Genomic DNA, 127,023 nt, shown 5'->3' on the forward strand with positions numbered 1-127,023 from the left:
CGTGTCCTGCCATTTCCCAGGGCTGTGCTTGGCAGGGTGGGCTGTGTCCCCAGGTGCTGGCTGCAGCACAGCACCGGTGCACGGGGGGCCAGTGGGGTTGGGGGGTGGCAGTGGCCGTGGTCACCGCCACATCCCCCCTGTCCCGCAGTTCATCCTGCCCCACTCGCGGGGCAGCTCGCACGGGCAGAGCCGCATCACCCGCACCGCCTACCCCCGGGTGCCCTACGCCCGCATGATGCCCGACAGCTTCCGCCTCTGGCAGCGGCTGGAGGCCGAGGCCGGCACCAGCCTCTACAGGTGACGGGGACGGGGACGCAGCCCCCAACGGGCACCATCCCCTCCCCATAGGGCTGGGCTGGGGGCTGCGGCCACTGCCCCGTCAGGGCGCAGCACTGGGCAGGATGAGGCCGCCCCAGCCCCGTGCAGCGGGGAGGCAGTGGCTGGCTCTGGGTAATTTATGGAGCTCCGTAAAGAAAGCGCCATTAAGGAAATGAGCATCTAAACGATCCCCCGCTGCCGGGGTCAGGGCTGATGGCGCTTGCTGTATTTCAGGGGGGCGAGCGAGATGCCGGCATCCAGACCCTCCCTGTGCATCACCCCATGCACCCTTGCCCAGCATCCGGCCGTGGGGTGCCCTAGCACCAGGGTGCAGCATGTCCCGAGCATCACGGGTGTTGTCACGCCTCAGTTTCCCCCAGGGGCAAAGCAAGGGGGGGATCTGTGTGGGGAGGGGGCGAGGGGAGAGCTGACGTGGCTGCCGGGGCACAGGCGGACTGGGCTGGTGGTGCTGGGGCCGGCGGGCGACCCAGAGCTGGAGGGCTGCCGACGCAGCCTGGGTGCTGGTGAGGTCCTCGACGCCGCAGCACTGGCCCAGCGCTTCCCCGGCCTCCAGCTCCACGCCGGCGAGGTGGCCATGTGGGACAGCACTGGTGGGGTGCTTTTCGCCGACCGGGCTCTGCGAGCGGTGCAGGTGGGTGCTGCCGAGGGGACAGGATGAGGGTCCCCCAGCTCAGTCCCTGCAGCCACCTCCCGTCACCGTCCCCACCCAGGATGTCTTTCGTCGGCACGGGGGCACCCTGCGGGACGGGGAGAAGGTGCAGCACATTGAACCCGGGGCCGTGCTCACCGTCACCACCACCGCTGGGGTGTACCGAGCCCCCCGGCTCATCATCGCGGCCGGAGCCTGGACTGGTGCCCTCGTAGCACCCTTGGGTCTCCACCTGCCACTGCAGGTAAGGGTTGGTGGCACCGTGGGGCAGCCAGCCACGGCCAGGGCTAACGTGGTGACCCCAGCCCCTGCGCATCGACGTCTACTACTGGAGGGAGAAGGAGCCGGGGAGCCCCGGCGCAAGCAGAGCGGGTCCCTGCTTCATGGCCCTGGGGCTGAGCCAAGCCCCCCACGGCGTCTACGGGCTGCCTGCCCTCGAGTACCCGGGGCTGGTCAAGGTGAGCGGGGCACGGCGGTGGCGGGGGGATCCCCTGGCCAGCCCCCCCTGACCAGCTGCCCCCCAGGTGTGCTACCACCACGGCAGCCCTGCTGATCCCGAGGAGCGGGACTGGGCCCCCCCGGGCACCCCCCGCCCCGACGTTGCCGTCCTGAGCAGCTTCATCAGCAGCTACCTGCCCAGGCTGGAGCCCCGGCCAGCCGTGGTGGAGACCTGCCTCTACACGGTGAGACCCCCCCCGGGAGCAGGACCCATGTGTCCGGGGTCCCAACCCCTACCCCACCCCAAGGTGGACCTTGCCATTCTCCCCCCCCAACCTTGGGTCCGGGAGAGGACCCTGGACCCCACACCCTCACACCATGGCTCCCCCAGAACACCCCGGATGAAGACTTCATCCTGGACCGGCACCCAAAGTTCAGCAACATCATCATTGGGGCTGGCTTCTCAGGTAGGCGAGGGCACCCAGCCCCCCCCCGGCTCCCCAGAGCTGGCCAGGGCCATGGGGGTGGCTGTGCCCCCCACAACCCCCCCCTTTCTGCAGGCCACGGGTTCAAGCTGGCACCAGTGGTGGGGAAGCTGCTGTGCGAGCTGAGCCTGGGCGAGGAGCCATCCCACAGCACGGCCCCCTTCGCCATCACCCGCTTCCCCGGCGTGCTCCGGGCTGCACTGTAGGTGTGGGGCCCCGGCCGTGCCTGGATGGCATCGCACTGGCCTGCAGATCTGTCCATGCATCCCGGTGTCCTTACACCCCAGTGTGCCACCATCCTCGCATCCCTGTATCCCCATGTATCTCCATCTCCCTGTATCCCCCATGTATCTCCATCTCCCTGCATCCTGGTGTCCCAACATGCTGCACCCCAGCACCCCTCTACCCCCAGACCCCAGCTACCCTGCGTCCCCACGTCCCCATACTCCGCCATCCCAGCACCCAGCATCCTCACACCCCTCCATCCCAGCAGCCCTCCATCTACGCACCCCAGCACCCCTGCCTCCCCACATCCCAGCACCCTGGCATCCCCATACCCCCACATCCCTGCTACCTGCATCCCAGCACCCCTGCATCCCTGTACCCCTGCACCCTGCATCCTGACAACCCAGCATTCCCACATCCCAGCATCCCTGTATCCCTGCCTCCCCACATCCCAGCATCCCTGCATCCCGACATCCCCCATGCCGCGCGGTGCCAAGCTGTCTCTTCGGAGCACCCGCTCCCCAGAAACAAATTAAGGAGCTTTGTCAGCCTCATGAAGATGGAGCTGGAACAGCGCGGAGAGACACACTCGCTTAGGAGTCAAGTTAAATGTTTTAATGTTAAATGTGCCATTTTATTATCATTAGATCGCTCCCACTTAATGAAAGCGCATTAGCGCAGCGTGGCTTTATGGCAGCGAGCGCTGAGCTTGGCCCATTTGTTTCCAAGAGATGGTGGGAGAAGGGATGAAATGACCTGGTTTGCCCGGGTCCCAGGGGTGCGGGGGGTCCCGGGGGTCCCTGGGCCGGGGGGCGGGGGGCAGAGGCCAGCACCCGGCACGGGCCGGCGGATGCTGGAGCTGAGGCTGAGCCGCGTGCCGCACAGGCGGCTGGCAATGCACATCATCATCTCCTCCGCGTTAAATAATTAACGCCGGCAGGCAGAGGGCTCCCATCCCTGCTGCTCATCTGCATATTTATGAAGATTGATAAATGATTCAGTGCTGGCACCCAGGAGGGCCGTCTCCCCCCTCCCCTCCCCATCACCCATGGGTGCAGCAGGCTCGGGGAAGGTGCCAGGCTCGGCCTCTCCATGCAGCCCTGGATCCTGGCCGGGCCTGGATCTGTCCCACCAGCCCCCACCACCATGCAAACACCCCCCCAAAACGGGGTGACGCCCCCCCGGCACATGGAGCAGGCGGCAGCCGGCATCACCAGCCAGAAATGACATTTATTTTCATACTGAAAGTAAAGAGGGTGGGGGGGATGCACAGCTGGGCTAGTGCAAAATAACCAGGCAGGGGTGGGGGGACAGGGGGGGTGTGACGACAACCCGGGGGGTGCGTGAGACCCTGTCCCCACGTCGCTTCCCGGCTGCAGGGCAGCTGCTCCCCAGGGCCCGGCCAGCGAGAGACGTCTTTGGCTCAACTAAAAGGGGCTTAAGAGGACCGGGGGGGTGCCGGGGAGGTAGGGGGGGGAAGTTTAAGTTATAAAATAAGGAGCCAGCAGGCACTGAGGAATAAACCCGGGGTGCCGGAGCTGCTGGCTCTGCCGCCGAGGACCGACGGGGTGGGAGCAGCGTGGGGGCTGCAGCCAGCGAGCCGGCTGGGCTGCTACCCCCGCGGCCAGGACCCGGGGGGGGCGGCTGTGTGTCCCCCCCGCCGGCGCAGAAGAAATACCGGCTGCCATGGGGGCGGCCCCGTGGAGCTGAGTGTTTCTGGGGCGATGGGCAAGGGTGGTGGGGGGCTAAGCGGGGGTCTCGGCGGCCCGGCTGTCCACCTCGCTGGCGCTGGGGGAGCTGCGGGAGGAACGGCGTGTGCTTTCCCCGGCGTCCTGCTCCTCGTCCCATCTGTCGTAGGCAAAGAGGTGCCGGGAGCTCGGGGGGCTGTGCGGGAGAGAGTGGGGTTAGTGGGGGGACAGAGGGGGGGCTCTGTGCCCCAGCACGCTGCAGTGCCACAGCAGGGCTCGGCTGCCGGGCAGACCTCCCCTCTGGCCGCAGCAGGAGCCGCGGCGAGCCGGTACGCTGGCAGCCAGCTGGATGGAGCCTCGATCGCCACCTTTTTTATTATTTCTGAGATATTTGGGGCACGCTCCACCACAACCGACTCCTCGCTGGGCTGAGCCTGCCCAGCAGCTGCAGCCCCCACGGGCACCCGGCACCATGCGCTCAGAAAAAGGCATGTGGCCGTGGGTGCAAATGCTGGTGCTCACGGGTGCCACCACTCGAGGGTCCCGGTTGCACTGAAGCCCATGGCTGGGTGCTGGGCTTGTTTTTCCCCCCCTGCCACCCTGTGATGCCTTCCCTGGCCCCGGGACGGGCAGCCCGGCATGCAGCAGGCAACCCAGCTGCGACCACATTTCCAAAAGGCTTTTTTCCCTCCTCCAGCCCTTCTCCTACTCAAGCCGTCAGAAAGGATCGAACCCGCTCCGAAATTGCTGCCAGTGAGCCCCGGTGCACCCTCTCCTCTGCCATCACAGAGGGTGCAGAGCCCCAAAGCCCTGCAGGGTGAGGCTGTTCACACCCCGATTCCCCATCACAGGCACCCTACACGGTGCAGGGCAGCAGGATGCGGCCGCCCTGAGAAACACCTCCGAGCCCCAACCGCCCACCCCGGCTCCCCCGCTGCGGGTGCTGCCTCCCCCCCGGAATCACACACTGCAGCGGGTGCGTGTTAGTACCCGCCCCGCTCCTCCCCGCTGCCTTCGGGACCCACCGCCGTCCCCGGGATGGCGAATCCCCCGGGATGAGCAGGTGCCGGCCAGCAAACCCTTGAATTTCCTGAAGGAATAAATTCAGCCGCCTCCTGGCCGGTGGCCGGGGCGCTAGGAAGGGATTAGCTCTTCCCAGTGCCTGCAGCCGCTAATCCCGAACACGCTGTGTCCTGGCAGCACGGGCAGCTGCCGGTCCCACCATGGCCATGCCAGGGATGCTCCCCACAGCCAGAGATGCGTTGGGGATGCCCTGCAGCACCCCAAAAGCGGGGCTGCTGCGGGCACAGCTGGGTGCCCCATCCTAGGGTGCCCAGCAGAGGTGGGCTCTGTGCCCGGAGCCGGGCAAGAGTTAGGGTGAGCGGTTAGTGGCACACGGGGAAGTTCATGCTGCACGGCACACACCGCTCCCACCTCCTGCCTCAGTCGCTCTCGGGCCGGTACAGGTACTTCATCATCAGGCTGTCGACCTGCTTCTTCCGCTGCTTCTCCTCCTTCTTGCCCCGGCCGGGGCATCCCGGCTCCTCGCCCCCCGCCACCCGCGGGCCCTTCTTGACGCTGGAGGTGCTGCGGTAGGAGCTGGTGGAGCCGGAGGAGGAATCGGAAGAGGAATCGGAGGAGGAACCCGAGTCGGAAGATGACTGCTGCTTCTTCTTCTTCTTCTTGGATTTCTTCTTGGCCTTCTTGGCATGCTTCTTGGCACTCTTCTTCTTTCGCTCCCCCTCTTCCTCAGAGGAGCCCGAGCTGCTGCGGCGCCGGCTGGCGCGCCGGGAAAAGTCGAGGGCGGATGCGGAACGACGGAGGCTGCTGGTGGGGCGGTCGGCAGCGCCCAGGGGGGCCGCGCTCCGCACACTTCGCACGCTCCGTCTGTCATCCCCTGAGTCGGCCTCGGGGCTGGAGCAGCCCCCAGCCCGTGGTGGGCAGTAGCTCAGCACCTCCTGGATGGCAGCTTCCAGGTCGGGGTCAAGGTAGGAGCGGTGACCCACGGGGCGGGCTTCCCTGGGATCCCCCTCCTCGGAGGCGGTGCTGCGGGGCCGGGGGGGCACGGAGAAGCTGCGCCCCAGGGGGGGCTGCCCGCGGGACCCCTCGTCCGCCTGTTCCATGCGGCTGCGGGCCAGGGAGAGCCGCGACTCGGGGCGACCCTCGGGCCCCCCGCGCCGGCTCCGCAAGCTCCCGGGGCTGGAGAGGGCGAAGCTCAGCACTGAGCACCCCTCATCCCCCTCGTCCCCGTCCTCCAGCCCGCGCCAGGAAGCAGAGGAGGCCCGGCTCACCGGGGCAGAGGCGACGGAGGCTTTCTCGCCATCAGCGGCCGAGAGGGACCAGCGCTTGCCCAGCCCCTGCTGAGCCCGGCCGCTGGCGTCGGCGAAGGCACGGGCGATGACGGCCGCGCGGTCCTCAGGCTCGCCACCCCGGGCCGCCCTACGGGCAGCACGCTCGGGGGAAGGTGGTCGCTCGCCAAGAGCGCTGAAGAGCGTCTGCTCATCCCCACGGCCGCCTATGGAGTCCTTGAGGCCCGGCCGCTTCCTATAGCTGAGGCAGCTCAACACCGACACCGGCCGCTCCTCGCCCTCGGGACCGTCCGGTGGGGCTGACCTGTGCCGGCGGCACCGCGGCCCCACGCACGCATCGGGGAGGCAAGAGAGAGACGGAGATGAGCGGGCGGGGGGGGACGGCGCGGTGGCGAGGCAGCCTCAGTAATTTGCGTCAGCGGGAAATAGCATTGTGGAAAAATGTCATGTAAATGGGGGAATTGTTCTACCCCGGCACTTTGATTCCCCTTTAAAGTGTTGCATTCAATTTATTTCATTGTCGGCTACCTGGAGCCGCTGCATTTGATTCCCAACTTCAGAAAAGGTGGAATTATCTCCAATAACAAAATGTTTTACATCTGCACCGCTGAATAAATTAAACCAATTAAGAAAAACCGGCTCAGATCTTTCCCCCCTGCTTGGCAGAGGGGGGGGGAGCCCCCCGGGACTCCCGGAGCCCTGCTAGGAAATTGGGTTTGGATGAAAGCAATCTGCGCTCAGCAGGCAAGCGCCTTCCCCGGGGAGCGGGGCTGTGTGCCCCAGCCCCACACCAGCCCTGTGCCGTGGAGGCACCCGGGCATGTCCCCCCCTCCGCCGGGGCTGCCAGGGGCTGCGTGGGCAGCCGGCGTTTGCCGAGAGGTGCGGGGAGGGATGTGGTGGAGCTGCAAACGAGGGGAGGATGGAGGGGGGACCCAGCCCCAGAGTGTGGGGACGATGCGCAGGGCTGGAGCCCACCATCGCGACCCCCGGGGAGGCAGACAGGGTGGGCGCTGCAGGTGCCCATGCACCTCCGGGGGAGCGGTCCCGGTGCCGCAGCGGCTGGCTGCGGTGCTGCAGGTGGAATGCTGGGGAGGGGGACCAGGGGTCCCCCTCTGCATGGGGACCTGTGTCCCCAGTGGAGACCACCAAGCCATTCACCAGCATTAACCCTTCCCTGGCCGGCCACGCAAGCACCGTCTGGCAGTACAGCACCCAGAGCACCACGTCCCATGGGTGCCCACCCTGAACCCCGGCCGTCCCCCCGCACAGCCCACCCCGTCCTCCGCCAGCCAGCCCTGCGCCCGGCCCTGCACCCACCTGCTGCCCTTCAGGCTGCCGTCATCCGAGAGTGCTTTGGAGGAGCCTTTGTTCTTGGAGAGCCAGGACTTCACCCCGTCCACGCGCTCCTCCAGCTCCGAGTCCACATCCGAGTCACCGTCGCTGCCAGAGGAGCCGGTCGGGGTGGGAGAAAAAGCAAGAGGTGAGCATGCGGTGGTGAGATTTTGGGTGCTGGGGAGGCAAAATTGCGCTGGCGGATGCTGAATCCCCCCAGCACCCACTGCCTGTGCACCCCGGCATGGGCTAAACCCAGTCCGACAGTCCTGCTCCATCTCCCAGGGCACAACCTGCATGCATGCAGCTAAACCCGCATGTTAGGGGCTCCCCGAAGCACAGCCGTGCCACGCACCCCCCAAACCCCCAAACCACCCCCCTGCCCAGCCAAGGGGCTCCTGCACCCTCTGCCCCATGTGACCCCCTGCCACTGCACAGCTCCAGGGCTGGAAAGGTAAAGACAGCGGGGCCGGCCTCAGGGCAGCGAGGGGCAGCAGGCAGGGCACGGCTCCAGAAACACGGGGAGATTTCCAGCTCCGGGGCTGGGCAGGAAATAAGTGGGTTCGTTTTATAGGCCACCATCGAATGCAAAATTACAGTGAGGAAGAGCGATGTTGATGGCCCTGGGTAAACAGGAGTTTAGCAGGCAGAACAGAAACGACTCCGGCAAGGCGGGCGCAGGAGCGCGGTGGGCAGATTTACAGCACTGCTGTGCCGGAGAGCCCCTGATTTACGTCCCGGCGTAAAAAAAGCCCTATCTGGCTTAAACCATCTAATTTATAACGTCTGTTCGTAACCATATTGATTGCCTTTAGAAAGAAGGTGCCGTATGCATTGCAAAATCCATTCCTCCACGTTAAAAGCATCCCTGCATAAATCTCCCTTAATACCTAACTGCTTACAGCTTTCATTAGGGTTACGGCAGTACCGGCGGGATCTATAAGGAAATCGAAGTGGCACGGCCCCCTCTCTCCCCACCCCGCCGCCGGCCAGCAAGACGCAAGGGCTCCCACCGAGCCGCTGCCGGGGAAGGGTTATATCATATGATCTTAAACGGCCGCTTTATCCACCCGGCTTTGGGCTTATTCCCTGCCTGGGGACAGAGGCAGACGGCACAGGGGACAGGCTGGGATAGACCCTGAATATGCATTCTCCTCGTTAAATTCAAAGCAACGAGCTGCACTCCATCACGCGCGTCTCCCTCCCCTGCAATACATCCAGTCAACGCTCGGCTTGAAATAAAAAACAACAAAAAACACACAACAACAACAACCACCCCCCCCCCCCCGCCGACGAGCCCCGTAAACGAAGTCCGGGGGCAGCTGAGGTTTTATAACCGGCGGAATTAAACTCCACATCAAACGCAATTTACATCTGGGTGAGCATGTCGTTAGTTAAGCGGGACCCGGGTCGCGGGGGAGCGACCACGATGGGGGATATTGATACTGCATCACAGCGGGGCTCCGTCACTGCTTCACACCGATACGCTCCCCATTAGCCGTGGTGGAGCAGCACCCCCCGCCCTGGCCCGGGGCTCATCCCCTGTCCCCCCGCGTGGGATGCGGTTATGTGCCGTGCCATGCCGTGCCGTGCCGTGCCGCGGGTGCTGTTAGGGCATGCGGAGGTGGGCCAGCGGCATGCGGGGCCCCGGCCCGCGGGGGTGAGGTGGGGGTTAAGGGAGGGGGGGAAGGAAAGAGGAGCTCCTCACAGTTTACTCTTTCTTTTCTGATACTTTGCCACCATGTCCTGCAAACTGGGAGGGGTTGGGGGGGGTCAGAAGGGGGAGAAACACAACAGAAAGGAAATCAAATGAAAGGGAAAAAAAAAGACCAAGTGGGTGGGGAACGAATGGGGGGCAAATTAAATGGTGGGGAAGGGCCAGGGGAGGGAGGTGGGGCTGCCCTGCACCCCCGGCGTGGGGCTGCACCTGGCTGGATCCCAGTATCCTGGGCGGGATCCCAGCATCCCAGGTCGGGCTGGATCCCAGCATCCCAGGTCGGGCTGGATCCCAGCATCCCAGACCTCCTGCCAGCCTGCGCTGCCCTGGCTCCTGGGGCTCCCCGGGCTGTTGCCAGCCAGCCGGCACGGCCCTGGCTGCATTTCAGGCACCTCCGCAAGCGGGTGAAGCTGCACGGGGGCCACGGGTGGAGGGAGGGGTGGATGCACAGATGCACAGACTGATGCACGTGTGCACAACGCGTATATGGACAGACGCACGGGTGCATGGACAGATGCACGTGTGCACGATGCATGGATGGACGGATGCACGTGTGCACGATGCATGGATGGACGGATGGATGGATGGCATCCTGCCAGGGCCAGGCAGAGCCGAGGGGTCCCCATGGCATGTCTGAAGTGGTGAGGAGAAGCGGTGAGCCCCGGTGACGTGCCTCGCGCAGGAGCCAGGCCCAGGCGCTCTCACCTGTTGATGAGGTCCTCGTTGCTGTCGCTCTCCATCTCATCCTCGATGGCCGCCTGCAGGTCCCCGATGCGCTTGAAGGCCAGCTTCAGGTCCGACTGCAGGCTCTGGTTGGCGGCTTCCAGGCTCTCCAGGTCCATCTCCTGCAGGGAGGGAGTGGGGTGAGCTGGGTACCCCAGGGAAACCCCCCCAGCCCCCTGCCCGGCCCCACCACGGGCGCCTCACCAGCTCGTGCTTCTTGCGGCTGGCCTCCGCCTCCTTCTTGGCCAGCTCGCCCATCTCCTCCTTGACGTCGCGAAGCTGTCGCTGCAGCCGCTTGTTCTGCTCCTTCTCCCGGTTCTCGGCGGCTGCGCGCTGATCCCGCTCCTCCGTCAGCTTCTCCATGTTCTCCTTCAGCCGCGTGGCCAGGCTCTGCGGAGCAGCAGGCGCGGGGTCATCCCAGATCACCCCATGGACCCCTCACCCTGCAGCAACACCCACCAAGGGCTCACACGAGGACGGATCCCATGCTCGTGAATTTACACAAGGAGATGGAGGAGAAAAAACCCCGGGGCCAGGGAAGGGGCAGAACAACCGCGGGGGCTTTGTCGAATTGGAAAAATAGATTTAACTGTGTGTGAAGTAATTACAGCGTGTAACGTAGGGAAAAAATAGCTCCTGTTCTCTGCCAGCCGCTGAGCCAGCCGCTGCATATTTATGGCCCCGGCAGAGAGAGCGGGGAAGGGAAATAACAGCTAGGAAAATATTAAGAGGAGAGCTAAGCTGCTCCACTCCCTCAACAGAGCTGCAAAGGCAGAATATAAAGCAGGCTGCGTTTAGCAGGGCCGGGAGTCTATAATTTCCCTAAGTCAATGCAGGGAAATAGCAGCACTTTGCCAGGCTGGGTGGTGGATTACTGTTATCGGCGCTTGCAGGGAGCTTTCCCTGCGGGGCCGGGGCCAGGCTGGTGGCAGGGGAGGGATGCGGCGTGGGGGGTCCCGGGGAGACGATACTGGGGATGCACTCAGCAGACCCCCTGGGAAGCTTTTCATCATGATCCCGCTGCATCCCAGTCCCAGCTGGAGCGGAGGAAGAGCCCAGCGCCTACCTCCAAGCGCTTGACTTGCGTCCGCTCGAACTCCAGCCTGGTCTCCAGCTCGCGGATCTTGGCCTCTTGCCGGCTCACCAGTGACTTGTCCACCATGGATTGCTCCAGGAACTCCAGCTGGCTCTGCAGGCCTTGCAGCTGCGGGGGGAGAACAGCCTCAGCCTCGACCACCACCTCCCCAGCCCCCCGCCACGCCGCCCTGGAGCAGAGCTGCCAGCCACGCTGCTCCTGTCCCAGCGGAGAGCTCCCCATGGGACTGCTCTGCACCCTCCAGGGGACAGGGCCCCCCCCCCAGCGTGGGCAGCAGGTCTCTGGGTGCCCCTCTGCCCCCCCTCCCCGGCTTCACTCGGGGTGCACGCCCGTGCCCCATGTCAGCGCTCCCCACCTTCTCTTGCAGCTCCTGCTTCTCCTTGCTGACCTCCTCCAGTTGCGCCTGGAGGTCGTTCATCTGCGCCAGGTCCCGGGACGCCTGCGGAACACACCGGGGCTGTCAGCGGGGACCCCACTGTGTCAGCTCCGAGAGGGGTGTTATGGGGGGCTGGGGGTGCTGCGGCCGCCATTCCCCCCTCACCTGGGCCACAGCCGCCTTGTGCTTCTTCATCAGCTCGTTCATGTCCTCCTGGTCTTCCTCCAGCCGACTCTGCACCTCGTTCTTCTCCCGCTGCAGCCGGCTCAACTGCTCCTCCAGCTGCGGGGAGTCGCCTGGGTCTCCCACTGCACCCGGGAGCAGGGCACCCACCCCCCAAACCCACCCCAAACAGCGTGGGGTCACCCTGCCGGTGTGCGCCACGCCGGTGGGGGTGTCCCCTTGGGTGCAGGTGGGGCATAGCCCCATCACGGTGCATCGCACCCCAAAAACGCTTACCGCTGCCTTGGCCTTGGCAAGGTCGTCGATCTGCAGGTGGAGGTCTTCGATCTCCACCTCCATGGACTTGCGGGCCTTGACAGCAGCTGCACAAGTGAACTCCGACTCCTCCAGCTGCGGGGACACGGCTCAGCGCCCGGCCAGGGGACGGGGACATCCCACACCCCTCAAGAGCTGCGGTTTTGGGGGGGATCTGAATGCACACCTGGTTCTTGAGCTGGGCGATCTCCCTCTTGCTGGGTGCGTTGTTCTTCAGGTGGTCCAGCATGATCTGTGCGTCAGCCAGCAGCGCCTTTGTCCTCTTCAGGTCCCGGCGCAGGCGCTTTTCCGTCTCAAAGTCTCGCTGGTTGGCCTGTGGCAGGGGGGACCGTGCCAGGGCACTGCACCGGCAGGGTGCCCACCCCGCCACGGCCACCTCGGGGTCCCCAGAGTGAGGCATGTGCCCAGCTGCCCTGCGCCCTACCTGCTCGCTGACGGCGGATAACTTGCTCTCCAGCTCCCGTTTCTCTCTCAGCACCTTCTGCTTGTCCTCATACTCCTCCTCCAGCTGCACCTCCATCTGCTTCAGCTGGGGGACAGCCCAGGCAGCTGGTCAGGGTGGCGGGAAGGGGCCGGGACCCCCGCCGCGTGTGTCGCCACATACCGGGGACGCCGGGTGACCCCACCGGCCGGGTGTTTGCGCAATCAGAAGCGCAAAGCCCGGCGCACACCGGCCAGGGCAGCAGAGGGACCAGTCAGACCTGCCGGGCCAGCGGAGCCGGGCCGCGGCCGCGTGGGACCCGGGCGCTGCGTGATGGTGCCCGGCTGGCAGCTCCTGGCACCTTGCCGGGGTACGTGAATGCATCCTGCCCCTGCCTGGGCAGAGGGGCCACAGCCGAGACCTACCTTCTTCTGGCACGACTGCCGAATCTCCTCCACCTCCTCGTCACGGCTCTCCACCTCCTTGGCGTGGGTCTGCCGCAGCCTTTCCATCTCCATCTCCAGCCGCAGCTTGGCCTGCAAAATTGGGGGGGAACACGGTCAGAGCAAAGGGGACATGGGGACACCCCCACGCCACTCCCTGGGTGCTGCTCACCCGGAAAAACCCCCGGTCTGAGGCTGGCTGGGCCACCCGCCCCATGGTGACCTGCCGGGCCATGGCACGGAGCGGCAGGAGCAGTGTCGGCAGCGGCGGTGCCTGGCCCAACGCCGGGCTGAGGGCGACCGCCTCCGCTTCCCGGGCAAGCCCGGCCCAGGTAATAACAGCCCTGCACGAAACCACCCCACCCAGAAACCTCGCCCCTCCCCGCCGTACCTGCTCCAGCATCTGGATGGTCCCAGCCTGCTCGTCAAGTTCCTCCTCCTGGTCTTTGACCTTCGCCTCCAGGTCCCGCAGCTGCTTCTTCACCTTGGCCAGGGACGCCTCGTCCTTTGACTCCTGGGAGGAGATGTCCTGCAGCTCGGCCTCCAGCGCCTCTGCCTTCTGTGTCAGCCCCGTGATGTCCGAGTCCTTGTCCTGCCAAGAGAAGGGGTCACCGTGAGCCGGGGGTGTCCGCTGGCTGGGGGGCCGGGGAAGGGACTGTGGGCCGCTCACCTCCAGCAGCTGCTTGAGGCCGAAGACCTCAGCCACCAGCACGTCCTTCTCGCGGCTCAGCTTCTCCCGCTGCAGCCTCTCCCGCTGCGCCTCCTCATGCGCCTGTGAGAGCTCGCTGTCAAACCTGCACGGGGAGAGTGGGGTGGTCGCTCAGTGCCCCACAACGGGCACCTGGGATGGGTCCCCAGCCCTGTACCGCCAGCCCCACACTGAGCATCCCCATCCCACAGCAGCAGGAAGGACAGTGTGCCGTTGGATGCTTCTTGGAAACGTGCTGTTGACGAGCCTTTAATTGCCAGCCCAGCGGTGCGGAGCCGCTTGGAGAAACTCCTGATGCCTTCATTCAGTGGCTCACGGAGAGCGCAGCACCTGCAGCGCAGACCCCTTCAGCACCATCAGCCGCCCCACGGGGCCGGCATGTGCCGGCGGGGCCGTGGCTGCTAACGGTGGGGGCATGGCTACGCGGTGGCAGCTGGGGACACCATGCCCTCCAAGCAGGACGTGGAAAGGCCATGACGCATGGGCAGGTATCCAGCAGGGATGGAGCTGGCTCCCCCAGCCACAGCCCGGTGCTGCGGTCCCACGCGGGATGGCACCGGTCCCATCCCCGGAGGGGACATGAGCCCCTGGCAGGGGAGTGCTCAGCGCAGCCTGGAGCCAGGCAGCCATGCCCCTGGGATGGGATCAGCCTGGTTTGCTCCGAAATCACTGCCTTTGGGGCTTGGAAAACAACCCCGCACTTGAGTTTGTGACCTGCGTTAAACACCTCGGCAGCTAATCCCCATTTTTCCTTGCGCTGGGTAATAAACAGCTGCATTAGCACAGACTCCAATCCGGGGAAATTGAAATTAATTAGATTGGATTCTCTTGCTGTATTTGTGTATGTGATCATTACCATAATGAGATGAAAGCGTCCCTGCTGCTTAATAACGTTAGCAAACTTTGGGGCTGGGAAAGGGGACGGGATGAGAGCGAGCGCTGAGCTGAGCCATGGGCCACGAGCAGCCTCCACCATGGGGCACAGCCCCACACAGGGGGATCACTTGGCTCTGGGCCCCCCAAAAGGGCATCGGGGTCCCCCCCCACAATGAACACATCTGACCCGGGCAGCCCCATCCCGCCACAGACGCCTCGGCCAAGTGGGAGCTGGTGAAGTGCCCAAATCCCTGCTAAAATGGTAACGCCGCTTTGCAAGAGGCTCGCCGTGTGGCGACGATGCCGTCCCCCTGTGTCCCCCCCACTGCCAGCGCACGGTCCCCACCTCCGCTGCTTCTTCTCCAGGTCGTGGTTGCGTCCTTGCTGGCCCTCGAGGTGCAGCTTGGTGTCCTGCAGCTCCGCGGCCAGGCGCTGGCACTTCTTCTTCAGCTGCTGCAGCGCCCGCTGGCTCTCCTCGCTGTCTGCCTGCAGGTCCGTCAGCTGCGGGCAGGAGCAGGCAGGGCGGTCAGGGCTCCAGGAAGCCACCATGTCCCCGCTGCCCTGGCCACATGCTCCCTCAGCTCCGAGCAGGCAGCGGCTGCCCACCCTCTGCCCATCCCCACGCCGGGAGGACTGGGGGGTCCCTGGGGCTGAGCCCCACTCACCCTCCGCTCCAGCTGCCTCTTGCCCTGCTGCTCCACCTCCAGCTTGTCCTCCAGCTCCTGCTGCAGCCGTTTCTTGGTGAAGTCGATCTCCCGCACTGCCCGCTCGTATTTCAGCCGCCATTCGCCGCCTGCGCGGGGAAATGGGGTCACCGAGGGGCTGCATGGGGTGGTACAGGGCCCCACAGGTGGGTGATGCCACCGTGGAGAGGGGGGCATGGTGCCGTGACCATGGGGCACCCAGGGTGTGCCAGCAGCGAGCACCGGAGGCAGGATGGTACCTGAATCATCATCGTCGAGCTCTCCATTGAGCTCGGCTGCCCGGATGAGCCGAGCCTCCATCACCTCCATCTCCATTGACTCCATCTGCTTCTTCAGAGCATCATACTTGGCCTGGGAGGGGACACGGCCACGATGAGCACCGGGGGGGGCTGGGAGATGCCGCGAGGCCGGGGAGAGGCGCGTGTACCTGCAGGTCCTTCATTTCCTTCTCAGCCCGCAGCCTCTCGGCCGTCTCGGCATCCAGCAGCTGGGAGGCTGACTCGCCGGTGTTTCGCTCGTCCGTCAGCTCCGATGTCAGCTCTGTGATCTGGGAGGCGGGGGGGGGAGCGGGACTGTGGGCCGGGGCAGGTGCCAGGGCAAGCCAACACGGCACCGCACCCCGTCCCGGCGCCGGCAAGGACCTACCCTGCTCTCCAGGCGGTCGCTGTTGAGCCGGAGCTCGTTACGCTCCTTCTCCACCTTCTCGAGCTTACTCTTCAGCTGCTGGATCTCTTCCTGCAACAGAGCGGCGGTGAGGGAGGGGGCAGGCGCAAGGGGAAGAGGTTGGCAGACAGAAACCTGGCAGGTCTCCGCACCCCCCAGTCCCCCCCCAGCGCTGGGTGGGCAGGGTGGGGGCTCCCCAGGGCGGGGGCCGTTCTCCCCTGCCAAGGGTTGGGCAGGGACTTTCCCCAATCTGCTCCGCTGCTGTGCCGACTCCAACCCCATAAATGGTGTCAAAACGCCAGGCAGCCCCGGCAAAGCCGGAGAGGAGTCCCCGCACCCCCCTGGGAGAGGGGTGGGAGTAAGCCCACCCATCAGCAGCTCACTGAAGGGTTTGGGTGCACCCAGCCCGGGTGGGGGCCCACCGGGATGCCCGGGGACCACCAGCCAGCAGCGGGGAGGCGTGCCCTGCTGCCAGCTTCAAGCACGTCTTTCCCCTCCTCTGGTCCCAGCACAGGCTGGCAGCGGGGCAGGAGGGGGCCCAGGTGCCCCCACCCCGGGTGCCCATCCTTGGCGGGTCGGGGTGAAAGCTGAGCCAGGCAGCAGCTCCGTGCCGGGCGGGCTCAGCGGGGGCACGAGTGTCTGGTTGCCAGCGCGGCATGGAGCCCCCGCATATGCCTCTCGGCACACGGTTTCATTTCCATTCTCCACGCCTTGTAATTGGGCTCATGCAACAGCAGGCTCTCGGGATGCTAATGACATGCTGATTCACAAATTAGGGAGCAATTCGAGCCTGGCGCTGGGGCGCGGGGCAGCCGTGGTCCTGCACCTCACCCCATCATGGGCTCCTGCATCCCACCCCACTGTGGGCTCCTGCATGCCAACCCCCCGCGGGATCCTGCATCCCACCCCACCATGCAGTCCTGCATCGCACCCCACCGCAGGGCCCTGTCCGGGACCAACACTCCCCCGAGCCCACCCTGCCCCATCCAGCGTCCCCCGGCACAGAGGTACCCACGTCTTTGCCGCGGATCTGGTCCTCGGTGAGCTGCACCTCGATGAGGGGCCGCACGGTGGTGAAGAGCTTCCACCAGGGCCAGTCCTTCACCCCCTTGTTCTTCTTGATGTTCTTCTGCACGCACCGGATGGCCAAATCCTGGATCTGTGCGGGGCAACGGTGTCAGCACAGGGTGCCGCCGGCAGGGCAAAGCAGGGCGGGCAGTGCTCAGCACCTCTGCCGGCACCCCGGCACGCTCCCCTTCGTTAGCATTTGGGTTAATTGCGCCTGGCTTATCTGCTGTTTGATTCCCTCCAGCCCCTCCAAACTGCCAAGATGCCTATTTTACGCCCTCTTTAATAATAAAAGTAGGAGCCGATACGCCGCTTCATCCTGCCGTGACAATGCCCAGCACCCTCCCCATCGGTTCCCCCCGGCCGTCCCGGTTCCCCCTGGCCCCCCACGGCTGGGCAGGCGCGGGGGGAGGCGGGAGGAGGAGGCGCTGGCCCAGGCAGCGGCAGAAAGGCTGCGCTGCCCATTTTAGGCGAAATTGTGCGGTGGAGCGGGGAGGGGAGAGCCGCTGGGACGAACCTTCCTCTTCTTGAACTGCTGCCGTGCCAGGAAGCCCCTGCACGCCGCCTGGAAGAGGGTGATGTTCCTGCTGGTCTGTGCGTCCCGCTGCTCCTCCAGCCTGGCCAGCGACCCGGCCCGGAAAAACACCTGCGGGAGGGGAGCGGGGCGAGATGCCGACGGGTGCCGACATCCCTCCAGCCACGCCGTGCCACCCTCCCGCCGCCCCGGCCGGCAGGGATGCGGCTCTCCCCTCTGCAGTCACTGGTCCTGTCCCCCACTGCGGGGCTTTTATTCCCACGGCACGAGGCACGAGGAATGCTGTAGGTGGGAGCGAACAGTGCCGCTCTTGTGCTGCCCCGCCACGCTGTGCCAAGCTGTGCCGCCCGCACCCGCCCCGTGCCGTCGCCAGCACCCGCAGCCAGCATTCGGTGTCATACCCGGCTCAAGCCCATGTGGTAGCTGCTCTTCTCCAGGTCCAGTGACTCCAGGAGCTCCTCCACTGCCTGCGGGGAGGGAGAGGTGTCAGGGCCGGGCTGGCGGCTCCCCAGGGTGCAGGGGAACCCCAGGGTGCAGGGGACCCTGGACCGCAGCGCTGGCCCCGGCACAGGGCACGTACCCGCTTCTCATCCACCACGATGTAGTTGCGCCCGTGCTTCTTGGTCAGGTGCGGGGCCAGGACGTCAAAGCGCCGCCTGAACTCCGCAAACACCATGTGGTCGGGGTACCCTGCGGGGAGCAAGGGAGAGCAGGGCTGCAGGGGCAGCCGGGACGCCCAGGGGACGGCAGGCACAGCCCTGCGTGCCCTGACTCCCTGGGGCCCATCTTTTGGAGAGCTGATGGGGTCACCCCATGTGGCAAAAGCTCCCCCGGGGGCTGGGCACGGCTGGAGCACCCTGACCCTGCCCGGGAGGTTTTCCTTGGCTGTGTCCTCCAGCAATTTTGGCTGGGATCTGGGGAGAAAGTGGCCAGTTCCGGCCTCAGGAGGAGCACAGGGACACGTGTGTCGCTTGTGCAAGCAAACAGGCCCCACTCCGGCTCCGCTCTGAGCCGCAGCCAACTTCTGCATTAGGCTCACAGTGCTGAGCCTCCACATCTTAATTAACGACGCGGTATCGACAGAGACGCTGACCACGGCACAGCCGGCTGGCCACGGCCATCGATCCAGGAGGTGTGCGGGCAGCATCGATTTCCAATCGTGGCAGGAAGGGTCCAGCCTCCAGGAAATAAAACCTCGGCTGGGTGGCCGGCCACGCGTATTGATAAATGCTTTGCTGAGCATGACCCGGAGTCCCTCGCCCCAGCGGGACAGGGGCCGGCTGCCAGCGGGAGAGCTGCCAGGAGCTGGCGGCACCAGCGGAGACACCCAATTAAGGCCATGCCTGTCCCCGAAGTAGATAACAGCCCCGTGGAGGAGGGGAGACAGGGACAGGACCGCCCTGGCGGGATGGCTGGAAGCCATGGGGCTCGGAGCAAGGGCACGTGCCGAAGGGGTTCCCCGGGGGAGCTTTGGCTCCCCAGGGAGGAGATGCAACCAGGACCCCCACGGCATCCATCCCCGCAATGGGATGCACACTGCAGCCCTGGCATCCCCCCGCCCGGGGTGCCAGGGGTGCCGGCGGCACGGCTCACCTTGGCGGTACATGCGGAGGGTGTCAAGCAGGCGGGAGCCGCGGAGCTGGGCACGCAGGAGGGGCACGTCCAGCTGCATGAGCCCGGCCTCGCAGTGCTCCGCCGGCAGCTCCAGTTCGCTGCCGCTCACCCGCCGGCACGGCAGAGCCCGGGGGTCCCCGCCGCCCCCCGCCGCCTTGGGCAGGAAGCAGTGCACAAAGTGGAGCTTGGACTTCTTGATGCTGTCGATGAGGGCGTCCTGCAGGCATGGGAGAGCAGGGTGAGCGGTGACACGCAGCAGTGCCACAGCTGGACCCGGGGATGCCCCCTTGGCACCCCCTCACTCACCACTTGCAGCTTGATCTGGATGCAGAGGGACTTCTTCTTGACAGCGGCCACGCCGGTGGTGAAGGTCTTGCGCATGCTGGTGGCCCGGCGCAGGGCCAGCTGGGACCCCCCCTCCAGCCCCGCCACTGAGCCCGACAGCACCAGCGCCGACCCACCGCGGCCGGCAAACAGGCTGCTGATGACCTTCCTGCGGAGCAGGGAGGGGACGTCACCTCCCAAAATCACCTCTCCCCCCCACCGTGTCCCTCCCCGCCCCGGGACCCCACTCACTTCTGTGACTCCTGCAGCAGGACGGAGGCATTTTGGGAGGCCGGGTTGTGCTTGACATGGTTGAGCCAGCCCGTGGCATCATACTCCACCCAGTTGGTCCCCGAGCTGTGACCCAGGAGGAAGTGTCGGGGCTTGTCGCTGGGGAGCAGCGGGTTGTGCCCTGTGGGGAGACATGGCACCAATGGGCACGAGACCGGCGCTTTGCCAACGCGTGGCCCCGTGGTGCCGGGCCCCCCCTGACCTTTCTTGCCCCCTTCCTGGGGGCCGTAGTAGGAGAAGAGCCGCTCCAGCAAAGTGTCCTCATTGCCGCCCGGCTGCAGCGCCTCCTCCTCCAGCAGCCACAGCAGACCCCGCGCCTCATCCGTGCGGGCCAGCGACCGGACCTGCGGGCGACATTGCGCTTGCACCCGGCCCTGCATGTCAGTGTCCCCCAGGGCAGGGACGGGAGGACACAGGGGACCTGGGCCACCCGGGGAGCGTGCAACCTTGGCCACTGTCAGCAGCAAGGCAAAGCGGGCACCACGTGAGAGGGCCCCTGCTTAACGGAGACCCAGCAGGGAAAGAGTCAGTGCGCAATACTCCAGGCAGCAAGATGCTCGCTGAGGTGGAAAACGCTGTGCTCAGGCACCCGCGGGGTGAAACCCAGCACAGGGTGGGTGCTAGCAGCCCCCTTTGGTCTCTGCAGCCTCCTCCAGCAAGGACTGGAGCACCCCAGGGACTGGTGCACCTTGGGGACCTACGCACCCCGAGGACCAGAGCACCCCAGGGACTGGAGAACCTTGGGAACCCGTGCACTCTGGGGACCCTGCACCCTAGGGACCGGGCATCCCAGGGACCAGAGCACCTCAAGGACCGGAGCACCCTGGGGACTGGTGCACCCCAGGGACTGGAGCACCCTGGGGATCGCCCAAGGGCTCCTCGCCCTCCTTCCCGCAGCACAGGAGAGGTGGTGGGGGATGCCATACTGGGGGATTCACCAGGGATAAGGGCTGCACACGCGCCCATAGCCGCACTCTCATGGCCAAGCGTTCAGGACAGCCCCTCTGCTTCCCCTAACTACCGCCGAAGGGCCAGGAAAGCCGCCCAGCCGCCACCTCATGCTACAAACTGCCGTGATGCGGTCACGAGGAAGCGCGGCGGGTGCTTACCAGTGCCTGGTGCGAGGGCTGGTCTACAGCAGCTACAGAGCCAGAGGAGCCGGGCTCGGCATCAGCCAGGGCAAGCTCTATGTTCTCCTGGCGAGGGGGGACAGAGGCATGGTTAGTGCCCATGCGGCGGGGGAGCAGCGATAGGGACCGGCAGCAACTCAGGGCCTTGGTCTCCACGGGGAGGAGGCAGGAGGAAGGGCTTTCCCAGCATCCCACCGCCCGGCTGTGCCGGCATGGCAGAAGGCGATGCTGGGTGCCGAGGGGGAACCAGAACACATGGAGGGGCTGTCAGCGCCGAGATGGAGCGGCAGCAGTGATCTTCCCCACCACCACCCCCCACAGCCACCCCATCACCTCCCAGCCTGGCACGTTTGGAGGCAAAGCCGCCTGGCTGGGGCCAAAGCTGCCGGCAAAGGCACTGCCGGTGGTGGGAGCCCTGGGGAAACCCCTGCTGCACTGAGCATCGTGTCAGAGCTTCGGTTGGACGCAGTCCAGAGCGACTGCAGGGTAAGAAATTGGGGGGGACATCGTAGGAGATGCTTGTGCAGAAAGGGGAGGGGAGGAGGTGATGGCAGCCCTGGGTGTCCCCGTTACCTCCTTGTAGCGCTCCAGCTCGCGGGCAAAAGTGCGCTGGTGGAAGAGAAGCTGCAGGCGCTCCTGGGTGTAGTTGTGGCAGAGCTCCTCGAAGGTGGCCCCCCGGCTCTGCCCCGCCAGCTCGGGGTTTTGTGCCCCGGGGGTGTCCACCACCGTCACCGAGCACACCGAGTGCTGGCTCGACTTCAGTGCCCTGGGGAGGGGGGACAAAGGAACACAGCGGGGTGAGCAGGGGCTGCCGGCCCCCCCAGCTCTCCCCCCTGTCCCTCAGCACCTACCTGTTGAGGAGGGAGATGAGGAGGGTGAAGAGCTCGGAGTACAAGCCAGCCGCCATGCCCTCCAGGCAGTCCAGCGCCGTCAGCTTCGGACCTGGCCAAGGCAACCCTGAGTGTCCCCAGCCCGGTGTCCCCTGGGGCCACCCGCTGTCCCCACCGTCCCTCACCCTACCTGTGCTGCCGTCGCCCAGGGGGGGCTCCTCAGGGCCCTGCCGGAAGGAGGTGGATCGCTGCAGGGTGCCCTTGGGCTGGTGCTTGAAGATGGAGGAGGAGAGCTCCTCCAGGCTGCAGCCCAGCAGGTAGGCGGCTTTCTGAGCCCACTCGTGCCGTGCAAACTGCTTCCGCCCGGCTGGAGGGTGGAAAGGGGGCTCAGCGCCAGCCGGGGCATCCCTCCAAATGGGGGGTATTTCCAGCCAGACCTGGGACCACCTCAGGGTCCCCAGAGTAGGCTGGGGATGCTGTGCACAGTGGGAGCACACGGCTGGTGCCGGAGGGCCGGGAAGCATGTTTTGGGGTCTGATTAGAGGAGACGAGGGGTGAACGGCTTCGTGCCTCTGCAGGGCTGAACCCAAAGCCACGCCGTGGGGCTGGGAGCGGGGGTCACCCCTTGCCACCGCTGCCCGAGGAACCCTGGGGCCTGCGACGGTGCGGGGCTCTGAGCCACCCCAGCACGGGGACACGTCCCTGCTCGGCCACATGCATCGAGCAGCCTCGCTGTGCCGCAGCAGGACAGACCGTGGCTGCTGGACACAAGCACACAGATGCCAGGGGAGGGCAGGGGAGGTGGGAGCAGGTTAATGGTGACACACAGGGACACGACAGTGGGAAGGTGGTGGCACGTGGGAGGGGGAAGCCAGAGATACACGCAGAGAACAAGACTTTACCTTCGTCGGCGTCTGCATTGCAAAAGGGCAGCATGCACCATGCAAACAGAGACAGGGGTTAGAAACAATGGCACGTGACAGCGCAGACACGCGGCACGGGGACGCCGTCCTACCGAAACACGCCACACGCAGGCACCGCCACGCCACGCACATGCCAAGCCTGGCCTCTCCCCAGGCATCGCTGCAGTGAGACGCTGCGACCAGGCGTGGGGGCCCCCCTCCTGTGAGCCCCAGCTGCACCGTGGGCACTGGCGGGGAGCAGCTCAGCTCTGCCCCGAAGCATGGGAAGCCACTGTCGGATCCGCCCCGGTACAAGTGTCAAGGGGCCAAGGAAACGGGGGCTGGTGCAGCTGAGCTGGCTCTGAGCATCCCCAGCGTCCACAACATGCAGGGGAGGCTCCAGGAGCAGCACAGAGCTGAGGCTGGGATGCTCGCCCCGAGCAGAATGCGGGGATGCTCCCCCCGAGCAGGATCTGGGGTTCCCCCCCAGCAGGCCCCCACGAAGAGGCTCCCAAACCGCCGGAGCATCCCGGCGCGGTGGCTGCAGCGGGGCCCTGCTGCCCTCTAGTGCCTCGAAGCACCCCATGGGCCAGCACTGCACCCCACTGCGCCCCCGAGACCCCTCCGGCCTCTATCTCTCCATCCCACACTCATCTTTTCCACCAGGACTGCAAATTCCCTCGGTGCAGCCACCAGCTCCAGGTGCCCATTTCGGGTGTGCCGTGCCCAGGCCCTCCCACCAGCCTGTAGCACCCCGGGGGCTTCCAGTGGCCACGGGGGGAAGGCAAAAGCCCCAGGGGGAGAAAAGCAGCCCCATGAAGCCCAACTCAACGCCCCCAGGGATGGAGAGCAAAGCCGGTGCCCGTCAGAGCAAGCCCTGCAGCCGACGGTGAGCCCTGGGTGCTGGGGCAGCCCTGCCCCACGCCACCAACGGTGCCAATAGGACCGAGTCGGGGGGGTCCTGATGGGCAGCAGGCAAATTTGGGGCTGCCAGGGCCCAGCCAGGGGTCAAGGTTGGTCCTGACACACCAGCAGCATCCCAAGCCCCCATTTCAGCCCCGAAACCAGCACCGCGCGGCACCACCCGGAGCAGAGCCCCCCGCAGCTCTGATTACCGGCTCCGTCCGCCAGTGGCTCTGCGGGGAGGACAGGGGGGAGAGGTGTTACCCTGAGAATAGGGGGGACACACCCCCCCCCAACTCCCTCAGCCTCAGCCAGGCCCCCAGTCCCCCAAGTTGGCAGGGGCCAGCCCAGGGTCTGGGGGTGTTCGATTCCCACCAGCCAGTGAGACCACCCCAACCGAGAGGGCAAAGCCGGGTGCCCCAGAGCGCCCAGGGTGGCAGGGCACTGTCCCTCAGCTGGCACAGCCCCAAACACCCCCCCAGGGCTCAGCCACACTGGGAGGGGGGGTGTTTGCAAGGTGCTGAGGTGCCAGCGATTGCTCTGGGACCCCATGCAGCCATCAGCCCCGCGCCTCGGCTCGTTAATGCCTCCCAGCCCTGAACAGCTCATTACCTTTGGTGGCCCCGGCAGCCCCCAGATGATAAATGGCCCCCAGGATGAGCCAGAAGGCCTTCTGCTCATCGCCAGAGATGCCCATCACCTTCATGGCAGCCTGGAGCTTGTTGAACTGCTGGGTTGCCTTCTGCTTTTCCTCTGGCTGCGGAGAGCAACGGGAGCCATCGGTGTGGGAGCCTGGCTCTGCCTCCCCCTGCACCCGAATGGGCCAGGGGACGCGGTCCCCCGCCGCAGCCCCCCACCCAGCCCCACAGCAGCGACCTTGGAGAGGGGCACGATGCCGAAGACGTTGTTCTCTGCCAGGTGGTTGAAGTGAAGCTCAGTCCTGTGGGGATAAACACCGAGATTGGCCCCACGTGGGAGACCCCGGAGACCCTTCCCGGGCCAGGGGCCATGCCCTCACCCCGCCCCAGCTCACCGCAGGGCGCTGTCGGAGCAGGCCAGCAGGTAGTAGAAGACATTGAAGGTGGCCTCGTTGGCCGGGCGCTTGGCGACACGCAGCTTCTCCAGCAGCAGCGTCTAACAGAGGTGGGAGGGTTGGGAACCGTCCCCAAGGTCCATGTTCCCCCCCCGAGACCCCCATGGCCCACCCTGGCCTCATCCTTGCTGCCAGCCCAGGGTCCCCGCAGAGACGCGAGGGTCTCCTGCCCACCGCAGGGCATCGTATGAATGCAAACGTCGTCTAAGAGACCTGTGAGCATCCCCTCTCCTGGGGTGTCTGCTACTACAGGAGCACGAAGTGGCTCTGTTGAATTTTAAGAGCTCTGCTGTTATTGTACCAGGACGGCATCTGGGAGAAAGACACCCTGATGTCGGGGCTAATTCAAGCAAGGACGGGGAGTCGATCTGATCTGCACACGTCTGGGTGCGAACAAAGACGAGAGCGGGATGCCTGGCTGCTAAGCGCTGCGAGCACGGCCGGGCAGCCGCTGGCGGTCTGCAGCAGAGCTCACAGGCTAGCACGCATCCAGGCTGCCGGGAGGAAATGCCCCAGTGAGGATGGACTAGCTCCCGTGCCGGGGGGGCCACCCTGGCCCCCTCACCTGTACGGAGGCAGATGCCACCTGCCCAGCCTGGTCGAAGTCCAGAGAGATGATCTGGGAGAAGCGGGTGGCGTTGCCGTTCATGCCGGTGCTGCTATTGCCAAAAGCCTCCAAGATGGTGTAGAGAGCCTGCCACTTCTCCGCTGCGGGAAGAGAAGCGGGGCGGTGGGGTGCAGGGGCAGTGTGGCAGGCGGCCAGAACCGGCACCACCGGCCAGGCAAGCGCTGCTGCTCCTGTGCCGTGCTCTACGCCGCAGCAGCCCTCGAGAGCGCGGTAAAGGGAGCAGCGTGAGAAGGTGAAAGCACGCCGTGTGGCATGGTGTCCGGCCAGCCGCCAACGGGTGCGGGAGGCTGCGGAGGGCTGTGACCGCAAAGCAAGGGGCGTGCGCAGGTGGCACGGGGACCCCGCGCCCTGCCGAGGACTCACCGGAGAAGACCTTGCCGGTGCTGCCGGCGATGGTGGCGAGGTACTGGACAAGGTGCTGGCAGTTGGTGGTTTTGCCGCTGCCACTGGCACCCAGCAGCACGACCGCCTGGTCCTGGCGACTCATCAGCATGCTGCGGTAGGCGGCCTGGGCCACCGCGTAGATGTGCGGGGACGTGTCCTCCCTGCGGCACCCTTTGAACATGTGCATGACCTGGCGGGGGGCGAGAAGCAGGCAAGGGTCAGCACCCTGCCACCCCCACCAGCTCCCTCTGCACGGTGGCATGGCTCCCAGCCGCCTGTCCCCTCCGGTGCCCCCCCGGCAGCAGGGTCACCTTCTCGGAGTACATGGAGGGGGAGCTCAGTGGGTTGATGATGACCATGGTGGGGCCGGCGTAGGTGTGCAGAAGGTTGCCGCCGTAGCGCTGCCGCAGCGTGTGCAGCACGCTGGACTCGTTGAGGTAGAGGAGGCTGGCCAGGTCCTCCACGCGGTCACAGGAGGGCGGGTTTGCCTGGCAGCGAGGTGGGGGGGCGCGTCAGGTGGGGAACGGGGGTCTGCCCCACCGTCCCCCACCCCGCGGCCCTACCTTCTCCACATCGTCCTCCTCCACCTCCAGGACGGCTCCGTCGTGGTCCAGCTTCACCTTCACCTTGCCCTCGGGCAGGGGGCTGCCCTCCTCCGGCCGCAGCTGGCTGCCTGCGAGGGGCACAGGGCACTCAGCGGGGCCGTGCTGGCAGCCCCTTGGGGACACCGTGGCCAGGCCAGGAGGGGCTCGCTGTGCCATGGGGAGGACAGGGCACCCCGTGTCCCGGTGGCACTGGGCTGACCCCCGACTCACCCAAGGAGAAGCCATCCCTGTGCACCAGCCACACCTTCTCGGTCTCGTACCAGGCCTCCTCGGCCGCTATCTGCTCCTCCGTCTTGGCCTGCGGGACAGTGGGATGTGGGGTGGTCGTGGTCACCTGCCCACCATCTCGTCCCCTCCCCACATCCCTGGGGCTGGAGAGAGCAGGGCTGCCTGGCCACCCTGCAGCCCCAAGGGCACCCTGGCCACGTGCCAGGCAGCCACAGCCACCCTCTGCGAGCCCCAAGCCCTCCTGGCACGTGTCCCCGGCTTGCCCGCTGCCTCCAGGGACCCCAGTGGGCTCGGGGCCGCAGAGACCACCAGGGCCCTGCCATGGCTTGGGGTGGACATGAAGTCACAGTGGCCCAAGAACGCATTCACTACAGCCACCTTGGGCAAGCCCGGAGGGGCCGAGCTCCCAAACCACAATCCAGAGAGCAGGTACCCATGCCAGCCACGTGCTGGGATGCAGGGACACCGGGCATGCTGTGGGGACATGGGACATGCTGCAGGAACACAGGGCGGGGACACGCTGTAGGGATACAGGACACGCTGCAGGGACATAATGGAGGGACACAGGACATGGCACAGTGATGGCAGAGTACCGCGGCACGGGAAATGCCAGGCTGGCATGGCCGGCACAGCGGGGATGTCCCCGCCACCAACGAGCAGGGCAAGCCCCAAAGCCAAACCTGAGCTGCAGCAGGGACGGGGCCAAAGGGGGCTGCTGGGGCATCGTCCACTTGACCCTGGCGAGGCCGAGAGACAGGGGGTGAAGGCGAGAAGGGTTAACCTCTGCCCCGCAGACAGCACAGAAAGCATCGGGGGGAAGTGAGCGGGGGCAAAGTGCCACCGTGCCAAACCCCATGGGCACTCCTGGTGAGGGCCACTGCTGCGGCCAGCGGAGCGGCAGGTCCAGCGCAGCACTGGGGACGCACGGAGCTGGGAAGGACATCGGCCACGAGGCCCCACCACCAAAGTCCCCAGGGTTGGGGGCCACCACGCCAACCTGCTGCAAGCCTGGCCAGCACTGCTTGCCACGGCTGCTCCGGCATAAGCCATGCATCCTACCTGTACTGGGTGCTCTGCCCCTTTCTGTCCTGCTCTGCACCCCTGCCCGCCCCAGCTGTGCCACCTCCACCGAGAGCACCCTCCCAGGATGCCCGGCTCCCCGGCACGGCCCCGCTGGTGAGAGGCACCCAGCCCTGGCTGCTCTGGCACCCTCTGGCTCCGTGGGTGACACGGCAGCCCATGGAGCAGGGTGGGACGGGGAAAGCCTTACGCTCCAGCATGAGGCGCGGGCGCAGACGCCAGCCCAGCGGCAGACAGAGGATGGCGGGGGGTCGCCGGCAGAGGCAGAGGGCTCCTGAGGATGGGGGTACGGTACCTGGCTGGGTGCCGAGGCAGAGGCGGCGGGGTCCAGCTAACGGCAGCAAGGAAGGAGGAGAGAAAGGAGAAGAGAAGGGGTGAGAGGCAGAGAGCTGCAGCAGCACCGCCACGCACCACGGGGCCCAGGCACGGCCACAACCCCCCCGGCACTGCCTGGGCATCGCCCCAGCCACGGGCAGCTGTGCCCAGGCTGCCGCAGGGATGCCAACAGCGGGGGCTGCTGGGCATCGCAGCTCCCCACAGCCGGGCACGCTGGTCCGGGCAGTGACCCCAAACCCACCGGCATCCCCTGGCATCCCCAGTCATCCATCCCCTGCTGTCGGTGCCACCCAGAGAGGGACCATGGGGCTAGTGGCCAGGCACAGGGGTACAATCACCCCACGCGGAGCACATGGCACGGCCGGGGCAGCTGCAAGCTGCCCACGCATCCCTGTCCCCGGGGGGGCAGCACGCAAGCGCCAACGCCCCTGGAATTACAGAAGTGGTGAAGATCCTCTCCAGCCGGCGCTGCGCCTCCTCCGACGGGCTCAGCCGGGATGCGGGGCCGGGGGCAGCCTGGAGGCAGAGCACCATTAGCACCAGGCCGGCAGCCCCGCAGCCCCCGCCGGCACCACAGCCCCCGCCGGCCCAGTGCTCATGGCACGCAGGCGCCAGAGGGGCTATCGCAGAGGCTTTCCCAGCCCTGCAGCCCACTGGTGCTCGGGGTGGGTACCGGGGCGAAGGCTGGCGCAGACCCATGGGTGCCGAGGCCGGCATAGCCGGCGTACCGGGGGATACCCCGCAATGCCCGAGGACTTGGGTCCCTGCTCCCGCACACCTGCTGGGGGGGTGCTGGGGTGGTTTTCACCGGGGTCGACCGCTTCTCGCCAGGCTGCAGCTTCTTCTCCACACGAGCCAGGGGGGAGACAAGGGGCAGCATGACTGGGCAGCCGCAGCACACACAACTGCCCTGAAAAGTGACCCCTCCCTGGCACCGCACACGCCAAAACCACTGCAAACCATGCGGGTGAGCTCACACCATGCCGCGTTGGGTGGCACAACCCTACCACCGTGTTAGAGCATCCCCCACCGTGTACACACCGGTACCTTGTGCCTCTCCAGGGCGGTGGGTTTTGGAGCAGACGCTTTTGCCGGCTCCGCTTTCCCTCCCGAAGGCTGCACCGGTGGCTCTGGCTTGGCTTCAGCACCCGGGGACAGGGACGGCTTCGCGTCCCCCCCAGCCGGCTCAGGGGACGTCTCCTCCCGCCTGTCCCCCGGCCGGAGCCGCGGCCGGTGCTCTTTGGTTTTGCCCTTCGCCATGAGGGTTTTGAGCCCTGTTGAGATCTCATCCTTGGGCTCCGGCTTGGCGGGGGCTGCTGGCAGGGCGGGGGGAGGCGGTGCGGCGGGGGGAGCTGGGATGGTGGGACGGCCCGTCTCCTCCTTCCTGGGGGGTGGCACCGGCTCGGGAGACTTGGCGTCTCGCCCCGGCTCCTTGGCACTGCCGGTGTCCTCCCCCGGCAGGACTTTGCGGACCACCTTGCGCACCACCCGGACCACCCTGCGGCGGGACAGCCCCTGGCTGTCGTCCCCCTGTGCCTCGGCGGCCGGGCCCTCCAGCCCGTTCACGGCTGCCCCGTTCAGCACCGGCTCTGGGCTCTTCCCTCGCCCGGCGGGTGGCTCAGGGCTCTTCGGGGGCTCGGGATTTGGGGGCGCAGACATGGCATCCTTTGGGCTCTCTGACTGCAGCCGCAAGAACACCAGTGTGAGCAGAGGTCCAGCAGTGCGATGCCTGCCACCACAAGCACCTACTGCTTGGGAGATGGCGGTGCCCGGGGCCTCGTGCCCTGCCACGGGAGCACAGCTCCCGGCCAAACCCCCGCACCGAGGGACGCAGCACCCAGTCCCCTTCCCCAGCCAACCTACAGCCCCGCACCGGACCCAGGGCAAGGAGCGATGGTGACCTCGCCGGCACCACACACAGGGACCCATCGACCCTCAGGCTGCCAGTACGGAGGTAAAACTCAGGGCATCAGCAGCTTCTGCGACACGCAGGGCAAGCCGCAAGATTTCCTCCGCCGACAGCTTTGGTGGGCAGCGTGGGAGCCAGCACTGTAATCACAGGGTGGGCGCCGACCCACAGTCCCACTGGGGTGTGCAGGGCAGGGACAAGCCCCAGGGGGGCGGAGGGGAGAGGTCACTGCACACCGACAGCCAGGCACCCCTGCCAGAAACTGCCACCACCCTCCACACGCTGCCCTGGAGCGGCCACGAGCGCTCCCCAGGGACCGGGGCGGGATGCTGAGCCCATGACCCTCTGTGATGTCCCCAAGCCTTGGCATGGGGTCTGTCCCCAGCAAGGGCGAGCCCCATCTCCAACACAGCTCCACCCTGCCCGTGCCCTGCGACACTTACAGCCCCATCCTCCTTCCCGGGTCTTTTCACAGCTGAGGATTTGTCCTCGTCCTTGACCTGAGGGTCAGACAAACAAGAGGAGCGTGTTTCAGCCCATCGCAGGGCCTCACTGCCGGAAAAGCCACAGGGACCAGGAAAAGCCACTGGGACCATCACTGCATGCCAGGGGGGCAGGAGACTGCTGCATGAAACAGCCCCAATTTGCAGCCCATTGCAGTCCCAGAGACGAGGACGTGTGTCCTTCCAGGTTTCCCGGTGGCTGAAAAAGTGGGGGAAGCGCAGAGATGCGCCCTGGGTATGGCAGACCCCAAAGGTGGGAGAGGAAAGTGCTCTGCCCTCCTGGCCGGGGCCCAATCCTCGCGTGCAGCTGGTGAGCGTCCAGGCACATAGAGCCCCGTCGCTGGTTCCCACGGGGGCTCTGCTTTTCTGCACGTCACCCCACCGGGCGTCACAGCACGTTTTAAGTGTCACCAGCTAATCTCTGTGGCAGCCGCACCGCGGGATGTGCCAGCTCCCTCCCTGTCTCTGGGGGGGTGGGCAGCCAAACCCTCCCCTGCCCTGGGCCGTGTCTCTGAGCTCCAGGACTCAGCCGTAGCACCGCATGTGGTGCACCCCGTGGGCAACGCTCCCCGACTCGCCATCGCACAGCTCCTGCAAGTGCTCGGGGCTGGCCGGCGGCACTGAGGTGGCTCACACCATGTTAGGGGCTGCACCAGCCGCTCGCAAAGCGGTCGTTAGTGATGGTGTTAGTAATCACATGCGTGGCCACATCGGTGACCCCAGCCGTGCTGCGGTGGGGCGCGGGGCAGCTCCCCGTTTGCTCAGCACAGCAGCGCAGCGAGAGGCTGGGAGCATCACTCCAAATGTGGTGCTGGTACTGGGCAAACTGGGGGAGCTGGTCGGCAGCGTGTAGCAGCGTGACCCGAATGTGGGGTGCAGGCAAATGCGCGAGAGACTTCCCTTCTGCTCCCAGAATGCAAACCGGGATGAAAACGCCATGGCGATGTCTCATGGAGCCGCAGCCCTGGCTGGGGAGAGAGGGAGAGGTGAGATGGGCCGGGGCCAGCACTCAGGATGCTGAACCATGGCACAGTGTACAAGCACGTGCCCTTCCCCGCCATCCCTGGGAGCCCAGGACCCCCGGGAATGGGGGTCTGAGCCCGCCTGGCCCTGCTCGGCATACGAACAGGCAGTGCCTATAGGAAGGGCTCTGGGGACAGGCAGGTAGCCAGGCTAAGACCCGACAAAACTTATTGTGCAAAAAAAGCCCCTTTAGTCAGCCCACAGGACCGTGCCCCAGTTTTCCCCCCTGGGCGGGCCAGACCGCTGCAGTAAGCAAATGCCAGGGTGAGGGAAGGGATATTTTCTGCCCCGGGCGCCCTGCTTGCCCTGACAGCCGGGGTTTATTCTGAGCCTGACCCTGTGCCAGCAGGCAGGCAGGTCCGGTGGGGACCCACCACCCCGGCTAGCGCCGTGCTCTGAAATCCAGGGGGGTCACACCCGGGGCCGTCGGGCAGAACTCCCCTTCCCAGGGCTGGGCACGGCACAGAGGAGCACCCGGCCACCAAACCAACCCGCCTGTCCGGGGGTACGTCGCCCCGTCCTGGAGCAGTCCCCTGTACCCCCCTGTCACCACAGTGCGAAACACCAGCACCCGGAGCATGGGCTGGGCACGGGGGTGCGGACACGAACCTGCCCGTGGGCCAGAGACCCCAAACCCTCTGCCCACGGCGCTCCCACCTCCACGCAGCCTGGCACCGTCCCAAAGCTCTCTGGAGAGCACTGGCGTTGAGGGTCCCCAGGGGGCTGCAAGAAACAGCCCCCGGACGCCAAAACGCTCTGGAGGGGGTACAGCCTCGTGGCCCCCAACCCCGGTGCTGGGAGTGGCTCCCACATGCCCCCCTCATGTTCCCCTGTGCCGTGCCGGTCATGCCGGGGGTCCCCACCTTACCGCAGGGTTGGGGAGAGCCAGGAGCGGGGTTTCCGCTGGGGCAAGCGTGGCGCAGCACGGTGGGAGAGGCACTAGCGGGGCGGCAGTCGGCGGCGCGGGGACAGCTGGGCTGATAGGGCCACCCTAAAAATAGCCAAGGAATGCGAGGGCCCCGCCGGCGCGCGCAGCAGCCGGAGGGAGCGCCGGGGGGGGACACGCGGGCAGCGGGGCCTCGCCACCACCACCACCGCCGCCGCCGCCGGAGGAAGTGATGTGGGCTTGCGGCAGCCCGGCGCTGCAGGGGGGAACTGCCTGGCCTCCGTCCCACCGCCTGCCCCCGGGCCGAGCGCAGCTGCGGGGCTGGGGGGAGCCAGGGAGGGTCCTGCGGCGCGAGGGACAGGGTTGCACGCTCCTGCACCCCGGGGTCCTGTGGTGGGGTGCCTGGTGTCGGAGCAGGGTGCCCAGTGTCATAGCACGCCGTCCGGCATCGTGCCGGACAGTGCAGCTCTGACACCGCTTGCTCCTCCCTTTGATTTCCCATGAACACAACAGCCCCCCAAAACGCTCCGGGGACGGACAGCCCCCCGCTCTGAGGCAAAGGCCAGCACCACAAAAGTGTGCCAGCCGCCGGCACGGTGTGGAAGTCCACGATAAAGCCACTTCCGTGGCAAAGCTGCCTCTGGAGGTCCAAGGTCTCCCTGGAAACAGCGGGAACGGGATGGCAGACAAGGGGCCGGGGGCCTCCCCGCGCGGAGCCTGCCGGGAGGAGGCCGGCGGTAGGGAGCCAGGCGTGCCGGTGGCGTGGAGGAGAGGCAGCGACCACCCGGACACGGTGGGAACCTCAGCTGGCGCCTGAGCCGGTCCCTGCCCGACCCTGGGGATGCAGACATGCCCTGAGCCAAAAACCGCTCCCGGAGGGAGCAGGGGGTCCCGGCCTCACTGGGACGCCTGTGCCAATGGTGGGCTGGAAATCCCCATGCTGGGGATGCCAGCACTGGGGCACTTCCCTTCTGGCCCACATTAATGCCAGGTTTCGACGAACTGCCTCGGGGCTGGCACCACATGGCAGCCCGGACCCCTCTCCGCACTGGGCAGGCGCTGGGGAGAGGCCATGCAAACACCCTTGGCAGGGCTGGCACGATGCAGTGGAGGGTGCCTGCCGTGTCCCCAGGTAGTGCTGGCGGCAGCCGCTGAGTTATTAGCAAAAAGTCACAGGCACATGCCCTGACTGCAGGAACAAGAGGCTTTGGTAAGGGCACTGGCCCAGCCGCAGCACGCAGAGCCGCCACAGTCCCCTCCATGGTGAGCCAAACCCGCACAGACCCGGGCGATGTAACGTGGTGTTGCCTTCCCGGGGGGTCCCGAGCATCCCCGAGGCAGGGCACGGAGTCACCCGGCAGGGAGAAGCCCGGCTCTCGCAGGCAATCTCCACCGGGACTCCCAGCCCGGCCGTGCAGCCATGGCAGTGCTCCTGCCCAGCCAGCAGATTCCTCTCGTTCCTCCACCGGGAACTTCGGCGGAGATGCACCAACCCTGCGGACTAGCCTGCTGGACACGAGCCACCTACCCAGGGCCCCGTGGGGACCCCCACGCCGGGGATGCCCCAGCAGCACCATCCCTACAGCAAGGGTAGAGGAAGAGCCAAGCCAAGAGCTTCCCCTGGAGGAAGTGTGACAAAAGGAGAAAGCGCCTTCGGAACGATGGGAGTCCTGCAGACCCCACCTCATGTCCCCTCCGCCTCCCCACGGAGTCCCCAGTAGGACACGGGGCACGGCAAAGAGCCGGCACCCAGCCATGCCGTGGCACGGTGGCCTCGCACCCTGGGGACAGTGACCTCTGGGGATCAGGGCACCCGTGGCTGGCGGGCGAGCACGGCACGCAGGGTCTGCCGGCACGGCTGCCGACACGGCTGCCGAATGCCTGCGGTTCTGCCGAAGCTCTGGAGAGGTCGGCGGCGTTTCTGGAATATTTCTGCCCGGCCAGCGCACGCCTGGGCCCTGCCAGAGGAATTTCGCTGGTAAATAAATAAATACAAGCGTGGAGCCGAGCCAGCCTGGCTGCCCTGCGCCGGGAGCAAAGCTGGGACATGGGGGAGTGGTTTCACCCAGTCCCCGACGCCCAGCCACGCTGTGCCGCCGGCCATCCACCCATGCACCCCACAGAAATGACAGCCACCCCAGATATGGCGGGTGCTGCCCCTTCCCAGATGTGGTGTGGGTCCGCAGGGACGAGGGCGGCTCAGCACAGTCCCCGCCGAGGGGGTTAAACCCCCCGTAGAACGGAGGGAGCCCGGCACCCTCCCCGCTCCAGCCAGGGAGGGGCTTCCAGAGCAACAGCCCAAAATATGTCTATAATTTCCTGTTTCAAAAAGGATCATTTTTATTTAAATTAGGACCAGAAACATTCCAGGGAGCTTAGCGGGGCCTGGGGGAGAGCCGGGCCTCCCTGCACGCCGGCACCTTGCACGGCCCCTCCGGGTGAGGGACCCCTGACCGCACCCTGCACCACGGCCTCGGCTCCCCAGCACCAGCAAATCTGTGGCGCATCCCTCGGTGCACCCCTGCACCGCACAGGAGGGGTCAGCATCCTGCGCCGGGGGTGCCCATGCTGTGGTGGCACCCAAAGATGCCACAAACACAGTCACTGCCACCCCTCTGGCCGGATTCCTCCAGCTGATGCCATCTAACCATGCCAGGACCCGGCGCGAGGCCGCACGCTGCAGCCTCTCCCCAACAGCCCCAAGGGCACCGGCATCTTCTTTCCCCCTTCCCAGCCGCAGCACCGTGCTCTTGGCGGGCACAAGCACTTTGCCAGCCCCTGCACGCTGGCATCGAATGTGCACCTGCTCCCACGCCGGCGCGCTGCAGCAAGGGCAGCAGCCGTGTCCCCCAGCCCCATGGGGTTATCCGGCCAGGGGTTTTCCCAGCGGCACAGCCGGCATCGCCTGGTGATGCATGCCGGGCTCTGGGGAGGAGCTGCCAGAAAGCCAGAGCTCCAGCTCGGCGCAGACTCCACCCCGCAGCACTGGCGCCTGCTCGAGGAGCACATGGAGCCCCACGGCCACGGCCTCACCACAGCCACCCTCGCTCCGTCCCGACCACCACCCCATGGGGACGGGTCCCTGCCATGCTCAGCACAGCCCTCTCCGTCTCAGGTGACCTGCTCTGTGGGTACAGACACCCTCCTCTCCCTAAGGAAGGCTTAAAAATACACTAAACAAGCCCAGTTATAAGCTAAACCAACACCACACTGCTGCACCCCCCTACCACCATGGAGGGGGTCCAGCCCTGCAGGCTGTCGGCATTTGGGGGGCCTCCGCTGGGATGCCGGCCGGCTGACCGGGGCACTGGTTAGCCTGCAGCAGGGTCAGCAGAGCTGGGCGGCTCACGCGGGAGATGTGGGTCACCCAGCCATTAAGTTTCTATTTATACAGCACCAGCCGCGCACGCAGGACTGCGCACACCGTCAGCAGCTCCCGTCCCCCGGCACACCGCGCTGCCCACCCCAGTCCCGTCCCTGGGGAGGGATCCCAGCTAGGGGAGGCCAGCGTGGGCAGTGGGACACGCAGCAGGGCAGGCAGCGCCCCTCCTGCAAAGCAGCGTTAGGGATTTCCCAGCAGCGAGGAGCAAAGCTGCTGGACCATGCTCCCTCAGCAAAAGGATGGGGACAGACTTTCCCCACGCGATGTAGAACCGGGCTCTCCCGGAGCCCCTCCGGCAGGAGAAAGACCAAACCCAACAGCATACTAAGCATTTTGTGGGGCAAAACCCACCGGTGCCAGTTCGCAAGCCCTGATGCAAACCCACCCTTGCAGCTGCTCTGCTGCCACGGGCAGGCATCACCCCTGCAGCCCAGCCACAGCCTCCCGTTGCTCCCCACACATCGCTGCCCGGAGCAGCCCCGGCACCCGCCGGTTCCCATGGCCCCTGCCAACCCAAACACCCGCCGCAAGGATGCTGGCAGCCAGCAGAAACCCAGGGCACCGGCCCTGCGGCGGGGATGGCTTTACTCACATCCCAGGCAGCACGACGTGTCCCCTGGCCGCCCCGCAGCCAGCAGCGGCTCAGCTCGCTCAGCTCCAGGATGGGCTGCACCTTCAGCTGCACCGTCTCCCCCGACTGCCGGATCATCTCCACGATCTCATCCCGGGACTTGTTCTCCACGTTTCGCCCATTAATCTCCACCAGCCGGTCACCCGGCACCAACCCCAACGCCAAGTCTTTGGTGCCGGCTCCGGGTTCGGCGAAGTGCACAACACGCCGGTACACCTGCCCGTCGGGCGCCCGGTCCAGCATGGTGGTGCGGCGCAGGGAGAAGCCAAAGTCACCGGTGTTGCGCCTCTGCAGCTCCAGCTGCCGTGGGGGCGGGGGCTGCGGGGGCACCAAAGCAGGTAGCCGCAGCTCGGCGGGGAACCTCTTGCCGACGAGCTCCGGCACCCTGGTACGCAGGGAGGCGGCGGGAGGGGTGCAGGGGTGTCCCAGGGGAACCCCTTGCTTGGCGAGCTGGGTCTCCAGTGTGCGTACCTCCACCTGTGGGGAGGGGGCCGCCGAGTGCTCGGAGGGGGTGGACGTCTCCGAGGTGCTCTCATCCCGGCTCTTCTGGGAGAAGGAGAAGCGTTTGACAATCATCTGGGAGTTCTGTTTGGCCAACGAGCCGAACTTGGCCGCCCGCTGCAGCACCGAGCCCTTGAAGTTGGCATCGTCCACCTTGAGGTCGTCGCTGGAGCTGGCCGTGCTCAGGTGGCCTGAGTCCAAAATGACGCTGCCCCGATTGCTGTCGGAGTCGATGTCTGTGAGATGCAGGTCGGAGCCGCTGGCCACCTTGATGGGGATGGGGTTGGAGATCTCCAGGCGTGTCTTGGAGTCCCGCTTGGAAGCACGGTTGAGGTTGAAGAAGCCTCGGCGCATGCTCATCTCCTCCAGGCTCTTGAGCTCAGCTGCCGACATCCGCTCCTTCTTCTCCTTCTTTTCCTTCTTCTCCTTTCGGGCCCCATCCTTCTCCTTGTCCTTCTTCATCAGGTTGAACATGGTGGAGGGGGGCTCGGGGCGTGCTCACCCCTGCGGCAGGGCCCTGGGTCGGGTCACTGGTGATGGCACGGCCGCCTGCCTGCAGGACAGATGGGCAAGGGTGCTGTCAGACAGGGGTACAACCAACACCCACCCCACCGCCCCTCACTCCACCCTACAGGTCACCCCCAAGCCTTGTCCCAGCGTCCCCACCCTCCCCAGGGCTCCGAGACTGCCCCAGTCATCATGTCCTTGCCCTGGCTGGGCATCAAGCCCCAGGGATGCAGCAAGGGTGGCCCTGCACCCCCAGGGATGCCCTGAAAGAAGCCCAGCAGCCTGGCACCCCCCTGCATCCCCATGCCAGCACCGGGGCTGACTGTGGGCATGACACCCGCTATCTCCAGCAGCTCAGGAGCTGTTTCAGAGCAGCACGGGCAGGTAGGGGAGGAAGGCATCCTGGTTGCATTTGCAGCGGTTACCACCGGCGTGAACATTCCCCAGGCAAAACCGCCCATCCCTGCCGGCTGCGGCACCACAGGCATCCCGCCTGCCAGTTCAAAAGCCCCTTGTCAAAGAAACAGAGGCCTCTCTGCCGCTCGTCCCAGCCCCGGCCACCGCGAAGCCGCGAGGGACAGCCATGGGCAGTGTCCCCACTGGGGAGGGAGGGGAAAACACGGCCCTAAGTGAAGGCTGCTCTAATAAACAGGAACCTGTAAAATCACATCCCTCACAAACACTGATAAGTGTCTAATTTTAGCCGGGGCGACGCAGAAACTCGTGACGCTGCCGGTGACCTCCAGGAACAGTCGCTCTTTCATTCGGGCGTCCTGTGCAAGGGGGGGGAGCACCTAGCTGGCGGCAAAACCGCGGCCAGGGAGAAACTCCAGCTGCCCCCAGAAAACCCCACGTGCACCCAGAGCCCAGGGGCACCCACAGCCTCACCCCGCATGGGGCTGCTATGGGACCTGTCTGCCCCCGGGGCAACCAGTGCCCACCAGCCCCCCTGACCTCCATCAAATGCTCGGGCTGCGGATAAACAACTCCAAACTGGAGCAGCCGGCTGTCAGCGCCGCACGGGACGGGCTGACAGCTATATATAACGGGGCAGGAAGCCGCGCAGGAACTTAACCTCGGCACAAAGGACAACAGGAAAACTCCCCACGTTCGAAGCATCTGCTTTAGAGCTCTCTGATGGGTGCGGGGATGAGGTTTGAGCAACCCGTGGGGACGCTGCCCACGCTGGCAGTGCCGGCTCTGCGGGCACCCTGGGATGCATGGATGCCGTGCCATGCCGTGCTGTGCCATGCTTGCACCTTGGCTCCATCGGTGCTGCATCACCACCCTGGCCTGGGCCACCTCACTACGGGGGCACGTGGTCCCCACTGCCCCCAAACGCACCCAGTGGGAGACTGGGAACCCTTGCTGAGGCCTCCCCTTGGCAAAGCCACACGGGTTCAGGGGACGGCAGGGGACTGCCCGAACCCGGCCAGCCCTTGGGGCCCGGGCAGGAGCGCATGTCCCTGGAGAGGCCCGGCCACAGGGCAGGTGAGGGCAGGGCCCTGCAAGCCACGGCATGGTGCTGGCCCCGGGCGCGTGATACAGCCGAGACGGCGAGGGGAAGCAGTCGGAGGGACAAGGTCGAACACGCTCTGTTCGCCAGCACCGAGCCTCCTGCCCACAGCCAGAGGGGCTGCCATGGCCCTGCCCACGCTGCTCAGCCCCAGGGCTCTGCCTGTTCTGCCTTCCCCTGCAGCACCCGGGGCTTTGCTTACGCCCACAGCCAGGACCTGGGCTGGGCAGGACCCCAAAACACATGAAAACAAGCCAGCTCCTTTCTCCCAGAAACACCGGCTGTGGGGTGACCGCTGACCTGAGCCCGGGGACGGTGCAGCTCCTTCCCCTGACCCGCAGCAGGTGCTGCTGGCAAAGGGCGCCACGGCCGCGCCACCGCGGGGACTGCTCTCCACCGGTTCCTCTGCGGTGGTGCCCGGGGCCTCAGCACAGACAATGGCAGGGGGAAAACTACCTGCGCCCGTCCCCCTGCCGTGACACGTGCCATCCGTACCCCCAGCTGCCTGGGCATCCCCAAAGGAGTGCTGCCACGGGGATGCAGAGAGGGCTGCACCCCCGGGAGCACCTCGCACTCACCCCACGGCAGGGAGGGGGCTGCCGGGACCCCTTCCTGGGTCTGGGGGGGGGACCCTCAGGAGCAGAGCCACTCGCTGGGCGGGTTCTGGTTAGAGCCAAGGCGCTTGGAGGCAGGCGGCCGGTGCGCTCTTTGTCTTCGGTGGTTTCTCTCCCCTGCACACACGCTCCCTCCCGGCCTTTGTATGCTCAACAAAAAGGGGGAACAAGCGTTACCATCTGCATCGCTAATCAGGCAGCATCGGCAGCCAGCGGCCCGACCACGTGTGCCCCACACAAGGCCACTGCCGGCAGCAGTGGGGCAGGGGGGACAGGAGCTTCGTGGACTGGGGCGAAGACCCCAGCATCCCCCCTGCACCGGTATCCCCAGCCCATGGGAGATGCCGTTGTGGTTTGCTCCTTTTTTCCCAAGGAGGCTCCCACCAGCGGCACGCACGCACCGGGGATGCCGGATGGGTGCAGCCCAACGCCGCAAGCGGGAGGCAGCTGCTGAGCGTCTCCTTGCTCCTGAATCAGACCCAACGCGCCTTCCCTGACTCAGCCCGGGCTCACTCCAGGATTACCCATCGCCAGGCGTGTTCGGGGCAGCGGCGTGCATGAGCCATGACAGAGGAGGGAGAGGCGCCCGCGGGCGCCAGCTGTGCCCGGGGATTGCACGCAAGGACGCTGCTGTGACACCTGGGCTGGCAGGGGACAGCGGATGTCACCCTGGAAGGGCCGGGTGGCAGAAAGGGAGACCCAGATTGAAGCCTCCAAACCCAAAAGCCCTCCCTGAGCCCCCCAAGCAGGAGCTGGCAGGGGGCGGGGGGATACAGCTTCCCCCTCATCCCCCCACCATGGCCATGAGCCCCCATGTCCCTGCCAGGGCGATGGGGAGTTTCAGGCAGGGAGGAAGGCGTTCACTGAAACTCCGGGCCACTCCTTCCCTCCCTGAGACGCAATCTCGTCCGACATGCTCCCCGCGCAGGGACCGGCAGTGCAAGTTTCCTGGTTGCCTGCCCTCCCCGCTCTGCTCCCCGCCGCGGTGCCGGCAGTATGGCCGCGGTCGCCCACCACTTTGGCACAGGAGCTGGCACCCGTCACCTCCTTGGGCACACCATGTTGGGGCACCCCACGCCCCAGTTGTGCCCAGCTGGGCAGGGACGATGCCGTGCCAGGGAGCGGGTGCTGCCGGCAGCGATGCCAAGCGGCCAGCCCGGCTCCCACACAGGGCAAAGGGGGCTGACCTGTGCGATGGCTCCTCGCCTCCTTGCCGGACACAAGTTTTCTGCAGAACAAGGAAATTCAGGGGTTTTCCAAACCCCTCTGCACTGCCTGACCTTACGGACAACGCTGGGATGCGTCAGGAGGAAAACAATTCCGGATTTAGCCGAGTCACAGCCAGGATGTGCCGCCAGGCTGTCTCCAAAGTTGGACTTCGTGTCCTCCTGCCGCGGGAACCCTGTGTCCAGCAGCAAAGGATCCAGCCTGGCTTCAAAGCGTTACCCCAGCGCGGTGGCGGAGGCCAGGAGGGTGCACAGAGTGCGTGCGTGGGGTGCAAGGCAGCTGCCTCGCCCCGAAGCCGGGCAATAAAACAGCCCGAGAGTCCTTACAAAACAGAGGTGGCGGGACGGCGATCGCTGCCAGGCTCTGCTGGGTGGGAGCGAAAGCAGGAGACGATTTCGTGACCAGCCCCGTTGCCATCGAGCACGCGCCTCCCCCACCGCCTGTTTCTGGCCCCAAATTTGCAGCCTGACCCCGCGCATGGCCCAGCCCATGGCAAAGGTAAAGGGCTGAGCTGCGGCTCGTCAGCGGGCAAAGTTCAGAGCTGGTGCAGGCGCTGTGGGAACACTCAGCTCCTGACAGGGGACGGGGCGGTGGGAGCTGCCGGGTGGGGGTCCCCCAGTGCCGGGGTGCCAGGGCCAGCCCGGGGTGCGGGAACACCGGCTGCCGCATGCCCTCGCACACCCGCCACGGGCCCACACTTTTCTATAATTGCGCTAAGTTTAGCTCCAGCGCTCGTTGACCAGACGATTTGCATCTCACAGGCCGGCTGGAAACCACACTATTTCTGGATGCGCGTCCCAGCCCTCACCCGCCGCTCTATATATTCCTCCCCGGGCAAATTAACGTGCAGGCAGGCGCCACGGCGGCCGCAGGCCCCGAGAGCCCCCACCACCCCCAGCACAGCAGCTTGCTGCAAGGCCAGCCACCCCCCTTGTGTCACCCTGAAAAGGGACCCAGGTGCCAGCGCTGCCGGCCCCGTTGGCGATGTGCTTAACGGTGAGCCGGACTAGTGGCTTTGGATGCAATTCCCCAGCAATGCGGGAAAGGCCTGGGCCAGTGGTTTCTCCCTGGAAGCAGGGCCGGCCCTGAGGAGCCCTCCTGCGGGTGCTGGGGCACCCAGGGGTGGGGGACCCAAAATGGGGCACCCAACATAGGGCACCCTGCAGGGATGGTCTGGCTGAACCCCTGCGGAGGGTGCACACCCACCCTGTGGGCACAGCCGTCCCCAGAGCACCCACAACTGCCCCCAGTGGGGTGCACACACCTCCCGCACCCTACGGCGTGCGTGGTAAACACACAGGTGCTGCAATGCAACGGGGGGGGGGGACGACACACGCACAAACACACCCCGCAGCGCACCTGGGAGCATGCACAAGGTGACACAATGGGGGCCGCTACACACATGCACGCACACGCATGCACACAGGCACATGCATGCACACAGGCACTGCAAGACACCGGGGGATGCACAAGCACAGGCGCTGCAAGAGAAGAGCGGGCCATGCGCATACACACACCCCGCAGCAGCACCGGGGGGGGCACGCACGCGCGCACGCACACACAGACACCCCCCACCCCCCCTCCCCGCCCCGATCCTGCAACGCCGCGGGGGCACGGGCACACGCACGGCCACGGGCACACGCACAGCCCGGCCCGGCCCGGCCCGGCCCGGCGCGGGGGGGCGATGCAAACGCAGCCCGCCCCGCCCCGCGCCGGGCGGTGCGTGCTCCGGTCCCGGTCCCGGTCCCGGTCCCGGTCCCGGTGGGCGCGCGGCGGGTACTCACCCAGCGGCGGCGGCGGAGCGGGGCCCGGTGCTGGCGGCGGCGGTGGTGCCGGGCCCCGGCGGCGGGGCGGGGCGGGGCGGGGCGGGGCGGGGCGGCTCCGCACCGGGGCGGGCACTGCCGGCTCTGCGCGCGCCGCCCGCCGCGCCGGGCGCGGCTCCGCTCGGCACAGGATGGCACGGCACGGAACGGGATGAAACGGCGTATAAACGGCCCGGTACGGAACGGTACGGCACGGTACGGAACGGTACGGCGGCGTCCGGCCCACCCGGGAACACTCAGGCGCTGCGGTGATGCTCCGCACCGCGCGCACGGACCCGCCCGCTGCCACAGCACACACTCGGGGTGTGTCCGCAGCACACCCCGAATATACACACTGCGGGTGCGCACGCCCCCGGTGCACGGGCTGTGGCACACCCCCGGTGCACGCACGGGACCGGTGCACGGGCTGTGGCACACCCCCGGTGCACACACGGGACCGGTGCACGGGCTGTGGCACACCCCCGGTGCACACATGGGACCGGTGCACGGGCTGTGGCACACCCCCGGTGCACGCACGGGACCGGTGCACGGGCTGTGGTACACCCCCGGTGCACACATGGGACCGGTGCACGGGCTGTGGCACACCCCCGGTGCACGCACGGGACCGGTGCACGGGCTGTGGCACACCCCCGGTGCACACACGGGACCGGTGCACGGGCTGTGGCACACCCCCGGTGCACGCACGGGACCGGTGCACGGGCTGTGGCACACCCCCGGTGCACGCACGGGACCGGTGCACGGGCTGTGGCACACCCCCGGTGCACGCACGGGACCGGTGCACGGGCTGTGGCACACCCCCGGTGCACGCACGGGACCGGTGCACGGGCTGTGGCACACCCCCGGTGCACGCACGGGACCGGTGCACGGGCTGTGGCACACCCCCGGTGCACGCACGGGCGGGTGCACCCTGCAACACCCGTACCTGCTCATAAACTGGGGCGTGCACACGCATCCCCTCCCCGCAGCACACACTGGAACAGATGCACACCCACTTCTGCACAGCTGGTGTACACACACGCAGTGTGTGCTCACACCCCGGTAAGCACACAGCAACACACAGCCCCTCTGGCACACCCCTGCAACACGCAGAGTCCTCACCCTGCAACACAACACACAGGCTGGAAAATGCACTCGCATGTCGCACGCTCATGCTAGTGCACATGCAGCCCTGTGCATCGCACCAGTGCACACACACGCTCCTGGGGTTCCCCTTTTCGGAAGGATCTAAGCAGGAGCAGTGCCTGATCCGGCACAGGGAGGGCTTCAGGCTGCCGGAGCAGGGCGGCTGGTCCCCGCCGGCGGCTGCACGGGCCGAGCCTCGGGAATACAAAGCAGGGCGTGCGGGAGCCGCCTGCAGAGCCGTTTTGTGGCCGGTGCTTCTCCCCACACCGCCTGTCCCCAGGGAGGGCTGTAAGCCTGCAGGAACCAGACTGTTCAGGACGGTGCCTGGCTGCCTTGGCCAGGAGACAGCACTTGATTAATAATGAACGTCTCTCAGTGAGCCCAGCAGCGAGAGCCACCAAGCCTTTGTAACACCCCTTCCACTCGTGTCCAGCTTTGGGACGTTGCATCAGGGTCGGTCAGATACAACCAAAATCCTGCGGGCCCCCCCGGCCACGCACAGCGTGAAGGCTGCTGGCGGCTGCTCTAGGACACATGATTTCAGGACAAGCCCCACAGTTGCTGTGCTGGTGTATCCTCCTTTGCCGTCGGACATGGGAGCAGCTGGGCCACCTCCGGGCCCTTTGCGGGAGATGGGTGGCCCAGCAGCCTGGGGAAGCTGGAGCAGGGGAACAGGGACCCCAGAGACAAGCATCCACGAGCTCTTTCCAAAAGGACTTTTCATGGAGTGCTTCATCTCTGCTGGAAATCTCAGGATAGACAGAGGTCACCTACAGGGACAGGGGTCTGCCCCCAGCACCATCCTTGCCACCTCCCATGGCTCCTGCCCTGCCCCGGGTCACCCCAGAGCACTCACCCCAAAACCCTGCCACCGTCCATCGGAGGCTGAGCAGGGCTGAGCCGTGTGGCCCTGGCTGTCACGCGACTGAGCTGTGAGCGTGGCAGGACGAGGGGGACTTGGGTCTCCCCTCGAGTCGCAGCCTCACCACCCTGCCTTGCCGCATGGCATTGCCAGGCTGTGCGCTAGCTGGAGGCTGAGCCTTGCCATGCATGGGGGAAAGGCCCCCCCGTCCAGCCCTCAGCACAGCGCAGCTCTGCAGCAGCGAGCATCACCCCCACGAGCACTGGGAATCGCACCGGGTTCACCCCACCTCTCAGGACATGCTTGTCACAAGCCCCTGTTCCCTTGCAGTAGTAAGGCCAGGTGTGATTTCCAGCCCACATGTGCCCAGGACATGGCCCTGCTGCAGCAGCAGAGCAGCACGTGTGTGCGGGAGCACGCCAAGAGCAAGCTTGCAGCTGTGCGAGGGGCCTTGCGCTGCGCCCTGGGCCAAGGGACCCGGCGGTGGAGGAGATGCAGCCCTTGCAGTGGCAGAGGACGGCAGCAGCGAGCACAGCCGTCTGCTTTTGTCACACTTTCCTTTGTCCCAGGCACGTGGCACCCAGCGCGGGGAGCTGCAGCCATCCAGACAGCAGTGATGGGGATGGGTGAGCCAGAGGGGAAGTAGAGCCCCGGCTCAGCTGCCAGGAGGGTTTTCCGGCTGCGGTGGCAAAGGGACACATTGTGTGACTGTACCTCTGCCCTGCCTCCCCAGCACAGGCGGGTGAACAGGGAGTTACAGCCCGCGGCAGCTCCTCCTTCCTTATCGCGCCAGGCAGGCGGCAGCAGGGCCGGTGCCGGTTGGAACCGCCGAGCCGTGGGACAGCACGGGGTCCCCAGTGTCTCACACAGCCCTGCCACCAGCAGCCACCCAGCTGGGTCAGCCTCCTGCCACCTCCCCAGGGCTAAACACCTCCGTGCTTCCCAGCAAGACGGCCAGGTGCCCATGCCCGCAAGATCCCGTCTGACCTCGCCAGCCCCTCTCCCAGGGCTGGGCTGCCCTGAGCAGCTCTCCCCCGCCATGGAGCTGCAGAGGGGTTTCACAGCCACCAGCAAACCCCATGCCTAAGGAAAGTCTCTGTGCTGCCCAAGGCTTTCTAGGGAGAAGCGGGACAGAGTTCCGGTGCCCGCGGCTTTTCGCGGTGCCCCTGGCAGGCACAGACGGCTGGCCGGAGCGGTGAGGGCCCTGAGCCGAGCTGGGAGGGGAAGCATGTTTGCAGCGCCGCGGGGTTTCCTAAATAGGTCACTGTTTTTTTATAGTCACTGGGATCTAGAAAAACCAGTTGTTCCAGACAACCCGTGGACCCGCCAGCATCGTCACAGCGGTGGCTCCCCAGGCACTTGCCGCCGTTCCTCCAGGTGCTTGTGCGGGGGGACCAGCTCCACCAGCAGTGCTTGGTGTGAGCTGGGAGAGGGGTTGGGGAGCCTGCAGCACCCCAAGCCATACCCAGGGTCCTGCTCTCTGCCGAGGGTGACCTGTCCCCGGCCATGTCCGACACGGGTTGTGCAGAGCAGCCTTTCCCCCCACCCTGCTCCTGGCCTGGAGTAGCTGCCAGCTCCGGGCTTTGGCCTGGGCATATTTGCAGCCAGAGCCAGCGTTTTCCCTTCGCAAGGGGAGCCGGGTGTCCGTGTGGGGTGCAGAGGGGTGTGCGGCGCCGTACACCCCCTGCACACGCCATACACCCGCATGCGCTGGCTGCGGCATGGCCTGCTCGGGGTGAGCTCTCCCTCTAGTGGCACCAGGCTCCTGGCGAAGCCTCCTCACCGTCTGGATGGCCGAAGCCATGGCCAGGGCATGCCCGAGGGTCTGGAGTGAGCCGGGGGACGAGCTCCAGCCTGGCCTCCCCCTCGCAGCCAGGGGCGCACATGGCGGGGTGCACGGGGAGGGTGCCCGTGTGCTTTGCAGGAGTGTTCCCACCACCAGCCCATGTTTTGGCAGCCCCGCAGAGGGCAGGTGGCCCTGCTCCTCCCTTTCTCTGACCCCGTTTGCTGGGACATGGCAGTATGGTCAGCCAGCGTGCCCCAGGAGCCGGTGTCCGGCCTCAGGGGTGCGGCCCCCCAGCTCTGCTTCCCAGTCATCCGCCCTGCTTCGCCAACCCCATCCCCGTTCCTCTGCGGCACCCAGGCCCCGGTGCAGCGTGTGGCAGCAGCCGGCGAAGGGAAAGACCCCCCCTGAGCCGCAGCTTCCCCCTGCCACGGCAGAGCCCTGTGCACAGGAGGGGTCCCCCAGGACCCCGCTGGGCCCCCTTGGGCTGGGCTCGTGGGTGCCATCCCTGCAGCACGGCCCCGACAGCGTCCTCCAGGCCGGGCGCCAGGCCGTGCTGCGGGCAGCGCTGACGGGGCGCTTTGTTTTGTGCCGGCCGGCCGGCTGGGAGACAAAAGGGGCAGTCAGACGCGGGCGGTGCATTGTGCCGGCAGCCATGCGCTGAGGCAGCAGCCCGCGCTGCTGCGCTCGCCTCGTGACCCCGAAGGGCCCGGGCCTGCGCCCGCCATGGCACCCCGGGGCCTGCAGCGCCCACCCTGCCGGGGCCCTGAGGGAGCCCTGCGGCGGGGAAGGGGGAGCGGGACCTGGTTGCCATGGTTACCTCGAGGCCTCAGGCCTCGGGGTGCCTCGTTGCCGTGGTTACCGCAGGCCTGAGGCCTCCCAGGCCCATGGCGGCTCCCCCCCTCCCCGGGCGCAGGGCCAGGGCGGTGGCAGCGCTGTGTGGAGCCGGGGGGTGAGCACGGGGGCTCGGTGCGGCCGGGGGGCCACGGCTGCCGGGCCGGTGAACGGGAGGCCCCACACCAGCTCCCACAGAGCGGGGAGGAGCAGCCCCGCAGCCCCCCTCGCCCGCCACGAGGCCATGGTGGGAGGAGGGTGTCCACACCAACATGGAGGCAGGGACCTGCCGTGGGCAGCGGAGCAAGGTGACGGCGGTGTCCGGCAAGCGCCCAGCCAAGCCCTCCACCCACAGGGTCTCACCAAGAGGGTCCCGTGCCATCCCTGCCGTGCCAGCCGGCGCCAGGGCCGGGCCAGCCCCCGCGCTTGCCCCATGACGGCGTGGTGCATCGCCTCTGGAAAATGCCAGAGCGGTCAAACCGTTGAGTCATTTGTGCCCAAGATTATCTGTGCAAACAGCCGCCACGATTATTTTTCTTTTTTTATTATCAATTTTTTTTTTTTTTTTTCCCTTTTTCCCTAAGAATGTGGCTCAGACCATGGGGATGAGCAGCTGAAATCTCCGGGGATCAGCGGGACAATGCCAGAGCACGCATTGTGCTGACAGCTCTACAAACGCTGGCACCAGCTCCCGGCCAGCAGCACCCTATAAAAGCTGAGCCGCTGAAGTAGGCAAACATTACATGGGTGAAGCAGCAGTAACCGCCTGAGCTAGGTGAGTCCTGAGACCGATTCATACCTCCCCCACCTCGCCCCGGTTCGTGCTTGCTGCCGCCGGCCGGCCAGGCAGACACCCTTCCTCCTGCCCAGTGGCAAATGACACCCAGAGGACCATCGCCGTTCCCCGCGGCAAAAGACAGGCTCACACGTCCCCGCTGGCAGCCAGGGTGGCTGAGAGCCCCTCTACCCTGGGGCACCCCACTCCTGGCACCCACCTGGCCCCGGCCCCCGGCACGGCACACCGGTTGGCATCTTCCACCATTAGCTGGGGCTATCCATGGGAGCCCACCGTGACTCCCAAGGGAGGCACAGCCGGGGTGCTGGGGCAGGTAGAGGGGAGCAGGCCGGTCTGCTGGATGCTGCCGGGTACCGGGCAGCCCATGTCTCCCACTGCAGCTCCCCACTCCAGCTCAGGGGTGTTTTTCCTAGCGATGGCCTGGCCTCAGGGAAGTATAACGGGGAGCCGGGCACTGTGTCCCAGCGGGCACGCAGGCTCCATGCCACGGCTGGGAGGAGGGAAGGGGCACCGCGGCGGTGAGAAGGGAGCACCCTGCTTTGGACGTGTCCCGGAGCCCCTCCGCCGTGCCCTCCACCCCATCCTGTGGCTAGCAAGAGGGTTTTGCTGTGCCTGGCATGGCTTGTCCTCAGCAGCAGGGCAGCTGCCTTCCAACAGGCACCATGGGCGGCGGGCACAGAGTCGTCCCCCAGCCCCAAGAGCAGGCAGCAGGGATGCACAGGGGCATGCTGCAGTGCAAACAGCTTTTCCTTCCTTCTCCAGACACCGTTCCAGCAGCAAAGATGGCTCAGACAAACCCTCTGCCTGTCCCCATGGGCCCGTGGAAGGTATGTCCTCGCACCCCCTGTATCTCGCCTTTCCCGGTGTGCAGGTGGGGGACAGGGAGAGGGGCAAAGCCAGTCTTCCAGGGCCAGGAAAGCTGCACAGCAGGCAGTGAGGTGGGGGGAGCACAGGAAGCAAGGCACCCCTGTCCTCTGCCCATGGGAACTTGCCTCTTGGCTGCTCAAACACCTTCCGGGTGTTTTTCATAAGCCTCTCTGCAGCACCCTGGCCCCGCCATGCCCTGCTCTTACCAGTCGTCCTGTGCCAGGCAGTCACAGCAGTCCCCAAAAGCCACACGCTGTTATTTGCCCTCTGTCAGTGCAGGCAGGCTGGCAGGGCGGGCAGGCACGAGGGCTGCAAAGGGGGCGGTGGGCACGACAGAGCAAGGTGGGGAGCAGCCCTGAGGGGTCTGGCAACAGCTCCGGAGACACAGTTTGAGCAGGGAGCCGAGAGGGAGAAGAGCACGTGCGCAAGTGGGGCGCACCCCGCCAAAGCCTGGAGCTGTCGTGGGAGAGGAGAGCATCAGCTGCAGCCCCCCGGGGAATTCCCCTCGTCCTTTCCCCCGTTAATCCTCTTTGCCCTAGAGCATTCGGAGCAGAGGCCAGGAGAACCGCCAACCACAGCCCTGCCACCCGCCCGTCCCAGAACGGCTCCGCTCCTCTCTCCGGACGGCACCGCTGCCCCGGGAACTGATCTCCGCAGGGGTGAGCAGGAGAGCGGAGCGGGGGCCGGCATTTGGCTCCCCTGACACCAAGGCAGGGCGCCGCGGGGCCACCAGTGCAGGGATGCGCAGAGGCATGCGGGGCTGCGTCCCAGCCTAGAGGGGTGCCCAGTGCAGCCTCCGCTGGCTCTTCCCCGGATGGAGCGCGATCCTCGGTCTCGAAGAGGCGCTGAATCGCCTGGGGCTGCTGCCAGGCAGTTCCCAACTCGGCAGCTCACTCTCCGTTCCAGATCACCGTGTACGACCAAGAAAACTTCCAGGGCAAGAGGATGGAGTTCACGTCGGCCTGTCCAAACATCATGGAATGTGGCTTCGACAACATTCGCTCCGTGAAGGTGGAGTGTGGCGCGTGAGTACCCGGCAGCCAGTGGTGGGGACGCTTTCCTGGGCGGGCTGGCGGGGCAAGGGGTGCCTGAGCGTGGAGCGAGGCCAGCTGTCGTCGCTGTGTTTAGCTGGAGCCAAGCACCGCAGCCAGGGGAAGCCAGGCACAGCGGATCTCACCCTGCCAGGGTAGAGCAGCCAACCCTGGGCAGCACTGACACCAACGCAGGGCCAGAGGACAGCAGCAGCGCCTTTGGCATCATCTGAAACTGCCTCCCGCAGCCTGGGAGCAGCCAGGTTTGGAGCTCCCCAGTGCCCCACAGGGACGCTGCCCAAGGGTGCAGCAAAGATCGGTGCTCGCTGAGCGGCTTTTGAGCTCAGCCTGGTCCCCATCCGCCTGTGTAGCTCCATGAAGCACCTTGCCTAGAGAACCATTTTTCTTGCCCCAGGGCCCAGCCCTGCTCTGCCCAGTGCTCTCCCCACACCATGCAGCTCCCCAGGGCCAGAGCAGAGCCTTCACGCAGCCTGCGCTGGGCTGCCTCAGTTGCTGATAGGTAGGGAGCAGAGCCCAGCTTCTCCCTGTGCGCAGGAATCTTCCCTGGCACAGGCAAGACATCTCCTGAGCTGCCCTGAGACGCTGTGTGTAAGGAGCGGTCCCCACGGCTAGCATCCCGCTGGGGCCGGGGAAGCAGACAAGATAGATTTGCACTGCTATATTTAGTATTTGTAATGCTAATGGGATTACAGCGGCATGCATGCTCACGCCGTAATCAGCTCACTGCTCCAGTTGACGTGTTCCTAATCAGGCTGGTCACCTTTCATGGGAGGGGAGGCTGACTGCGGGACACGGGATCGGGACTGAGTTTGGGTCAGTGGCAAGAGGCCCTCGACCCCCCCGGCTCAGCATGCCCCTCAGCGCCCCGCGTACCCCGTAAGCAGGGGGTCTGTGGGCTGCACAGCCTCAGCCCTTCCAGCCCTCAGCCCAGCCTCTGCCTCCACGCTCAGCTGCGGCTGTCCTGTCCCCAGTCCCTGTAAGGGGACGTCCCCAGGAGAGGTCCCCACCCTGGGGACGGGCACTGGGCAACAGTGTGGGCAACACCAGGGCTTGCAAAATGTGTCCTGCAGGGTGGAGGCATCTCTCTCACCTCTCCTTGTTTGTTTTCAGCAGAGGGGGACCCAGAAAGGGGAAAGGCAACAGGCTCCTGCCCTGCCCAGAGCCAGATGGGTTCTGCCTGGTTTGAGTATTAGGAATTCAGGTCTTTCCAGCTCTGCCGGGTTGTAATTGGGAAACAAGTAAGAAATGAGGCCTTTGGGAGAGAAGGGCAGCTGGGGGTGTCCTGCGGCATCCCAACGTGATGCCGATCTGCGTAAATAACCACAGAGCAGTTAGGGGAAAGGGAGCCACCCTCGCAGGCTGGGCCCCTTGAGGGAGGGACCCCATCAGCCGCCACAGCCAGGGGATGCCGGCGCTGCCATGCGGGCTGCCTCCCAGGCACCAGACGCGGTTACACATCCAGTACCGCTTCCTTTCCTCCCGGACTTGTGGGCAGAAGCCAGACCCCAACCTCCTCCTCGCACCTACATCTGTGCCCCGGTGCCAGCCCCGAGCAGGAGGCCCAGAGCTGCTGCAGGAAGCCCTGGCAGCCCTTGCTCTGTTTTTGCAGCTGGGTCGGTTATGAGCACACCGGCTTCTGCGGGCAGCAGTTCATCCTGGAGAGGGGAGAGTACCCACGCTGGGACGCCTGGAGCGGCAGCAACGCCTACCACATTGAGCGCCTGATGTCCTTCCGCCCCGTCTGCTCCGCTGTGAGTGTCCTGGCTCCAACGGAGCTCTCGTGTCTCTGATCCCATTAAAATGTCGCAGGCAATAGCACCAGGCCAAGGGAGTGAGGTTAGGAAGGGCAAACACAGCCATGCCAGGGGCTCTGTGGGTGTCAGAGGCTCCTCAAGGTGGGCTCAGCTCTTCACCCCCACACCCAGCAGGATTTTCTCTTTCTGCCCTGTTTTCCAAAACTTTTAAGGGAACTTCTGGGCCAGCTGTACGTGCTCAGAGCTGGGGGACAGCCAGCCTGAGACGGTAGCCGTGGCATAGCTGCCACTGACACCTCCCAGGCCAACCCCTGCCCCATCCTGGCTGAGCACCTCCACACATCTGGGCTTTGGGAAAAGCAGGCTCCCCCACCCCAAAAAAAAACCAGCCCAGGGTCTGAACACCTCCCTCTCCAGGAAATGCTCCAAGCAATGCCACAGGGAGGGACAGCCATCACCCCACCATCCCCATCCACGCCAGGGAGAGAGCACTGCCTCCCTCTCACCCCCTGCTCTTCCCCCCCCAGAATCACAAGGAATCCAAGATCACCATCTTCGAGAAAGACAACTTCATCGGCCGCCAGTGGGAGATAAGCGACGACTACCCCTCGCTGCAAGCCATGGGCTGGGCCAACAACGAAGTGGGCTCCATGAAGATCCAGTGTGGCGCGTGAGTGATGGGCAAAGGGCCACGAGCAGCAGAACACACCGCTGCCATCGCTGTGCTACCACAGCTGGAGGGGGGACACCCTGTAACCCCCTTGCTTACCTCTTTTTCCCCCTTCGGCCGCCTGACGACTCCTTTTCTTCCAGCTGGGTTTGCTACCAGTACCCCGGGTACCGTGGCTACCAGTACATCCTGGAGTCCGACCACCACGGAGGAGACTACAAGCACTGGAGAGAGTGGGGTTCGCACGCCCAGACCTCCCAGATCCAATCCATCCGGCGTGTCCAGCAGTAGCTCCCCACTTTCCAGTACATCTCTGCAAGGTTTCTAAAGCTCACCGGCTCCCTTTTGGTGCTAATACTCCCCTCCTGAAATAACCACCCCTTCTTGTACTGCAACTGCTTATGGAACAACACTCCCAAACGGTACCAACTGCCACAATTGCCAATAAATGTGACTGAAAGAAAAAGATAAACCAGCTTGGTGGGTGTTTGCTGTTGTGTTTGGGCTTGAAGTCACACATCCCCATCCCAGCAGCAGGGACCAGACTCTTCCCTGCCCAGTTTAACCAGGACTGAAGCCCGGTGGGGCTCACACCAAGGCACGTTCATCCCCCGACTGTCGCACGCACAAACACAGCAGCCAAATCCTTGGTGGCCACAGCTCTGCAGCCGCGTGGCTTTCTTTCCTCCCTGCCCTCCCTTTCCCCAGTCAAGGTAGAGGATATTGCACTCCTGGCCCCTCGCCCCGCCAGCACCGGGCACCCACGTACGCACAGCCACCCGCGCCCCGCTGCTCGTGGGCTTTGCGGGCAGTGCCGCCAGACCTGAGGGACCAAAAGTCGGTCGGTGGCCACGCAGCATCCCCGGGGCCAAGGGATGCTCCCTGAGAGCGCAAAAAAGAAAGTCACACTGACACCCACAAACTTTAAAATTTTTATTCAACAATTTACATCACTTATTGTCTGTCTTAACGTATTCGATCTACACAAATTTCTTTTTTTTCCTGATAAAATAATAAAATTTGGATAAATTTTGAAGACCTGTTGGTGCAGAATAAACAAAATTTCAGGTAACTTTTTTTTTTTTTTAAACATTTAGTGTGAAGTATGACATCATTGGTAAAGATACATCATGCCATTACAGCTCATGGACATTACCTATCCTTACAGTCCGTGACATCACTCATACCAGCGCAAGGGGCTGCGCCAGACACAGCTACAGCAGGTATTACACTAACTCTTCTAGCCACCCTCTCACGACCGGGAAAATGCCTACACTTTTCCAGCTGGGCACACAGAGTGCATTAACCTAATCGGAAATACCAGGGAGGGAGAAGGAAACAAAGACTACCTTTACCGATCCGTGTGGTCGCACACTACAACATCGACAACAAAGAGGGGCTGCCCCTCTCCGCGGGTCAGAGGTAATTCAGCTCCTGAGCAGGTAGAGCACAACCCCTCGCGGCGATTTTAATACACACCAGGAAACCGAACGAAATGAGAACTTATTGACGGGGTGGGGGGGGCAGGAGAGGAGACGGCTCCGGCCCCAGCTCGGAGTTGAAGCGCGCGGTTGTGTTTCGCACCGCCCTTAACACTGAAATATTCAGGGGAGGGGGGAGAGAGGGGCAACTGTCCCCCCAGTAAACAAGTTGAGGACCTTCAGAGGCTTGCAAGCCGCTGAAGGTGTGTAAGTACACGTGTGATGGTAGATAGAAAAGCAGCCCTGTTCTGTATGAAAAAAAGCTGTCAAGTTAGTACAAATTTCTGCCATGGCAAAGGGAACACGAGGAGAAAGCTGTCAGGGTCCTTCTCCCGTCACAGAATCCCGACTCTCCTGCACAAAGGCTCTGGGCTAAGCAACAAGTTTCCAAAGGTGGTACCTACAACCCAATGCACCCGACTCACGAAAACAAAACCAAAATAAAGCTCTTGCCCCGGAGACCGGTGGGAGCCCACCCTCCGCTCCATGGGCCATGAACTACAGCCCCCGCAGCGGGGACAGCGAGGAAGCCCGTCCCTCCCGCTTCACAGCGAGAATACACAACAGTAGGGTCTCTCTTCTGCGGATGTTGTCATTAGAAGCCTCAAGTTTGCCCACGCCACCAGCCTGCAACGCGGCTGACCGATCTCCATCCCCTCCTCAAAGCTGCTTCGCGTGGGGCCGAGCCGCACGCTCCCCGTCCCCATCGCCACCCGCACGCCCGGCGGGGCGCCGGTGGGTACCACCACCGCGCTCTCGACCAGAGGAAAAAAGGGCACTCATTCATCTGACAGTACGAAGTGTATCTGAAACACAAGCCAGCAGACCTCGCTCCCTCCAATTCAATTACTAAAGTAGGCTCTTTAAAATAAAAAAATAATATATATATTTATATAGCTATACAGAGAGATACAGAGAAAGCAAAGGAGAGAGATAGGCTACTAAAAAAATCAAGAAGCGCCAGTTTTCTGCTACAGCTGTCAGCAAAGAACTGTCACCTTACATCATACCCTCTGAGATGGTGAAGATAATGCAGGCAATGACAGCACAGGAATGCAAAAGAGGGCAGATAAGTCACTTCTGGTAATGAGACACAAATTAAACTTTCAAAACATGTGCATAGCTTTATTCATCTGCTTCAAACTAACCTTTTCACGGAGCTTCAGCGAAACCCGAGTGTGCAAAATGCATTTCTAAAAAATAATGCAAGCAAGCTTTCACATTTACAGTGGCAGAAGTACAGAAAGACTCGGACAGAAATCACACATTGGGGCAAGTGAGTCGGGAGAGAGATGAAGAGACAAGAATTGCACAGCTTCGTATTCTGAGTCACTGACTGCAAACAAGCATTTCTATTTTGTTAACTTTAAGCAAGGTGTGTTTACTTCTCCTTTACAAAAAAACTGAAAAAACCCCACAGTAACAAGAACCACAACCTGGAAGGGAATAAATCCCCTGGGTAACGGGGTCCCTGGCGCCGCAGAGAGCCCTAACTCCAGAGCAAAGCCGGTTCCAGACCTTCACTTGTTTTCGCTTTGCAGGCAAAGCATGGCAACGCTCATTTTTGTCCGCAGGAGAACAGCAAAGCAGCTTCTCTTTCTCTCCCCCCAACTCCCCTCCAAAGTCACAGACAACAGCTCGTGTTAGGAAAGGAAAGGTGCCACCCCACAGGACATCGTCCCCAAACTGTAAGACAGCCACTACGCAGGCTCGAGTCCAAGTCTCATTTCGATCCGCTGGGTCACCGGGACAGTGACGAACCCTCGACTGTAGATGGGGCACGGTCATCGTGCTGCCAGGCAGGAGCCCGGCCGTCCCACGCCACGTCCCAGCAGCTCGCACGCCACTACAAACTCTCTTCAGCAAGACTAAGCACACACGCAAGGCACATTTAGTCAGATGTACACACACACGTGTGTGTCAAAAAGCAAACGCTGGCTAAAAAGAAAAGGATGCTGGATAAACTAATTAAACAGGCAGAGAGTTCTGGCCTATGGTATTTACATGCTATTTTCCAGGCAGTTGTAATCCCCGAGTGTTTTTCCTACACGACTTCAGAACTTTCTTACTCTTCCCTCGCTTTACAGAGGTACTTTATTTTCCTAAAGGATCTTCTATAAATAGTCAAGTGAATTCCCTTTTTTCCCCTCCAGTGAACTCCTCCTTCACGGTACGCACCCCCCCGCGGTGGTCCAGGTGTGACCCATGAAGACAAGAGGTTCTGGACCTGCCTGCGCCCCGCGGCAGCACCTCCATGCAACGAGACCTCCCTCCACTACTCCCTAAGCCGTGGGCTTTCACGCCTCAGCCGTCAGGTTTCGGCCGGGTAGATGGCCTGGCCTCGCTTCTTCCTCAGAATACACCCGACTCGGGGCACCGACCGTTCCCCGGCACCCGAGGGCAGCTGGAGAAGGAGCCTAGGACTCCCCAGCGCCGCAGGCACGGGTGGGAAGGAGGCCATGCAATCGTTAATACTGCTGGTTAACTTCACATTGAGATAAAGCATTAAAAAGATCTTTTCGCAGAGATGAGCAATTTCCTTCCATAGAGAGATTCAAACAGAAAACAAAATTTTAAAACCAGAGACGGGATTGAGATTTTTCTACCTTACGAGTTACTCAGCATCTTCCCCGCGCCACCAGCCGTGGAGGAAGAAGTTGAAAACCTCAGGGATTTGCACTACCCTTCCAATAGCAGCTTGAGAAAAGGAAGGAGAGGGAAAAAAAAATAAAACTGCACAGTGTTCTCTCAAGTTAAGAGTTCTCCTTTGCTTGCGTTTGCATAGAAATTCCCGTAGGTCAGCACCAAAATCAGGTACACCCCTCTCCGGCTCCCCCAGTTCCTACGCTACCCGCAGAGTTAGTGGCTGTGTTACAGGAGGGTTCGACTATCCGCAGAGGAACTATATGGTCATGTAAAAAAAAGTGCATCACACATTCTTGATTTTCAGGGTTACTTATAGCAGCAGCAGCATTAATCCAAGACAATGAACAGTTGTAGATTCATTCTTAAATGCAGCAACACTTAATGAAATGTCTTCAAGGAAGGTCATAAGAGGGTCCTTCTCAAAAGGATAAAATGAAAATTAGACTATTCAATATAGACAAAAAGGAGATAAAACAAAAATTAAAGACACAATCTTATTTACATTAAAAAAACATTCTTGTTAAAATATCTTTACAACACCTAAGCAAAAAAATATGTATTTTAAGAATAAAGCAGGAACTCCTAAAGCAGTATCCATTTTTGGAACCCTTATTTAGCACCTGAGGAAAGACCGTATGGAAAGCAGACAGGGGTTTTTTTTGTTGGGTTTTTTTTTGTTTTTTAAGAAAACTGTAAGTTGTGGTTTTGCTAAACGTTCATATGTTCGCAGTACACAAGTTTCATACCACAGAAAGAAATGAGCTATTTTTTTTTTCTTCTTTTTCAAGATACTCTAGCTCATTAATAAGGCTGTAGAAAAGGGATACCGCTATCTTACAAAATGGCTTTAGAGCTCTGGACACGTTATACGAAGCTTTCCGATTAACAGTCAAGATAAATACAGCTCAGCATCCCCTGGCGAAAGCACAGGTATGACTTTTGCTCCCGTCCCAGGACAGAGCAGCCCGACACCTCCGAGGGTCTCATGCCCCGAACACAAGGCCACCGCGGAGCTCTCTTGTACCTGCCCAGACGTCCGCTGCTTCGGCGTCTCGCTGCTGAGCGATGCCGCTTTTGAGGATCTCGAGCAGGACACAAGGAAGCCAGCCTTACCCTGTGGCGTAACACGTATTGTGCAAATGTCTAAAGCTCTGTCAGCTCTGGAGGGCAGCGTGTCCGGCAGCGCAGACCGAGATCTTCTCCTGCGCACTAGCCCGGGTTCCTGCTTCTCAACCGCTTGTCCTAGGGGTTTTTTCGCGTGGATAAACCGCTCTCGCGGTGGCCAAAGCTAGCGCTACTCTGGCTTCTTCAGCTACTCCACCCCGCCAGCGCTCCTCCAGCCCCAGCCCTCCTCCTGCCTTACGCACCGGTGTGAAAATGTGTAGCAGCTTGAAATTAGGTGTAGCCTTGTTCTCTCCCCTCCTGACCTCGACCATCTCCCTTGTAAACAGCCTCTGTAAGGAAAACAAATCACTACGGACGTACGTACAGAAAAATCTTCTAAAGACGAGACTCCTGAAAGCTTCGGACACCATAGCAATGTACTGAAAACGCTGAATCAAGAGCAAAAACTGAACGCAGAGGAAAACTACCAGCAGTCCTGCAAGACACCTGTGAATGCCATCGCTCCCAGATGTCCCTGAGGTCACCCACCGGCCGCTTCTGGAAAGGATGCTATCGTGCTACGGTAACACTCTCTCAAAGGTGAAAAGCACTAATTACACACGCAACCGAGAGGACAACTTCTAGCTCTCTCCTTCTCTTTTTTTTCCCAAGGAGGAAGGGATTTTCCTTTCGATTTAGCTAGCCAATTCACCCTGTCACCCGCTCCCAGCCGCCGAATAGCTGGCATACTCACAACCTAACGAGAATTGGGTTTTTCTTCCACGTTTCAAAGACGTTCACAGCAGCTATGAAAGGCAAACAGTGGGATTTACAGTTCGGAAAGGTTTGAAGTGGGTTAGCGACAGAAACCGTGCCCTGGAGCTATACCCACATTGTCAAAGAGACAAAGAGATTTTTAACGACGAAAACAGGTCTTGTGGACAACTGAGGTGGGTTTAAACCAAAACCAAACTCCAACCAAACCTCGAAAGCCATCGCGTTGCCAATCCACCAGACAGGCGGAGTGGGAGGGAGCAGGGGAGCTGAAGGTCCCCAACGGAGACGGGAGCACGGAGCAGCTTTTAAACCATCTCTTGGAGTGGAGGAAACACTCCCTGATCCACCAAAGAGAGAGCAGACCCCATGCTGGATCGCACTCCAGCCTCCGCTACACGAGACCCTGTACAAGACACCCGACAGGACCTGCCGGCAGAGGAGGGGCGGTGGGGAAAGACCGGAGGAGAAAGGAGACAGCCCCTGCCCATGCAGGAATCCTTACTGCAATAAATAGACAGCCTGGCAAGGGAACCGGAGGAAAGGGGCTCATCGGACCCCCAACGGGAACAGAAACGGGAGAGAAGCCTTACCCTGAATTAGTATCTTCATAGCTAATAAAAAAATAGGTCATGATTTCACCCTTAGTGCCACTTTCCGATACTACACGTATTGAAGGGTTTTTGTTTTAAAACTTACTCAGTGTAATGAAAACAATGGCACAAATAAATACACGCTCGCTCTCCTTACGCGAGTAAGATGCTCGCACACGCACCGCCAGCTCCTCGCCCCCCCGCACGTGTGTGCGCACAGACACCCTCGGGTGCAGACCCGGGAGAGAAGGCTGCTGCACCCCTTCCCGGGGTGTATTTGGTTTATGCTACAGTACTAATACTCTGAGTCAAACAAAAACAAAACAAAGAAAACCAAAACATGAGACTTATCAGTAACACCTTAGCATTATTTAAATGTGCTAAATTAGTCACAGCTCAATTTCAGGGTTTTTTTTTTCCTTTTTTTTTTTTTATAAGTTTACACAAAAATAATCAGAAAACAGATTAAATCTTAAGATATTTTTAATAAGTGCTCAGTAAAGAATTGCGTGAGGACTTCGGGAGGACTGCAGATAGCGACAGGGCAAGTTACATGACGGCACGAGGAAGTTTCTTCCACGGTCCTGCCTGGCTCTAGGCAATAGTCTATCCCAGAAATACCGCCTGTGCCGGTGAGCCGGAGCTACAGGAGCTCAGAGAGAGGATTTCCTAACTGCTTAGCACTGAGCACACGCCGTGGAGCTCATGGAGACAGACAGACAGACATTTGAAGAGAGGATGGTCAGAAATACAGCAGAGAAGCTGCAGAGGGTATTTCTGGATGGGTACCACCGTCAAGGGGCCACGCGCAGCGAGAAGCAGTAGGGACGAATGTCGGGGAAAAAACAACCCAACCCATCACTTAAACCGTGTTTCTTTCAGCACTTCTTTCGCTGTTTAGAAGACGGACTGGACTAGGCCAAGATGAGCGTCCTCAGATACTCAGCAAGACTCAGATCTTTCTAAAGAGGCAGGGTCAGATTCAGCATGGGTTATTGCTGTCCACCTTCTGCATCGCGCCAGCCCCGAAAGTGGATCTGGGGGCGAGGGTACCAGGACAGCGCAGACCCCAGGTGAGCAAAACAGGGTTTGGTTTTGTCTTTTTTTTTTTTCCTTTTTCTTTTTTTTCTTTTTTTTTTTTTTTCTTTAATGGAACCCAGCCCTTAAGGCGACAAGTGACTACACAAGGCAAATAAATACACAGCAGAGCCTTAAAGCCAGTAAAACAAACTGGAAACTTTGCTATTAGCCTTCAACTTTTTGAAAAGAATAATAATAAAAAAAGAACATTTCTTCCACCTTAATCTTCCCAGTCCCACCATCCAGTTTGTTCAACACTTTAAAGCTCAGGAACGCCCCAGCTCTTCCGCAGCGGAGCCGGAGGCGATTCCGACTTTTGGCAAGCAGTTGGGAGACTCAACAGAATTAAAAATAGGAACGTCGGAGGACTAGGTGTCGGGCACATCTGTAAACATGTTATACATCTGAAAGTTACACACACCTGTAAAGGTGGTACAGTTTATAGGTGATACAGAACTATTTGCGACTGGCCAACCACACATTTCTGAACCTGGACTGATACAACACATGATTACTATATAGTATTACACTGCAGTATTATACTATATAGTATTTTATACATAAAATGGAGTAGGCAATCCATAGTCAAACTTTTAAAACTAAGCGTGGCAGAAAGCTAGCAATCTTACAAAAGGTACAGCATTAAGTTTCATTGTTCCACCATGAACGTGTCTCATTCAGGAACAATCTTATTAAAAGAATAAAAACAATCAAAACCACACATGCTACATACTCCTAGTTAACAAAAAAAAAAAGTGGATAAATCTAAGCACAAGGGGTAGGCAAAAGTTTTGGGCTTATCTGCTTCCTGTAATGCCCCATAGGGTCCAGTCTAATTCTAGAAGACACCAACTGCTGCTGACCTTGATGCCTGGGCAAATATTAGCCAGTATCCAGCCACAAACACCCACGATGAGCACTGGGTACGGGTGGAGCTTGGGCGGGTCAGAAAACCCATTTTTGCTTCATTCACTGCTTGCTCTTGCACTGGACCCTGTGAACTTTCCACCTTTTAGAAAACCCAGAAGAAACTACCCAACCCCAAGATGATTTGGACGCGCTACACAAGCTGCAACGGGACAGAGCGGGTTACACAGCCAGAGCCTGCAGTCTGCTCAGCCTTCTCTATCACTGCTAGGAAGCTTTCCTTTCCTTGGGATTTTTTTTTTTTTAATTTTTAAATTATTATTTTCATTCCTAAGTCCTCCATTTTTGTAATAAAATATATTTTTATTAAGAGATAATTCGAAGCAGAGCCCGGAAATACACAGACTGCATTAAAATATAAAAGAGCATTTCCAACGGGCAGGTGCAGGAAGCCCAGCCATTGGCATTCTATGGACAAATTGAAAAGGATTCAAATTCCCATTTTTCTTTTTTTTTTTTCTTTTTTCCTTTTTTTTTTCCTTTTTTTTTCTTTTGAATATTTTTTTTTTAAGAGAAAAAAATAATTCAAGAAGGGTGAAAGTTAGCAGAACTCAATTCCTCTTCAGTTTTCCAATGAAAATGGGAAAAAAATCCAGCACATTTAGTGTTAGGAGACAGACAAAGCAAATATGAAGCACCTACAGTTGAAAGCAGAAGATACTTTTTTTTTTTTGCTCCCAGTAATACAATGGCATTAAACTATGGGAACAGTGGTTTTTTGTTTTTTCCATATTAAATGCCTAAACAGGTTGCTTATTTTTGCATGTTGTCTTTTAAAATTAAAGAACTCTTCCGTTGCAATAGTCCAACGTCTAACCGGAGCCAGGTCAACTGTGTGACTTCACCATGCATCCTAGAACTGCAGTATTACCATCTTTCCCCCAGAAGAATGATGCTTTAAGACAATATCCCCAGCATAGGATTGGCTGCTTTACTCCTGGCAAAACATGCGGATTATAATTCTCTGGAAAAAAAAAAGAAACTCTGCAAACTTCAAGGCGTTTCTCCAGCATTCAGTGGAAAACAAAACAGAAAAAAAAAAACCAAATAGGGGAGGTGGAAGGGAAAGGGGAGATGAAGGATGGTGAATCATCCTGATTTCCCTGTGATTAGTGTGTCACTACAGAACAAGAAACAGAAACCTTGTCAAGTGGAAATGCCTCTCCAGTGGGTTGCTGTTGCCCATGTAGACGACAGCAGGAACTTTAGAACCGGGCTTGTAAATTGAGTCTGTATTCGTTAATCACTTGCATTCACTCTTTAAACAAAAACAAAACAAAAAAACGAAAAAAAAAAAATCTATTCAGTACCGGAGATTAAATAATCACGTGTGTAGTCTCGTTGAAATAAATTTTCAGATTCCTTAAGAGTCTAATTACTTTCAGTTGCCATTTTTAAATAACTATATATATATTTGTATATATTATCCTGTGATTCTAGTTATGGTTCCTCTGCTGCACTGAAGATTTAGAAGGAGCATAAAAGCCTTTTGTCCCCCACGAACAGCACAAATGCTGCAGAAAGGTTATAACAGGCAGTCTCATCTTGCTACCTTCATTGATCCGGGCGATCCATGGCTTCATCGTAAGTGATTATCCTTTTGGGATCTGGAAAGAAAGCAAAACCCTAAGTTTTCAACAAGCTACTTTCAGGATCTGTGGCTGAAGACATTCACAAGAGATCTGCAAGGTACTCAGCCGTTAACAAACTCTCCCTTAAGATCCCCAGTGACACCACCTCCTGCAAACGCGCTCCGGAGCCCTGGCCGACCCTAACAGGGCAGTGCCTGCTCCCCACGTTACACCCCCGGGCCGCAGCGCTGCGACAAGCTCCCGAGTCTCCGCTTACTGCTCTTCCCACAAGCTGACACAGAACGTCTTCACAGGTGACGTGTGGGGATACATCAGAATTTAAAACTTGTTCTTGGGTGTGACACCCAACACCAGCAATAGAAAGCAATTATTGTATACACATAGGGAAGACTCATTACATCTAATTTGACACTGGTTTTATTTCTCTATTAGAGACTCTGCTTCTCTCCAAACACCCCACCATTATGGCAGAGCTTACTGTCCCAACTTTCAGCGATCCAGACCACAGATAAACTCAGACTACAAACAGCAAGCGCTGAAGAACCAAAATTGGGCATCTCCAGACACCGAGACAACCCGCTCTCAACACCCATCCCAACAGACAGAGCCAGACAGAGTAATTTGGTTTATTTATTCCTTCCAATATCCTTACCTTGCTTCTGCAGATTCCAAACCGATTCCATTTCTGTGGAGACAAAATGAGAAGACCATTGTTATTATGCAGATTTATGCTGCCACTAAAGACAACTCCAAACGTGCTTTAATTTTCCAAGTGTGGCATGACACCGCTGCGGTTGTGCTGAGGCTTTCACACAAAGCCAACCCCATCCAGCCCAGCAGCGCAGCCCCAACCAGCCCAGAGGACTGCACGAATTTGACGTGAATGATCCAGCAACAAAAGGCAGAGAGATGGTTGTAACACGGTCTTAAGGGTCAGATGGCCAAACCGAGCATCAGAAATGTCATCGCCATTCTTCACTTCTACAAATCACAATCGAACTTCGGGGTTTACTACTCCGACTCCAATGCTGCTTCACACATTACAGCCTCAACAAGTAGTCTGGCGAGATTATTTTTACGAGTTGACACTTAGTGTGTGTGAAATCAGAACTGCTGGACTAAGCGAGTTCCTCATGGTTCACAGCATGCATCTGCTGAAGCACTCCATGCAAAGATCACTCTGCTAACATCACTGCAAAACTGCTGCCAACGTATCATCCGAGAACAAGGTGCGATGCTCCAGACACCCGGCTGCCTGCTTGGCTTGCAGCTCTTTCCCCAATTTACCTCTACAACACACTCGTAGGCTAAAGACAAACAAACCCTCCCCAATTCTCGCTGAAAGAGCACATGCCTCTGTTTACCTAAGAAATAACGAAGTTAAATGCTCCTTTCATTCACATTAAGAAACAGAAGGCTCTTCCCTTTAAAATATCCAAAAAATTAAGGCACATCTTCAGACCTATTCCAAACAACTACATTTAGCCACTATCAAGGTGGAATTTTGTGAGCTAGAATATCTATGAAGACACTAACTAACCCTGCGCCCAAGTTTAAGGGTCAAAATTACAGAAAAGGAGCATTTGGTAGGAACACAACCTTCAAGAAGAGTCTTTCAAATCTCCCTTCTGCCAGAAAGGAGGGTGACAGGACCTTGGTAGGGGCTAGGAACGGAGAACGGCAATGGATTATTAAGCTACACGGTATGTGCAGTAAAGCACAAAACAAGGCAATAAGTAAACTAACCAGCATGGGAAAGGAAGAAGAAAAAACCCTACAAAACTCATGGCCTCAGCACGATGTGTGCCAAGTGTCACCTCGATCAATCGCTTGCATGTTCGCATCCCTTCCCCAACCCTTCATCTGTCCTTTGTCCGCTACAATCTCAAGCTCCCCGGGGCAGGAAATTGCATGCAAATAAATATTGCCAGCCCTCTCTGCACAATTAAGTCTTTTGTAAGGAAGGCCCCGACAAAATTTTACGAGGTCTGTTATTTTTGCATCACTATAATAACAGCAATACTTTGCGCTTTCATCGGGGGAACCCTAAATGCTCTGGGAATAGTAACCAGCCTCTAACACCCCCAGGGATATAAGCAACCTAGCAAGGGACTACCTCCCTCATCTGCCAGATGCAGATTCCCCAGAAGTAAAATGAACCAGCTACTAAAATTACCTCCAGCAGAGCTAGTTTTCCATTCAGTGAAGTTAGACGCATCATTTCCTAACGGCTAAAGAACATCACCTATTTTAACAGCTTGCCCCAAAGGCAGGGAACAGAAAACTACTCTCAAGTTGATGGTTCCTCCACATTAGAGCAACGTTTGAGTATCAAATACAAGGCAGAGACTGAAGCGCTGCCTGCTGCAAAAGATCATGCCTTCTTTTGCACTTCAATTTGGTCCTAACTTCATTGGACACCACAAGAATGTGAACTGCTTATATTAAAATGTGCCTGACAATAAGATAGACTGTGCTATACTATCAAAAACACACCAGAACAAAATTCTGTTTTTTTAAAACCTAAAAAACCAACACCCAAACTCCCCAACCTTTTCAGACTTCAATCTTCCTCCTTATTCAGAAAGAGAGGTAGGAGAGCGGGTGGTGTAAAGTGTCCTGTAAACCCCAAACACCTGGACACGTTGTCAGGCTGAGCATCTGCCAACCAGAGCCACAAAAACAAAGACCATCGGCAAACTGGATGAGGTATCGACTGTTACTGAATATCGTCTGTCATCAGAAGAGCAAGAGCAAGGTCCTCCCCTCCTCCTGGCCAGCAGCACGGGGATGCAGGATAGCACAGGTTAAGCACATTTACCAACTGAAACAACCTCACAGAGGAAAAGAAAAATAAATCTTGCGCTAACTGGAACACAAAACTAGGGGAGAAAAAAGGTTTTCCTTTAATCTGAAGATCAAATTTTATGATTTTTTCTGATTTACTTCGTACACATTAGAGCGAGTTTTCCTCACGGTTCTGGATCGGTTGCAGGCTGCGGTCACCTACGAGCATCCCAGGGTGCTGTGACAAGTGCCATGACCACTGTAACAGTGACTGGACAGACCTCAGTGACAGATTTGGTGGACTGGCAGCTCAGCAGAGCCACTGCTGCACAAGCTCTGGCTCCAGCTAACCAGGGCAGGAAGACCAGGGATGAAGGGTGGAAGAAAAGGCAGCCAGCCCCCACAAGATAGCCATGTAAGAGGCCCCAAACCTCCCTCCTTGGGCTCAAGGAGCTCTTTTCTTGAGCCTGTTTTCCCTGGATAAAGGTTCCAGGGTGAGTTTGAGCAAGGACTCTTACCATCGCTCACCCCTGCACGGGGAAAGGGGTATCCTCTCCAAAGGGTACCTGAGGTACCAACCCAAAACCTAGTACTGCCGCTTTCCAAAGCAGAAGGTCAAGACCTGACCAAGAGACAGGGGTCACCATTCCTGAAACAGGACACGCAGCCAGGGAAATGGCACGCTTCCTTCTCAGCGGACTCCAGCCCAGCTGGAGAAAATGCCATCAACAAACTCTTGCACAATCCAGCGTCAAAGCCAGCCCTGCTCCGAGCCAGGGGCAGAACTAGGTCACCTCCCGTGCCCCTTCCAACCTCACGTTTTCCAGGATTTTTTTTTTTTTTTTTTAACAATTAGCCGGTCTCTCCACAGCCCTCCGGCTCGCAGGTTTGCTGAGGAACTGCCGACAGCCCCAGCCACATCCACCTAACGAGGTCCAGGGAGAGGAACCACTTTTTCTGGGGACTATCACTGAAACAAAGGGTCAGGGGAGGAAGGCTTTGATGTCAGGAACGGACTAAGGCACACTGGTGAATTGCAGTGAGATTCCTCATAGCTCAATAAACTTTATAGCAGGACTGGTACTTAACCTTGGAGGGAAAAGAAGTCTTTCTGTGATAACTTGTTAAGACAGGCACTTTCACACACATGTTCTTTGCTAGAGAGGCTGCCCCTGCAAACAGAAGAGTCTGCACAATGCCACAGTACTATCTCTTTGTTCTCCTAAATTTAACATGTAAACTGACAGTTGTCCCTAAAATGAAGTGCTTAAAAACAAAACAAAAAAACCAAAACAAACAAAAAAACAACACACAAAGAGGGACCATCTTTGTCTGATTTCTCTGTTTCTATCTGCAGGACACTATGATTAAGTTAGGGGATTGCCCTGGAAACAAAGCAAAGACTGAAAATTGAATGCTGTGGAGACTCATCGCTGTACCAAATACACTGTACTCAACCTGACAACTGGAAAAAGCAGAGACTTGAAGGAGAATTAAATCAGCTTTTGCCCCACAGCTCAGGCCCCATGAGACCATAAGCAACAGACTGAGATCTAACCCCTTCCCACCAAGGGGGATGGGAAACCAAGGCTTCCCGCCCCCCCCCCCGATGTAAAGGATGAAAATTGCTGAATTCACAGCTCTGCTATTTCTTCTGACCCAGTTCACCATTCCGGCGAACGCCACTCCTGGCTGGCCCGCGCTGCCTTGCTCTATTTTCCACGCTGCTCTTCTGCTTCTTCACGTGAGCAGAGATGCTGGCACAACCGAGATGCCGAGAAGGAACAAAGCGGCGGCACAGGCAGAAACTTAGGGGCAAGACAGAAGAGGGAAGCACTGCAGTTTCCCCTCCTCCACCTATGTAGTCTTTGCTACTGTGCAGCTGAACTGGAGACCTCCAACATTTGCTTTTTAGCTAAGGACAAGCAAACTACTAAGCTTCCCACCACAAAGCTTGACATGCAGAGCCCGGTGTTAGTGATGGACAGCCTGGAAGACTGCAACTGCCCAAACACAACGAAATTCTGCAAAACGTTGACAATTATTCTGATATGAAATGTTTCATCCAGCTGTCTTTAAAATGAGGACTAAAGCAGTAAGAAGATACTGATTTCAGTAGAAGTAAAGCTGAGATACACCCAGCCTCCTCTTTTGAAGGACCAAAAAATCTGCGAGGACCAGTTCTACCTCAAAAAGATGAGGATTTTGGCAATGCCACACCGAGGCAGAGGTTCAGCTCTAACCTAGATAGGGACAATACACCTAAGCAAGAGCATCGCTCCTTCCTGGTCTTTCCAGTCTCCCATACTAAGCCACTGTCCCTGTCTCATAAACAGTAGGCACACCAGTGCTCAACTAGATCAGATCTACGTTGCTAAATCAGGTATGTCACCCGCGAGTGTTTCAATGCAGCATCACAAACACTGAGCGGCACGCGCTGTCAATGAAGGCAGCCACGTTGAAGGATCGTGTTTTACAGTCAAGCAGATCAGACGATCAAGGGAGCCTTTCTGCCCTTTAAAAAGAGGAAAAAAAAAAAGCAAGGTACAGAACAGGGTCACAGAGAAAACCAGCACGAAAAGCATCCAAGAGAAGAACAGGAGGACGCATCGTCAGCCTTGCCAGCACCTTCCCAGTGCCCTGACTTCTGGGGAAAAAGCACCCTGGGCACATGCAAACAAGCGCAGCTTCCTTCGGCAGGACCTCACCCAGCCTTACACCCCGGCACGGCCTTGCCAGCATGCGCGGTGCTTTAAACAGGATCACTGTACCAGAGCCAGCCCACCCTCTGCGTTACCTCCTCCATCCATCCCTTCCCTGGGAAGCTGTGAAGAAATTAGTCTATAATGCCCCTTGCAGTCACTGGGCAAATCGCACACAGGAAAGCCTGGTTAGCTGGAACAAAGCTACTGGGTAAGCTGGAGGCTTTCCCACAGCCTATTTACAGTCCGAGATGAGGATCCACATAACCTGATCACAGCTACAGACACTAACAGTGCAAAAAAGAGTGCGAGCTTGCAACAGACAGGTCGAAGCACTGCAATCGCTCATGCTGGAGCCCATTCCTCACTGCAACACCCAGAGCTTCATCCTTGCGCCACGGGCAGCTTGCACCGAACTACTGCACGTGGAGGAGCTCAGGGTGGGGAAGGCAGCAGGACCCCACCAGTGCTCCACGCTCACCCTTGTCCTTGCCCCGCAATCGTTTCTCTGTGTCCATAACCCCAGAGGCAGGGCAGATTTGACGATCAAACTATCGAGACTTTGCTCAAAAGCAAACAGATCAATCTGAAGAGGGAGAAGTTCACCCTCCTCTTGAAATCAAAACCAAACAATCTGAGGATCCAGCTGCCCGGGACACTCTAACAACTGACCCAGGCAAACCTGCACGCTCTCCTGAGCGGGGAGGAAGGGAAGGCAGCTTGTGAAAAATAAGCAAGCAAAACCGTTCCTTTCCTACTGCAGAGGAACTGGCTGGCTAGGAGTAGGACCTCAGGAAAACTGCCCAAGATAAACGGAGAGAATGGTGTGGGAATTAACCTCTGCACTGCTGTCCTGCAAACGCACCCTGGCAGCTCTGTCTTCTAGACATTTTGCAGCACGCTGTGCCACAGGAGCTCACCCGCGGGATCATGGCCACGAAGAGGAGACAGCATTTTCCACCTGCATGGGGTGCTGTTCCTACCAATACCCCTCAACCCAACTCACCCCAACGGACTTGAGCACACACAGAAATGCAACACCCAACATCACAGAAGACTTACTAAGACCTGGACTGATCTGCTTTGTAAACCAGCAATAGCACCTGAAGAGTAAGTAGGAGAAAGACAAGCTCAAGCTGTTTGGAGCACTCCTATCACTGCATTAATGACAACACTGATTAGAAACATCCATCATCTTTCACCCCTAAGTAACACCTTGAAGTTGGCACAGATACAGCTTGAAAAATAAATCAGCACAGAGGAGCGGTGGGGCAGGAACCCGTTTCCCCAGGGCATCACACGGGTGCTTGCTCTGGATGCTCAAAGCGAGAGCATTCACATGCAGAGGCAAGAAAAGAGCAGAAAACCGTATTTTAAAGAGCGCTTTAGGTGTCCATTGCTGCCATTGAATGTAATTAACTCCTGTGCTTAGAACTAAACGCAGCCAGACCTCGAAGTTAACACCTCCTTAAGAGGACATGGGAAGGGAGTGTTCTTTATTTTCCTGTCGTTACTATTGTTTTACTGGGGTCTGTCTTTCACACAGCTAGTGAGAAAGGGAGAGCCTGATGAGTCTTGCTGCGGCTGTACAAAGCTGCTTTTCTACATGAAAGTTCAGGCTGACCAAAACAAAGAGAGACAAACTGAAGCGTTAGAAAAATTTGCGAGCTGTTAAGAAGAGGATTGCCTAGGACTTCCTTCTACACCATGCGATGCTTGCTGGCACCCCCATTTTGTGATGAGAAACTGGGATTTAGGCTGCAGGCAGACAAGAAATGAGAACGGAAACCTTGCTTTAAGACTGGAATAGATTGAGCAGCAGGTAGAGGACCAAGACCCAGATAAAATCAATTGATGAACGCTGTTCTCAAGAATACTAGAGCTTAAAACGTTAACATTGTGAGAGTGTTATGACCTGGAAAAAATATTTGGAGTTATTATTCTTAAATGACTAGGCTTACTATTACTAAAGGAAGCCATCTAAGTTTCCGTATCCTATACAAAGAGATTGCAAACAGGTAATTGAAGAACTTTGCAGTGGATCAAAACGCAGCAAATTTGCCAACGCCATCCAAATACCAACCCCTCTGCAGAGGGGAGCGAGATGTTATCCACATAGGTATGTGGAACAGCAAACAAGAATTGGATGATCACCTTTTTCCCTTCAGGTAGGGGGATGCAGGGAGAGGGACGGGGGCGAATAAAAAAGGAACTGCCCCTGTGTTTCTCAGGGGTAAGTACGTAACACCGTGGTACAAGGGAACATGCCGCCGGGCTCCCGCTAACACTGAGCCAGGACCAAAAGCCAAGAACTGCCACAAGCCCTCAGAGCTTCTGGGGTGAGGCTAAAGCAGAAAGCAAGCCGTCCCACAGGCTTCCCTCTGCTCCCAGTTTAAAGCGTCTGTATCATGTTTGAGTCATTTCAGTCTCAAAAAAAAAAACCCAGGAAAAAAAAGGAGCTGGATTACAAAGGACTCCATGAAAGCAATAAAATCATCTGAGAGATTTGGCCTACAAAGACAACAAGAGAATTCAATCTGCAGCTTACAGAAGAGTTGATAAGCAAAGATTTGTCTTGCTGTTGCCACAGTACTCAAGAAGGGCAGGGGAAAAGCGCGTGTGCAGGATCCGCTTAAAAAAAGTGAAATAAAATAAGCACACCATGAAAAGCTGTAGGAATATTTCTTTTCTTCCTTCAAAGCCATGATTTCATGGCCTGATCTGCCCAGGGGAGAAGCTGCAACACTTTGGTGGCAGAGGTGCGAGCACGGACTATGAAGCCTTTTTGGTAACAGAATATCACCTGGTAAAGCTGGAACAGAGCCGGTGATTCTACACGTTTAACTCCTTCCAATGCTGAGAAGCTCAGGAGGACCTGCTTGTTCCATAGGAATTAAAATGTAAACTACACTAGCTAACTATTATCCCTACGAACATCACTTACGCTGGTCCTTAGGAATGGGGAAACAAATACCTCTTAACATTAATTAAACAACCGTTTAAATAACTTTCCCAAACCGTTATTGCCATTAGAGATAGGAAAGCAAAAGTCTCATTTTCAAAACAATCAGAACTGCTGTAAGGAATACATCATGTTAGAATATAGCACTTAAAAAAGTATTTAAAAAAAAAAAGATAAGAGAATGCCTTAGGCAGCAAGTTAAGCCATTACCTTTAGTGTGATACATAATAGCAGCCCTCAGGTCAAAAGAACCCCAGCTATCTTTCCTTTCTAGGCCTCTCTGGTACCTCTGTTCTTTGGCGGAGGCTAGCAAATTGTTCGTAGGAGAGGCCAGAGGATTCTCTATTTCATAGTCTTTTGAAAGAAACACTAAAGCACCTTGGCTACCGGTGTCTGCCTTTTGTAGGTCACCTGTGTGATGCGACTCCAAAGCTAAGACACCACCCTCAACAGCAGTCCCAGGCTTAAGAATAGCACTAAGAATTTGGGGGCTAGTCCGTTTATCCAGCTCATAAGCCTTAGGAAACACAGGTTGTTCAGTTCCTGAGGGAATGATTTCAGCACACTGTGAAACCAAAGCGGCAGGATATTCCCCTTGAAATGTCACTTCCATTAACTGATTATCCGCAGATTTCCCCACAACAGTTTCAGGGCCAGCGCTGGGCTCGTTTATGAAAGACAAGCCCCACTGATTCTGGAAGATATCTCCCAGGTTCTGCTGATTCGTCTGCGATGGGAAATCGACTTGCGCTGCACCCAGAAGCACAGTTTGCATATTTGAAGGGTAGATAAAAAGGCTAGATTTCTTTTGTTCGAGAGCTGTTGAAGTTGTACTGATGTCCTGGGGTACTGACTCGGAGGAGGTTGACGGTACAGTACTAGCAGCAGTTGAGAGCAGTGGCTGGGTCCCTGGAGAGTACACGCTTCCGTCAGTCCCCGCTAGAATTGGCCCATTCGAGAAGCTAGCAGAAGTAACAGATTTCATAGCAGACATGGGGACTTGGGACAGTCGACTTGATGTTTGGGCCGGCGTTTCCCCGGCAGATGACGACGATGACGAAGACGACGTGGATGGCGTTTGAGCTGCTTTGTTGAGGTTTTCTTTAACTTTACTTGCATAACTTATTTTGGGAACAATTTTAGCACTGCTATTGTCCACTGGAAAAACTGGGGGTGGTTTAAATAAGGTCCATGAGTCCTCTTTAGATGTAGCCGAGGCGTGCTTCCCTTTGGGCCGGTCATCGAACTTCTTGCTGCTAATCCCAGGTTTGGCATCAGAGTTTTTTCGCTGTACATCTCCAATCCCAGGCTTTCCCCGGCCTGCTCCACTAGCCCCAGCCTCGTATTTCCAAACAGGCTTAGTATTTTCAATTCGGTTCCCCTTTTGTTCACTATAATCAGGCTTGAAACTCTCAAGTTCCTGTTTTAAGGTTGGTGCACTAACCTCCTGTTGCATTATTTTGTCCTGTACTAGATTCAAGTTCTCACAACCCTTGGCACTGTTGCGCCTGCCTTTCCTTTTTTTAGGCGTAGTATATCCACTCTCGGAGCCACTACCATCGTTATCGGCCCCTTTGCCTACGTAGCCATTCGTGATATAGCTAGAGTTATTGGTTACCACCCCGTTTGGAATAGACACTCCCTCTGGCTTGTCTGAGGACTGGCTTTCTCTAAGTTTATTTTCGTAGGACTTCTCATTCTTTTTGTCCATGCTATTTTTCTGGATGAAGTTCTTGGTTTTGATTCCAGCCTTCCCCAAAGCACTGGCCTTCACAGTCTGCTTTGGGGTCACGTTAGTGTCTACGAGCTGCTGGCTGCCATTGGGTACCCTGGATCCTGGGGTGGTGGGTTCATCAGAGCACAGGCCCTTTAATGACACTTCTCTTTCTCCTGCGTTACCATTTAGCTCTCCGTAGCCTAGAAGAAAGCCAAAAACAACAAAAGGCAAGAATTAGAATGTGAAATGTTAAACTTCTGATTGCAGAAAGCTGTAATCAGCCGCAGACATTTTAAAATAGGAAAACATCTAGTCTCTGATGTACAAAAGCCTATGCTTATTGCTGGAAACCACAGCTAGAAGGGTTAAGCAGAAAGTACCAGCAGCTACTGACTCTCACGTACAACCGGGTGATGTATAGATAACAAAACAAAGCAGAAGTACATACAGATACTGTGTAAGGAAAATATACTGTACTAAAGATCACTGGCAAGCTGGAGAGCTATTTCATCAGCTACTATTTCCAGGTCACACAGAGGAAAAAAAAAAAAATAATTCCCAGGGAGTTTCAAGACAGAAAGAACCGCTGCCTTTGCTACAAGATTTGTTGAGGTTCAGAATCCATACTGTGAACAATGGCCAACTCCTATCATCTCCATCAGCTCCCAGGCCTGCAACACCAGCAGCCCTCCTTCCCACCCTGTTCCCAAACGCCATCGCTAGTAAAAGGGGGAAAAAAAAAGAAAAAAGCCATTTTCCAAAAGGACACGTCCAAGTCAAGTTGGAAGTTGCATCTACTCGCTTCATTTCAAAATAGCAACCAACACCTCCCTACACGTGCTCTTTAGCTTTGGAAAGGTGATAAAACTGGGAAGAAACGCATCCCTGCAAGCGCCCTTCCACCATCCGTGGCAACTGGCCTCCTGCCCACTGAGAAACTTGGGTATTTCAGAGTCCCTGGGAGACCCAACACTCGCCAAGGGCTCCAGCTCATCCAACCCCGAGATCATGCTGTACACTCAGCCTTCCTTTTTGCTTCTCAAGTTCACTTCTAGGCCTTACGGTTCTGACGTGAATCTTGGGAGTGCAATTCAAGCGCAACTGAAGTGGAGCTGGAAGCCCAGGACAGTCTTGACCCAACCACCTCACCTGCCTCAACCTTTTTTATATTTTTTTTTTAATCTCTGGCCAGAGACCTATTGCTTTTGCAGACCCTGGCTATAACGCCCCAAGAGAAGCCTTGAAGCCCCACTGAGGGATGGGAAGAGCACGCTGTACCCAGCTCAGCAAATACACCGCAGCTGCGGACGGAGGAGAGGGACTCCCTCCTACTGCACCCGCTCCTCCAGGAAGAGTGCTAGCCTCGCTCCTCCTCCGGCTCATCCGTCCTCCTTCCCGAGGGTGGAAAGCCTTAAATCTCCCGCAACAACTGACCCACCTAAGGCTTCATCCGCAGCCGCGGTGCTGCCAAGTCAGCACTGCGCACGGAGTCCCCCAAGAACGAGAGCGGGCAAAACTCCAGCTTGAAAAAGAATGTTTTTGTTGTTGCCGATGTTGTTGAAATTAACTGCTATACTAAAAATCATTGTTATCCTCACATCCTGGAGCCTCAGATGTCTGGCAGATGTAACCGCTCAAGTTCTGTGCAAGTCGGGAACACAAGAATCCTTGTAGGAATCTTTACAGGAATTCCACAACTGAGTTTGCCGAGGGGGATCAAAAAGGATTTTACTAGATGCAAGTATCTGTAACCACCACAACTTCCACTGCAACTTTCAAATACGCTGTTAAGAATATTAACCGTGAATACTTCATCCCAGAGAAACCTGAGAGGATGGGATTCTCAGCTGAGCAAAGGACTAAAAATTAAGTACTTCAGAATACCGTGCAGAGGAAGCCTTCTCAAGAGCAACGTGTTATAGCTGACCTTGTATGACTCAAGACTTCTGACACCACTTGTTAATGAAACAAAACAATAAGAGTGGTCATAAGACCATTGCAGATGAGGAGCAAAAGAATAAAACGAACAAAATCCATTTCAGTAAGTCAGTGTGTCAGCAGTTTCTAGTTCCAATTTTCAAGTATTCACAACTCAGCCGCCCGAGTTTTCTCCAAATCAACATTTGGCGCAGCTGGCTCTGGCCTGGACACAGAGGTGCAGCAACCAACGTTTAGGGGAGGGGAAGGAAAAAAAAAAAAAAGGATGTCAAAATGAACAGGTGAAGAGTATTTAGCAACCTCACAAGGTGTTTCATAGCTGCAAAGGGAGGGGTGTCAGCGTAAGTGCATATTAAAACCCCGGGCACACTGCGGACAGTGGAATGACTACTCAACTTCTTTTTGCTCAGGAACTTATCTTAGCGTACGCCTGGCCGGGTCCCTGCCGACCCCCGCTCCGGGGGCTGCCCGCGGGGGCACCGTGCGCGGCTCCGGGGCACTACCCACCCCGCTCCCGCTGCCGGCCGGGCCCCCCCGTCTGCCGCCTGATGTGCGTCAAAATTCCAAGGAAAAAAAAAAAAATAAAATAGAGGTACGCGGCATTTTGTCTGTCCTTGTAATCACGCACTTGCTTTGAACCCACGCAGGCCCCCAGAGGGGGATTTTTAAGAGGCAGCAGCCGGCCGGGCAGCCCCCCGTGAGCGAGATGGGGGCTCCGACCCTGCTCGGGAGCAGCCCCCCCCGGCCCCGCCGTAGCCAGGGCTGCCCCGCCACCGCCTCTGCGGCGCTGCCGCCCGGCCAGCGCGCCGGTACGCCGCCGGCTCGGCACAGCCGCCCTCCCGGCCGGCCCGGAGAGCGCGGCCCCGGCCCCAGCCCCTGCGCCCCCCCGGCTAAGGGCGGCGGCCGGGGAGGAGGAGGCGGCGGCCGAAGGCCCCCGGGCCGGGCCGGGCCGGGCCCCGCCGCCTCCCCGCTCCCACCGGCGGGGCCGCCCCCCCCCCTTATCTGACTCATTGATTTTTACGCTCATCAATTTTTAACCAGCGCCGCCCCCCCCGCAGCCCCCCGGCTCGGCGCGGCCCGGGCGGGGGGCAGCACCCCCCAGGGCGGCGCGGCCCGGCCCCACGTGCCCGGCGGGCGGCGGCGGTGCCGGCGGGCCCCGCGGCTCCCGCAGCCGCGCCGGCCCCAACATGGCGGACAGGAAGCGGCCCCAGCGCGGCGGAGAAGCTTCCAGCCGGGCCGGGGGAGGAGGAGGCGGAGGAGGAGGAGGAGGATGGCCCCGCCGCCGCCCCGCGAAGGTCACAGGCCCCGGCCCGCCGCCCGCCCCGACCTGGTCTCCGCTTCGGCGCCTCCTGGTGCTGCGGGCCGCCGTGCTTGTGCTCGTGTCGGAGCGGCGGCTTGGGCTGGGCTCGGCCGTCGGGCGGCGGCAGGTAGGCGCTCTGCGGGTGGTGGTGGTGGTGGTGGCCGTAGTAGTAGTAATGGTGGTGATGGTGGTGGTGGGGCTGCTCCTCCATGGGGGGCGGCTGGCGGGGCCGGGCCGGGCTGGGCACTCGCTGCTGGGCCGTGCGGCTCCGGCGCTGGGACGCGGCTGGCGCGGGGGAGGCGGCGGACTGGCAGCGCCCGCCCTGCAATCAGCGAGCCGCGCCGCCGCGACCGCCCCCCGCCCCGCCCCGCGCCGGCCGCCCGGCGGAAAAGGAAGCGCCGGCCGCCCGGCGGAGGGGAGAGGAGAGGCGGTGCGGTGCGGTGCGGGGGGCACCCGGCGCGGGCGGGCCCCGCCCGGCCGCCCCCCCCCTCCCCGGGGGCAGCGGCAGGTGAGGCCGCGCTGCCGGAGACGGGGGGGGCTTCGCCCCCCTCCCCGCGCTAAAGGCGGCCGAGCCGGAAAAAGCGGCCGCGCCGGAGCCATCTCCTTCCCCTGCCCTCGCCGCTGAGTCAGGCCCCGGCGCCTGGCGAGCAGCCCCGCGCCTTCGCTTCCAGAGAAGCGGGGTGTTTCACAACCCCGCGCCGCAGCCTCGCCTCCCGGAGGCCGGGTTTCGCTGCAGGGTCACCGGGGAGGAGGGCGGGCGGCCCGGCAGGCAGCGAAGCCTCCTTTCACCGTGAAGGAGCGGATAAACCGCGCCCCGCGGTGCCAGGCGGGTGGGGGCTGTTGGGTCAGCGTCAAAGGGGGCCACGCTGGAGGGGATTCGGTCAGGGAGGTGAAGCAGGAACAGGGTCAACTGCCGCGTTTCCAGCCGCAGTGGCGGAGAAGGCGGGAGCGGCAGCAGCGCTCCCGGAAAGAGGCCGGGTTGAGCTGCAGAGGCTCCCGCCGGAGCCCCGGGCTGCTCCCGGGCTCCACCCGCAGACCGCCCGACAGCAGCGCAGCCCGGGACGGCCCCCGCTGCTCCCCCGTCCCCGGGCCCGCTGGAGCACGGTCAGCGGGGTGCCCGGCGGCTAGGGGACTCCGCTAAGGGAGCCCTGAGCGCGCTCCGCGGCGGGGGGAAGGCCCGCGGGACGGCCCCGCAGGCTGCCGCTCCGGCCGACGGCTCCCGGCTCCCGCCTCGGCACCCAGGCGGAGCGCAAACGGAGCCGAGGACTCCCCACGGACACCCAGAAGCGTTTTGATCTGAACGCAGAGCGGTGAGGAACCGGGGCAGGAGTTAATCAGGAGGGTAGGGAGAGGGCAGAGAGAGGGATGGGGAGACCCGAGATGAACACGTACAGGCTGGAGTCGGAGGCAGAGTCCTGCCCCGGGTAACTCGCTGCTCCGGCGCGATTGATTACCTCCAAATACTCGCAACGTGCATGGCATCAAACACGGAGGAAGAGTGACAAAAGAAAATGTGATCATGTAATTAAAGACTTATAATTAAAATGCACAAAAAGTAGAAACAAGCTGCATAAGTGATATTAAAAATAGTATGTCCTTGCTTCTCAGGGCTTGCAGTTGAAGCTTTAATGCCCTGCTATATTTCTTTAATATTTTAATACAGGAAATTAATGAGGTTCCCGTGTCCAGAAAGCCCTATCAGACTTTGGCTCTGTTCTGCTGGGCACTGTACAAAAGACAGAGCCCTTGCCCAGAGATTTTACAGTTCCCAAGTTTTATTTGAACTGAACATGGTTGAAAGTTTATGCCTCAAGCACAGCTTCCCACTCCACCCTCCTCTTTAATACATCCGAGGGAAAACTTTTCCTACCAGAACTACCAACTTCTACATTAATATAGAAGATTTATTTTCAAGATTTGAGGTGCCTGAAATATCACGAGTTCTTTGCCAAAGGGGCCCCACAGTTTACATTTCTTTCAGCACAATGCAAAGCGATTTCAAATGCAGGGAAACCATTTAAGCAAGCAACTGTGAACTTTGGGCTTTACCCATGCTCTCAGGAATAACGGTCCTTTCAAACGCTGACTCATAGAGTGACCTCACATTGCTTAGGAGACAAGTCTTGAAATGAGGAGTCAGGCTTTAATCACAGTTGACATTTTATTGGTGGCTTGGAAGAATTTATTTTTAATATAAGGAACTGGCTAGAAGACATAAACTTCAAAAGACTCTGAAGAAAGCAAACAATTATGGGCAAATCAGCTCTGCACACACATATACCAGAAATCTAAATACAGAGGGCAGTGGGTTGTCTCTTCATGAAAGACAAAGCAACTATTTTGCCGCTTAGAAGTACCATGTTGTCGATATTATATTACCTAAAGCTTGCAAAAACAGATTAAAAAAAATCCAGAATAATAGAGCCTGGGCCCATCACCTTCAGTAACACACCTAACAAACGAAGCACAGGCATCCCACTGCTGGCATCCCGCGCCACGAGGCAGCTAACTGCACACGCGTCTACAAGGTGGGTTGCGGCCCCGCTTAGTGCAGAGATGCGTTTTAAAGGTACTGCAAGTTCCAGCATGCGGTGCTGCACCACGGCCCAGTGACTGCTACCTGCCGTGCTGGGACACGTAGTCTTCAGCAGCTCTACTTCATCTTAATCCCATCGTTAGCACAACCTTGCAGCAGTTACATTGCGTATTAATATTCAACAGTTGTTTGGGATGTTGAAGAGGGAAACCGGAGACTTCCGTGCCTCCTCATCATTCCTTCTTACTGCTCTTTGAGTTTGGCAAGCCAGCAGGGTCTTGTGCAAAGGAAAGAGGTAATTTTCCTTGGAATTCCACACCCAGTGCCAAGTATTCCCACATCCAGGCACAAAGCTGGGCACAGCCAGCGTCATTTCTAACTCAGTAATTTATTCAAAGCTTCATTTTATAAACAGCTTTGAAGTAGATGGCTTTTCAGAGAACCTGCCATTTAAAGATGCAAAAGGAATGAATCAACTGCTACAGAAGCCATGAGAAAGTTTTCCTGGAGAGTCTGACCCGAGACAAGTTTTGAATTAATACGAAAATGCAGTTAAACTGAGAAGCTATTCTAGGGATTTTCTAAGAACAAATAATTTCCTTTCAAAGGCAATCCTCTTTAAGACACTACATTTAATTTCCATTAAATGTTTTCAGGTAAGTTAAAACTGAAACTATAAAATTAAATCTGTGAAAAGAAAAATGCTGGCTTTGTAATATCTCTTTGTGTCTGCCTCCTGTTTAAAACCCAAAATTGGGAAACATCAAAATTACCATATTTATAGATCTTGGGGAGAGCTCTTATACAAAGTATGTGTGGCATTTATTTACATTTTTTTGCCCAGTGTTTTCATTTATAGCAAGCATTCAGACTTGCAATATTCTCTATATTCTAACACATCCAACCTAACAGCACTCAAGCAGATGTTTAGTTCCAAGTATGTTTACAACCATACTATTCAAAACCTTGCCACATTTGGCCCCTGAAATCGAATGTCTTTCAATACAACGCTGTCATGATTTACCCGTTAATACTCAAATGTTGGAGGAAGACTCAGATCTCAGAAGTAGTTTAGTCAAGATGGATGACAGGGGTGACAGTGCTCCTTGCAGCCTTCTGCTTGACCAGGGGTACAGCTATCCTCACACAGCTCACAATGCCGGCCTTCGAAATTACGTTTGGGTAAGGTGGAACCTTGCCTTGACTCCATTTTTGTCCTCTGCTGTGTACATTATTTATAGGTACAAAGCCGGTCTCTTTAAAGACTTCTACCTCTAGAGACAGCTTGATAATGGACTTTGGGTTAGAGGTCTTAAAAAGCAGCCAAAAAAAAAAAAAGGATTTAATCCCTAACTGAATTGTAGGAATGGATACCGTGGACATTTATCCTTCCTGTCCCTAACAATTTAAACATTTCCACCTAATAGCATATGCTGAATTAAGATTATTTTTTTCTAAAAACTTAACTTCCAAATGCAATAAGCACACTATGTTAATCCTTCACTCACTCTCCAGAAAATTAAGGCAGCCCAGCACCAAAAATAACCATAGGGCATAGTTTTGTGAGGCAGCAAAACTGACGTAACGGCTAGCTGCTCCCAAAAGGGAAGGTCATCCCTCTCCCTCTGCCTGCCTGCCTCTGCCCTGCCCTCACAGCAGCGCTGGTGCTTCTCTGAGCCTGTTTGAGAAATTAAACTAAAAGGCAATTCTTCGGATGAAAAAGTGCACATTTTTATTCTGGTTAAGCTTCCTGAACTGTTTCACAGGGGAGCCAGACAAGTAATAATGCCCTTAAGAATGGGCTGTCACTCCAGCAACTCAGGAGTTGCCTTCTACAGCCAACCCTGCTGCAGGGATGACCCCTTCTGGGAATCGGACAGTGGGGACACAGCTGGGGTTGCAGCCACTTAAGCCATCTAATTTTATTTTGCTCATATTTGTGAGTCAATCTCCTCAAATGCCTGAAGAGGGATGGCGTGACCACCCTTTAAAGTGTTTTGGGCAAGCTATAACAGAATGGCTGTAACCAGTGGGACTTCCTTCTGGTGGCTACATCCATTGTTTGATAAGACTAGATCTGAGGAACGTCCCCTGTTGTAAACACACTGAAGTGTTCACAGAAGCATAAGTAACATCTGCTGCCCATATCTGCATGAAAAATTGTTTACTAGAGTGCAATCATATAAACTGGAGGCAGCTTCTTGGACGCATAAAAGCAGCACAGGAGGCAGGCTAGCAGATTGGCCTCAGCCAAGTCTCTCATCATTTCTTGTCTGGGATTTCAAAGAATCCTGGCTCTGGGCTTTCAGAGAGTTCTACATCTCCTCCTGCTTCCTAGGATCATCACAGGCACCACAGAGAAATCGGCACAAACGCCTTCCAAGGTGCTCTTGCAAAAACTGCCCTGCTGTTAGGAGCTGAGCGCACAGGCCGTCTAGCCTGACTTATGTGGGGGATTGTATCAGTCACTGCTTGCAGCAGACTTTGACCTCTGGAAGACAAATGAGAAAAAGCTCAATCCACAAATCCCAAGCACTTTTTATCTTGTTATACAACAGAACAGTCACAAGGTCGCTAGTCACTTACCTTTCATTCTCATTCCATTTGGATACCAAGCAGGTATTATTTTGAAACAGGGATTTTTTTAAAATATGCGTTGGGTATGTCTGCATCTGGCGCGTGGAGACTTAAATACTTGTGTTTGAACTCAGGGTCTCCAACCTAACAACGCCTGGCATCGGCAGAACATTGACCCTAGAAGGGTTATTGTTTGAGCTAGTACTACGATTGCTGTTTCATTAGGTGACACAGGGCAATGGTGGTTGGCTACAAGATTAGGGGTTGAGAAGAGCCCTTGTCCAAAGGAAAATGAGAAAGACTGGGACCATTCACCTCTGAGGGAGTGAATCAAAAAGTCCACAGTGAAGGTGCTACAGAATGCATAGCCTAGAGATAGCAGTTTGAGAACTTTTGTTCACCTTATCTCAAAACATAGGAACACATGAAGGAAAAAAAAAGGTAAATTAGAAAGATAAGCAACCACTTTTTAAGGCTTTGCATAAAATATATATGGAATTCACTGACATGCAACATTGTGAAGAGCAAGGTATTGTTAGTATTCTCAAAGGATGGGCATAATTCAGCCAGAAGTAAATATTTAACATCTAAAATAGATGTTTTAGAAGAATTATTATCTATCATTCTTCAGGGCAGAAGTGAGCTTTTACCTCTGAGGATTTAAGAGGAGATTTCTTCTAGGTATCCAGCACCTGGAGAGCTCAAATAGAAGTGGGGGGCAGAATTTACTCATCATAAAACCATCTATTCCGAAGAACTCATGAACTGAATATAAACAAGACAGCTGATGGCTCTAGCTAGACAGGGAGGAAAACGCAAGGCACCAGAGACCTTTAATGACTAGCAAGGTAAGCAATGGTCACTGTGCAGCAGATGCCTGTTAATATCTAGATTCCACAGAGGGGTTCTTTCATGCTCAACTTAGTGGATCTAGGCTCCAATTTATAAAATTCAGGTATTTTAGTTACTAAGTGACAACACCGCAGAAGACAGTCAAAGGCTAATTCTCGCCTCATCTTTAGCCCTAATTCCTTATCTTGGAATCTGGTCCACAGTGCCGCTCTTGTTCTCCCACACAGTTTCTTTACATCACTGCTTACCTACTCATGAGGACTGCATTACAGGACAAAGGCTATTGTTTGCAGCAAAGGGTTTGTGGAACAGCTATTCTGGCACAGCTCCCCAGGTGGAGATACAGTTCATATAGGCAAAAGAACTCACGAAACCGTCTCCTTAAAAGGCAAACTACACCATCAGAATTAATCAGCTCTACATCTTCGCTTTTTGCATGCCATCGTTTCTCCAGGGTTAAGGCTGGGATTTTTACATTCCAACCTGCATAACTATTCTGGGCAAGACTAGTAGTTCCTTGACCAGGAAGACTAGATGCACCAGGAAATAAAATAAAAAAAGAAAAGAAAGAAAAAAGAAGACCTTGCTTTGTTTTCTTAATGGCTTCTTTTTGTACATATTGAACAAGGATAATGAACAAATGAGCCATGACCACTGACTCTGTTCCCAATGGGAACTGTGTTCAGAAGTCACCTCTGGGGTGGAGAATAGCAGCTGAATAGCAGTACACAGCAACCCTACCAAAAAAGTTTATTTACTACATGCATGGAACAAGAATATTATGTCCTAATGAAGCGATAGTGAAACACAAGTAAAATCTAAAGACAAGAACATAAATAACTCATCTAGAATGGAACCCAAATTCTAGATAGAAGACCCCCACTCTACTGGAAAGTAGCCTAGGAATTCATACACCCAGTCCAATTAATAATATTAATTCTTCATTAGAATCTTTACACTGCAATAGACCTCATGTCGGCCCCAGGAAAGGATATGAGTCAATCCTTGACTAACTGGCTCTGATTCACTAAGGAACCAACATATATAAAATCACTCAAGATAAAAAAATGCTAAGGTTTGCTTCACTGATAATTTATCTAATGGCTGCTAAGATTGGAGTAATAGGAGAGAGATGAGAGAGAACAGCACTACATCGCTATGGAAACTAGAATTTTGAAAACAAATACCTTTGCAGAACTGAGGTTGCAGATCTAAAATAATCCATACTGTTTTCGATGTTACCTCCCTTTGCCACGAGATCCATCCAGGCTGACCAGCCAGGCATAGGCAAAAAGCTTGCATGCGGTGATATCCCATGGTCCAGTGCAGGTATGGGTTCTGAATAGAAACCTCAGCGTCTGGTCTCTTACCCGTACAGTTTTGGGGGCCGTCCTGCCACACAGCCAGCCTGGCCAGGCCAACACAAAACGAATCCATAACCACTTGAGGGGGGTAGCATTACCTTTATTCCACTGTATTGATAAACCCAAGTATTTGCAGAGTCCTTTTTTTTTTTTTTTCCTTTATTTTAAGTGAACTAAGACAGCACAACACACACAGCTTTGTGATGTTCTGATTCCCTTACTCACACTAGGAAACTCTTTACCCTGCAAATGTCTCCACTGCAGTTACCATTCAGGCTATCCAGTTCTTTGCTCCCTGTTAGTCCTGTTTCGGAAAGGCGGTTGATAACTTCCCCACTTGTGCCTGGGCAAAGGGTTTCTCATTTTACACACACACACGTACCTCCACACCCCTCCTACCTACCTAGTACCATCTCACTGATTGCTGCTGTAAACAAGCCTAGGCTCTAGAAATGCTGACTCACAGTGCTAGGACTATGGAAAATATTTGGAGTTGCTAAAGAAGTGAAGCCCGGCAGGTTTCCTGCCCTTCCTCCTTATCTGTGAGCCCCTTGCCATGACAGGCTGTAATGAAGGACCTTGCTTCCTGAGAGGAGGCAAAGAGTAGGTACTCGCTTCCTAAAGATAGCCCAGATTCCTTTGAATACCCAGTTGCTAGCTCGTAATCGCAGGCAGGGGAAGAAAACCTCCAGTGCTTACAACCACAGGGCTACTGATTTTGAGATTAATGGCTCCTGGGTAGGCTCTCTTGCCTCATGCAGCATTGCTCACTTCAGTGCGCTCCCTGGGACATAGTCAAATTCCTTTAAAATGCCTCAGTATGTGTTATGGCAGGCTATTCTTTACCTATAGACTTTACTGAACCAGATTTAGCTCCAATTCCTGCCTTCACCATAGCTGAGTCAGTGCAGACAGGCAAATCACTATTTGCTTTGGGAGGGTTTGCCACCAATCGAGACTCGCGCAAGCAGCACTGGGTGCAAATTATGGTTCACTGTGGCATGCTGGCACAGGCAAGGAGAGGGACCTGTGCTCACGCTGAACTGCAGGGACGGCGGAGAGCGGTGTCGGGACATCTGCGCTATCTAGATGGGAGCCAGTCTGGGTGCATTCTGCCTGTGTTAGCACGCTGCTGCGCCCAAACTAATCGGCTCTGGATTTTATCCAAATGACAAGCTGACTGCCCACCATATCAACAGCCTGTTTTCCCCACTGGGAAATGACCTCCTGTTGCAAGAGACAGAGCATTTAGGGAAAAACCAAAGTTTTATACCCACACGATTCACGTGGCAAGTAAGTCCAGAAAGCCTAAGAAGCACGGAGCCTTTACGACTGGCTGGGATGGGCAGGTTGCTGAGCTGCCTCCTCCTCCTCCCATTACCTAAGCAGCTCATTTGCAAAGAAGCAGAGGCTGATGAGCTACATTTGCAAGCTGGGCAGGGCAGACCAGAGAGCAACTCTCACTGAATGGAAGGAGCAGGTTGTGGCGAGAGCTGTATTGCAGTGCTCAGAAATGACTGTGCTAAATGCTCATGGGAGCGGTATTGAGTTGATTTTACCTCTAGCCTATTCTAACTATTCTGCAATCAACGCGGCCTGTAGCTTCAAAATGCACTAGAAGCACACAACTAGGGATGCAGAGCTTCCTTTTTTATTGGCAGCTGACTTACAGCTCAGCTTAGCTGTGCATCGAATGAAATCCTTAGCGAGCTGATCTTCCCCATAATTCTCTCCATACTTGTCAATTTAGAGATGCATTTGGCTGAAGTCTCCCTCTTTCAAGGCAACGGGAGCCATTTTGCATAGGTGGAGACTGGGGCTGGTCCTACAAGGCTCTCACACTAGTTTAAGAGAACAGCAACTATAGTGCTTTTGCCCTATTTATAGTGCTTAAAGCAAACCTGAGGTCCTATCAGTCCTTCATCGCAGGTAACTGCTGTGACAATGAAGATTGCTCCGTGTGAAGATGCCCTATATGAGGAATAGATCTGATCATAAATGCAGAACAGCTGCTTAAGCAGAATGCAAGGAAAAGCAGCAATGATGTTGCTGGGCAGAGAAAAGCATTGCAAGAGCTTACAGATAGCCTCCTTTCTCCAAAGGCACATGCGCACTGCTATCATTCAGTCACATTTCTCTCAAGCTTCCTGGTAGCAGCATCAGCAAGTGTGTTCCGTCGCATCTGACTGGCTACCGGACTCTGTCCTCATCTGACAGTAATGGCCTGGCCTCAATTTTTCACAGTTTTGTCACCTCCTTCCTCTCTTTCAGCACCATAAAATCACTAGGCATGAAACCTGCAGCACAAAGGAAATTCTCGCTAGCACAGCCTGCTGCAGTACGCTTCCCTCAGCAACACAGACGACTGCAGGCATGGCAAACCTCTCATAACCTACATTAGATTCCTGTAACATTTCAAATCAGGCACTTAACTTCCACACTTGGCTGAAACTTATCTCTATGGCCAGACTTAGTATACACAACGGAGACTAAAACTCCGAGGATCATAGCGAGCAGCTTTGCTCCTTTGGTAAAATGTAATGCTTTACAATAGACAGTTCAACCCCATAAAAACGCCTTTTTTTTCCCCCAAGAACAAATATTGAAATCCCCCCTAGAACTAAGGGCCATCCCGATTTCTCCACATGGAAATCACACTGGTTGAACGGCTACAGCAAAACACATTTGACATTGCCATGGCCATAGCCTCCGATCTGCCCCTGGCCAGAGGTGATGTCATGAGTTATGTTCATTGCCTGGAAATAAGGAGCAAGAAACACGCTGCTGTTGGCTGGCAGGCCAGTCCAGTGACACATCCTGACACAGGCCACGAGGAGACAGAAATGGGCAGACTGATGCCTCTTAAACATGATGGGAATAAAACCCCAGGGAGAAGTCATCTGTGCAAAGTATCTTGGTCACTGGCAGAGGGTCTGCCCAAGCCTTTGATGCTTTTGTCCATCTCTCTTGCTGCATCTCCTTAGTCCTTTTCCACCCCTTATCACATCTCTTTCCTCAAGGCTGCTTAGCTAACTAAACTGCTGCTGTTACCCCTTTGTTTACCCAGTTCTACCTGCACCGAGCAGCAGCAAGAGTGCTCTCCCACTGATGTCACCACTACCTTTAAGAAAAAAGCTGACCTGCAAGCTATTTTTAGCCACATTGTAAAGTTGTGGAGCTATTTTGGTCACATCTCTGTACTGTAAGCTGCAGGACGCTGACAGGCTCTGTGTTTGCCTAGGGCAACAGGGGCTTTAGCTGTGAACGAGAATGGCTTGTGACTTTGCACTATGGCTTCTGTGCCCTTCCTATGCCATAGGACTCTACACCAAGATTTGATTTCTCATCTTTTTAGAAAAGATCAAGACACCTTCCTGAATTCTGCTGGGATACCAGACGCTGTGAAGGGCCTCTGCATTGTCATCCTCCAGCCTTCATTGTTTCTAGGTCTGCAGAAGGTGCTATTTGTTCTATGGGCTCCCTCACTCCCATTTGCCTCACTTGCTAGGAGGATACAGGTGCAATTATGAATCCACAAAGACACTGGACTAGATTTTAATCAATCTTCCTTTGCATCAGACCTTTGCAAAAAGATCAATAAACATTAGGCTAGCGCCTGCTGAGAAGTCGGGTGCACATAACTCCACGGAGGTAGAAGGAAGAGCAGAGGGGAACCATTTGCATAGCAACAGGTTGTTCTGAATCCAGACTAACACCTGGGAGCTCTGGGGTACATCCAGGGCATTGGGCAGAAGGTGCCTGGTCTAGACAGTTGTTTTCTCTAGAGTGCCCAAGGGTTGGTTGCCAAGTTTGCTGGGGCTATGTAGCAGGTGCAAAGCACAGGCGGAGTAGAAACCAAAGCAACTGGATTTAATAGAATTAAACCCATAGGTACAAAAGGAAGCTTGAAGGAGAGGAAATATGAGGTAAATACTGAAAATGGTGTGTTTAGGACAGGGACAGATGAGTCAGATCTATAAAGCAAGAACAAGGGAGTAACTGTACATGAAAGTTTTTGAACAGCTGTCAGCCATCCCTCCCCAGAAAACTCTTCTTAAGACTGGAAACTCCTCTTAGGACTATTGCTGTCTTCAGCTACACTGCCTGTTTTCCCAAGACACTTCAGGTAGGTGCATAACTGTTAATACCCTTATCCCATTTGGGGCAAGCCTTTCACACCGCAAGAGGAAACCAGAATTTCATCAAGTCAGATTTCAAAGTCCATCTCACGTATTTTTCCCCACAACTTTCTTGTAGAGGTTCTTCCTTAAGAGTTCTCAAACTAAAACCTACATCCTGCTCCTAAGGTGAGCCACTCCTTACTCTACTGACGCAACTTGCGCCTGTTTTCATGAGTCAGCACAACCCACATCTCTCCTCCACAGCAGGATCAGTGCCTGTGAACAGGATGGACTGTCCCAGGCAAACACTGGCAACCTGTTGCAAACAAAGATTTGATTTACACAGCATCACTGTATTTCACTGGGTATTTCAGCAGAAGAAGCTGCTTTAACTCATTTGGTCCCATCTGTCCATGTCATATACATTACAATCTTCATGCCAGTGAAATCAGCTGACCATTAACTAATATTTTATGTAAATTAGATGTTAATATGTAATATTAAATATGTGAATTTCAATTGGTTTACTAACAATTTCACTTTTTAGTCAATAGGTGGAAATGGCATGGACAGAATAATACCGTTTAATATGATGTTATTTTCCAGGACAGAACGGAACTGCCACAGTTCAGATCAGACAGAGAGACGTGTCCAGCAGCAAGGTGTCAAGACCTGTTGGGTCAAAATGCTTAATGAAGTGTTTTGTGGTTTGGCTTCCCCCAGAGCTATGCACAAGACTAGCAGTAAGCGTTACATAGTGAAAACGTTTTGGTGAGTTGAAGTAACATAGCAACATGTTGCATTCTTTCCCTGCTGAGTTTCAGCAGCCTTGCTTTGGGACACTGCATATGCAGGATAACAAACACAGCATGACAAGAGTGTCTGACAGAATGCACAGAACAGATAACCTGTCAGCTCCTGCATGGTGGACGCATGCTCCTGCTAGCAGAGCTTTGCCAGTGTAGGGAGTTACTAGTTTACCTTTCCTCACCTGTCTAGATCCTTATATTTCATCCATTTTCACACAATTTATCTTACTGTGAGAGCATCACTGGAATCATCACTTGTCTCCACCAATTATTTAATGAAGACATCCTATCTCCGTCTCCACAATGCAGGTATTTTACTAGTAAATATAAAGAAAACGCATTTTTAAATATTCCTATTTTCTGGTATGGCAACACCAGGCATACAGTAACAAATCACAGGCAGCTCACCCCATAGACGTAGTCGGAGGTTGTCCACCAATTGTGTGGATCCAGACAAGTGCAAATAATCGCTTTAGCTGATGACTGCAATTGTTCCAAGTCTCCTCTAGGGAGTGCAGTCGTAAAGGAAGAAATGAAAACTGCAGCACACATGCCAGCTGGTAATCGGTGACTCAGGATATTCAGGCAGCCACAAATGGTGCCTGTCCATTTCCAGCTGAACACAGGGAGCAGCAATGAGGTTTGAGACTGATGTAAGAGCAGGATTCTACTAGAACCTGAGGTGTGCTTTAGTATGTGAAGGAAAAGTCTGCCAAGATACTAAAAATCAAGATCTAAATCAAGCAATAGGACTTCAAATACCAGATCAAACATTTAACCCAACACACCCACAGCTGAATGCAGCGTGGACAGCACTGCTATGGGGCTTCCATCTCTTGCCCGCTAGTATATCATGCTGCATATCCATCAGATCATCCAGGGAAGGCATGCTCAGTCTCAAAACATCATTTAGGCCTTGGCCTCTGTGCAAAGAACAGCAAAGAGACATTGATTTCTAGAACTAGCTGTATTTTGTGTGTATGTGCACATCTCTGTACTAGAAACTGGGTGGAGCCATCAACTTATTTCACCCTGGATTCATGGAACAGCTAAGCAGATAGTACCTGGCTGATGTTCGTGGTAAGGAATCATAGACGAGAAGGCGTATGGTTACCTATTTCCTCCTTACAAATCATGTGCATGCCTCGACTCTATGACCTTCTATGTCTTCATTAAAGAAGCACCAGAACATAAAATGAATCTGCTCAGAATAGGATCTTTGCCCCCCCAAAATAAAAACCGTGTTCCCAGTCTCAAGAAAAAAAATAATTAAGGAATGCAGAAATCATACTACCATCCACCAGAGGCAAAGGGCAAGAGAACAAACTTGCCAGGTAAGAGTCTGAATAGGAAGAGCAGGTCTGCAGCAGGGACGTAACCACATTCAGACAGGCGCCAGGGTCCATCCCATACCACAGCAGAGGATACAGTGATTTCTGCAAAGTTACTGACTGCTTTGTGACAAAGCAGGTCTATTGCATTTCCTAAGGATGGTCCCTTAGTGTCGCCAGGACAACACACCTTTAGAAGCAGGGTGTCTTTCTGTCCTGCCGTACCAGATGCTCCTTGCTTTTCTAAGTAAGTGCTACATAAGAAGCTGCTGTCACAATAATTAGGGATTGCATAGTGATGCACTGAAGCAGAGATCTTTTGCAAGATTCTTGCTCTCTCACAGGGTGCCAGGCTCTGGGTTCCTCATTGGACCCAGTGAGCAGCAGCAGCTTTGAGGACAGCGGGTTTTGGAAGCCAAGAGGCAGCAACCGTTGCTGCTTATGGATAAAGCTGCCAGGCTGGCACAGACAACTTTGCCACATACAGAAATCATCTATTGCTAAAGAGGAACAGACATTCACATATCCTAAGGAGAGCAACTGGACCAGTGGCCAGGAATTCCACCTTCAGCCAGGCGTTCAAGTGGCAGCCGATACCTATGGGACAAGGTCAGCCTTGTGCTTTTAGAGACTAAAAGTTGCCTCTGTAGCAGGTGACAGGATGATAGCTTCTGCTGTGTCTGTTACTACATGTGGGTTCTGCAATTAAAATGCCAGCAGCTGGCTCAGTTTAGACTTCGCAGCATTGCTAGTATCTGTTAGTGTGTAACAGCCCATGGGAAGGAGGTAGAGGCACTGAGCACAAGCTTCATGTTTATTCAGCAAGCACCAGCTGAAGAGAACCATCTGATTTCTAAACTCCTCTTGCCTCCCACTTTTTGTCTTATCATCACACACACACACACGTAAGGCACCACAAGCTAATTCACTCATCCGCTCCCTTTATTATAGCCCCTCTTGCTGTTCTCTCACCTGTCTCCTTCAAACAGCATACCAGAAGCCCTATGTACTGATACAGGGAAAAAAATAAAAAAAAAGAGAAAAAGCCTCCAGAAGCTGTGATAAATAAAAAGGAACCACCAGCTCTTTCTTGCCCTTGCAAATAACAGAGCATCTCCTCCCTGACCTGTGCCATCCACTCTTAAGTTTTCCCACCAGCACTGATTTCTATTGCTGTCTTGAACAGTTACAGGTGCTTTTTAACAGAAACATGGGAAAGGCAGGCTTAGCATTAAGAGATCCTCAGAAATCTGTAAGAATACTTCTGGTGAGGGCACATCTGATTTCTAGGGGCAATGTTATGATTATCCCAGTCTCAGAACTTCATTCTCCACCTATTTAGGATTCCCACACTGGATTACAACCTGCTTTCACATATGAGATGTTGAAGCTTTCAATGAGGTCACACCAGACTCTGACAAGCACTGATGGGTGAGTCATGCTGCAGTAGCCAGAGATACTAGCAACAGATTTGTTAATCTGTATGCAGTCTAACTCTTTTTCTGGTCTAGAATCTTATTCAAGAGTGGAACATAATGTCTCAGAGATAGGTGACTGCAGAATTGCTGAAGAGCAAGGCCACATTTTTACATCTGTTTCACAGATTATAATAAGAATCAGTTCCTAGGAGTATGTTTACAACAATGCAAAATGTGTTGTTTTACCTATAAAAATGGAAGATCAAGATCCAGATGGCGTCAACAGCGGAGCTGTTCATTGCAGATCACTGGAAAAGCCACCATGCTGATAAGCAATCTAAGGGTTCTCAGAAGAGTTCCACCAATTCTTGCTCCAGCAGTTTAAATCATCGTTCCAGCAAGCTGCTCTTACAGAGGCTACATCCCTGTACCAGGGTCAGCAGGTGTAAATACACGTCTGTACACCAGCCAATCTAGCACAAAGGCCAGTGCAGTAATGGGATTGTTCGGCTTGGGTTTGAGCTAAGACATCTAACCATAACCCACCAGGGTCAGGCACAGAATAAACTCTCTTCCGCTGGCTCTGCTACAGGACGGGAAACCTCTGGAAAAGGACTAGACCAGGCAACAGCAACATCCTGAACCGCCACAGCAAAATTCAGTGGAGCTTGCCCATCAAAGCTTTGGAAGTGTGGCAAGAGGGACACAGAAAACCATGGAACAAGTGAGATACGGGGACCAAGTGCATGACAGCGAAAAAAGTTTCTTCATTTTGGCTAAACTACTGGACAGCCAGAAGAAGACTCAATCAGAAAGGGAAGAGACAAAGTAAATCTAAAAGAAATTCTGTAGAGGCAGAACAAAGAAACAAGGTGCTGTTGTAGTCTCATTGCTACGAAGCAAAATTAAGCTTCCCAAGTCAAGCAGAGAAAATAATTGTTTTAAAGACTTCTATTCAGAAGACAGCGTGAGCCAGTGGTATAACCAACAAAAGGTGTCTTCTCACAGAGAAAGAAAACCACCTGGAGATTGCATAACTATAATGAGTTTCCTCCCAGTTTCACATTATTAGTCACCTTTCACCCTTCTCTGCCAAAGGCCTCTTCTTATACATCCATCCAAGGACCAGAGCCAAGACACAAGCCTTTCCTGTGCTGCTTCTTTTCATCAGTCACTCTTCAAGGTCAAGGCCTTCACAATACTGATCCTTGCTGCCCATTCCAGACATTTTGAACCAACTCCAGAGTAAAACCCTCTGCAGCCCTGCTGTTGGGAAAAGATCTGAGATACCTGAACAGACCCTCCTTATATTCAGTTGTCACAGCCTGGAAAAACAGTTTTTGGACCAACGCATTTTGGTTTTGCTATTGAAAGGGAGTCAAGAACATTGTTAGCTACAACTGTGTTTAAGAGACACCCCAACACCCCACTTGTCTTTAAGCATCTAATCTGATATATCAAAGTGCAGTGCATCTTGTTGTGCTGTATCAGTCACAATACGTTGTACTGATATTTTCCGGAAGTACTTCCTAGCATCAGTTCATTTGGCATGTATGTTACAAGCTACGTATAAAAAAAAAAGCACCTGAAAAACAACAGCTTAAGCAGCTTACTGTTATTCCCTTGCAGAGAAGGGTAAAAAGAGTTCCTGGGTGTCCCTGGGCAACTTATATTACAAAAAACCCTGGAAGTAATCAGAGGAAATGTACATCTGCTAAAGAGACTTTTTTCAAGTTCTGAAAATATTTCAGAGCAAAACCATTGCAAAGATCCATCGAGGAGCCCTCTCCAGCAGAAGACATGCCTAGAGTCCCTTGGAAACCTGTTTGACTCAGGTGGAAATGACCTACTGGCATTTATTTGTAATTGCCCAGCATGGCAGTTGCTGAGGAAGGAAAAGCGGTTGAGTCACACTGCAAGCCACTTTTCCACTTTTGTCTGGTTGCCTAGAGGGTAGAGTGGGACAGTCAGAAGGCTGAGATTCTGTTTATGCCTCTGACACCGATTTCCCATACGACCTTGGTAAGCACTACTTCTTGTGCTACTGTTTCCCCATTTCTTAATAAATAAAACCACTCCCTTGACTCATGGGACAATCATAAGTGCACAGCAAGGAACACATTTTTTTATCTAATAAAAGGTAAGAGAGAAGACTGAAGTATTATTGTTGTTTTCATATAATACAAAAGTGCTTATGTAATAACATCAGTATTGCTTCATTTTTGTCATTACGACATAAACTGTCAGAGGGATACCGTCTGACATGGTATCTTCATCCCAGCGAATGTACTGAAGTGTTTACCTCATTGATACAAAACCAGATTACAACGATCTGGAAGGCTCTACCTCGATTATTTTGACCAGCCTTTCTCTAGAACATGTTTTTCCTGTATAACCTTGTAACCCATAATAATGGCCCAAACTACACTGCAGGAATGACAGCAGGTTTCACGAGCTAGTAAAAGCAAAACAATTCCTCACTTGTGCATTTCACAACTAGTCACACACCAAAACACACGAGTGCTTATCTTTTTTGCGAACAGAGAACAAGCTGAAAGTTAGGTTCTACATCAGGACATGATACATACAAAGAACACATTCTAAAAATCTCAATGCCATGAAAGAATTAAAAAAAATTTGTAATTTGGCTATATTACATTCTGCTTGTATGACGACAAATTTCCTAAAAGAAAAGCATTGACAACTGCAGTTCATAACTGCTATCATAATTAAGAACCAAATTTCATCGGTTCAAGATCTACGATTTATTCTAAGATTTACAATTGTTCGCATAAAAAAAGGTCAGATTAAAGCAGCATGCAGACTGAAGGCTAAGGAAGGTATGACCGTGATTACAGCAGCTGAAAGCCTGCCCTAATCACACTCTTATCTTTCTTATCTACTGAAAGTATTTATAAAGCAATGATTACTGTACTAGGCCCCATCACTCCTCCGAGTTAGTTCTGAACCAGCACCTTCGTGTTGCTGTAAGAAGTTTATACTGCTAGAGCTGTTGTCATTCTGCTGAGACAGAAAAGCCAAGCTTCTCATCACTTAAAGTCATGAAAAAAACCCCAACAACTATGACACTTCTAAAGAAGTAGGGGTGTTAACCCCAATGTCCTGGCCAAATTCCCAACTTGAGTAATTACAGTGTGCCTTGAATAAATTCTTGCCAGTTTCCGTTGGACATAGTATTGTTCTCTACTTCCTCTCCTACAATATTACGGAGTGCTGATGACCTCTTAAAAGGTCCTGTCTACACTGGAATGTCATACGGGTCTACCCCAGGACCAGCTCTGCTGCAGAACGTTGGGAACAACATGTTGAAACCAGTTCTGCCTGTCAGCTGAACCGCTAGGCAATTTGTAATTTTTATTTATTGATGTTCTGGCACCTCCTTCAGATGGAATTAACTTTGGGTATAGCTTTCTGATAGATAGACTGTTGCAAATCCCAGTGCAGACATTCATAAACCTGTTTAGTTCTCCTTTAAATGAACTAAATTTGCATCACGAAATTAGCAAACTAATTTAACTTTCTAGATGCCTACTACGATCATCTGACAAGGCAGCAAGAGTATGCCTAATAGCACAGGCCTAGAAAAGCATGCTAGATGTGTCTAGTTTAGCTGGTGACAATACACATAATCGTTTTTATACCACCTGTTCCTTTATAACTGACTCTTTCTAAACTGATCGTCCAAGGGTGATACTGTTTATTTTTGAAGCAGTCACTGAATACGTATCAAATGCAGGTCTAGTATTTTAAGCAATATAGTTGATAGTTAATGGTAAAGCATTATTCACATTTTTCTGCAGTCACCATTAGAGACTAGGATTTTTACCTAGAGCTATCATTATCTTTTTGTATGTGTAACACAAAGAGCCGAGGCCCAGACTCTCTGCTGGTGTTTGCTGCGTTAGCTCCATGGACCTCACTAACTGAAGCTTTTACTCTCATAATTCATGAACTTTAAAGGCAATTTAACCGCAGGAAGAAGTACAAGATCAAGATTCAGAAGAACCCGATTCTCAATTCCACCCCATGGGCAGATCACTCCCTCTTACTGCTCCATTTAGTGCTCCCATCTGCAAAAGCAAATGATAGCCACTAATTTGACAAAACAAGTACAAGAACACATTTGTATTGATAGGCCATGCTGAGCAGATTTGTGTTAAATGCCGTTGTTCTAACATTTGAAAATACAAATATTTACCTTTCAAGTATGTCCTTAATTTCCCCAGAAGCATGCCTCCAAACCCATATTATTTTAGAAGACAGAAACTGTAGTTTTCAGAAAGTGGATGGTTTTATTTTTGTGCCATTACAAAAATGCCTTTTAACTTGTCAAACGATACGCTACAAATATCTTTGGCAGATGAATGAAACCAAGTTTCCTGTCATAGCTGCCAACTTCAAGGTTGAGATAATCAGATAAACCTTTAGTTTGCCTCTCCCAATACTTACAACAACATATGTTTGAAGATATCCACATTTGTCTTACTTTTCCTATCGGGATTTGAAAAGGCAAAGTATCAGACCACTACGTGACAAGCCTGCAAAACGCTAGATGTGGCCCACAATTATTAATGCCAACCTCTGTTCTCAGCTTTCCTCAGGTTTCCCTCATCCCAGGTTAAATAGTCCCCAGTAGCTCTGCTTGTATAAAGGTAAACGCAAAGTTACATAAATAGCATCCAGCATCATCCTCAATGCCTGCTGGATGCAAAGCCTTCTTATGGTAGAAAATACCTGTTAGTTTATGGGAAAATAGGAAGGAAGCTTGATTCACTTGTTTTATTTCAGCAGTATCAGTAACACTGGGTTTACAGAACTGTATTATTTCAGGTTGGGGACACCACAAAACCCTTAATATTTGCAGGGTATTTTATAACTGAGAACACTGTCCTTTCAGATATAATCCTGAATTTAAAAGTGGAAGCAATCCCTACAAACGCACCTTCTACAAACTTTCTGTCTTACGTAATTGTTTCTATTAATTTATTATCAGGATGTCAGTACAAATTGTTATTTTGATGATTCCTTGCCCCCATACTTCTGAAAGGGAAAGCAACTATAAACACAAGGGAGACTGACCTCAGTGATTTCCTCTGTTCAGACAGGAGCACAATGCGCTTAAACACCATGAACAAGGAGAGGTGGACTGTTTAGAATTCCTCCAGCTGTAATCTATAGTAAAAACAAATAAACAAATACATGACTACAAGACGTGATAATTAATCCCTGCATGAAGCCAACTGTTATCTCTAGTTCATAGATGGAGAAACCAAAGCACACAAAGGCTCAACAACCTACCAAGTTCAAAACCCACCGAGAGCCAAGACTACAGCTCGGGAGGCCATGTGCTCGGTCCGTGAGATGGTTTTGTGGTGGTGTTTTGTGGTTTGTTTTTTTTTTTTTCCCTCTTCTGGCCATAAACCGGATACAGTTCGGCCAAGGGCAGACTGAAGCGCACCCATTTGGTCAGGCCAGTTGCACAAGAGTTAGCACAAGCAGACACCTACCACCTCCTGGGGTTATGGCCTGTAGCTGAGCTGCTCCGGGCGAGTAAGGCAGCTCCACCCAGCCATCTCCTCACCCCAGCCGGCCTGCCCCAAACCCACCGTCCTCCGCCCCGCCTGCCCCAAACCCACCGTCCTCCGCCCCGCCTGCCCCAAACCCACCCTCCTCCGCCCCGCCTGCCCCAAACCCACCCTCCTCCGCCCCGCCTGCCCCAAACCCACCCTCCTCCGCCACGCCTGCCCCCACCAAGCTCCCACCTGCCTCCAGGCCTCTCCCCTGCCCTCATCCTTCACCTCCCCACCCGTGCCCGAGCCCCGCCTGCCGCGTCCCCAAGCCCTCCTTCCCCCCGCTAAGCCTCTCCACGCCCTTCCTCAGTTTCCCCATTCCCCGTCGAGCCCTCCACCCCCCGCAGCCCCGCCGGGCTCTTACGGCCTCAGCAGCACCCCCCCACCATCTTCTCCCTCAGGCCCCTCTCACCCACCCGCCTCACAGTCCGCGGGGCTCCCGCAACCCCTCTGCCCCCCACGCCCCTCTCTACACCCCCCCGGCTCCCTCCTCTCCCTCAGCGCCCCCCGCATTGCCCTGGCTCTCCCCCCCAAACCGCCCCACTCGCCCCCTCCTCACACAGCCCCTCACGGCCCAGCCGCCCCCTCACCCCGCCGCGCCACCACCGCCCCTCCGCCGCCGCCCCCTCACGGCCCCGCCGCCCCCGGCCCCGCCCTCCTCTCCCCCCCCCCCCCGCCGCCCCCCGCCCCTCCCGCCGGCCGCGGTGGTGGGGGGGGAGAGGGCGGCGAAGTCTCGCGAGAGGGGCGGGCGGGGGCCGCTGGCTGCGGGCAGCGCGGAGCGGCGGCGACGGAGCAGCCGGAGCCCGGGCGGCGCTGAGGGGAGGCGGCAGGCAGGCAGCCATCCCGGCGCGGCGCGGCCCGGCCCGGCCGAGGGACCCGCTCCGCCGCGGCAGGCACGGCCGGCGCCGCCCGCCCTCCCGCACGCCGTGCCTCCGCGGCGCGGCGCGGCCTGGCCGCGGCTCGGCGAGCGGGGCCCAGGCGGCGGCGGCGGCCGTGGTGGTGGTGGTGGCGGCGGCGGCTGGGCGCTCCGCCGCGCCTGCCCTGCCATCTTAGGTGCCGTGCCCCGCCGCCTTTGTGCCCGCCGCGCCCGGGCACCCGCGGGGGCCGGGCCCGACGCCCCTCCAGGGGCGCCTCCCCCCGCGGGGCCGCCGCCCCTTGCCCCGCTCCTCCTCCTCCTCCTCCTCCTCCTCCTCCTCCTCCTCCTCCTCCTCCTCCTCCTCCGCGGGGGGCCGACCGGCGCTCCCAGCCCGGCTGCGGCGGAGGGTAAGGCGGGCATCGCGGCGGGGGGCTCGGCCGGGGCGGGGGCGCCCCCGGGAGGGGGGAGGGAGGGGAGGGAGCGGGGGGGGGGGGGGGGGCGGCCCGGTGGGGCCGGCGCCTCCCCCGCCGCGCTCTGCGGCAGTGCCGCAGGACTCGGGGCTGCCGCCTCGGCCCCGGCGGCGGGCGCTCAGCACCGGCGGGGGCGCGGGAGGCGAAATGGCGCTTCCCGCCGAGGGGCGGCCGCCGCCGGCGGGGTGTTCCCCGCGGCCGCCGCTGTCAGGGGCCGCCAGAGGCCTAGGGCTGGGGCAGGGCTGCCGGCTCCCACCGGCCAGGCGTGCCCGGCGCTTCGGGCCCTTTTTGTCTGCGCCGCTCCGGTGGGCTTCGTCGGCCGAGCCCGGAGCCCCGAGGGGCTGGGGTCCCTCGGCCACCGGCGCGGATTCCTGCCCCTTTTTTTCCCCCCTTCCCCCCCCCCCCCTTTTTTTTTTTTTCCTTCCCTGCCCCTCGCTCCTCCCCAAGTGGTGAGTTTTCAGTGTAAATACCATTTTGTTCGGTGCTGGTATGGGATTTGGATGAAAGTGACCTATTTTAAAGACCTTTTATTGCCTCCCCTCAGCAATGCATGTGGCGGCCGATTCCGTTAGCCAAATAGCGTTTCCCAACCATTTTAATTTGTCAGATTAAAACATCCTCACGGAGGCTAGATTTCTGTAACCCGCGTGTGGGTATGTCTTTAGAAATATCCTTCAGCCTGCTTTGCTGCAAGCATCTTCGGAGCATTAGAGTTCACCTTTTGTCACTGTGAAAGCAGAAATAAATATAAAGGCGATACCTGGGCGCCTGTAACATGCAGTTGTACCATTGTGTTGGGCGCGGTACAAGAAATGGGGGGGGGCACGGACCAGGGATTAAAATGGTTGTTGTCAAATGTAGATCTTTACGTGTCTTAGGAAAAAATGACAGAACGGTATTAGCCTTGAGGACTTCCATTTATTTTCTTAGAAAAACGCTTCGTGTTTATCGTGCTTGTCTCTGCTGCTTATCATGGTATGGAGTATTTCATTAGGTGGCATTTTAGTGGCTGAGTTGGTTAAATAGCAGTTGCATTAACTAGTTGAACAAATTGTGTCCTTCACCTTTGACTATTGCATTTTGAGAGCCCTTACAGCAGCGTGTCTATGCATGCCAAGGACGGATTAATAAGATGTTACCTAAAGGTTTGGATGTTATTGATTCCTTACTATTAATGCTATTTATAGTGCATTTGACATGGCTCGTTTTATGTATTTGGATAAAGGTTATCAGCTTGGAGTGCTTCAAATGAAATGTTCCCAAAACACCGCCCCTAACGTTTTTTTATATAAATATATATATATGTATATTGTTGAACGGCATAGTTCAGATCTTCAGTGTCTGAAAAATAGCTTTAGTAGATAGCACATCATAATAGTGAAAACATGGTGGAAAACTGCGATATATTTTGACACTAGTGAAGGTTTGTTTTCATATTTCAGGATTACAGAATAACAACTTCTGTTGCAATAAATATGATTTGAGATACATTTGTCTCAAAACTACTTTGAGCCTGCATTTTCCTTGCCGTTGTGCCTGTTTGTAGTGAGCGTTCCATAGTTTTTGCTACTTATGTCCAAGGGCAAACCCAATCAATGATTGGTTTGAGCCTTCATATTAGATTCTCCACAACATTGGCCTACTTCTGACTGGTATGTTTGCCATTTTTAGGACTCCTCTTCTTTTTATCTCTAGACTCAAATACATTGATAGACTTGAACCTTAATTTGTCCTTTGAACTTGAGAGAATGTTTTTCTTCTCTGTTAAGAACGTCTCACTGAAGAGAAAGTGATTCTGGTAGAACAGCTTAAATTAAATTTAATCCTGTTGAAACACAACTGCCCGAAATAAAAACTCCTTGGACAGTTTGATATTTTTTTCTTTTTAACTAGACTGAAATTAAGTGCTGCATGTAGAGGACCAGATGTTGGCGTTAAAATTATGTACAGATAAGGTGACTTAGGCCTCAAGTTAGACTATTGGAAAAAGTTATCTATTGTATGTCCTTCCGTTAAATTCTGGTGTAAGCTAAGATGGAGAATTTTAAATGTTTACTTCCATCTAAATAACATTTCCATTTGTGCAGCTTTCATCTTTGCTTATCCATTATAATTCATCAGTTTTTGTCACCAGAATAACGTATTTTTAATGAGTTGTAAGACAGCCTAAGTTTTTATGCTTGGTGAGATGCATTAGAAGAGAAGCAAATATCACACTAATAATTACATCTTCAGATGTATCCTAGTAGTGGATTTCCTGTAATGAGGATGTTTTGTAGAGAACAATAGATATGGCAACGAATTCAGAGATTTGTTTTAAAGATGTTGTAGGTGGCTGACTCTGCAGTAGTGGGTTCCACTTTGACACAACCGTTGCATACTCAACAGGAACATTAGGTGGTTTCCAGGTACTTCGTTTTCAGGTGCTAATTTTTCTAGCAAAGACAGACTGGATGGACTACCGCTGTTGTCTCTCTCGTCTATCTCTTCTGCAAGGATATACTTCTGATATAACTGAATAGAGGCTACAGTCATTTGCAAAATATGCCTCGTATAAATTTATTTGACGGTATAGATGTTTTGTCAAATAAGAAAATGTTCAGGGTTGAACTGGCTCTTGTGATCCAGAAGTGGTAGGGAAGCTATGATAAATATCACTTGTCTTATTCCATTCTCAATGTGTTTTGGAGAACACTTGCATGATCACTAAGATCCTATCTTAGAAGCATTTTCTGTTGTGTTTCTGTTCATATTAAAATTAGGGAAACAACATATTGTTATGTTGAAGTGCACACTAGAAACTATAAAAAATCTTTGGTATTACCAGTGGTGACCCAGGCTCATGTCTTCTGAATTACAATGGTTATGGGTGGCCATTACATTTTTCCTGTTCAAATATGCTATGTAGTATGAAGGTTTTTTGTTTTATTTCCTTACATGAACCTGGACAAAGGGAAGAGCTTAACTTCAACTCTGGACTAGACTCATGTCTGCATTAGAAAGTTATCCTGGGTCTGACAGCAGGGTTTCAGACACGGGTAACACAGACGTCCTCCCTCGGTTAATGGTGTTTGAGACAAGTTTGCCTATAGCAGTCCAGAGAAGGATGATTTAATACTTTCTGAGACTGATGGCTGTCCTTTCTTTTATAACTCCTGAATGTTTCTTACTCTTCTCCACAAACTGCTCATTCTTGACTGACACAACGCCGGATGAAAGCCCGGTCTGCGTGGTCTTGTGCTCACTGGTGAGTTCCTGTTACCCTAGAAGCTGATTTGGGCGCGTGGTCCTGTCCTCCACCTGCTTTTCCACGTATGTCATTCCATTGGCTTTGGTCTTTGATCCTACACTGAGCCACACCAGCAGAAAGCTAACCTAAGGAAAAATGCAAAGAGTTTTGTGCCAGCCTGGTGATCTGAAATGGCTCAGTGCAGTTAGGTGATGCTCTAGCATCAAGACAACCCAAGGGACTGGGCTGCACCACGACAGCCAGCAATTAGATTAGTTTATGCTGCCGTGGAACCACAGCTTGTTCAAAGAGAAATGTTTGGAGACGGTGGTGCTTGGTGGCGCTTTTTCCTAAACTTGTAGTCGTTAGGTTTCAGGATTCTTTGTTTTCATTGTTCTTTAATGTGCTGAGGAGTTGCTCATCATACATTGATTTCTGTGTGGAGAAGAGACTGGAAAAAATCCAATGGATAAAGGGTCAGAAAACCACTAATCCTCTCATGTGAAGTTCCAGAGGGAGCTCAGCTGTGCAGAGCTGCAAAGCAGAGTCCTTCCTGTGAAAGGAGAACTTACAAATATAAAAACATGGAATCAGAGGTGAAGTGCAAAGTGTCTGAGGGGAAAAAGTGTGCACAAAATGGGAGGAAAGGATGGAGAGCTGTTTAAAAGCACAGTTGGCTTTTAGACACTGTATTCCCTCCTCTTTGTTTAAGTGCTCATTTACAGTACAAAACATGGAGGAAGGAATACTTTCTGAAGGCCCTTAGAAACACAATGGACGTCAGACAGCACAATGGGTTCTCCAAACGTTCTTTCTTAAAGCAGTTTTTAAACAAATATTTGGTGATCACTGGAATGACAGTATTTTTTTAGTTACCAAAGGGAAACCATTGAGAATTTTTAATACTTTGTCAGAAATTAGCGCATTGTTACTCTTGACTTTTTTTTTTTTTTTTTACATCCTGCTAGATCTTGGTGTCTTTGCTAGAAGAACAGGCAAGGTAGCCACTGTAAACATAGAATGAAATTGCCAAAGCAGCAATAACTTTTGTCTAAATGGAAAAGTTTCTCCAGTTTAATCGGAGCTTGCTGAGCCCAGCTATGCAGAGTTAGTTACGCCCCTACATTGTAGCTTAAAGATGAGGTTTTCCTTCTCTTAGGGGTATGGTGAGGACAGCCCAACAGCCGTTCTGAGTTACGGTGATGATGGCTTCTTAATACAAGTGGACAGTAGCTGATAGTTTTGCCTGTTGTATTGCTTGGCTAGAAACAGTTCTGATTTTTCTGTGGTGGTCAGGATGGGGTGACAGCGTGAGATTTACGTATCGAGTATTGTCCTTAGAATGGAAAAGTCTAGAAATGTTTTGTTTTGGGGAAAACTTAGATCTTGAGGAAGGATGTAAAAAATCACACAACTCTAAAGCTGGGAGGCTCTGCAGTTTTCTGTGCCTGTGATCTTCCACTGACCCTTATTACGCTCCTGGCTATAGCCATGCAAATATTTTCTTTAGAGTGAGATGTAATTTTATGAAAACAGTTTTCTCCTATGCTCATCAAGTGTAGCGTGTTTACAGGGTTAGCCTTCTATCGGAATGTGGGTGAGTGGTGCCTGTGAATTTAGTTGGAAGCTTTTACTGCATGTCAGTGATGTCAAGCCATATCTGAAAAGTAAATTTTGATGTTTAATGTTAATGTCAGAGATTCTTGCTTATAGCTTTCAGACCAAAAGCCAGTGTGTATTATACCTGAATTCTTAAAATGTCAATAAAGTTGCTTTCAGCCTTTCACTTAGTTCAGCTAAATTTCAACACCCCTTTAGTCTGCTGCCGTTCACTGAGCATCAGTAGACGCAGTTTTTGAGGGGTTAGGTCCTTTAGGACCAATCCCTCTCTTTGCGTTGCTGGTTCAGCTTCAGCTCATTCTGGTCTGGCTAATTTCTAACCTGTGGAAAGCCTTGGGATCCAGGAGCATGGGAAAGTGGCATATGCAAATGAAAGTATGTTGAAAGGGTAGGGAACATTTCTTGTAACAGCTTTTGGCTTGTTCCCCGTCCATGTGTTCAGTCTGTTTTCCAAGCATCCAGCAGTCCTTCCTCTTCCCTGACATACCGCTACTCAAAGGCAGTAACAGACCCATGAGCCTGTTCCCAGAGAATTGTTGTATTGGGTTTTCTTGGAAAGAATCGCATGTGGTATTGCACATGGTTGTTATTTTTGTCTTCCTCCCCCTTCTTAATATGCAATTCTTATTTCCCACCTCAGTCCCCTTTTAATTGGTGACTGTCACTCCCTCCCCCAGCCGAGAAGATGAGAAGAGAGGTTATTTTTGCTGACACTGTTTCTCAAATAGGCCACGGGTATGCCGTAGGTAGTGCAGTAGCTTTCTCCATGGGAAACCATCAGTTATTAGGATTTCTCAAGCTGCGTCCTGGTGGCAGTGCAACATGTTTCTTCTTTAGTTCTGGCTTGCAGTTGTCACTAGCATTAACTCCTCCCAGTTCCCACTTCCTTGTAACCCAGTCTGAATAAAGATCATGGGATTTGAATGTGCCTTGCTTTGCTGCTGCTGCTCTGAATGTTTGGGTTGTTTCTATGTTCTTTGTAAACTGTATGCTGTGATCTTCGCTTTTTGGCTTTGCCTGTTCCAAAGAGCAGTTGACGGTTGTTAAAATCAGTTCTGGGCCAGCCATGATTTGATGCGATTAAACTGTGTTAAATATGTTCCAGAACTGTTTCTTGGCCTAGATAGCAAACTAGTTAAACTCTGGTTTTGAAATATATTTATGGACGATTTGGCCCTGTGCCCCTAGGTAAGCTGTCTACCTCTTCAAGGGTCAAACAGAGCACAGGATCTATGCAGAGCACATAATCTTCTGCCTTTAAATCCGCTGCCCTCCCACATCTCCTTGGGCTTTTTTATTACTCTTTGCATATCTTAGTCTTGTCTGTTATGTACTGGGCTAACTGTTGTAATGTGGTTTCACCACCTGTAAAGACTAACTGTGTTGCAGTGATATGATTTTCCCTGGCATCAGCTGAACTGGTACAAACTCCACTTTATACTTGTTCAGTATATCCTAGTATGCAGGCAGGCTCCTAGATTGGCGTTTTAATGAAGGTTTCCAACTTTAATTAAAAAAGGGGGTAACCTAGGCCTTGACAAAATTTTATGCTGGCTTCTAGAAGTGTGTATCAAAGTTGGGAAGGAAATAATGATACGTTTCAGAGGTAGTGCCTTACTAAGAATGCCAAACTCCATTTTTATTTTAGGTTAATTGCCATATAGGCAAACCCTGAACTCTTACCTGGGTTTTTGGCTTAATTTTCCTTCTTCCCTTTCCACACAAAACCCCCTCTAACCCATGCTTTGAAGTATTTAAAACTAGGTTAGTCTCTGGCTGGAGGTGTGTGGTAGAACCTCCTGTTAGTTCTTGCTGGGACCTGCCCGTTTTGCAGCAAGAATGCAGGCGAACCCATCTGAATGCTGATCATCTGTCCTTTGTGGAGCACGGAAGATTATTTTTCCTTCATTTGACACAACACAGGGGCAAAGGAATCCTAGAGCATCTCCGTTCCAACAGCCAAGTGCCCAGAGTCGTACAAGCAGGAGTGCGTGCCCATGGAGGTGCTGGAGGAGGGCTTTGTGAGGATGCTAGGTCCGAGTTTAGTTGACTGCATGACAACCACTGGAGATATTTCCTTCTCCCACTCTCAGAAGATGTTGCTGTGAGCTGCTAGCTCAGAAGTTGACCACATTCTCACTAGATCAACGTACGCAGCAGTCCTGAACTGACCAGGGTCTTCAAAATTTCACTCTCTTGCTGCCTGGGAAGACAGAGTGCAGGGTCCCAAACACTAAGATAACCTGTGCTTAAGGAGAAGCCAATATGCCTGCTTTTTATCCAAAATAAAATGTTATGGAAGAAGCAAGTTCTCATCCTCACCATTACCTTTTATTTCATTGCAATACTGATGTTTTAAATTTGTTTGCAAAAACAAGACTGGACAAAAGATTTGTTCCTGATTTGACAATAACAAGCAGAGCGCTTTGGATACTAGACTAACATGAAAATAGTTTACTTAGAAAGAACGTGATTTACCTTCATTAGCTCGTAATTAGTCACAAAAACATAAAGAACATTTAAAGAATTATTTGCTGGTTTATTGGAAAAGATTTGACATGCAGTTTTTGATGCACACTGTTTTTTAAAATATTTTGGAAAAGTCCTTACATTTTCCAAAATATTTTAATGGCAGATGCTTTTTCTTAAATAGCCCCTATCTCTTGAAAAGCAGTGGCTGGTCCAGCACCAGAGTATATGATCCTCATTTGTATAGTCTTCCCATTGCACTCTCTGGTATTGAAAATTAATTACTGTAGTGACTATAAATTGGTAAAATCACTATGCTTTTTGTAGGTATTACAAATATTTTCATTTAAATAGAAATAGCTATCGTTAATATGATGAGAAATGGAATATTAATACACAAATAGAAATTTAAGTAGGCTATAAGACAGAACAATTATCTTACATATGTGATGTTTTTACACTTTTCTCTGAGTTGGCAGGTTACTAATATTAATTTCCAGTTGTTAATTTCATCCATAAATCTCAAGGTATTTTAAATGGGTGATGAATGCATATTTATTTTTCACATTTACAAGGTGGGGATACTGAAGTACAGGTGGAGGAGTGAGGGATTTTCCCAGCATAGCTGGTGACAGAGGTAGAAGAATTTGTCTCCTTGGTCCCCAATTAACATTTGACCAGCAGGACTCCAGCACCTCCTAGGTGGTACAGCAGAAGCAGCAGTGTAGGAGATGCTGCATTGTCTGGGGGGTGTGGTGGAACAGCACAGGCCTCAAAGCTCAGCAGCACCACCGTCCCAGATCTCCTCCTGAAAGTCTGGCTGGCCTACTAAGAATGCAGGGGGTTGGGGTTTTTTTGTTTCATCATGTAAGCTCTATGTAGATTTTTCTTATTATAATGGCAATTTAATGCTGTTCCCAAATGAGCTGGCTAAATCTTGACATTTGTAATATGATATGTGCCTATGGTGTGACTTGTTGCCTGATTTTTTTATTTTTATTTTTTTAAAATAAATCTGGAAGGGGCCTTTAGTGCATTACAGATCTGTCCTTGAACCTGATGAACAACAAACTAAGTATTTTCATTTTGGGAGTCCCTCACATACCGGGATAACTGGGAACTGCCTACCTCAGTAAAAATATTTCTGTGCATATATAATTGCAAGACCTGGGGATTGTCTGGACATCTTTATGGGTATCTGTGGAGGCAGAGTGTATCCTTTTATCCTGTTTGTGCAGTCCCTACTACAGCTGAATCTCACATCTCCTTATGGGTCTAGTCATTGTGTAAAGCAAATGCATACTGCTGTTTTCTGTAAAAAGCTGAAAGCCTTCTCACCTGATGCCCTAGGAAGGAAGGAAGAAGAGGTTGCTTAGGGACATGGTTTAGTGATGGACTTGGCAGTGTTAGGTTTATGGTTGGACTCGATGATCTTAAAGGTCCTTTCCAACCTAAATGATTCTATGAAGAGCTTTGAGGCCCTGTACCTGTGAGGAAGCTGTACGCGTTGCTGAGCGAGCCGTTGCTCAGCTCATCACAAGTAACTTTCATCTGTTCTAGATTCTATTTTAACTGTCTCTGCAGAGAGGTTTACAGTGCTGATATTCATTTAAAGCATATCTATGCAGTAGAATTGCTGGGGCTTATTTGGAAATAATAAAACTAAGGATTTTGTTGCTTCAGTCATGTTATTTTTAAACTAGAATAACCCAAAAAGCATGAAAACCTTGAGATTTGAGTCCCTGTGTGGAAGTGCTCAATATTTTGGGACTTGATTTTCTGAGAGATTTTGGTCAATGTTGCCACAGCCACGGAGTATGAAATTTAGCAAGTTTTCTCCAAGATTTGCTTTCAGCTTTGGAACTAATGTTACCTGTGCAGGTTTGAAATAGTTGGTATGTCTTTATCATGTGCATTGCAAAATCTACCTACCTATTTACATAGGTGTTGGGGAAACAAGGATGATACGGACTAGCATGAGTGGTATGGAGCAGCATGAGTGGAAGGAGAGTATGGTGTGAGTTGTGATTCTACTTGTCTGCTTATTTTCTGGTTTGGAGGCATCGAGCACCTGCTGATTTAGGGGTTTTCTGTATATGATTTCATGCCTGTGATTAGCACTTCTAAGGACATGACACATACGGTCTCACCACTGAAATACGTTCTGTAAATATGTAAACAGAAAATTAGAGAGATGGTCATTGTCCGTCTGTCCTGACTAGTCTCCAGAGTTAACCCGACAGGACTCAGCACGCTTCATTGGGCCCATCCGATGTAACAGATCTCGGACTTCAAACTTACGAGTAAAATTCCTTCTCTGAATGGAGTTACCACCTCCTTCTGATGCTTCCCTAATGGCAGTTGCTTGTTTGATTTTCTTTCTCGTTAATCACCGGGGCAGGAGATTGAGATATTTAGATAGCATATTCCAGTGTCTTACCGTTTTACTGTTTAAAGTCTTGAAGTCAAACTCTATGGAAAACTTAAGCTGCTTTGCAGAAATCTGTAATTGCATTTTATCTGAAATCAACCTTTTGTTATGCCAGTATTTCTCAAGGTAGATGATGAACAGTAATAACAGGACTTGTAAGTTCTGGGGAGGTGTGAGCGATCCTGTGTGATGGCATCTTTTAAAAATGTTTTTCTGGACAAAATCTGAGAACGATACCTGGTTAGTTGATGTTATTGTTGGAGCATTGTCCCTAAGGTAATAGTGAGGCTATGTTTGTTTTGCTGCTTTGAGAAATTATTAGTATTCTGTCTGATTGAGCGGGCTGCTAATACTGATTAGCTTGTGCATAAGGTGGAGATGGCAATCTCCATAATTTCATATTTAATTACAAAAAAAATCACATCGAAGAGTTATCGAATGATTTGTCACCGTTGTGCTGTTCAGTAGCTATCAGTTGAACCATGGGACCACTGGGTATTTAATATCTTCCCCTTCTATAATTCTCTATTTTTTCTTTCTTTGCTGTTTTTTGCTGTGGCTGTTTAAAATTAAGTCATAAATTGTTAGGAGCAAGGAAAATGGTCATGTACCATCTAGTTTGGTGTCTTGAATCTCCAAGAAGCATCTTGGAGATTTGCTTCCAAGATTTTGCAGATATTTCTCACTTAAAACCTGTTATTTCTGAGCTTGCCAGTCATGTCAATCTGTTGAGTTCAGGTAATACGTGAAGTATAAGTCTTCTTGTGACGTGGAGCAGTGAGCACACATGTTCTAGCATGGGCCTCTCCTGAGTTTTAATAAATACAGACAAGGTATGAATGCCTCTGCACTGCAAGAGGCGTGTTGTTTCCCTCTGCAGGTGCTACCTTCTGCATGCATACACATCTAGCCGTTCCTCTGTCTCTGGTGTAGCATGTGTACTTGCTCTGCAGGAAAGATGCTTCTCAGAATGCTTACCTCATATGGAAGAAATAATTCTATAAAGCCTTTAAGAGCAGTTTCTAGTTTACAGCAACTTAAACACGCTATGCTTTGCTGTGTTTCATCATGGTGAAAGCCACTTGCCTGTCTAACTGGAAAACAATAATAAAACAGGCATAAACAAGCATAAAACAATGTAGTGTTCAAGGTATCTTTATAGGCGAAGAGTAACTAAACACCTTTTAACTTGATTCTGCCTGGCCTGGAAAGCATCAGGGCTGTTGCCTTCCCCCATTTTGATGGGCTGCTCTCCTGGGCCAGGGGTCTGAAGGGAAATGTATTTTTAGCCCTGGACACATCGAGTTTTGACTTGTCCAAAAGGTAACAGCCAGAAGCAGAGCTGTCATTCTGAGCTCTTGTTTGAGGGAGAGCTGCTTCCCTCCTGTTCTGGTTTTGCCTTTTTTTGTAGGTGTGATGTCATCATTCTGCGAGGTCTGCGCCGCCGCGTCCTCCAGGAAAACAAAACAGGGGGACGGGACCTGAATGTCAAATGAAAAAACGAGCAGATCTGATTCTTCTTCTCCTCCCTCCCCCTTTTTCTTTGAAAGGAGCTTTCAAGCTGACTTTATACAACAGGAATTAGCTTAACAGAAAAAAGAGAGCGAGAGAAGCACAGTTATTTCTTTTCAGTTCTTGCTATCAAGTTCTCAAAAATAACTTGTTCCTGCCTTGTATGCTGGAGGATGTGATGTGTCTTATGTGTCAGATGCAAATATATGGGCATTTTATAAATACCTAAGTCCTCCTTGCTTCAGGGATCTTTTCTCTTTCAATGTAACCTCCCTCTGCTTTTTACTGTTTTGGAGGTATTTAAATAAGCACTGCACAGTGACGACTTGTCACGCTTGTGTTGGTCTCTATCAGAGAACTGTCCAATATGCTTCAAATGTTTGTATAAATATCATGGTAGTACTAACAGCAGCCTTCCACCAAGATTACTGTTGGGCCCTGGCCAGGGTCAGGGGAGCAGCCAAAACCAACGGCAGGACTGATACAACCAGGCTGATTTTTGTTCAAGCCTGGGAAATTTCACGGAAGACCGTATCCGAGTTCTTCCCTCTTTATGGGAGCCCTTCCATGGCCTAGCGACAGCTGTCTTTCATGCAGCTTATTAGCTGTACTGAGTAATATGGTTCGTATAATTATGGACAGGTTTATTCTTTTTCAGGCTAGAGCTTTAGATATTCCCTCACTCAAGATGACTTTGCAAAATAATCTGCAGAAAGGCTTTTTTTAGGTATTTGGAGGCCATAAACTCTGAGCATTGGTCATGAGAGGATAGGCTGGTGGTCTCTGAGAAGCTGTCCAGATGTAGTAGGAACTTCTGGGCAGTGAGCAACACTGGAGCTGATATTCTTTGCCCTGTTGTGTTTGGGAACCTTAATTACTTCTTGGTTGCTCTTTATAGCTTGCGTCCAAAAAGTAAATACTGTTTTCTGGCATGGTGTGTTGAGTTCTCAGTAGCTCCCTGTCCAGCTGGGCTGCATGGGTGATCTGCATGCATGATGAGGGAGCAGTTCTCGCTTTTTGCTGGTTGGTTGTTAGGGCAGTATCTGCCTAAGGTATCAGGAGGTTGTCCTACTTTCCCAGCTCAAAAATCCAAGATCCTTAGAATTTGTAAAATGGACACCTGACTTTCCCTTTGTTTATTAGCCAACAGGAGCAGTCAGCAAATAGATCTTCTTTCAATAATGGAAATGTTGCTTGAAACTTTACTTTTTTTTTTTCTTTTCTTATTTGTCTGTTCCCACTGACAAACAAAAGGCACAATCCATTATTCCAAACTGCTGAAAAAGAGGCTTCAAATTGCCAGGTATGAAATTATGCTGCTTGTTCAGTTACCAGTAGGAAACGACGTGCAAGATGTTTCAGAACCTACAAAGGAGAAAGTTCTTTGTATGTGTGAGTTTAGTATTCACAAAAGGTGTCAGATTGACAGCCTTGGAGATTGTGGAGATTGGAATTTTATTTATCCCTAGAGTAGGTGCAGTGCAGACTGCAATAGTGCAAAAATTTCCTGTATTATTCTGCTGTTACACCCTACTAGTGCCCTTCCCAGGCAGCCTCTAGGGTGAGGAGCTCCTCCTTTCTCTTTGCCCCTTCAAATAGTTGGCTGCTGAAAGGATGTGAGGGTGGGTTTTTTGTGTGTGATGTGGGTGCTTGTCTCCTGAAATCTAAACAGATGTGAGAGGAATTTGATAACATCTGCCTCTAAACAGCCACTGGAACAGAGGCAGCCTTCAGCCCCCATGTTCTCTGGCTGTGTGCAGACTGGTATTCTTGGGTCAAAAGATGCTAGTGGTCGTAAGTCTGTTATTCACTGACTTCTCTGTTCTTCTGCAAAAGTTTAACACTCTGTCTTGTGATAATTGTAATTGAGATAGAAGGTTATAAAATCAGGTAAATAATACTGCTCCTTATTTTAATAGGCTGAGCACTGGATGAAACTTGAAAAAGAAACACAGACCCTATGTATTTAACGGTTGGCACAAGAAACATGACATCAGACCTTTCTGTTCTTGCTGTGAACTTGTGTGGTCTTGGACAGGTCACCTCTTAGTCACATAGTTTACATGTTTGTAAGTAAGAATGTTTATTGCAACTCCGCTAAGTACTCGGCAAATACCAGGTGGTTTTTAAGCCTTTGCAATGAAAGTATAGGTCAGATGTGCCATTTTGAGTTTTGGCAATTGAATAGTATCCTCTTAGGAGAAAGTAGTGAAATGAAAAAACGGGAGATGGAGCAATCTTTAGTCACCAGAGCTCTGGTCTTTCCACGCTTTTCCAGACCTAGCATAAGACCTGAGAAGTGCCAAAGAACCTGTGAATGGAGATGTCGCCGGTGCAGTATGCTCCATCCTGTTGAGTTGACGCAGTCGGCCGATGTTAGTCATGCAAAGCTGCCCTCCTTGCTCTGCAGGCTGTGAAACCATCGGCCTGAGCTGTGATCTGCTTTCTTCAATCTGTGTGGACAATACATTTGAATACCACAGACAGATAATATTTCAGCCTCAGAATGAATGGTCTTTATTTCAGAGAGATGATTTTATTTTACTTTTCGCCAACAATTAAATACTGTCAACCCCAGTGCAACCATTGCTTCCATCCCAAAAGAAAAAGCTCTTTGTAAAAGCTTCTACTGTTCACCAGGACAAAATTTCTAATACAGTTTCTCAGTATAAAATATCTGTGGCATGATAAAATCTAAGCATACATAGCTATCATTAATTAAGCTGGATTTTAGGTAACAACTCATTGTCTTCCCATGTGCTCTTTTACTTTTAAAATTCCATGAGTTTTCTTAAAATTTAAGTGAAAAAAGCTGCAAATTTTTCTACCTTAGAATAAGGACTAGTTCACTGCAGCCATAGCTGTGTACAAGGTAGATTCTTAAATGCTGTAAGGAATAGGACCATTTTAAGGGAGCCTAGACAGATATGGTGACGGTATTGAAGCTCTAATGCGGCCAGCTTCTCTTGTTTTGTATAAAAATGTTTGATAACCCCTCTAGAGAAATAGGAGGGTCTTTGGGAGGTGTCATGTAAGAAGAGTGTAGTGTTTTGTGTGAGTTGTCCATTTGCTAAAATGAAAATGGAGAAAGAATACCAAACCCTGTTTCTGGAAAAAAAACCCCAAACCACCAAAACAAACCAGTAGGTGAGTTATATTTGAAAATTTCTAACATCCCCCTGGCAAGGTCTGTCCCACTGCTCTCGGGACTGTTCTCGTGGCTGTTCCTCGTCCCCTGCTGCTTTACTTCTTCCATGTCTTGGTAGAGCCAGACCCCTGTGTCGCGTAGTTGCAGACCATCTTAAGGAAGCCCTTCAGACCATACAGCTTAATCCTGCTCCAGCTGTGCCACGTGGTTATAGCTCTAGGTAGTGGCTTTTATCATCTCCAGTTACCATCCTTCATTAGACGGCATGATTGTGTGCCTCTGAGTAGCATGGTTTAGCTTTGACCAAATCATTGATTGCCTTCAGATCAGAGACTCCTCACAGCAGCCACTGCTGCCGTCCACCAAGGCGCAGGCTGCTGTGCTGGCTGAGACAAAGGCCTTTGAGCTCAATCCCTGCCAGCAGTGAATGCTTAAGGAGAAGTATAGGATGATTTTAATTGGCTTTTTCTTTGCAACACTATTCCTTTACTACGTCTCTCAAAGATCAGGTCAGTCTTGGAAAAGTCACCTGTTGGCAGCTCCCTGCCTCACCTCATGCAAAAGCTGAGGCCGGAGTCCTTGAAACAGGCAGGACAACCTTGCTTTCAGAAAGCTCAAGTGTGAGAGCAGGTTCCACCATGTCTCAATTAACATTTTATTTAAAGGCACACAAAATAGTTTTGTCCGTCGACTGAAGCAATCAAATTATTGTTCAACTCAGCTAAAGGGTAGGAGTGGAAATGGTTGCTGATTATTTCTTTTTCATTCATTTGCTTTTGTGAATGATTGCTGAGAACAGCTGGATTAAGCGGCTTTGTGTGTGAGCACACAAAGAACCCGTGAAATATAAAGGTGTTTGGATCTGCGCTGTTGGAATAGACCAATTTCTGATTACAGTTTTCTGTCAGATTTAGGATGGATGTGTTCCTACTTGAGCTGAAATTGCCTTTTCAGCCTTAAAATACTTTAAGGCTTACTAGGTACATTCAAGCGACTTAAGCGCTTTCCTCCTCTCTTCAAGCCAGAAGAAAGTGCTGTATTTCTTGCTGGGGAGCTGAAGAGTTGGTATACAGGAGAAAACATTTTTAAATACTCCCAGTAAGAATCAACCTAGGTAGGATGGACCTTGGGCATTAAAACCTGCTTTGTGGGCCTTGTTTCTGAATTGTTGTTCCAAGTATTTGCTTCAGGTGCAGATGCTGACCTACCTCTTTCATCCTTTGTATTCAGGACAATTAGTAATACTGCCAAAACCAGAAAAGAGCCAGGTAATTTTTTTAAAGCAGGTTTTTTGAGAAAAGATGTAGTCATTTACCTTCTGTGTGTGCACGATGATGTGTTGACTTAACCTGTCGTTCTAGTGGAGAGGCAGTCAAGCAACAGGATGTCTTAAGTCAGTGACTGGATGGACTTTTTAATAAACCTTCTGTGAGGAGAGATCTGCTGAATTTACTGGGGATATTCCACTGCAGCTGATGCCACTCTTCACGTCTATGGCGCCTGCTGGTGTTCAGAGAAAAAGTAACACTTGAACACTCCATGCATGTGTCTTCATCCTAATGAGATATATATATATGTATAAAATAATGATACAGGCAGGTAAAGCATAAAGGTTAATTTGTTTTATGTAACTTCCGTCAAAATGGAGACTCTCTTTGTATTTGCAAAACACCTTCTGGAACAGGGGCTTATTCCTTAGTGGAACCCACTCTTACAGTGCAATGGTAGTAAGAGGGTAAACCAGCACTATGCATTGCTTAGGCATTTTGCAGCTCCTGGTGCTGAGCAGACAGTTATCCTCAGAGAACTGAAGATGCTCCAGCCCTGGGCTACGGCAGATCAGAAGGACTTTTCCCTGCAAGAGAGGCTCCTCTTGTTTCCAGTTCCTAGACTGTCGGGAATCTCTGTCCTGTGTTCAGTGAATCATTCCTGGAGAGCACCCAGGCAGTGTGGAGGAGGAAAATGCCTGGTGTGAATGCAGGAGGTATAAAAGTCAGATGAGAGAGGAGAGATAAGAATACGTCAGGACAGAAGTATAGTGAGACTGGGGCTGCAGAGGGATTGGAGAGGAAGGAGCTACAGCTGGTGGAGAAATGGAGCTGGAGGTTTGCAGGAGAGATGACTTGGGAGCCCAGGAGATGGGGAGGGAGGCAGCAAGCAAAGACGGGTTGGCAAGGGAGATGGCAGTCTGAATTCCGACACTTTCTAATTTTGGAGTGCTTGCCTTTGTAACCTTAATAATTTTCTTCTAATACACTAGATACAGAAATTGCATTATATGTTCTGAGAAATTTGGTTACTATGGTAATGTGTATATAAGTACGTAAGAGATAAGATGTCAGCAAATGGAACAGCTGTAATGCAGCACACAAACTTGTGACTGCCTGAATTTGGGAAGCAGGCCGTAACAAATTTCTCCTGCTTCAATCTCATATCTCACTGCTGGGATGTCTGTTCCTCTGTGAAAGTGATGTCAGAGCTTCTACAATAAATCTTTTGGGTTTATGGAATTTCAGCAGACGTGCCCAAAATTTCTGGGTAAACAGACCACGTACCTCCCTTCTGTACCAGGACGGGGAGGTCTCTGTGTTCCCACCGGGCCTCTGGAAGCGCAGGACCAGTGCTGACCAGCCGGATCAGCTGTGCTGACCAGCCAGACCACGAGCATTGCGGGGTGGGAGCGGGCTGCTGCTGCCTGCCCTCTGCCCTGGCACCCTCCTTCCCCTTGCTCAGAGGCTGGGGCTGGCTGAGCTGTGGGTGCGTGGCTCGTTCCCACAGTTGTGCGACCAGTTTCCCCCTCCTTACTGCTGGTGCCCTGTCTAGATGGATTTTGGGAAGTGCAGCTGATACCTAGTTTTAAGTCTTTGCCAGAAGCCATTGCTTTTATTACGGCAGCTTGGTCACAGCGTGGTCTTGCTCAGCCGTGGCAGTAAGGGAGGGTGATGGAGAGTAAGAGCATCCCGGGGAGTGTCAGGAGGAAATGTGGGGCAGCTCTTGGCCCAGGAGCGGAAAGGACAATGGTTCTCACAGATTTCTTGTCCCATCCCTCCCCTTGCCCCATCTGCAGCAAGGATACGTTTTGTATGCTCACCCATACCTTTGATGTAAAACCTACTCATGCGATGTTTCTCATGCTTGGGGACGGAAGGGTTGTGAGGGAGCGGGAGCGACTATCCTTGCCCAGAGAGGGTTGCTGGAGAGCTGTCGGAGCGGGACAGTGGCTGGGATGGCGGAGTACTGCAAGTACAGTTCCTCTCACGTAGGTGAACAGCATACCACAGCACCATGTTGGAGATTTCTTAAAGCCAAGTATGGTGTAACGGTTTAGGGACTGCCTACGGGAAGGTGAGTTAGTCCTGTTGAAGAGGAAGTGTGGGCTAGAGGGAAGCTGCTGAGAGTTTTCAAGGACCAATCTTTAAACAAATTTTAAGTGGTGTTTTGGTCTCAATGTACACATGAAACGACTGCGTTAATAAAATTGGCTGGGGCAAAGTTGGGGGGCATTGTCAATCCAGAGGACTGGAGTCTCGCTTGGCAGGACTGAATGAGCTGGAGGATTTGCAGTAATAGAGACATAAATGGGATAGAACAAAGTGTATTGTCATGTAGTAATAACAAATATATTGTAACATATAATATATAAAAATGTTTATAATAATATATGTATGTAATATATAAAATATAAAAATGGGGTTTGTCTGTTAGAAATGGAAAGATGTGAAAGACTTGAGTATATCCATTGATACCATGGTGATTTTAAAACTTTAATGCTGTGTGGTCAGGAAATACACAGATGTGGAGAATTCTGGTCAAGGATGTTTTAAAAAAAAATAAGAAAACCTTAGTTTGGGACAGATGTGAGGAAGGGCTGTTACAGTGGTCTGGGAAGTGAATTCTCTCTCCTGTGTTGTAAAGGGAGGCAAAATTGGCCTGATTTTTTCAGCTAACAGGCTAAGGGGACACGTGTTATATCTCTGTACTTGTGCTTATCCCTCAATATTGAAAAGGGAAGAAAACTGTTTAAACTTTTAAGGACAGTACAGGAAAAAGAGTAAGTCAATGAAAACTGACAAACAATAAATACAAACTCTAAATGAGTCTTAATCAGTTCTTAGTCTTAAATTGGTTCCTAATCAAAATAGGAGTGGGGTTCTGGAGCAGCCTTGTAATCAGAGCAGTGGCTTTGAGAAGTTCTCAGGAGTTGGTTATTATTTGATGATTAGATTCTGTCATGTAGTTGCTTAAAATAGCAGGAACAGGACTTAATAGGACCTTCAGTCCTATAATCTTAACTATCCAACTGAGACATATTCTGTGTCTGAACCACTGCTACCTAAATCGTTTTGTGTATTAGTTGAAATGAGCATTTTCCCCATGAAAGCAGATAAAACTCATCAAATTAAAAGGGTATGCTTGTTATTTTAATACATACTGAAAACTAATTTTTGTTTTAAGTGGAAGGCATAAAGAGACGTAATCTAGACCTTGCAGAACCCACTGGAGAAGTGTTTCTTTAAGTAGGTAAAATAATGAAAAAGGTGGGTTTTGATATGTTGTTGTTTGCTTTTGGTTGTTTGAGTCATCCCATTGCTGTGTGCTGTTTAAAAACTGTTCTGCTCAGTCATGTGGAGACAGAAAAATAAATACTCAACCTGAACTGGAGTAAAACTGGACAAATTGCCATGACTTTGGGGAATTCCCGCGGGAAAGGAGGTGCTCACGGGCTCTAGAAATGTGTGAAATAATTGCTCGGTTAAGATACTCCATTTATGGAGATAATCTGGTAGAACAGATTTAACAGTTCCAGAAGGTTTTCAACTCTTTTGATGCTGAAATATGTTTGAACCCCTTTTTGAACCTGCTTTAAGTTACAAACTCATGTAAGCAGCTGTATAACTGTGCCGTACTGCTAATGCCTCTTTCCGTGTGCTCCGTTGGATTGGTCACTCCTTCATAAAGAACCAAATAGTCTTTCACTGTTAATCTGTTCCTGAGCAGCTTTTTGGCGTTTGCCCAGTGATGAAGGTCCATCACACACGTGCACCTTACTAGAACCTAGTAAGGTGTTTTGTCATTATTTCTGTGCAGTCTTTCAATAAACCTTTTTTCTGCTTATGATAATAGTAGTATATTTTATAAACTCCTGTGTTACACAAAATTGACCTTTTTCATAATAGAGTGTGTTTTGATGATGCTTGTTTGACACTAGAAGAATAGCAATATAAAAATTGTCATCCAGAATCTAATACATCGCCTGTCTGGTCCTATCTGCTGTTTCTGGCAGTGGTAATGACGGGATGCTTCAGAAGAGGTGCCGGGAGCATTCAGGAGCACCTTACCTGACCTGTCTGTGGATGTTCTTACTCATGTAAATGTCTTGTTTAAAAAGCAATGTTTGTATCTCTTGGGCTCAGTACCTTGCAGTAATTCCTGCAGATTAATTTTGCTCTTTATAGCTTGATTGGTTGAATTCCTTTACTCTGTAAATACTGTAAATACGCTGCTCTTACATTTTATGGATTCTCCCCTTGTTGTTGAAGTCTGAGCACTTGACATGGCCTTCTTATGTATGATTTTTAACTCTTACACCTTTTCTCTTCAAGCTCAGTTTGTCATCTTGGGCATTTACAACTTCCTATTTCTGAGGCCTTTTTTTACTGTACTGTCACTTTATTGCTAGATGTGAGTGAAGAGTAATAGCCAGGAGCAGACCATGGCAGAGACTTCCTTAATGTATTGTCAGAAATTCTATATTATTTTCCTAATTATTTTCTTCATGTTGTTTTTTTTTAAAAAAAAAAAAAGCCTGACATTGTCTTTGCATAATTGTGCGATTATTTTCATTGAGCTGTCTGCACAAGACTCAGCTCCTGAGTTGTGTTTAGTTTAAGAGTAGGTATGTGCTTGACAGTTCTTTACTTTTTGGCCTTTCATCTCCTGCCTTGTTGCTCATTCACATTGTTTTTTAAGGTTCCTGTGTACTTTCTGGTACTGTCAAGTGCCCTAAATAAAACTTTTCATGTTCCTTTCCCCCCATTCCAGGTCTTAAATGCAAATATTATGCAGAATCTGCACAGTATCTGCTCACTCTGGTTGCAAGGGCCTTTTCCCTTGCTCAGAATGTGTAATTATATAATCTGACCTCTGGCTTTTTTTCAGTTTTGTATCAATTCAGAGGTGATGTTTCTGTTCTCCACCTCTGACTAATTAATACTCATAATAATTTTGTATACCAGACTTTGCCCACTTCTTTTTGAATATCCTTTTGAGTTATTCTGTTATTTTAATGACATACAGTCTAGTGCATAAATGTTTGGCTTGTTAGTTCTTAGTGTCTCACAGTCACCAAGTAATTAGCACGTTACTTCCGCTAATTATTAGTTCAGTTAATTCTTCTGTTCAGTTTGGCTGCAGCCATTGTGGGGTCTTTCTCTGGAGCAGCAGCTGTTGGAAGGGTACAGCAGTTGTGACAAAAGCATACATCACTCTGGAGCTACGTCAGACTTCTAGGGCAGCTACTTGCTCGTCTCCATAGGTCAGTAATGTTTAATTTATGATTTAATGAAGGTCTTGTATGGTGCTGTCACAGACCATACCTTATACCAGTCGTCATCTTCGTGCAGATGATATACCTTCTTTCCTGTAACCTTGCTCTCCTGTGTGGCTTTTTTCCAGCCTGGTAGCGGAGCAAGCTGGGTGACTGCCTGAGGCTTCTGGCTGTCACAGCTTGGTTTTGAAAGTTATTCCCACAGAATCTTCCAGATTTTTCTTGGATTTTCTGATTGTATTTGACTTCATGTTCTACCTTTGATCCTTCCTACTGGCTTCAGTTTCTCTAGGTTCGTACTTGCTCAAATAAGAGTCTCGCCCATGGCTTGGGGGGGTTGGACATAGCCTCTGGCTGGGGTGGACATGCGTCCTGGCATTGTTCTGCACTTGGTGAATTCAATTGCAAGCTCAATTTAAACATCTTTTTTTTTTTTATTTTTAATTTTTTTACTTATTGGTCGGAAAGACTTTAAATTACTTCCTTTCAGGCCTCCTTTCTAAAACTGTGTGTGATACTGCTACTTTTTAATTACTTCTTTTCTCGAGGGTAATTATCTATATTGTGAGCTTTAGTAGCTTATTTCTGAGTTATTTATGCTGAATCCAAAATAGCTAATTTGCTTACGTTTACTATATTTATTGTTCTGGGGCAGAATAGCTTAGGGGTCAAGAAAAGGTTTCTTTAAACTCAAGTCCCATTAGGGTATCTGACTAATTTTTTTTTTTTATGGGCAGCTGGAGTTTCCTGGTATTTTTGCCTCTAGACTTAATTGACTCTCATCAGCTGGCCGCTTGCTAACCTCTTCCTGGCCAGTGTGCTGCCAGCACAGCATCTCCGGCACTGGAATCGTTATAACGTACACTTTTTAGTTCAAAAGACATGGCCACAGAGAGTTGTTTGTAGGTGATGCAGTCACAGAATGTGCATTAATGCAATGCTTTACGTAGTAGAGGAAGAGAGTTGGCAACAACTGTGAACTTCATGAATTGCAAAAGAAGGGGGACAGAAGATTTCATTTTTTCCAGTTGCCTTCCTCATAGCTTTGCTAGCCTAAGGAATTACTAAATTTAGAGCTGACCTTCTTAATAAATGTACCAGAACTATCACAAGCAAAGACATTCAGGAGATGTTAGTGTTGAAGATGTCAGGGTATGGTTAGCACTTCTTGAACTTTCATGACACTGGTCTTTGAGAAATGAGTGCTGGCTATTCTTCAGCTATTCTGTAGGTCTAACTTTTGATCCCATGGGATGTTTTGTTTTAAATAGGAGAAAAAATACAGGACGCTTTTTGGCATTAATGTTTCTTTCAACTGCGTCAGTAATGTCTTTTATTTGTGTTAAGTGGTAGGGTCAGTGGTAGATTTGGTATTTCTCGGGTGAGTGACGTTGCAAAAATTGCCAGATAACAAAACTAGTATTTTCAGGAGTACTGGTAGTGTTAGGTATATTTGTGCTTGTTTATAACTGGCATATGTAACTTGTCAAAATAGATTTAGTTTGTTCAAAATATCTGTCTTTAACACAGGAACAGGCTTACCCAGTTAGAGTTATCTTTTCCACTACTTAGAAAACTTGAAAGACTGTAGAAATAATCAGAAATACAGAAAATGGTTTCCATTTTGTTTTAAATGGAAAGCATAGGATAATTGTTGCACTGTTGGCTTTACTGATGGTGTGGATCATCCTAACAAATACTTACGCCCAGCCCAGAAACACACATCCTGGGCTTGTCAATGGAGGTTTGGGAAACTTAGCTTTCTGACCCTTTTGCTAGTGACGTTCCTGGAAAGTAAACATCCAAGCAGAACAGCTCAGCAGGATCAGAAAGTGTGCTGGGGTAAGTAATTCACGGAGTTGATGATAGACATTTTAGTGTCAGAATCTTGAGAGGAAATCAAAGTAAGCCACACAGTCTACAAGTGCATGTAGAAGAGAAAATCAAGCCGTACTCTAACATAAAAGCGTCTTCCTGAGGCTATTCTGTGAAGAAGTATAATACAAGAAAAAATACAGGTAGAGAAGCAGAGAAAGAAAGAAAAAAAAAAATCTGCGAAGAGGTTTTTCCAGGATAGAACCGTTCCTCAAGAATCTTTTTAAAAGAAATTGAAAAAAGGAATCTTACTGGAATGATAGGCTTGCTCTTTGTCAGATGAAGAAAAATTTACCATGCTGGGGAAGAAAAGCCTGTTTGAACATAAGTGCTCACACAGTCAAAAAGCTGCCAGAATTCACCACAATATGCAGGTGCAGACTCATCCTTATTATCTGTTCCTTCTAGAAATACATAGCTGAGGGAATGTGAAAGATATAAAGGGGACAGCAATTGATGACCATTCTTTGCCGTAAACTTCTGCTACGGAGGAGGATCTTGGTTCCCGTGCAGTAAGCAGTACTGTGGTTACACAGGCATACATGGGGTTGTAGACCACGTGAAGTGCTCCTTACTGTCATAACACAAGCTATGGAAGCGTCCAGCATGGCTGTAAGATCTCACCTGCTTCAGGCTTTGGCAGCAGAAGGGGCTCCTGACTCGGAGATGGAGCACTCTTGTCTTTTCCCATCCCCTGGGGACTGGCAGAAAGCAGAGGAGCATCTTGCATACATAACCTGGAGACTGAAAAGCAATGTAGAAAAGAGCAATGTCTCATGGGACTTTCCGTGGTCTGCACTTACCTTCCACAATCCAGTTTTCTCAGCCTATTCCAGGTATCTTTGTTCTGCGTGTAGTGGCACTATTTCAGGGTGGTTCCTTTTTTAATCAGTTTTGTGACAGTGTTTTGGATTTTTTTCTGAATATTAAACATTTTTCTAACAGTCTTTTGTACAATGCCATTCATCTGCACCTCCCTTTTCCTTAATGACAGATAGTCCTAGTGGATCCAGTGTGGAGAACAACTGTACCAAAAAGAATGATTTTAAGATAATGAAGAGAAAGGCAAATTCATGACTTTGTCAGCATTTTTGCATTTGAGCTGCAGCTCACTAGTAAGTGGTAAAATTAAGTTAGCAGGATCCTGAGGGAGATGTTCCCGAGTGCCTTTTGCCCCTTTTGCAGGGCATGGGAGAAGCTAAATGCCACTTGCTGCATCTCCAGGTTTTTCTTGTTTCATTTCTGGGATATTGTTTTTCCCCTTAACTACCACTCTAGGAAGATTTCCAAATTGCAGAACTAGCAGGAGAAAAAGTAACATGTTGTTAGCTTGGTGGGAGAGGCTTACCCAAGTACGCAAGTAGTCTGTGGTATGTGGTTTCACATGAATCGAGTGACTAAAATTGCCGTCCGTTTTGAGAGGCTTGGAGATGCTGATAGACGTTCCATTGTGATAGTCACCTAGAATACAACTGTCTTGATACCATCTGCCGTGGTGTAATTGAGCATGGATGGGAAGCTGATTTTTAGCTGTTCAAGGAAACAGCCTTTTTCTGCTGTGAGCAGAGAGTAACTCGTCTTCCGCGTGTGCAATGCATGTTAAGGCACTTGAGAGTTGCTCTACTTTTGTCAGAACAGGAAAAAAGAGTCGACTGGGTGGACCAGAGCCTAGGTTAAAAAAGGTTTTAAGGAACATCCACAGCACTTGGTGGCTTGCCAGGGAAATTTTTTGAATTGGGAAGCAATAAAAACATGGTATATAGTTTTGACAAGCTTGCCGGAAGGAGAAATTGGGCGCAGTGATCAAGAATGTACTTTCCCAGTCACCGTGAAGCACCCGATCAACATGCATCCCTGCGTTTGCTGAGATCTGCAGAGAGATGGATAGAAGACGATCCTGAATCCAGCAGTATTGCACTGGCTGCAGATCCCGTGCATTTCAGATCAGCCAGCAGAACTTCTTCTGTCTGTGCCTTTAGAGAAAGGACCCACTGACTCAGGTCCCATTGTGCAGCCGCACTGCAGCAGGCTGGCCAGCACCTGGCTTTTGATGAACAGCAAATGAAGTGGTGGGATATACAGTAGGTAATCTCTGTCTGCCCTTTACATTTACAGGTAAGGTAACTCCACGCATTGAATTCATCTGGCTAAAAATTTAAAGGCTGATTTATATGCAGATCGCAAAATAAGTCAAGGGTAGTAGCATCATTCCTAAAGTCACATATATCATCACTGCCTGGTGTGATGGCTGTTAATTTCTTCTGACGCTGGACCTTCATCATCTTCTGATACATCCCCACCAAGTGTACAGCCCTTCTGCTTCTGATACCAGGTTAGAGTCAAATCATCGCACTTGCGTCCCCATGGATTTGAGGGGCGGGTATTGCAACATACTGTTGTTGCCTGAAGAGAGTACACTGGTATTGCAAAATACCAGTTTTGCCTGAAGAAAGTACGTTTCAGAGTAAAATGAGAAATAGTTTTCTTTCTTCTCAGATGATACGTATGCCGTTCATCAGATTGCCTTCTCTTTCCAAACATTGTGGCGTTGGTTTGCAGTGTTGTAGATCAGGTGTTTTACTCTCAGTCACCCAACAGACAGAGCTCAGCCTCTTGTGCTCAGCAGCGCAGTCTCGATAAAGTGATGTGCCTGAGTACGCCATTGTACGTTGTGCTGGGACAGCCTTTTCGGCGTCTCAAATATATGTCAGAGAAGAAGCTCCCTCTACCCGACAGGCAATATTATACGATACTGAAAGTCCAGCTGTGGTTTCCTCTGCATGGTTTATAACCAAACAGCTCATACATGCTGATATTTTTCGTTTGTACGCTAGAGAACTCTTATTTAAGATTTTTTTCTGAAAATACATGGAATAGTGACTACTTCACATTTTGCATACAAGCAGCAATTTGCATTCTATAATTTAGCTTACTTCTTTTCTTACAGACGTTTATCCAGGGTCTATCAAAAAATGGCGTGATTTGTCTGCTACTTTCAAAAAAATGTGCTTTCAGGTTGAGCGTTCAATGCTATACAGAAATTTTTAAAAGTCGGTGTTTTAAGCATTCTTATAATCCAGCTCTCACTTTAGGCATAATTGTAAGTAAAAGAAAAAAAAACTAAAAGTCAGTTCTTTCGATAGTTCCAGTTTACCGTATTTATGATAGTGGTGGAAATTTTCAGTGTCAGCTGGAAGCCATTCAGGAAATTTTTAATAGTGTGTTGAGAGGATAATTTAATCTCAGCTTCATACACTCCCCAGATCTGACCCATATGCAAGTAAGAGAAAATCCCTTTTCCCTCTTTCGACAGTTGCCTGATGACACTCATTCCCCATCTATTTGATGCGCTTGCATTGGAAACTGACAGAGGAAATTACACTAAAATTCAGCAACTGTTTGCACTACATGCAATGCAGATGCTTTTAAAAAAAAAAAATCTAAGTATGAGTTTCCAAATGAAGTTACGTTGTGGTGGGCTGTTGTTTTTTGATGGTGGGTTGTTGGGGTTTTTTTGATGGTTGTTTTATTCACCCTCTGACTTTGAGTAAGAAGACCTGCAGAGGACCAGTAGTTTTCTGTGTTGAATATTCACTTTATAGTCTTTGCTGTTAAAATGTGCAGCTCTAAAGATGATAGGTGCTCTAACTGGTCTTCTGGTTCATTGGTTGGTTTGTTTTTAAAGTATCATGTATATTCTATCAGGGAAAAAATACATAATGTACCTACATTTGATACTAAAGATAAGGTTTTATAGATTTTACTGTGTTAAGTGTATCATATAGCAGATGACTATAGCATAAAACACGATTTCTGTCTCAAATTGCAAATAATTTTTTGTTTATAATTCTGTAATGGAGGACAGCATTCCTGTCAGCCTCATTAGCCATTGTAGTTGTCCACGTAGCGTGCCTCTTGGTACCCAGTGAAATGGAGAGAGACACAGGATGATGGATGCATAAATCTGTTTGTTGTTTCCATTTTGTGCTCACGTGGTATTTTAACTCTGGTTATAATATTCTTGTGTATAGAAGCTGAAGGATGTTGAGTATGTTGATTCCTTGAAACTTCATTTGTACAGACAAAGTGTGCTGCTTTTTAATGATAATGATCTACATGCAAGCCTGTATTGTAATTTGCTTTCTGCAAACTTTTGAACCATCTTAAGGAACTACAAATGCTTTGATGCATCTCATGGTTAGTGTAACTGAATACTTTCTAGTCACCGTCACTCTCACTGAGTTGGTCTGGATGTGAACGTGAGAAATAATATGACAGATAGGTGGAAATCTCAGTGAGTAGGTTCCCTTCTCCTTTGCAGGGTAGGCCAAGTACATTCTCCTCTTAGTACATTGGTTTATTACATGAAAACAGTTATCTGTGACACTGACAGCGGTCAGATATTCTACTGGGGACAGATTTTAATTTCTCTGAGGTCTCTGTAGCATGAGGCTTAAATATGCACTTTAAATATGGTAGCTGACCATTTAGAGCTTTGCTTGTTCTGCTCCGCGGGATCCCAGGGGATGTTAGTCACAGGGGTGGGTCTTACTGCAGCTTGAGATGACATGGCAGGGAGGCAGAAAACTCGGAAGAGAACAGGTCTTACCCCATCCTCATCTTCAGCTTCCTTATGTCAGTGGTTCAAGGTGTGTGTGTGTACATTTAATATAGCTGTAATTACAGGGGATGTAACATCTTACTGATTCATACACTTTTTTGAATGTGTGCATGTGGTTTCTACTAACTGCTAGTTGTTCAGATGAAAGTAATTTGATAAAACATGTTGGCCTGTAATCGGTGTCATTTACACTAGCAATGATAGCCACTACCTAAACGCAGTTAGTTCAGCCTACTGTATGGAAATAGAGTTGGTCCAGTCTTGTGCTTTGGTCATTCCCTGGTTTATTTTGAATCTCTCTCATACTCCTACATCACCCTGTTGGTTATGAGTGGAATTGATCTAAGTACCAATAGTTGTGTTTATGCAGTGCAATATTCTCTTTTTGTATAAGTGACAACTAGAAAAAAAATGTGAAATTTATTTGATCTAATTTTAGCAGCCTGCAAGGTGGCTTGTAGGTAGACTGCCTCTTCAGCCTGCAGAGAGACGGGCAGAGTCAGAGGGTGCCGTACCCCGTTAGCAGTGCCTGCCTCTTGGCCGCAGCCAGGATCCGGCCACCTGATCTGAGCTGTCTAAGGTGAGATGATCAGTCCCATCCACCTGGAACAATTGTGTTTAACAGTATAGCTGCACCGATCCAAAAATCCTGTAGTAAAGAGACTGCATCGGTGGAAGACTGTAACATACCTAAGTGCAACTTGACTGTAATTTAGAAAACCAGCTGCCTGCTGGTATGATTTAATTTTCAGTGCAGTTTAGTTGCAGGGTTTCTTTTAATCTTAAGACTCATCTGTATTTTTAATACAATTAAAATAATGCAATAACCACATTGCATGCCACTTCTCCTAACTTCACTTCCATTTCCCCAAAGTGTTCAGGTGTCGTTATTGCAAGGTGGGAGGCAGAGCATTTCGGCTGCTGACGCTGTTGGGCCTTGGCAGGCAGCACGTGTTGTCTGGGTAAAAAGAAGACTGAGGGAATTGAATATTGCAGCATCCATAAAAAATGGGAGCACTTTATTAAGTGAGACTGTGTAAAGCTTTCTTATGGATGGAATTTACATTAATGCATTTTATTGTTCCATCTAAGCGATCAAATGATAAGCATAGTGTCACATACGCTTTTGTGACTGTTCTGTTAAATATTTTATTACTTAATGTTTTTATTCTCATGCATTTCAAAGCAGCAATTATTTCCAGTTAGATAAAGATAATAAATTTTTTCTCGATGCTCTCAGGATTAAAGGGGAAAAACCTATATTTTAAGGTGTATCACAATAGATGAGGCGTTCTTCTCTGATGTGCCATTCGAAGTCTGGCAGCACAGTAGCCAGTCCCGTACCACTTCTGCAGTCAGTGAGCCTGGTAAGAGTTTTAGCAGCTGTAAAAAGTGTTGCCTGTTGATGACATTTCAGAGGCATGCTCAGAAATGATGCCAAGAACGAGTCTGGTGGCTGGTTTGGCATCGGGGGTAGGTGGGGAGGGGGAGAAAGCCGTAATCCATCTCAGCTGTGTGCGCGCAGGGCTTTTCTCGCTCTGGCTCTCACACGCACGCTCGCTCGCGGGGACATGTGACTTTTGGCCATATTAGCAGGTTTATCCAAGCCTAGCCCCTCTGACTAACAGATGTAGGGAAAAGGGCATTCTGGGATTGCAGCAGTTGCTTTTGAACAACAATGTCCTTTTTGTAAGAATCTGATGCTTCTTAAAAGATGGAACATGACATCATTACTGTCGATCCAAGAAACATTCCTTCAATAATACTGAGTGTGCTCTGGTTATCAGCTCCCTTCCCCCAGCTCCTTTCTCGCTTTTCTGACTGATGCTTTTTGTCTATTGTTTCGTCAGGGGCTGTAAATATGAAACAGTTGTCTTTCAGTGTTATGTGCTTGTTGGAGCTGGAATCAAGTGGAATATTGTTGGCTTATTTGAAGGAAAGAAAGAAAAATAACAAAACCCCCCAACTTTTCTTGCAGTCTTCACAAATGTAGCATGCTTCAGGTACAGGCTGAATTGAAGCTAATTATTTCCCCTCCCACACGGTATTAGTTACTGCGTTATGCAACGGAAGGTGGAGATATCGCAGTCCTGTTCCTGTGCATCTCACTCTGCTTCATTGGCAGCTGTGTATGTCGTG

General features: G+C 53.8%; 4 protein-coding genes across 4 annotated transcripts in view; 2 read left to right on the forward strand and 2 right to left on the reverse strand.

Moving 5' to 3' along the window:
- The window catches only part of PIPOX (pipecolic acid and sarcosine oxidase), a 2,875-nt gene extending 758 nt beyond the window's left edge, over positions 1 to 2,117 (forward strand). The window contains exons 2-8 of the mRNA XM_059829428.1: positions 149 to 297; positions 769 to 970; positions 1,050 to 1,232; positions 1,294 to 1,446; positions 1,513 to 1,671; positions 1,818 to 1,893; positions 1,987 to 2,117. Coding sequence (XP_059685411.1) covers positions 149 to 297; positions 769 to 970; positions 1,050 to 1,232; positions 1,294 to 1,446; positions 1,513 to 1,671; positions 1,818 to 1,893; positions 1,987 to 2,117 — 1,053 coding nt within the window. The remainder of the gene's footprint in view (positions 1 to 148; positions 298 to 768; positions 971 to 1,049; positions 1,233 to 1,293; positions 1,447 to 1,512; positions 1,672 to 1,817; positions 1,894 to 1,986) is intronic.
- Positions 2,118 to 3,743: 1,626 nt separating this feature from the next.
- On the reverse strand, positions 3,744 to 37,055 carry MYO18A (myosin XVIIIA). The gene is made up of 41 exons (XM_059829216.1): positions 35,938 to 37,055; positions 26,209 to 26,296; positions 25,957 to 26,066; positions 25,705 to 25,881; positions 25,373 to 25,583; positions 24,947 to 25,089; positions 24,322 to 24,422; positions 24,165 to 24,228; positions 23,901 to 24,045; positions 22,386 to 22,397; positions 21,674 to 21,850; positions 21,505 to 21,595; positions 21,227 to 21,419; positions 20,633 to 20,719; positions 19,726 to 19,867; positions 19,485 to 19,644; positions 19,215 to 19,401; positions 18,888 to 19,125; positions 17,875 to 17,984; positions 17,696 to 17,761; positions 17,277 to 17,405; positions 16,707 to 16,850; positions 15,674 to 15,763; positions 15,456 to 15,575; positions 15,268 to 15,379; positions 14,990 to 15,117; positions 14,671 to 14,825; positions 13,410 to 13,533; positions 13,131 to 13,331; positions 12,722 to 12,832; positions 12,300 to 12,404; positions 12,042 to 12,188; positions 11,837 to 11,950; positions 11,543 to 11,659; positions 11,357 to 11,440; positions 10,972 to 11,109; positions 10,110 to 10,295; positions 9,888 to 10,027; positions 9,174 to 9,218; positions 7,451 to 7,573; positions 3,744 to 4,020 (listed from the first exon to the last, which is right to left on the reverse strand). The coding sequence occupies exons 1-41, from the start codon at positions 36,949 to 36,951 to the stop codon at positions 3,882 to 3,884; spliced, it is 6,168 nt and encodes a 2,055-aa protein (XP_059685199.1). The 5' UTR covers positions 36,952 to 37,055; the 3' UTR covers positions 3,744 to 3,881.
- A 10,453-nt stretch (positions 37,056 to 47,508) lies between these two features.
- On the forward strand, positions 47,509 to 52,195 carry CRYBA1 (crystallin beta A1). Its single transcript, XM_059829128.1, is given in 8 exon segments — positions 47,509 to 47,526; positions 47,528 to 47,540; positions 48,324 to 48,388; positions 48,968 to 49,087; positions 49,335 to 49,453; positions 51,090 to 51,231; positions 51,762 to 51,904; positions 52,048 to 52,195. Coding segments are annotated over 8 exon segments (768 nt in total).
- A 9,307-nt stretch (positions 52,196 to 61,502) lies between these two features.
- Positions 61,503 to 75,718, reverse strand: NUFIP2 (nuclear FMR1 interacting protein 2). Its single transcript, XM_059829362.1, has 4 exons — positions 75,535 to 75,718; positions 70,763 to 72,469; positions 62,754 to 62,786; positions 61,503 to 62,116 (listed from the first exon to the last, which is right to left on the reverse strand). Exons 1-4 carry the CDS (start codon positions 75,716 to 75,718, stop codon positions 62,064 to 62,066), a joined length of 1,977 nt encoding a protein of 658 aa, XP_059685345.1. The 3' UTR covers positions 61,503 to 62,063.
- Positions 75,719 to 127,023: the final 51,305 nt, after the last annotated feature.

This window comes from Gavia stellata, chromosome 25 (genome assembly GCF_030936135.1).
Source record: "Gavia stellata isolate bGavSte3 chromosome 25, bGavSte3.hap2, whole genome shotgun sequence".
Classification (NCBI taxonomy): domain Eukaryota; kingdom Metazoa; phylum Chordata; class Aves; order Gaviiformes; family Gaviidae; genus Gavia; species Gavia stellata.

What these genes read in the sequence shown, in the direction of transcription:
- MYO18A (XM_059829216.1), bottom strand. Translation starts at nt 36,951, where the DNA reads ATGTTCAACCTGATGAAGAAGGACAAGGAGAAGGATGGGGCCCGAAAG. An exon ending in ACAAGGCGGCTGTGGCCCAG is followed by an intron (nt 11,441 to 11,542) that starts GTGAGGGGGGAA and finishes TGTGTTCCGCAG; the next exon opens with GCGTCCCGGGACCTGGCGCA. An exon ending in AACGAGGACCTCATCAACAG is followed by an intron (nt 9,219 to 9,887) that starts GTGAGAGCGCCT and finishes AACCCCTCCCAG; the next exon opens with TTTGCAGGACATGGTGGCAA.
- NUFIP2 (XM_059829362.1), bottom strand. Translation starts at nt 75,718, where the DNA reads ATGGAGGAGCAGCCCCACCACCACCATCACCACCATTACTACTACTAC. An exon ending in GGCGCCGAAGCGGAGACCAG is followed by an intron (nt 72,470 to 75,534) that starts GTCGGGGCGGGC and finishes GCTTTCTTCTAG; the next exon opens with GCTACGGAGAGCTAAATGGT. An exon ending in TATTATGTATCACACTAAAG is followed by an intron (nt 62,787 to 70,762) that starts GTAATGGCTTAA and finishes TTGTCTCCACAG; the next exon opens with AAATGGAATCGGTTTGGAAT.